The sequence below is a fragment of the Setaria italica genome, chromosome VII (genome assembly GCF_000263155.2).
Source record: "Setaria italica strain Yugu1 chromosome VII, Setaria_italica_v2.0, whole genome shotgun sequence".
Lineage (NCBI taxonomy): Eukaryota > Viridiplantae > Streptophyta > Magnoliopsida > Poales > Poaceae > Setaria > Setaria italica.
The window spans coordinates 22,858,465-22,986,241 of NC_028456.1; the positions used below are offsets into that span (position 1 = coordinate 22,858,465).

The 127,777-nt window shown below is 45.4% G+C and overlaps 12 protein-coding genes and 2 pseudogenes across 24 annotated transcripts in view; 8 read left to right on the forward strand and 6 right to left on the reverse strand.

The window, feature by feature from the left end:
• Nucleotides 1-3,502: 3,502 nt before the first annotated feature.
• On the forward strand, nucleotides 3,503-13,687 carry LOC101778877 (annotated as a pseudogene).
• A 578-nt stretch (nucleotides 13,688-14,265) lies between these two features.
• LOC101779286 (SUPPRESSOR OF GAMMA RESPONSE 1) lies at nucleotides 14,266-19,090 on the reverse strand. Its single transcript, XM_012847639.3, has 6 exons — nucleotides 18,994-19,090; nucleotides 16,610-16,748; nucleotides 15,877-16,063; nucleotides 15,269-15,768; nucleotides 14,771-15,040; nucleotides 14,266-14,661 (listed from the first exon to the last, which is right to left on the reverse strand). The coding sequence occupies exons 1-6, from the start codon at nucleotides 18,999-19,001 to the stop codon at nucleotides 14,605-14,607; spliced, it is 1,161 nt and encodes a 386-aa protein (XP_012703093.2). The 5' UTR covers nucleotides 19,002-19,090; the 3' UTR covers nucleotides 14,266-14,604.
• Nucleotides 19,091-32,649: 13,559 nt separating this feature from the next.
• Nucleotides 32,650-37,753, reverse strand: LOC101779679 (NAC domain-containing protein 10). The gene is made up of 6 exons (XM_022828210.1): nucleotides 37,607-37,753; nucleotides 35,125-35,263; nucleotides 34,347-34,533; nucleotides 33,716-34,212; nucleotides 33,195-33,468; nucleotides 32,650-33,082 (listed from the first exon to the last, which is right to left on the reverse strand). Coding segments are annotated over exons 1-6 (1,107 nt in total). The 5' UTR covers nucleotides 37,615-37,753; the 3' UTR covers nucleotides 32,650-33,080.
• A 4,563-nt stretch (nucleotides 37,754-42,316) lies between these two features.
• LOC101752767 (beta-1,4-mannosyl-glycoprotein 4-beta-N-acetylglucosaminyltransferase) lies at nucleotides 42,317-45,519 on the reverse strand. The gene is made up of 2 exons (XM_004975907.4): nucleotides 44,978-45,519; nucleotides 42,317-43,840 (listed from the first exon to the last, which is right to left on the reverse strand). Exons 1-2 carry the CDS (start codon nucleotides 45,041-45,043, stop codon nucleotides 42,740-42,742), a joined length of 1,167 nt encoding a protein of 388 aa, XP_004975964.1. The 5' UTR covers nucleotides 45,044-45,519; the 3' UTR covers nucleotides 42,317-42,739.
• An 8,640-nt stretch (nucleotides 45,520-54,159) lies between these two features.
• LOC101753175 (pachytene checkpoint protein 2 homolog) lies at nucleotides 54,160-58,841 on the forward strand. The gene is made up of 14 exons (XM_004975908.3): nucleotides 54,160-54,426; nucleotides 54,536-54,599; nucleotides 55,124-55,230; nucleotides 55,320-55,387; nucleotides 55,741-55,844; nucleotides 55,916-56,020; nucleotides 56,147-56,236; nucleotides 56,307-56,382; nucleotides 56,602-56,671; nucleotides 57,082-57,152; nucleotides 57,243-57,333; nucleotides 57,807-57,934; nucleotides 58,146-58,274; nucleotides 58,363-58,841. Exons 1-14 carry the CDS (start codon nucleotides 54,225-54,227, stop codon nucleotides 58,501-58,503), a joined length of 1,446 nt encoding a protein of 481 aa, XP_004975965.1. The 5' UTR covers nucleotides 54,160-54,224; the 3' UTR covers nucleotides 58,504-58,841.
• Nucleotides 58,842-59,468: 627 nt separating this feature from the next.
• Nucleotides 59,469-63,515, reverse strand: LOC101753583 (protein FLX-like 4). Of its 2 annotated transcripts, none has more exons than XM_022828352.1 (4): nucleotides 63,370-63,515; nucleotides 61,887-62,435; nucleotides 61,647-61,786; nucleotides 59,469-60,359 (listed from the first exon to the last, which is right to left on the reverse strand). In XM_022828352.1, exons 2-4 carry the CDS (start codon nucleotides 62,429-62,431, stop codon nucleotides 59,755-59,757), a joined length of 1,290 nt encoding a protein of 429 aa, XP_022684087.1. In that variant the 5' UTR covers nucleotides 62,432-62,435; nucleotides 63,370-63,515; the 3' UTR covers nucleotides 59,469-59,754. The 2 variants fall into 2 exon arrangements, with proteins under 2 accessions (XP_022684087.1, XP_022684086.1); XM_022828351.1 differs by having other exon boundaries at nucleotides 59,469-60,362.
• A 696-nt stretch (nucleotides 63,516-64,211) lies between these two features.
• Nucleotides 64,212-67,891, reverse strand: LOC101754268 (isocitrate dehydrogenase [NAD] regulatory subunit 1, mitochondrial). 2 transcript variants are annotated; one of them, XM_004975912.4, is made up of 4 exons: nucleotides 67,275-67,891; nucleotides 65,984-66,211; nucleotides 65,053-65,131; nucleotides 64,212-64,747 (listed from the first exon to the last, which is right to left on the reverse strand). In XM_004975912.4, the coding sequence occupies exons 1-4, from the start codon at nucleotides 67,812-67,814 to the stop codon at nucleotides 64,473-64,475; spliced, it is 1,122 nt and encodes a 373-aa protein (XP_004975969.1). In that variant the 5' UTR covers nucleotides 67,815-67,891; the 3' UTR covers nucleotides 64,212-64,472. The 2 variants fall into 2 exon arrangements, with proteins under 2 accessions (XP_004975969.1, XP_004975968.1); XM_004975911.4 differs by having other exon boundaries at nucleotides 64,220-64,747; nucleotides 65,984-66,223; nucleotides 67,275-67,890.
• Nucleotides 67,892-72,688: 4,797 nt separating this feature from the next.
• LOC101754941 (probable purine permease 11) lies at nucleotides 72,689-74,361 on the forward strand. The gene has a single exon (XM_022828775.1). The coding sequence runs from the start codon at nucleotides 73,092-73,094 to the stop codon at nucleotides 74,154-74,156; it is 1,065 nt and encodes a 354-aa protein (XP_022684510.1). The 5' UTR covers nucleotides 72,689-73,091; the 3' UTR covers nucleotides 74,157-74,361.
• Nucleotides 74,362-75,533: 1,172 nt separating this feature from the next.
• On the reverse strand, nucleotides 75,534-86,537 carry LOC101755344 (cycloartenol synthase). Of its 11 annotated transcripts, none has more exons than XM_004975914.3 (18): nucleotides 86,240-86,537; nucleotides 83,898-84,083; nucleotides 83,716-83,805; nucleotides 83,443-83,637; nucleotides 83,271-83,355; nucleotides 82,052-82,218; nucleotides 80,830-81,018; nucleotides 79,877-79,990; nucleotides 79,496-79,618; nucleotides 79,289-79,411; nucleotides 78,966-79,064; nucleotides 78,583-78,639; nucleotides 78,161-78,207; nucleotides 77,930-78,073; nucleotides 77,667-77,844; nucleotides 76,862-76,942; nucleotides 76,688-76,771; nucleotides 75,534-75,792 (listed from the first exon to the last, which is right to left on the reverse strand). In XM_004975914.3, exons 1-18 carry the CDS (start codon nucleotides 86,435-86,437, stop codon nucleotides 75,673-75,675), a joined length of 2,280 nt encoding a protein of 759 aa, XP_004975971.1. In that variant the 5' UTR covers nucleotides 86,438-86,537; the 3' UTR covers nucleotides 75,534-75,672. The 11 variants fall into 11 exon arrangements, 4 of the variants coding, with proteins under 4 accessions (XP_004975971.1, XP_022683803.1, XP_022683804.1 ...); XR_002678432.1 differs by lacking the exon at nucleotides 75,534-75,792 and adding an exon at nucleotides 77,454-77,541 and having other exon boundaries at nucleotides 76,745-76,771; XR_002678431.1 differs by lacking the exon at nucleotides 75,534-75,792 and adding an exon at nucleotides 77,445-77,541 and having other exon boundaries at nucleotides 76,751-76,771.
• Nucleotides 86,538-98,428: 11,891 nt separating this feature from the next.
• On the forward strand, nucleotides 98,429-102,707 carry LOC101755750 (eukaryotic translation initiation factor 4B1). The gene is made up of 3 exons (XM_004975915.4): nucleotides 98,429-99,726; nucleotides 101,494-101,883; nucleotides 102,336-102,707. Exons 1-3 carry the CDS (start codon nucleotides 98,549-98,551, stop codon nucleotides 102,358-102,360), a joined length of 1,593 nt encoding a protein of 530 aa, XP_004975972.1. The 5' UTR covers nucleotides 98,429-98,548; the 3' UTR covers nucleotides 102,361-102,707.
• A 3,463-nt stretch (nucleotides 102,708-106,170) lies between these two features.
• Nucleotides 106,171-113,556, forward strand: LOC101780080 (DNA-directed RNA polymerase V subunit 1). Its single transcript, XM_012847458.2, has 17 exons — nucleotides 106,171-106,631; nucleotides 106,716-106,976; nucleotides 107,083-107,133; nucleotides 107,365-107,535; nucleotides 107,627-107,788; nucleotides 107,875-108,030; nucleotides 108,119-109,699; nucleotides 109,781-109,956; nucleotides 110,273-110,333; nucleotides 110,416-110,543; nucleotides 110,830-110,996; nucleotides 111,109-111,383; nucleotides 111,480-111,653; nucleotides 111,751-111,894; nucleotides 111,994-112,760; nucleotides 112,993-113,101; nucleotides 113,183-113,556. Exons 1-17 carry the CDS (start codon nucleotides 106,530-106,532, stop codon nucleotides 113,339-113,341), a joined length of 4,644 nt encoding a protein of 1,547 aa, XP_012702912.1. The 5' UTR covers nucleotides 106,171-106,529; the 3' UTR covers nucleotides 113,342-113,556.
• A 2,319-nt stretch (nucleotides 113,557-115,875) lies between these two features.
• On the forward strand, nucleotides 115,876-116,951 carry LOC101780482 (annotated as a pseudogene).
• Nucleotides 116,952-117,113: 162 nt separating this feature from the next.
• On the forward strand, nucleotides 117,114-119,022 carry LOC101756151 (zinc finger CCCH domain-containing protein 43). The gene is made up of 3 exons (XM_004975916.4): nucleotides 117,114-117,558; nucleotides 117,639-117,962; nucleotides 118,064-119,022. The coding sequence occupies exons 1-3, from the start codon at nucleotides 117,451-117,453 to the stop codon at nucleotides 118,643-118,645; spliced, it is 1,014 nt and encodes a 337-aa protein (XP_004975973.1). The 5' UTR covers nucleotides 117,114-117,450; the 3' UTR covers nucleotides 118,646-119,022.
• Nucleotides 119,023-123,401: 4,379 nt separating this feature from the next.
• LOC101756555 (SWI/SNF complex subunit SWI3A) overlaps nucleotides 123,402-127,777 on the forward strand; it is an 8,875-nt gene continuing 4,499 nt past the window's right edge. Inside the window, exons 1-7 of the mRNA XM_004975917.3 lie at nucleotides 123,402-123,676; nucleotides 123,806-124,344; nucleotides 125,124-125,615; nucleotides 125,702-125,865; nucleotides 125,955-126,007; nucleotides 126,113-126,267; nucleotides 127,176-127,370. Coding sequence (XP_004975974.2) covers nucleotides 123,586-123,676; nucleotides 123,806-124,344; nucleotides 125,124-125,615; nucleotides 125,702-125,865; nucleotides 125,955-126,007; nucleotides 126,113-126,267; nucleotides 127,176-127,370 — 1,689 coding nt within the window. The 5' untranslated portion in view covers nucleotides 123,402-123,585. The remainder of the gene's footprint in view (nucleotides 123,677-123,805; nucleotides 124,345-125,123; nucleotides 125,616-125,701; nucleotides 125,866-125,954; nucleotides 126,008-126,112; nucleotides 126,268-127,175; nucleotides 127,371-127,777) is intronic.

The following is a 127,777-nucleotide window of genomic DNA, read 5'->3' on the forward strand; positions in this document are numbered from 1 at the left end:
GTGCAGGGCTGGAGCCTGGAGGGTGGTCGCACTCGCAGGTATAGTCCGCGCGCCGTGTTTAGTCAAGGCAGCCGGGACGACGCCGCGCCCGCCGGACTCGCTTGCAAAGCAGCTCGCTCGCTACTTTTGACGATGAGTCGATGCCTGGTGCATGTTCATGGGCCGGGCCGGCAAAGTACTGTTTCTGGCTCATTTTGCTATTATATTTATATAAACCAAACAGAAATGCACCGGCAAACTTTTCTGATTTTTGGCTTTCTTGTGAACAACCTCAGTCCATGCGCTGGCACATTTTTCTTCCAAACTTTGTGATCACAAATGCACTTTGCACCACCATCACACCACAAATGAAAGAATATCGCAAAGATCATCTTTTAAAGTCACCAAGAAACTAAAAATTTGAGCACAGACTTGCGAACATGAAATCTAGGACCAGATCCACCCAAACAAGATTTAAGTGCCAGACTAACAGGGTTATTCGTGAGGCAAAAACTAAACCGACTGAAGGACTCAACGAGGAAAAGACATCCATGTAGAGAGAGGAAAGTTTAATGTCATAATAAGTCTATTGAAACTGACAATGTTCTGTAACTTATAAGTTCTTTGCTGAGCATATCAGCGAACAACAAACTGAAAATGATAAAAATAGTCAATAGGTGACAGATTATATGAGACATAACAGAAACCTAGTGACCCTCCAAACTCGTCTGCAGATGGAATATGACACTAAATGCCAGCTCTTGACTTGCACCGCCTTCAACATTCCTGAACTGGTACCCACTCTGCGACCAGTTGCATTTAGGTGACCCACTTTTGCAGTTCCAGGTAAGCAGTATTTCCCTATGCAGCTTATCCTACTTGAAGTTGCACTTTTAGCAAACCGGGATAAGCTACTAATCATTTTCAACACTGGAAAATGATCACCATAGCTTGACCACAGCTTCTTTGGTTCCTTGACATCTTCCTCCTCTATATAACGATGATGCTCTTCCTCTAGATCTTTCTCATGTTGATGCTCTTCCTCTATCATTCCTGAACTGGTACCCATTCGGGATAAGCTACCAATCATTTTCAACACTGGAAAATGATGGCTATAGCTTAAGATCAGAAGCTTTTGTTTTTTGACATCTTCCTCTTCCTCATGATGTTGATCTTCCTCCTGCTCTTTCTCATGTTGATGCTCTTCCTCCAGCTCTTCCTCAAACTCTTCATCTTGCTCTCCTTCCTCATACTCTTCATCGTCCTCTTCTTTGGACACCCAATCCTTGTCGTTTGGATAAGGTGGACTCGAAACAGGTGGCTCGAGCGTGTCATATTTGAATTCACCATAGTTGTAAACTATCTTCAGGGGGATTCTGATGGTTCTCAATTCATGCACTGACTTGATATTAACACCATCACGGTTCTAAATTTCCAGGACTGGCTGTCTTTTGATTATGAAGTTCAGACATCTTAGGTATTCTCTTGAGTAATACCCATATCTTTTGGCCTTCAATGCCAGAACCTCTCCTAGTGTGAACACTCGCAAATGATTGTCAAAAGGCTTCAATATCTTTTTGAAAATGCACTCAATTTGTATCCCTTCTGATATATTAACCGCAAACAAAATAATTGCCTTCTTAACTTCATCAGATGCACTATTGCACTTATGCAAAACATCAAACTTCTCCATCATCAGAAGTGGTTCGAGTCTCACATCACTGATTACACCACCTGAAACTAGATCATTGTAGTTCACTCCTATTTTCAGAATTGTACATGCTGGGTCAAGTATAAACCTCTTGTCTTTATCTTTATTCATCTCAAATATTATTAGTACATTTGTCATTTTCCCAGCCTATTAAGTACAAGTTTGACCCATAAATATAGAACGTTATTACTACGTTTCTAATAGACTTATTATAACATTAAATCTTGTTTGGGTGAAGCGGGTCACAAATGCACTTTGCACCACCATCACACCACAAATGAAAAAAAGATCGCAAAGATCTGCACGAAAAATTTCTTTTTCTTTTTCAATAAATTCACGCTAGCTGTGCTATGGAATGACCTTTTAGCACATGTTACGTGGAGAGAAGTAAGATAAAAAGTGGCTGAAACAAATAGCCAATGATTGAGTAACATGCATGAAATATAATTATAAGAACGAGAACCAACTAATGTCTCACTTGGAGAAAACATAACAGAAGGTTGGCTAAGAGCCCATTAGCCTTGCTACTCCTAACATGGCAACATTTTATAAGCATTTTTCTAATCTTTTTTGTAGAAGTTTGTCAAATTTACAAGGAAACATTGCAGAGTATTTGACTAAGACTTTGTCCATGCTCTTTTTCTGAGCAGTGAAAGGCTCTACACATTTGTACAACTTTCACTAATCATTAGTACAGAAACATCATGACCCAAGCACTACTAGAATTTGTTACCGACCTTCCTCAGCTTATGCTCAGGAGGCTGAATGCACAACAGTTCTTTGTTATAAGCCCATCGAGTAGACTGATGCTCATTATCTTGTTGAATTCTTGCCACCTGTAAATCGGCAAACCAACACCTTCACGGTCATAAAATATCTATTGTGTACAATGTAAACAAAAATTCAACAAGATTTTTCTCTTTTTTACATTTGGTAATTTACTAGGGATGAAATGTAGGAATTCACTAGATAGTAATTTAATTTACTATATATTGCAGCATTCCTATGGCACAAGCATCACAAAAATTAATCTTTATTTGTTTCAAATGAAAAAAAATCAAACTAGTTCAAACTTACTATTGTGCCACAATCCTTCTTACAATGCATTTGATAACACTCGAAGTTGTTACTAGGCATCCTTTCATTACATCTGCTTTCTGCGTGTACAAATATAATCATATGTTGCAACGCAGGAACACTCAAAAGGGGTAGATGTAAATCATTGAATGGCGTATCATGTCATATTCTCAAATTCCCAACACAGTTTTCAAAATAAATGTAACACCCAAAATTCCATAAAAAAACAATGTAAGCAACGTGTGTGGTCTAGATTTTTTTTCGAAGGACTTAATAAATTTCTTTAATTAAATCTCAGCCTTTAACAATTTAAACAGCATTTGAAATAATTTTAGAATCGACGAGTGTCTGCTAGTGCTTTTCGTTTGCATTGGTTTTGTTTGAGTGTTTGCAAAACTTAAATCAAAATCTTCCTCAAACTCTCTTTTTCCTCCCTCCCTAACCCAACCTATCCCGACCTTTCCTTTTTCTTTTCTTCGGCCCAACAGACAGCAGGCCGCTGGCCTTTTTCCTTCGCCGGCCCAGCCCACCTCCCCTCTCCTCTCTCTTCCTCACCGACAGGTAGGCCCCACCTGTCAGGGACTTCTCCCACCTCCGGCCGGCACCGCCGCACCCGCGCCCGAGCGCCGCTCGGTCTCCCGCGTCCCTTCGCCTCCCACGTCGCTCGCCCCCTAAAGCTGCCCGCGTCCGCTCGCCACCGGGCCGCCGCCCCCTTCGCTTCCTTTCCCCACCAAAATGGCCGCCCCACCACCGGCCGCCATTTATGGCGCCGCCGTCCCTCCCACCGGTGCCGTCTCCGCTTCCCCCCTCACTCCTATAAAGATCCCCCACCTCCAACCGGCACCCCTCCACCCCTTTTTCCGCCGCCGATCCCCACTGGAGCTGCCGCCCGCACCTAGCGCCGCCGCCGATAAGCACCTCCTCGAGTTCCCCTCGCCCTCCTCCGCTGCCTGCGCCACCTGCCCGGGCTCCCGCCGCGCCGGAGCGCTGGCGAGCTTCGCCGCCAGAGCCGGCCGGCCAGAGCTATGGTGTGAAGAAGAAGCCCGCCTTCCTTCAGTTTAGCCCTGGGAAATCTTGTAATTCTATATCTGTTCTTTGTGTCTTGCAATTTCACAGAAAACCCCCTAGGTAGATTAGATATTCCAATCTAACCAGAGCCATGCATTTATACAGATCTAACCCTGCTCTTTTTCATATTTCTATAACACTATTCGCTGTGTCTTGTCAATCTTCCTTGCTAGCCCCTGTAACTATGGTTAATTTTGTTTAGGTCCTCACAACCTTGTTTACCTCGTACCTTCTTCGTTTTAACTATGTTTTTAGCGATTCTCGCATTCACGCGATCGTCTCTGCAAGAACATTAGTTCTAGGAGTTTGTTTTAAGTCTTCAAAATTGTTTGGTGTATTATTTCTTATTTATTGTTTGTTTTGCTTGTGTGATCGTGTGGACAACATGTCATTTGAGGATGGCTAGGAGCAACAATTAGAAGAAGATTTTCCGCAGTTTGTCGAGGAGCAAGTGGTTTCCCCTTCATATTCTTTTTCTTCCTAGTAATAGCATATTAATTCATTTTACTATTTCCTATATTGCATAATTTGACGGGATACCTATTAAAGACCCACCTAGTCTTTTTCCCCAACCCTTGAACACCAGATTTAAATCTTGTTGGGTAGAAATGCTTAGCTGCTTACTATGGGATGGTAACATTATAATTTTGAGAATATTAATCATGACTTTATTGTTGTTATACCTGGATAATTATAAGATTATTTATTTTAGTTGGAACATGGAGAACTACCAAGAAATCAGTACAACCACAACATCATATGGCTTTGATCTTAGCCAATTAATTAGACATGTGGTTGACTAGTGGCCTTACCGAAAGGGCAAGGAGGGGGAAGGTGTTGGGTATAGCCCGATCCTCTTGAAGTAGCAGCCTTGGCTAAGGTGCTGACTCATTAGGGAGGGTTATGGTCCTCATTGCTACTGAAACTCTAGAGGGCTACTAGTTATCAATGTGTCTTTGTAAAGGCTTTGTAGTGGAGCCCCAGCCACTCACCAAAGGAAGCGTTTAAAGGCTTTGCAAACCTGGGTGACATGGGGAACACGAGTTGTGGGTAAAGTGTACAACCTCTGCAGAGTGTAAACTGGTATATCAGCCATGCTCACGGTTATGAGCGGCTTGGACCCTCACATGATAATTGAACTTAAAGATGAAAATAAATCTTGGTTCCTTTGTTGTTGGGATAATGTTGATTCTTTATACTTAATTGGGTTGGTATAAACTTACACCTAGTAAATAGGTGCTTGCTAATAAAATGTGACCAATTAAAAATGCTAACCACTGAAAGCCTATCAACCTCTCCTTGTTAGCCTTGCATATTTCCCCCACACCAACCATAAGTGTACTCGCACTTGCCCAATGTTGCTCAGAAGCTTTTGACAACGAGGAGTACTTCAACAACTTCGAGGAGTTCTAGACGTGTGTTCACTAGTCAAGTGCCTGTGGGAGAAGCTGTTCGTGTTAAGTTAACGGTGAAATGATTAAAGACCTTCGTATCTATTTTTCGGAGTGTAATAAAGTTAACTATTGTTTTATTTACGTTTTGAACACTATCTTTGATGTATTCACTTATGAAGTCAACATATGTGTGAGAACGGATCCTAGCACATATATGCTATGCATTCGATTTTATCCTAAAATCAGGTGTGACAATAAAATAACTAGACTTGGTAATTTTACAAACTTTCTCATCGCGGTTTTAATGGTTGTATACGGTGAAGAGACTGGCCAATTTGAATTGGATGTTTGTTTGGCACACTACAGTTTTGTTGATAAATCATGCAACAGACAGTTGACTTCGTCTGAATCTGCGGAATTCTTCCCAAGTATACATGAGTAACAGGATCAAGTTTATTGTTTCTTTTTTATCAGTTAGATCTGAATAACAGGTTTGCATGAGTAATTGTCACCATAAATGTTACCTGTCTCTATCTCGCTAGCCAGCTCATCCAGAGTTTCAGTCAGTTGATCATGCAAAGTCTTCAATGAAAAGATCTTTGAATCTAGTATCTGCCAGCACTCTGAAATTTCGATCTGCTTCTTCTTAACCTTTGCAATATCATTCACTGTTTGTTGAAGTTTTCCTTCTAAAAGGCTCATCGGTTCTCTTGCTATTCTCTATCTTGTATGCTGAATTTACATACAGTCATGTGTGTCAGTAATAAGAAATCATGACAAAAAAATATTGTTGTAGAAAAAATGACACAAGGCGGTGAATGCATTTCGTACTTGAGCAAGTTTACACTATAAACATAACAGGTCTGGAAAATTTGCAACGTTAAAGGTGGCTCCAGTAATGGTACTACTATGCAATTCTGAACTTGACAGAACATTTGCAAAGAGGTTTATTGATGTAGCAAAGAAGTTCCTCCTAAGGATCAATGTCTCGTGTTAAACTTAAGTTTAAGGACTAGCCCTCTGGATGATCATACAGAACAAAATCCAGTGACAAATGGAAGGTGGAATGTTGTCCAATCTCCCATGTTCCAGGTAAACTACTGGGGGAACATTCCAGATTTTGCAAACACCATTCAATTCCAATGATTCATAGGTAAAATTATTCGATGCTGCTACATGTAAACTTTCGGGAAATAAACCGGAAAGGGAAACACTGCAAAGATAAAATAATAAATCTGTAGACATGCAACCTTAGAATACAACAAAAACAACAACAAAGCCTTTTGGCCCCAGGGAAGTTGATAAAATTTTATGCTATTTCTTACCCATTGGCATGATTAAATTCAGTAATGCAAACCTCCAAGTTAGTTTAACAAGAAATGTACCGCACTACATCAATTCATCTATTTTACTTTACCTGAATCTGAATTATGTAGCACATAAAACATTAAAGAATAATGTAACAAGACTAAACTAGAGGAGTATTGGTGTGTCCTGCTACCAGGGATGATAAAACTGGCACATCCCATAATATACATCTTTGCAATTTTGACATGGATAAAATGATAGAAATTTTTTCAGCTATTAGCACTATCCAAAAAGACACTGCTTCTAAACCATGCAGAAACTAAAATGGTGATGGGAGGATTAGAAATTTTGAACAAACTTTCAGGGACAACTTCAATTCATGCTACTTCTGATTTCTGTAAAATTCCCCACACGGCACAAAGAACATTGCAAAATGTTGAGGAATATACCGCTGTTTGTAGATTAGCTGTCACTAAAGCCCACTCCTTGACCATTTTTTTAGCAACCAAACAAAAATCCAAGGGAAATTAGTAATAACTCATAAATTAATGCAGCCTTATCCAACCAAAAGTTTATCATGTCATTTTGGATATAAAATAAGTAGGACTCGGAAATTTTATGGACATCCTCATCACATTCTATTTTTCTAACAACTTGCCCATTCCCAGCTACTTTGTTCTTGTACTTCTGATGCAATTTAAACATATGACCAATCTAACTTGTACCTTGTTCCTCAGTTGGACAAGAGAGACAGCTTTTGTCACATTATTTCAGAAGTATTTAGTGGATTGCGGAGTGCTATATCTGTTAACATACATACCAATGTACATAGAAGTACAAAACATATGTGCAGCTTATGGTGTTGGGTTACTAAGTTGTTGATTCTAAAAGAAACTGCATGAACTTGTACTGGTTATGGAATTTGCAGAGACTAACAAACCTGACATGTCATTTTCTTCTTCAGACTCTACTCTTGTTGATAAATCATGCAACAGGCAGTTGAATTCATCCAGAGCTTTGGAATTATTTCCAAGCATCTCCTCGAGAAACTTCTTATCTTCCTCAGCTGTAATTGAATTTTTTTCACCAGTCAGATATGAACAACAAAGCGTGCAAAGTATATGTCAGCATAACTATTACCTTGTTCTGTCTGATTAGTTAGCTGATGCAGAGTTTTCACACAAGGTCTTTATTGAGGCCGAATCTAATCCCTGATCAATCTTCAAGTCTTCATTCTGCTCCACTTTAAGCTTTGCATGTTTAGTCACAGCTTGTTGAATTTTTTCCTCTAAAAGTTGTACCTCTTCTTTTGCTCTTCTTAGTTTTATATGCTGAATTATATAAAAAAATATGTATCAGCAATATGAGATCCTGATAAATACCAAAATAGTATGTTGGTGTAGAAAACCAATCACATGCTGATAAACTCATTTAGTACTTGGGTCAATTTACCCTATATCCATAACGGTAATGGAACATTTGCACCATTGAAGGTAACTGCAGTAATGGTATATACTGTGGCACTCTAAATTTAACACAGAATAGATATCTAATAGGCAATGCCACATGTTTAATTGAATCGAGGACCAACCCACTAGATAAACATGCATAACGAAGCACATTGACAAATGGGAAGATAAATTATCCCAATTTTGCAAGTGAGAAGTGTTCAGAGCTCTCTCATAGTAAAAGTGTGAATTCAAAGGGTACATTTTTCTCTCAAACACTCATGCATATCCTGAAAAAAACATAGCATTCAGTTCCAACATGCCATAGGTCAAATCATTTGACATAGATGCACATATGTCTAAACTTGTGAGTGCAAAGAGAGGAAGTTATCACGAGCTCTAGACTAGTTATACAAAGTGCACTCTTAGACCAATATAAGGATTTGATGCTTGTGAGTTTCCTAGTGGTTGAACTTTTTCATTCTTTCATGATGTCCCTTAGCATGATTGCATAGTTAAATAATCCAAGCCTAAGGTAGTTTAAGGAGAAGTACACTGCACTACTGCAATTCATCTGTTTTACCTAGAGCTGAATTCTGTAGCCCGCAAAACATGACATAATACCATAATAAAACTAAACTTGAAGAGTATCTATGTGTCCTAAAAGGACACCAGGCTACCACCAGGGATGATATATACAAGTGGCACATCCCCATAACATACAGTTTTGCAGTTCTAACACTCACCAACCAGTAGACAACATTGCAGTTTGTAGTACCATCCACACACACCAAATTGAACCCATGCAAAAATAAAATAGTGATAGAACAACCAGGATAAATTTCATGGATAACTTCAATTTGTGCTATTGAAACATACATGATATATTGGTTCAATAAAACAGCACCACAAGGTAAAAACATAGCAAAATGTTGAGAAATCGTACCACCGTTGCAAGATTTGCTTCCACTAAGCCATGCTCACTGACCAATTTCTCTGCGACCAAACAAAAATATGGAGGGAAATCCGCAATAACTCATAAACTGAGGGAACCTTCTCAAACCAAACTGGTGGCAGAAACGAAATCAGAACCTGCTGAGATCTTAAGATGTGAGAAGCTCCCATACGAACTACCTCCAGGATTCGAGGAGGGCTTGGGGTTCTAGTGATGATGGAGAATATACGGTTGATATACTTCCAGAAAGTAAACACCGTGATGGTTCTATATATAGGTGCATGGATACATTGTGGAAAGAAGAGTACCGTATTGTGGACCGTAATGAGAGTAAGTGAAAAAGATCTCTTTTCCTACTCCCTCTGTCCCAAATTACTATTCGTTTTGGCTTTTTTAGATACATAACTTCTGGGACGGATAATCTGCCAAGATGAATAGTAATTTAGGATGGAGGGACTATTTTTTATTTGTTTCCTTAGACATTGCATATCTCCTTCCATATTCTACATCTGTACACATTTTTATGGTTTTCCCAAAGATCATGGTATATAAGGAGCCATGCAGCATTGCCGGCCATGTGCAAACCTTCCTCTCCTTAAACTCTTTCAGTTATGAGATAATCGCACAAGAGGTCCTGAAACTTGGACGATAATTAGCACTTCCACCCAAACCCTGCACTTTACTTTTGCAGCCCTTCAACTTGGCACCGTTTGCACTCACCAATGCATTAGAGTCAGGGTGGGTCCAGGATTTTGACCATGGGTATTCAAAATTTCAAATGGCAAAAAAAATGATAGCGTAAATTATAGATTAGACAAATTAACAATCTCTGGCTTAGCTTATCTCTTCTTTGCAGCAGCTCTTTGCAAGAAAGACCTCAAATCAACAGTAGCTAGCACTGCCACTCTTCTTCCTCTTCATGCTTTTCGGTTGAATGTGAGAAGGATAGATTGGAAACACTGTATTGTGGTGCTATTTTTGATTTTTTTTTGTATATATACATGTTATATACCATGTTTGTAAAACTTTTTACCAAAAATAATGGGTATTCAACTGAATACCCTTGAATCACTGTAGGCCCACCCCTGATTAGAGTTTTGATGACATGGTCTAGGGCCTTACTCCATGCTATGTAATTGCATAAATGCCCAAATGCCTATGCGAAGTTTAATGAAGTAATGCTTTCTCGCTGAAATTTGCTTCCATGTGAAACCCTGCAGCAACACTGTGACCATGACACAGCCTTTGAGCGTGTATTTGAACGATAGAATAATCAGGAAAATGACAGATATAATTGCAAATGACAATCTAAAAATGGGCAATCACGCTGCTGTAGTTACCATTAGGTTTTAAACTCTCCATATGTGCAGCCACAATCTGCCAATAGTACAAGATTTCAAGTCTGCAGGCAGCAAGACACTAGCAATAATACAAGTCCTCAGGTGGGTTGCCACTTTCCAAAATGTCCCTGTTTAGCATGAGGATTGGGTTGCCACTTTCCAAAATGTATACCACTTCCCAAAACGGGCACCATTTAGCTAGAAATATTCAAAGTGTTTCTTTTGTCTGCTTTTCAAGAGTATTTCCTGCAGAAAAAAAGACATTGCCTCACTGATTGATATATTGGCTTCTTGGTTGCTGTTATCTTCTTTATTGAACCCATCACCCTAACCCTCTTCAGTGCTCAGTTAGCCTCCTTGGTTGTTGTTGTTTGTGGAACATTTCTGACCTCATGCTGGATATGAAAGTGGGATGTGGAAGAGATGTTTTGCTGTTGCTCTGAGTAATTGTTTGGTTTTGAGTGATGAATGCACACATAGGACACCTAGCTGTGACAATGGAAAAAAATAACCTTTAAAGGTGAAGTTATGTAGTCTAAAAGGCTCGTAAAGGAAAGGGTATACCTGGTTTGCTGTAAAAGTAGCCTGCTTGTGAGTTATTACTGATTCCTCCTATCCCTGTTAGTCCAAGCATCTTTGTAGCTTTTCTCTTCGACTCTGTAGGGTTAATACCAGCTTTTCTTAACTTACATCTCTTGTGGTTCAGTTCGTTGCTATAACTGCAGTATATTATGACTCCATGATTATATGTTTGTTTCTCCCTGGCACCTCATGCTTTTGTTTTTTTTCCTTGACTTTCTAACCCTACCTGACTTCTTGTCATGCAAAGGTGGGTTTAGAGGAGGCTAGTTAGTAGCTTTATCTCATTCACCAGAATCCCTTAAGCGGAATAATCTTATTGCCATATGCTTGTAGGTGAGATACTAGGAGTCTTATCCCATTTGAAGGAGAGAGGTTATTCTTGTCCCTCCTTTTCTGCAGTGATACTAAAGATTACTGACTTGTAGCATCAATGGACTAGAAATCATCCCAGTCAACTCCTAGCACATCAATCTCATCTAAATAGATGACACATGTTGTATCCTTTGGGACAAAATAGGCCAAACAGTTGATATCCCCTATAATCCTCATTAGCCCCATGCTCAATACTTTCCCTGGAAGCAACCAATAAGCTTTTCAAGGCAATGGCTTCTTTGGGTGTTCTAAAGAACTCTTGAGGTAGAACAGTTCCTAGTAAAAAGAACATAGGTTGTTTCTACATAGTAGATGAAAATGTAAATTTTCCAATAGTAATCCTCAAATAGCATATTTACTTGTCGAATGTCAATTATTTTTTACTGCATTAATTTCCAACAAACTTATAGTATACTTTTTATGAAGCTCGGTTGGAGGCAATGACATTATCAGATTCCGCAGATTGCATCATTCACAATGGAACTTGCATGCAACATTATCTGGGTTGCATGTTGCAAATTTTCTCATTAGAGTTGGCTAAAATTCCTATGGATGGTGGCTCAGTAGAGTTGTATGGATACATAGCAATGCGGGATGAGCTGGACCCGTTGCTCAATTATGTCATCAATTTTAGCAGGGATGAACCCATCGTTGTCGAGTAGGTGCGTATGATCACATCCATATTTATCTGCAATTGTTTCAGGGAATAAGTCTATCTAACCACCCATCCACCCATGGTTTTGAGATTTGTCCACTTATACCAGTATAAAACCACCTCGGAGCAGTTTTGGAGGTGGTTTCACACACGTGGTCTGTTATGCACACGCTACCACGTGGGCAAAACCACTACCCAAACCCATCCACTGAGAATCATTTAGACTATAGATTTAGATGGTATGGAATTGTTTCGGGAGGCAACTACCCAATGTTGTACTTAAGTGCATTAGGTAGAGGAACCTTCATAGTTGATACTATCAAGGGAGTAGACTTATTCCTTATTTAAATTGCATTGTTCATTTCATAATGCAAGGGTAAACTTATCGCATGCATAGATAGAACATATGAGATTGGATCATTACATACTCTCAATGGTAGGGATTGGGTAACTCAAAAAATTTTGGGTCGGATTTCCCATGTTTTTTGAATTTCAGGTTTTGAAAACTGTTACCTGAGATTTGCCTGAATTAATGAAAACCTGATATTTTTAGGTACCCAAAAATTTGGGTTTGGGTAACCCCGAACTACCTGATTTCAATCAACATGCAGCCAGCACAGCCAAAATAATTAGTGATATAGTAGCATTTTGCATGAATGAACAAGAAATTTTCAAACAGATTAAAACCCCAAATTTCCAATCAATTAGCCGAAGCTGTACCACAACAAGCTTAAATAACAAAGGAAGTGAGACTTCATCCATGAATCGAACAAGCCAGCAAGGCGTGCAGCATTTGAGATGAGCAGAGCATTGAAATTAAAAATGTTTCAGATTGTAATAAGGAGCCTGCTTGATTGCTGGTTGTTGCTGATGTTTCGGACTCTTGGTTGCTGCTTTGTAAACTACAAAAATTGATTTTCTTTTGTTTATAGGCATTATGCATAGCATTAATTATTCCATCACCACTGAAGTCATTTTTGTCTCTTTTTTCATTTCACACAGGCTCATGTAAATATTTGGGATTTGAAACAAAATCAAATGAGTAATGGGGTTGATTTCCCCATCTAACGATTATGCACTTTGTAACCATTTTTTTTATATGTGACAAAGATCTTGGTTATCAGCTGTAAATATTCCTTTAAATAAATTCGGTTACAAGTGAAACATCGTAAGGGAAGCATTTAGCTTTAGATATTTCTTCCTTTAATATGAAGAGCTGCTGAATAATATTTTTTTGCAGGGTTCTCTTATCAACATGGCTGGCCCTAAGCGAGGGATAGATATGATGGACTATGCTCTAATTGTATATGACATGAGGATCAAGTCTGGCGAGCAAGAAAAGGATGACCTACAGCTGATCGATGGTGCATCAATAATAGGCCCTGCGGGCTTATGGTGTTCATCCAGAGTTCGCATCACTGGTGGTTGTGGTGCAATTGACCTAATATTGTCACGTCTTGAAAATGCAGCTGAGGCGACTGTAGAGGTCCTTATATCGGAAGTTCAAAGCAGTTTCAGTTTGTCTCTCGGTTGTTTAACCAGTGGGTTGAATAACGAAATCAGGCTCTTTGATGGTGCCATTGCTGAGTCATGTTGCTTAAAGAGGTCTGTGGTTGCTGTAGTGTTGGATTCTTTGATAGATTTGAAGTTCAAATTAGGCTCACTGTTATCCAGTTCAGACCTGCATTGCTGTTACTTCAAGTCGAAAACCCATGGGCATGATACTCAGGAAATAAAGACTGATTTTGCGTTAATCTCAGTGAAGGTGACTTGGTCGACTTTGCCTGGTGCAGTATAGGCTGATTGACTTTTCTGTATCTGTAACGAATGGGCAGACTAGAGTCTAGAGTCGTTGACTTGGTCGACTTATGCAGTCTAAAGTCGTGGACTTGTGGCAGCAATCAAACATTTTAATGACTTCATAAACTTATGTGTGGCATACTTGTTTTGTTAACTACTTTGATAAGTCTGTTATTTCTGTTTACATATTCGGTTCAGCGGCCATGGGTATCACAGTCGTGCTGTGCAGTAGTTTCAGATTATGATGCTTGTTTCAGTGTAGTGCAGTGGTATTTACATACATTAATTTAGCTCTAGGGGTTAGGTTAAAAATATGGAGGAATTTCCCAAGCCATGCGTGCTTAGAGTGGCTTTTCTTGTGATCTTCGCTGGACAATAATAGGGAAAACGAGAGGAGGCTGTACATGACTCCAGTTTCTGCCAGAATGTTCGGTCTTCTCTCTCCGTTTTAGCTTTTGTATGTCTAGAATAGCCGCTTTTGTAGGTACACGTTGATATACTTATGTCTAGAATAGCTAAAATGATCTTTAAGTTGGGGGCAGCACCCAACTGCAACCTTGGACAAACAAATAAGAATTCACAAAGACATACTCGTATTCAAACGCCAAAGCATCGATCTCTGGCCCTGCTATTACTACACAACTCTCTGGACTACACACCAGCATCGCTACACTTGAGACGAGCATCACTGCAGCACAACACGGCTATGAAATACAGTTGAGCTTACGAACCTCTCTCGGTTCCACCACTACTACTGTACAAAATTTCCCACGAGATGCTGAATTTGTAGGCTTGCACACAGCAAAGTTGCACAACGAAGAAGCATCTCATGGGGTGAGGATTCAGACACTGGAAAGTCATATACAAAACTGGCTCTTTTCAGCAGCGCCACTGCTTCCAGCTCAAGTCTTCGTGTCAGTAGAAGCTGTCCAGCCAGCCCCGGAAGCTATCCTGTGAGCCCAACTGAATGTCCTGAAATATTACAAAACAAACCCATGAGCGTTTTACCTTGACAACAAGGTTGTGACCATGTCATTTTACTGCTTCAAGTGAACAAGCTAGAGGCACGAGACAGACTCACAGCTAAACTGATACAATCTGAAGGTGTCCCAAGGCATGGAAAAGTAGTGTCAAGCTCAGGCAACCCATGAAACGGGTCGGTGTTAGAACCGTCGACGGGTATAGGTGCTTCAGGTTCAGGGTCTGGATCCGTGGTATCCCTGGGCTGCCCTGGTTCATCCCAGGCAGGAAGATTCGCAACCACAACAGCTGGTGATAATTCAGCAGACCATGCAGAGCATTCGGCTGCTTCAACCTTCACCGGACAGACAGATGTGCTGCATTCTTCTTGCTGTCACAAATTCAGAAAGCAATATGAAAGAATATTCTTCAGCTAACCAAAAAGAAAATACAGTAACATGAACAGAGCTGTTCTGGGCATGATCCATATGACCATACGAACGAGCTATTTTGACATGAACGAAGCTGTTTTGAATAACACAGGACAAAATTTGGATTTTTATACCCAGCAGCAAGTTGAGAAATCATCAAATATGAGCATTGGATTTACGACATTTACCTGATCCACCTGATTGGGGGTATACTGATCGGTGTCGCATGGGCTGTTGTTCGGGAGACAGGACTGGGGAGGATGGATCATTGGGGTTCTAGGATCGATTTTTGCAGCAGATGGCTCAGATTCTAGTTCAACATCACCCATTTCAGACTTGTCATTTTTCTTTGATGGCAATTGGTAGAATACTTTAGAGATGACCAATTCGCCATCCGGTTCATCTTCATCTGCACCAAGATGATACTGATGCATCACCCAATTGTCTCTATCTATCTTGCTGCCACCTCTCCTAGAACCTCTATAAAGAACCAGGATCTTCTTCCAGCCTTTCTTGACACCATCCTCATCATATATGGCTCTGGATGCTCCAGTCTTGTGCCATCTAATGCGCTCATCAAAAACACTGTCATCATCTCCACTAATCTTGCGACGCTTGCGATGGCCACAGCCATATGCATTTGATACTCTATGGAAGAAATGAAGGCTGCTACCATCCATCTTTATATCTACCAGAATAATAGAAATGCATACGAGTTGAACAACTTAAGGCAACAACTACAAGACATGAGATAATTTATTAGGCATTGATCAATTCAAAAGTAAGAAGCGTGTACCAGGGAGATTTTTGGGATGTGTATAGCAAATTCCCTCCATCTCTTCTATAGTAGGTATAAATTCATCAATAAGTGCATGGGAAGTCGAATTTGGCAGGTTGGATTTTCCTTGTAAATGCTGAAGGAGTTCTAAATCTGACGGATCAAATTTGACACCAGCAGGAAGTGCCGGCCACACTAAAGAAACCTGAAAACCAAGATGCGAGGTTCCAAAGCAAAACAAAGACAATCAGAATGTGAAAAATTCCAGTCAATGTTAAGCTAAGGTTCGGCAGGTCATATGGCTTAGAAAGTGCAGGTGTGACAGTGAAGCAATGACTAATAACTTCTCTGAAAAAATGGGTCAGATTTAGTTTAGCTGTGGGCTGTGGTCATTAGGCTTGGAACAGAACAGCTTACTACAAGTCCTAGTTTTTTCAATCTATCCCCCAAAGAATACATTGTCAGCTCATCAAGATAAAGGTTCATATTAATCATCACAACTACAACGATGGGTATGATGAAACTAGAACATCCATGCCATTATGTGCGCAACAAGCATACAAACTAATCATTAAGTAAAAGAGCAAATTACCTACGAAAGGAAGTGTTCCTACAGTCCTACTTGTGTTGGATCAGAGTGCGTGTATGGAAGGACATTTTCGAAATTCAGTGAGAGGCTATCAAACGACTGCGCAATAAAATACACATAGCAGTCATAAACTCGTAACTACAAATAGTTAACTGAACTTACATCACTAGTGTCAATGCCACATTTGCAGTTGGGGCACTTGATATATGGTTCGGCAACCAATTCACCAAGTCGGAGGCTGATCAACTGAGTGGCGTTTCTTATTTTCTTAATGAGTCCCACCCCAGTCATAACCCACGAGCTGCAGAAAGGTACAACAAACACCCATTCATGTTAGATTAATGAAAGGATCTTTTGAACCTCGCAGACGATATATTTAAGCAAGGACTATTTGATGAGAAAGTGTAAGTACAGGTCGCAATGTGTAGCAGGCACATGATCAAACGAACATTGGACAATTAGGCAGTGGGCACAAGGAGATGATGCGGCGATCTCATCTCTCTACCCTAAACATGTGGTCTACAGGAGCACAACGTAAAGGCATAATTGGTAAAAATAAGAAGTCCACATTGGAGAATGAATCTATCTCAGTTTAAGAAGTAAACACTTCCAAGCACAGCACAAATCACTATTTTCAGTTCTTTTTTTCTGAATAGAAAATACTACTGATCTAAAGGACAAGCTATCTCTAACAATTTAATAAGCAGCATAGCTCAGAGACTAGGTTAAGCTGCAAATTAACAAAGTTCTGATAGTTTGTAAATGAATGTGTACAGCTAGGTTCACATCATAAGGCCAAGTAAGCTATTAATTCGACTACTTTACTCCAATAAAAATGGTAGGAATGCGATCATCAACCGTCTAATTTTGACCACGTTTTCTGATCTCAACATCTGATTTGACCAAGGGGAACCCATAATGGCCACGGACATGAGTGCCATGCTACCTTGGAGCTGCTGATTTCCCCAAATCATTTGCCACATTCTGTCCAATTATGATCAAGCAAGCAATGGCCAATATCACTAATAGTGCCTGCCAAAAAGGAAGAGACAAGCTGCACCATCTGTCTCTGCTCATTCCTCCACTTGAAGTGCAACTTTGTCAAGTGTGGTGCCCTGTCACACAAACACAACAGGAGGAGGCTAAACAGAGCACTCTGTCACCTGACCTTACTAATCCGGTATGCCCTTCAATTAGCAGTCACAAACTGACAACACTGAGAATCTGAGACAAGGCCACGACCATGAAGTAGTACTCTGTGTGTGCGCTCCGCGCACCACGCTCATCCAGCAAATCTCACCTGTGCTTTCCATTCACAAATCTCACACTTCCACATCACCTCTTACACACAGCTAACGACAATCCACACACACAAACCTGAAATCTCATCTGTGCTTTCCATTCACTAACGGAACCCAGTGTCAGACAAGCGGTTGCGAACCACCGGGCAGCACTGGCAGGATCGATCGGTCTCGGCGAAACAGAACCCTCCCCTGTTTCCTTCCAGCGGAAGATTCCTCTTCCTCGAGTTCTCCACAGAGTGCAAAACCCCTCCACCTTTTTCAGGGCACTTGAACGCTGGGAACTAATCGAGCCCAGCGTCAAGTAAGCAGGGGAGATCGGACGCCGCCGCAGGATGGATCATGGATCAGTCTGGTCGGCCAAACAGAGCCCTCCTCTGCTTTCTTCCAGCGGGAAGCTTCCTCTTGCACCTCAGCAGATCGCCCAACGGCCCGCCCCCCCCCCCCCCCCCCCCCCCCCCCCACACACACACACACACACACCAAAAAGAAAAAAGAAAAGAAGAAGAAGCAGAAATTTTCAGGGCACGAGCGAGAACTGTGAAATGGCACCACGACAATCCACACGCACAAATCCGAAATCTCATCTGTTCTTTCCATTCACAAACACCTCAGGATTAACGGAGACCAGTATCTGTTCCTTCCATTCACAAACATCTGCTCGGCTAAACAGAGCCCTCCTCTGCTTCCTTCCAGCGGAAGCTTCCTCTTGCACCTCAACAGATCGCAAAGAAAAAGCAGCCGTTTTTTTTCTGGGCACCACGGCGAGAGCTGTGAAATCGCACCACGGCTCAGCAGCTCGCGGGGGTGCTCCGATCCCTCCAATGGCCAATCTCCGGCACCCCTCCGCCGCTGCCTCTTGCATTCCTCCGCCGCCGGAACCATCTCGGCGCACGCGAGCTCAGGGGAGCCAGATCGACCGGCCCCTTCCACAACCCCACGTCAGAAATTCACAGCACCACACCGCAGAAATCCACTCCTCCTTGATCAATCCGAGGCCAAGAAAGGGGGGTGAAACGGCGAGGCCGCGTTCCAGCTACCCAAGCACGCACGCACCCAACGGCCAGTGGGGAGAGACCCCGCAAGCTGACCCCGGCTCCCGTTCCGCCGCGGAACACGAACACGAACACGAACCCGATCGAAGATTGAACGGAAGCAAATAAAGCGCGTAAAAAGAAACTTCTTTATACAAAAAAAAAATCGAAGCAAGACGGGGACCGACCCTCCAAGAACCGCTGCTCTTACCTTGCCATGGCCGGCTGCGGCGGCGAGGAGCAGCGTGAGACGGAGACGGGGCTGCTGCGGGAGCGGTGCGGGCATCCGAGGAGGGGAGGGGGGATGCAGGGGAGCGGAGGCGGAGCGCAACTTCTTGGGAAGTGAGGTGGTAAGTGGCCGGAGAGGCGATATATATAGCGGGAGGCGGGGTTGACACACACCAGGACCCCGCGTTTGTCAGGAGGCGCGCTCTCCTTTGGCCACCGCCACAAGCAAGCTGCGCCTCACGCCCTCACTCCCCATATGCGTCAGCGCCTCGCTTTGCACTGCTGGAGTGTAGTAGGGCCCGCGTAGCCATGTAGGCTTGGATGCCTTGCTGGATGTGAGCTGTGACTTGTGAGACAAGAAAAAAAGGGGGTGATTTCCTTGGAGAAGTAGCGGATGCTTACGGGAAAAACGAGTATGGAGAGAGAGAGAGGCGTTATCCTTTGTGAGTTGTGACAATTTACATGTGTTACATTGCCTAGATAATGGATATACCCTCTATGTTTAACTGTCTAGCATTTTTATTGGTGAAAAGTGAGCAGCATGTGTTGTCAATATAGTTTTTTAGGCATATATTTTAGTAATATAGTACAAATACATGTAATTCCGTATGCACGGTCTAAACGCTACACGAGATCTTACCAATTATTTAGAAAAAAAAAGATTGTGTCTCCATTGCAAATCTAAAAGGGGAAAAGGATGGACGCATCCATAGCAAATATGAGGAGAGATGCCAAAGAGGTGAGGGCCAGGAGGAGGAAATGGAATGTAATATAACTCATCGAAATGTTTACAATATGGAGAGAAGAAACTGTTGATACCGCTAAGGATAGGGTTCCAAGAGACGATGAGGAAAGAAGGGTCCACGATGAATCAGGCGCATTTGCCAGGAGCAATAATGGAAGGGTAAAAGTCTTATGGCCAACAGAAGCGAAGGGAATCTGATTGGGACACGATGTCTCCACCAAACAAGGGGAAGCGTGGAGCAATTATCTTAGGTAGTTTTAGGATAGAATTGTACTGATTCATGTCATAATCGACTAGAACTTTAGCTTGCTCTAGGTATAAATATAAATCCATGAGCTTTGTATCAGAATAATCATCAATTCAATCAATACAACCTTTACTTTTTCTAGTGACCAGCCGCCAAATCCTAGAAGTAAGAGTAGAGTAGAGTCGGCGAGTTTCTTCCAGTGAGCAGGGATGCATCGGCTTCGATCTCCGGCGAGCTTGTAAGTATCGTCACCTCGGTCATTACGTTATCTGTATTAGAACTTTTTAGGCTTTGTCCAATATTCTAATCTTTTAGCGTAAGGCTAGTTATTGAGTCGCTTAGATTCAAATAGGATTGCATCATTTCGATCTCCTACTTGTCTTTGAGTGCTCACATTTATCAAGTTTGTTTGGTTTAACTGAGTTGAACCGCATCAATCTCTTAGTTATATCAGATGCTCACAGTTATCGAGCTGCTTAGATCTAATTAGGTCATTTTTAACAGCTTCCTAGTCCTTTTTAAGTGCTCACCAGTTATCTGATCGTATCGGCTAGTTTAGACCTTTCATGTTTTAACTGCTCTATCTTTACTAGGTCCGATAGATCTTTACCTTTGCCCCTCATATCGCTAGCCATTGGATCTTTAGCGTTAGGCTGCTATTTTTGAGCCGATGCTATCTCGGTTGGGTCTGATCTATCCCTCTCAGTAGCAGGCTGACGTCATCAAGCCAATGGCTACGCGTGCAAGGTCTTGTTACCACGATCTAGGTTTTCAGATTAATATATTGAAGTTAATGCCATATGAGTTATACTGTCTTGATTAGGTCCGATCTATCGGCTCATGACATTAATTAGATCTGTTGGTTTAATTGCCGCGATAGTGGTACACAAGTTATCTTTAATGGCTACTGCTTTAATCACAATTTTATCTTAACCCGTCAACTCACGTAGCCGATGGCACGTGCCATTAATATTATTTCTTTACTTACATTACATTGAATATATTTTAATGGTGTTTATTGAAAGTAACACTTAGCTCGAAGGCTTTACCGCATATCGGCTCAGGAATTTAATGTTTCCCTTATCAATTGCATGTCAAATTGACTGGCACGTCACGCACCTACAGGAGCTGATTTGGAGCCTGCACTGGAATCTCCCAAGTCCTCACAAGTTTCCGACGCAAGAGCCTGAAGTCCAGATCTTGCGTCAATAGAAACAGAGAGAGAAAAAGTAATCCTTAAGCCCCCACACACATTCCCCCCAGCACAAGCACACACTCCCACAACTCGCCCCCTTCCCATCACACCCACGTATAGGGGTGGGCACAAAACCCGAAACCCAAATCCCAAACCTGAAAAAGCTGACCCTGAACCAAAAAACCCGATGCCCGAAAAACCCGAAGGTATCTCGGGTACCAAGTCCAGAAACCTGAAATTATTACGGGTAATTCGAGTTTGCAACCCCGATGCTCGAAATCCCCTAACAATCCGAAGTATCTAGCATGAAGCCCAACGCCCAGCAGCTAACATTTTAGCCCAGCCCACGTAGCTACGTTGGAAAACCCTCACCAACCTTATCTGCAACTTGCTTGTCCTCCTCCTCTCATCCCTCCCGCATCTGCTGGCTGCTGCAGGCCGCTCGCCGCATCTCGCACGCCTCCCAACCCCCACCACCATCCTCGTTGCCGGCCGCAGGTCCGCAGCTCCTCTCGATCTCCTAGAGTCCTAGTCTCATGTCCGCATCTCAGCATCTTGCTCTACTACCGTGCCACCTATCGCGACTCACCCGTGGTTGCCGGTGCCTCCGCCTATTTCCAATCCTGCTCGTGTGGCCGCGCTGAGCCGTCGAGCTGCAGGCCTACAGCAACCGCAGCTCCATCTTCTCTGTCTGGAAACTACGTTCAAGTCGTGTGTGACAGACTGACAGGGGCAGCAGCTCGCAAGGGGCAACATGCTTCTCCAGTCGGTGGTCAAGTCTGTGATCTGTTTTTACGAAAAAAAAACTCTCATATGTGAACAGATGTTCCCTTTTGGTGTCGTTCTTCTCTTCTGCTTGAAACTCTTATTCTTCTGCATTTGTTTGATCTCTGAAACTCGATGTGTTTTACCGGTGTAGGTACTTGTACGGGTATTTCGGGGTTACCCGAACCCGAATTCTCGGGTACCCGAAATGCCGGATTTTATTTCGGGTGAATCTCGGGTTTCATTTCTGGGAACCCGAATTTTTAAAAACTCGAATAACCCAACTTAAAATTTTCGGGTTACCTGAATGCCCACCCCTATAGCCACACGCACACAACCCTAGACACACACACCTCGCCTCAAACTCTACGGGCTGTGGAGGATTGATCTTTGGGGTTCTAGGATCAATTTTTTTTTTCAGTATATGCCTCAGACTCTACTGCAATATCATCCATTTCAGATTCATCACTTTTCTTTTATGCCAACAGGTAAAATACTTTAGAGACGACCAATTCAACATCAACTTCGTCTTCATATGCATCACCTAATTATGTATATATATGTGTTGCTGCCGCCTCTTATGGAACATCTATAAAGAAACAAGATCTCCTTCCAGCCTTCCTTGACACCATTATCATCACGTATGGGTTTGTGTTTTCCAGTCATTCCATATGATGTGCTCATCACAAACACTACCAACATCGCCGCTAACGACCTTGGGCGCTAGCAGTGACCATAGCTATATGCATTTGATATTCTATGGAAGAAATTGAGGCTGCTACCATCCATCTTTATACCTACCAGAATAACAGAAATGCATGATTTAATCAACTTAAGACAAGTACTATAAGACATGAGATAATTTATTCGTTCAAAAAAACATTGATCCATTCAATAGTAAGAAATACCACATTTGACACTTAATATATATACGGTTCTGCAAGCAATTCACTAAGTTGGAGACAGATCCATGGAGTTGTGTTTCTCATTTTCTTAACAAGTCCCACCCCAATCATAACCCATGAACTGCAAAAATGATGCAACACACACACAGAGGGGGGGAGGGAGGATGGAGTAAATGAGAAGATTTATCATCTAGAAACCTTTGCCATCCAATTTAATTTTTTATGTTTGTCTTGTTAGCTTGGAACAAAACACGCCAAAGAAACTTGCAAAGGAATGTGTGAGGTTATGAAGAAAAAAAGCCATCCAGATTAGACATGAGCAAACTCAACCCGGCTCACGGCCTTTACGGGTCAGACATGGTAGCCATTTTGCTGGAATGAAAAGATTCGAGCCGACGGAGCTTGATCTGATTATTTGTTTTGTTATTTTCAAAATAAAAGATCGGGCAGCCTTGCCCAGCCGAAAAAACCAAAAAACACCAGCTCGAAAGCTGTTCGTGGGCAGGCTTGGCTTGGTTGCGTATTTTCAGTCTGAACCATTATGGGCTTTTTGTCGGTCCTACTTGGCCTGTCCTTTGCTCAGGTCTAGTCCAATAGTCCATATAATGTTATCTAAAATCCAGAAAAAAATAACTTACATTTAAAGGCAACTTTTGTTACACCTAAGGTTGAGCAACTATACTTTTGTGGCAACTAAATAGGGTCATCACAATCATATCGCTAAGAAAGTGTAGGTGTGATGGTGATACATAGGGTAGTCATTAACTCATATATGAATAGTTAACTGAACTCACATTGCTAGTATCAATGCCACATTCGCAGTTGGGACACTTAATATATGGTTCTACGAGCAATTCACCAAGTTGAAGATGGATCAACGGAGTTGTGTTTCTTACTTTCTTAATGAGTCCCACCCCAGTTACACTCCATGAACTGTAGAAAGATGCAACATAAGTTCATGTTAGGATTTAGGAAAGGATATGAAAGATAAAGTATAAGTGATGATGTGTAGAAGAAACATGATAAAAAAAACATTGAGCAATTAGCCAATGGGCACAAGAAGGCGATTTATACAGTGATCTCATCTCTCTAGTCTAGAAATGTGGTCTGCGGAGCAGAACAAAAATGTGTATCATGTTTACATGTGTTTCATGCATACGCGGTATATTGTGTGTGTATGTGCTATACATAATTGTGTGTCATATGTGTGTCTCATACATATGCGGTATACTTTGTGCGCGCGCTATGGGGTTACCAGACAATTGTACAGAAGTTATACCTAGTATATCTTATGCGAAATTTTGTACACTAGTAATATTACAACAGGAAGAGGTTTATAGCATCTCATCGTATGTATGTAACTCTGTCATAGACGCTAGTCAATTGAATATGAAGAATCAATCTGAATAGTAGTGGAACTCAACACACATGTAGGTTCATCTTCTCCAACTAAGCTCTGCCCAACCTTAGGAGCGGTTCCAAGACAATATCCCATCATAAGCAATTCTATCATAGATGAAAGTCAATCACATATGAAGACTCAACCTTGAACAACGGCGGGACTCAACACACGTGTAGGTTCATCTTCTCCAACTAAGCTATGCCCAACATTTGGAAGGGTTGCTATACAACATCCCATCGTAAGCAACTCTATCATATATGCAAGTCAATCACATATGAAGGTTCAATCCGGATAGTAGCGGAACTAAGCACATGTTTATCTTCATCTTCTCCAACTAAGCTCTACCCCACCTACGCTACTCTCAGAATGATCATCTACAGTCCATAAACAAGTGCAGCACCACATTTTTCTACCTTAAAGGAAAGGTGGCACTCCATCAATTTGCTTAAAAGAAAAGCATATTATCGTGGACATGTTGCGCAGTGATGTTGATAAGGAGGTGAAATCCATCTCGAAAGGGGAAAAATATGTTGCAAGTGTCTTATGTGCCTCATACATATATGAATGAAACACTATTGTGTGTGTTTGTGCTATGGAGTTCCCAGGCAATAGCATACCATCTATAGATGGTGGATCTCATGGGAACTTTTGTACTAGAGTAGTAGTCGAACCACAAGAGAATTATATATGACATCCAATCGTAAGAAGAACTTTTTCATATACATGTTGTTCTGACTGATCTAAATGTGGGGTCCATCTCAATAGTGTAGTGATGAGATGTTGATGCGTAGTTCATCTTCGAAAGAGGAAATAAAAGATGTCATATAGTAGCCTCCAAACATCTTTTGGCCCTCAAATATGCAAAGTTCAAACGAAAAAACTTCACACTAGATTGCATGTGCCCTCATCGCCAAGCAAGAACTCTTATGAGTCTCTTGTGTATGTGTGTTTCATGCACACTTAGCAAATATTGTGTGTTTGTGCAGCGAGTCACATTCATTCATTAGCAAGCAGTATTAAATATGCTTCACAAATGGTATCTTCTTAATGGAAGCAAACAGATTAAAAATAATACTCCTAATATATGTCATAATGGCACAGAACTACAATTTGAATATGTAAGACACAATAGGGGTAAAATGGTCCTTTCGCATGCAGTCAATGATGGCATGAAATGGAAATAAATTGTAAACTCATGGCGATTTGATGCCTTTGTTCACTCCATGTTCAAAAATGTAAGTTCAAAAATTCCAAAAAAATAGTTGTAAACTAGAAATGAAGGAGAGAAAAAATAACAAGATGGAATTGACCGAAGAGAAAAAGAGTAACTAGAAGAATCTTACCTTGCCTTGGATGAGCAGGCAATATATATGGGGGCGCACTAGCACACAAAAAAATAGAAATACATCCCCACATGTGGAGCCACCTTCCTCACCCTCTTTGAAAGACACCATTTTGACTCGGAGTAGAACAAGGACATATCACCTTTGCCTTAATGGATCTTTCCACCACCTCATCATATTCTTGAGAAAACAACAATGCCACCTTCTCCTTGCAACACAATGGTGGTGACACCCAACGAAGTCCTCACTCACCACCGCCTTCCTCATAGGTCCACACCAAATCTAGCGTCCTTCTCCAGGGAAGGTAGTGGATCTCTCCATCCCCTATGGATCTGGTCTCTTCATACCTCAAATTCAATCATACCTCCTCACTGGTAGCATGGGAAGAGTGAGATGCCATGGGAGAGACAGGACAGAGACAGAGGCACTAAGGAGCGAAATAAGATTATGGTTTGAAGGGGAAGGTATACCAGGCCAATTTTGCTCGGGACAGGTGCAACCATGGCCGTCGGATCTAGGCGGATTGAACAAATAGGACCGGCGCTTAGGTGTCTAGTGGGGATGAGTGGCCTAGCGCACTTTTCTGGCCTAGGCCTAGTTGTCGGGCCTGGAGCTCAAGCAGAGGCACATTGCAGGTTAGATGGGCTGGGCCAAACAGAGGCTAACTTGGGGTTTTACCAAACCCATACATAGATTAAATAGAGTAATTACAAGGAGCATTCCTTGCCACGGATAAGCAAGCAATACATGTGCACACTAGCACACGGTAACTTGCCTCACATCATCGCATAGGAATCACCCTTCATAGATCCATATCAAGGAAATTGCTATCATGGGGGGTGCATGACCCTCTATGGAAGACACCACTGTTGATTTTGAGTAGAAAAAGGAGATCTCAACTTTGCCTTAACGGTTCTTTCCACCACCTCATCGGATTCTGGACACAATAGCAACACCACCTCCTTGTTGCAACACAACAGAGGTAAGACCTGTGATATCCTCATACACCACCGCTTTCCTCATAGATCCAACCAAATCTAGCGTCCTTCGCTAGGGAAGTCCATGGATGTCTCCGTCCTCTCCATGGATCTGGTGTCCTCACACCTCGGATTCAATCGTCCCTCCTCACCATTAGTGTTAACAAAGACAAATGCCTTGGGAGAGAGGAGAGAGGAGAGAGATAGAGGCAGCGAGGATAGAAATGAGACTAGGATTTGAAGAAGGAGGCATCCATAGCCGATTTTATTCGGGATGGGTGTTACCGTAGCCCAACTTGGGAGGTTTTTCCTAACACATATATAAATTAAGTTTTTCTATTTATTCTTGGGTTCCATGGAATTGATAGGGGAAAAGAAAAGTAACTAGAAGGAGCATACCTTGCCATAGATGAGCAAGCAATAAAATAAGATGTCCTGGTCATGTCATTATCTTATTGCTGGGATGTCCAGCCATCAAATTTTAGGCAAAGTCTTTGGGAGTGTTCTTGGAAAAATAGTTTCAGTTTTGCTTCCTGCTGAAAGTATGACTTGATAGTGACTTGATAGTGTCTCTGATGCATGTTCTTCTAGATGGTAGGGTGAAACGTAGGCAAGCAATAGCCATAAACTTTCTAAAGCTATTCTTTTCACCAAAAGCAAATGCAAGCTCATCTTCTATGACCATTTCAAAAAATAAACATACCTAAGGAACTCAAGATCATATTTCCATGTTCTAACACTATTGCACTCATTTACTTGCAAAACACCTTGCTTTGAATCATTACTAACTCTATGAGGATTACTTTTGCAAGTTTTAGAATGCCTACGCATGGCATACGTACCGTTAAACACCAGATGTGCTTGGATATTATGCTTGCAATAAATGCATTTTCCTTTGACTAGCACACAATTCTCCTTGATATTGGTGAAGTGCTCCCACATATTAGACCTTGTTTCCATCTCTTTCCTTCTCTTCTCTCCCTCAGAATCAACGTCAATGACTTCATTTCTATTGCTCCATCATCCCCAACTTGGTTAGCTTGGTCAGTAGGAGTAGCATAAGGAGCAAAGGAGTAGCATTGGCCTCTACAACCTTATCACCTTGGATCTAAACCCAATCATTAACTCTTTGTCAATGTCCTCCTTAAGTTGAGCCATCTCAAACAACGCATATTACAATAGACATGAAATTGTGAGTGCATGACATTACTACACTAAAACATGTTAAATGGAAAGAATTATTGCACTAAAACATGTTACATGTATGTTCGATGGAAAGAATTACTACACTAAAACAAGCATAGAACTATTGTTATTGCTCAAAGTGTTAACATTTCAATTGCCAACAACACAATGATTTCCTAATAATCTAACCAGATGACCAAATTTGTTAATTAGCTAACCAAATCTGCTAACCATGTGTGCTAATCAGCTAACAAAATATTCATCTACATCTAACAAAATCTACAAGCCAATAAGCTTGTAAGACAACTAGACCTGCTACTCTATAAAACTACATCCATAGACTGCATATTCAGATTGGAGAACACTTACGTTGCAGTTCATGGATTCCATGCTTCGAGGATGTTTGAGCCATCGAGCGCTGGGTCATCAAGCCTGTCGTCCACTCTTACTCGTCACCTCGTGGGGATCTTGGTGAGTTGTGGTGGTCATAGGCTCCTAAGGGCTCAAGTGGTGATGCGCCAGCGTGAGCAGCGAGTAGGAGAAGGCTCAGTTGAGCAAGATCCTGGCGAGAGGGTGGGTGCTCGAGGCTCGAGCAGCTGGTCAACAAGCTCGAGTGGTAGGAGGAGTCGAGCAGAGGTGCGGACAAGCTGCGGGTTAGTTGAGCCGCCGCTGGCGCGCCGCCGCCCCTACCCTCTAGGGTTTGAGGTGGAGGCAGGTGGATTGAGGAGAAATGGGAGGGGAATGGATATTGTGCTTATATACTTAGGGTTTAGAGAGGGGGTGGGCTGGCGCGGTATATTGGGCTTGGGCTAGAATTAGAACCGGGCTATAATGTACGCTTTGATTAATTTGGTTAACCAGCAACCGAATTAATCATAACTAATTCATTTATCTACTCACTAAGACTGAACCAATGATCAAGAATTTTGGTTTTGGGTAGTTTGGGTTTGGTCTAGGTTATTTCATTTCAGTTCTTCAATTTCAGTCTTTTTTGCCACCCCTACAGGTAACTTGCCATACATCCCCACACAGGAATCACCCTACACATATCTATATCAACGAAATCGTTGATGTAGGGTGCATGAGGAGCCATGTACCTCACCCTCTATGGAAGACACTATTGTTGACTTCGAGCACAAATAGGAGATCCCACCTTTGCCTTGATGATTCTTTATATCACCTCATTTGATTCAGGACACAACAACAATACCACCTCTTCCCGGAAATGCAATGGTGGTGAGATCCAAAGAAGTCTTCACACACCATTACCTTCCCCATAAATCCTATCGAATGCAGTGCCCTTATCTAGGGAAGGTATGGATCTCTCTGTCCCCTCTAAGGATCCAGCATCCTAACACCTCAGATTCAATCATCCCTCCTTACAAGTAGCGTAAGCAGAGAGATGCCTTGGGAGAGAGGAGAGAGACAGAGGCGGTGAGGAGAGAGATGAGATTAGGGTTTGAAGGAGGAGGCATCCCTAGCTGATTTTGATCGGGACGGGTGAGACCGTGGTCGTCAGATCTGGTTGGATGGAACAGATCGCACCAGCGCTTATGTGTTCGGTAGGGATGAGTGGCCTAGCGCACTTTCCTAGCCCATGCCTTATTGTGGGGCCAAGAGCCCTTGCGGAGGTGCATGATAGGTTAGATTGGTTGGGCCAAATGCAGTCCAACTTGGGAGGTTTTGCCTGACCTATACATCGATTAAGTTTTCCAATTTATTCTTGGGTTCCGTAGAATTGTTGGGAAGAAAAGGAGTAGCTGGAAGGATCTTACCTTAATGAGCAGGTAATACAGTGGCACACTAGCATACGATAACTTGCCATACAACCCTGTAGAGGGATCACCCTACATGGATCAAATCAAGGAAATCACAAACATGGGGGGTGCACGAGGAGCCATATACCTCACCCTTCAAGGAAGACACCGCTGTCAACTCCGTGCATAAGGAGAAGATCTCACCTTTGCCTTAAAAGATATTTCCACCACCTCATCAGGTTCTGCAGTGCCACCTCCTCATGGCAAAGCAACAACAGTGAGATCCAACAAAGTTCTCATGCACTACCATCTTCCTCATAGATCCCATTGGACCCTGTGTCCTCTAGGGAATGGTATGGATCTCTTCGTCCTTCCACTAATCTGGCCACCTGACACCTCGTATCCAGTCGTCCCTCCTTCTCGATAGCACCGTTAGAGGAAGAGTTGGGGGGAGGGGGACGAGAAATGGCGACCCTGATTTTTTTGGGACTGGTACCACCATGCACATTGGATCCAGGTGGATGGGACAGATCGCATTAGCATTTGGTAGCCGGTGGTGATAAGTAGCTTGGCGCACTTTCCTGGCAGGCCTAGTTCTTGGGCCCAGAGCCCATGCGGAGACGTGTTGCAGGTCAGATGGGTTGAATCAAATGTAGCCCAGGTTGAGAGATTTTTTCTGACCCATACATGGATTAAATTATATGTTTATTCTTGGATTATGTTGCATGATGACGGGCCAAAACATATAAATAGATTGAATTGAGTTTAAGTTATTGGCTTAGTTATTAAGTCTAATTTCTATGGGTTTCAAAGGAAAATAATGCAAAAGTAGTATTTCATCGAACATTTAGCTAATAAAGGATAGCATTTTTACTATATTTGCGATGGAATAGACTCCTAGTTAGGTTTCTTGGTGAAGGAACATCTGAGATATGATGGAAGAAATTAGCTAAAAACATCATCTTAACAGCTACTAGTTTGTACCCTATAAGCACTGGTGCCATCTAATTTGCTAAGGACGCAGCTCGTATTGTTCCTCAGCTTCCAACGATAGAGAACAGTGAGCTAGGAGGATCTAGAAGAAGGCAACGGGAGGCTCATCAGGCAGCAGCGGTGGGTTGTAGCCTGTAGGCAGTGAGGTGCGAGGCCACCCCACTGTTGGCTAGGTGGCGGGAGACAACTAGTTGAGACTGGAGAGGATCGGACACAACGCGAGGGGTTCCATCTACCAAGGGCAGGCAAGTGGTGAAAGGGTGTAATGTCTCAGCGTCGTGCGATAAAGAAGTAGAGGAAGAACAAATGTAGAAGAGTGACGGAATTAATTTGGGTTGTGGCCGACCAACCTCCAGATGGCACCATCACCTGATTAGGCTCAAATCATCCACTTGATGCAAGACCTCAACCCAAACTACTCACGAAATGTAGAAACCATATAGAAGAACGCATTTTTTTAAAGTAAAATGTACGACCAACTCTTGAACTTAGCAGCGGGTGTCATTTAGGTCCCCAAACTTCCAAAATACATATCCATATCCCTAAACTTGCTAATCAGTTCATGTGAGGTTCAAATCACCTATGCTCGCATTAAACTGTCTACACGTGGTACTGTGACTGTGTACTGACGTGGACCTGACATGTGGGGCCCACATGTCAGCTCCACCGTCTCCTCTCCTCCTCCTCGTCCTCTCTCTCCTCCTCGGCCCGAACAATGTTGTGATGGCACCGAGCAGTGGGATGAGGCGGCCCCCGGCGGCGCGGCGAGCCTCGAGCGCTGCTGCCCCTAGAGGCGCGGAGGAGATTCACCATGGGCCGCCGTGGCGCCGTCCTTCCAACCCAGCTCCTCCCCGCTCGAATCCTTCCGGCCTGACACCGTCCCTGCTGCCATCCGTCCTCCCTGCAGGACGCGGTACCCGTCGAGGCGTCGACGCACGCCGCTGCGCCCGCTGGGCCCTGTAGCGGGCCAAGGGGTTCTCCAGGGACCGCCAGCCCGCCGCCGGCGAGGGCCATCCTTCCCCTCGCCGGCCTCCCCCACCTTCGATGACCCCTGTGCTTCCTGTTCGATGCCTTCATCTCCAACGCCGGCCAAACCGGGGCCACCGCAACTGAGGAGGACCTCGCGCTGCCGCTGCACCTCACGCTGGTCGCCGCCTTCCCGCACGAGCTTGAGTGCCTGGGATCCGTCCGCCTCCGCCAGGATCCCGAGCTCGAGCGCCCTCGAGCTTGAGCACCTTCACCCGCCGGAGTTAGCTTTCCCTCGATGGCGGGGGACGGCGGCGCTCAAGCTCGACTCCTCGGAAGTGGTGGATGGGGGAGAGTGGGGGTCGAGAGCTAGCTGGGGCGGCGGCCCGGTGTGGGCGGTCGGCGGCCGGGGCCGCGACCTTGCGCTGGTGAAAGGCGGCCGGGGTTGCGAGCCTGCGATCCTGTGCTGGCGGGCGGCGGCGGCCCGTGGGAGCGGCGGCTGCCAAGGTGGGGGGCGGTGTGGTCGGTCGATGGTCGCGGCAGTAGGCCTAGGCGAGCGGTGGACGGCTCGAGCGGCGGGCCGGCGTCAGCGGACGTGCGGCGGTAGGAGGCAGGGAAGAACGGCAGCCAGTTTTTCTTTCTTTTTTTTAATTAGAAAATGTGGATCCTGGACAGGAGAGATGGGCCTGACATACAGGCCCACATGTCAAGTACACGTCAGCACACGCTCAGCGGCCACGTAAGCTATTTATTGAGGGTACAGGTGATTTAACCTCACGTGAACCAATTAGCGAGGGTTGGATGTGCATTTTGGAGTTCCGGGATCTAGATGACATCTAGCGTTAAATTTAAGGACCGGCGGTACATTTTACTTTATTTTTTTACTGTAGAGGTAGAAGAAATACGTTTGGACAATCCTCCTGGTTGGGGTTAACGCTAACACGGCCCACATGCCAGAAGGACTGGTGGGTGAGGCGCGCGAGAAAAGGAGCTGCAATGTGGGCATTGGAACGTGCGAGCGGCCGCCGCCAGGGCTCACGGTGGCTGCGGATGTCGGTGGCGCCGTGGAGAGAGTTGGATGTCAGCATGTGATTGGCCACCATACCACACCCAACCGCAACCTTGGGCAAACAGGTAAGAATTCACCAAGACAATGTACTCAAACGTCGAAGCACCGCTGCAGCTCAAATTAACTATACAGCATGTTCTTTTCATCTTTTGAGGTGGACCAAACATCAACATTACTACACATGAGATGGACTACGCATCAACATACACAACCACAACATGGCTACGAGATACAGTTGCTTACAACGTACGACATGTTTGTCTGGATACCTCTCTCGGTTTCTTCCACAACTATACTTACTGTACAAAATTTCCCACGAGATGCTGAAACTTGCAGGCTTGCGCACTCCAAAGTTGCGCGATGAAGAAGCATCTCATGAGGTGATGATTCAGACGCTGCAAAGTCATTAACAAAATTGGCTCTTTTCAGCAGTGCCACTGCTTCTAGCTCCAAGTCTTCGCGTCAGTTATTAGAAGCTGTCCAAGCAGCCCCCTTAGCTATCCTGTGAGCCGAGCTGTATGTCCTGGTAGATTACAAAACAAACTCATGAGCGTTTTACCTTGACAGCAAGATTATTGTGACCATGAGATTTTACTGTATCAAGCGAACAAGCTAGAGGCAGAAGATAGACTCACAGGAAAGCTGATATGATCTGAAGGTAAGCTCTGGAAAAGTAACATCCAGATCAGGCAACCCATGAAACAGGTCCGTGTTAGAACCGTCGATGGGTATAGGTGCTTCAGGTTCAGGGCCTGCACCCGTTGTATCCCTAGGCTGCCTTGGTTCATCAGAGGCAGGAAGGTCCGCAACCACAACAGCTGGTGATAATTCAGCTAACCGTGCAGAGCATTCGGATGGTTCAACCTTCACCATCACCGGGCAAAAAGATGTGCCACATTCTTCTTCCTCCTGTCACAAATTCAGAAAGCAATATGAAAGAATATTCTCTAGCTAACCAAAACTCACCAAATTTACAGTAACATGAACAGAGTTGTTCTGGACATGATCCGTATGAGTAGAGCTATTTTGATCATTAAACAATACGGACAAAGCTGTTTTTTTAATACGATACATAAAGTAAAAACAAAGGACAGATTTTGGATTTTTATACCCACCAGCAACTAGAGAAATCTTCAAATATGATCATTGGATTTACCTGATCCACCTGAATGGGGGTGTACTGCTCGGTGTCGCATGGGCTGTTGTTCGGGAAACAGGGCTGGGGAGGATCGGTCTTTGGGGTTCTATGATCAATTTTTGCAACAGATGCCTTAGACTCTACTACAATATCATCCATTTCAGACTTGCCATTTTTCTTTGATGCCAATTGGTAGAATACTTTAGAGACAACCAATTCACCATCTGCTTCTTCATATGCATCAAGATGATACTGATGCATCACCCAATTGTCTATATGTGTGTTGCTGCCACCTCTCTTAGAACCTCTATAAAGAACCAAGATCTCCTTCCAGCCTTTCTTGACACCATTATCATCGCGTATGGGTTTGGGTTTTCCCGTCTTATGCCATCTGATAGGCTCATCACAAACACTGCCAACATCGCCACTAACCTTGCGGCGCTTGCGATGGCCGCAGCCATATGCATTTGGTACTCTGTGGAAGAAATGGAAGGTGCTACCATCCATCTTTATACCTGCCAGAATAATAGAAATGCATGATTTAATCAACTATTTTTTTGAAACTAAATGATTTAATCAACTTAAGACAAGTACTACAAGACATTGGTTCAAGAAAGCATTGATCCATTCAAAAGTAAGAATCATATACCGGGGAAATTTTTTGGATGTGTATAGCAAATTCCTCCCTTCTCTTCTATAGTAGGTATAAAAGCATCAATAAGTGCATGAGACTTCGAATTCAGCAGGCTGGATTTTCCTTCTAGATGTTGAAGTAGTTCAAAATCAGAAGGATCAAATTTTACACCAGCAGGTAGCGCTGGCCATACCAAATGAACCTGCAAAGCCAAGGTGTGAGCTTTCAAAGAAAAGAAGACGACGTCCAGAACGTGAAACATGCCAGTTGTTAACTAAAATCCAGCCAAAAAAACTTATGTTTAATGGCAACATCTGTTACACCTTAGTTTGACAACTATACTTTTGTGCAGCAATTAAACAGGGTCTATGACAGACATATGGCTAAGAAAGTGCATGCGTGATAGTGATACATAGGCCTGGTTTGGTTCGGTGCTTTCCGTCGCATCGAATGTTTAGATACTAATTAGGAGTATTAAACGTAGACTATTTACAAAATCCATTACATAAGCGGAGGCTAAACGGCGAGACGAATCTATTAAGCCTAATTAGTCCATGATTTGACAATGTGTTGCTACAGTAAACATTTGCTAGTGATGGATTAACTATGATTGTTAAGTATAAGTTGCCGTTTAGCCTCCACTTATGTAATGGGTTTTGTAAATAGCCTACGTTTAATACTCCTAATTAGTATCTAAACATTTGATGTGACACTTGCTAAAAATAAGCAAAAGGAACCAAACGTCCCCATAGAGCAGTTATCAACTCATAACTGAACAGTTAACTAAACTTACATTGCTAGTATCAATTTCACATTCACAGTTGGGACACTTGATATATGGTTCTGCAACCAATTCACCAAGTCGGAGACAGATCGACTGAGTGGCGTTTCTTATTTTCTTAATGAGTCCCACCCCAGTCATAATCCACGAACTGCAGAAAGGTAAAACATCCATTCATGTTAGGATTTACGAAAGGATCTTCGGGACGTCAAGAAGGCAATCATGCGTATCTCATCTCCCTACTCTAAAGTCTGAACATGTGGTCTGCAAAGCACAAATAAAGGTTAAAGAACAAGTCCGCATTGGAGAATGAGTCTAGATGTTTAAGAAGTAAACACATTTTAGCTTAACACTATCTCTAGCACTTCTCTTAACGATCAGATGATAGGATTTAGGATTGCATCTTTTGAACCTCACAGATGATAAATTCAAGCGATGACTTGTTAAATAAAAAGAGAAAGAACAAGTGACAATATGTAGCAGAAACTTGATCAAAAGAACGTTAGACAATTAGGCAATTGGGGCAGGAAGTGATTATCAACTGTGAACATGAGGAAATTAAGCCATTACGGATGTTGCGGTGAATTCATCTCTCTACTCTATAGCATGCTGTCTACAGAGCAGAACATAAAGGTGTAAAAAACATGTCCACATTGGAGAATGAATCTATCTAAATTAAACAGACTCAATGCAAATCACTACTGTCAATGCTTGTTATCTAACAGATAAAATACTATTGATCTCTGGTAAAGTCATCTCTAACAAACACTTTAACATCAAGCATAGCACAGGGAATATGGTAAGCAGCAAACTAAGAATATGAAAAGTTAGGTCAGATCACTGGAATTAACTGTTTTACCACTACTCCAAATAAGACCAAATAAAGAATAAATTGGCAGTTAACTATGGGACACAGGCTGTTTGAACATCACATCTTAATAAGGTCAAGTAAAATATTATTTTAACAGTTAGCGGTCCTTGAAATAACTGTGTTGTACTTTGGTCCAATAAAAATTGAAGAAATAGTATCGCCAACTATCTAGTTTGGACTAATTTACTGATCCCAACATCTGGTTTAACCAAAGGGACCCTCACGGACCCACTGACATGTTATATTAAGCTGCTGACTTTCCCCCAATCATTGCCACATTCTGCCCCATTTCCATCGAGCAATCAAAGGCCAATGTCACAGATAGTGGCAACCAAAAAGGGTCAAGCAAACCATGCCATCTATGACTGCACACTGCTAAATTTCTCCACCTGAACTGGCTGAAGTTGTCAGGTATGCTCTGCCACCACAAACACTAGAAGGCTAAACAGAGCAGTCTTGATACATGACCTTCTCCCTTAGAGGTTGAGGGACTGAGCTCCATTCTCATTGCAAAGGAAAGCATACCAAGAAAGTTTAACACTTGATCTTACTCGGGCCTTCAATTAGCAGTCATAGATTGGCAATCATTACCACAAAATTGGGATGGCATATACAAATACTAGTACTCTGTTCCTCCAGTGACAGACGGTCATTTTCGCATCACCTCATACCTGAAGCAATGGACAATCCACACGCACATTTCTCTCAAATCTCCTCATTACTTTGCAGACACATTAGAATCAATGGAGCCCATTATCAGATCAGCACGGTCAACTGCGATCGAGCAACAGCTCAGGATCAATCGGTCTCCAACGAACCAAAACATCCCTCTGCTTCCTTCCAGCAAAAGATCCCCCTTGCCAATAGACCGCACTGCAAAACCCCTCCTCTGCTTCCTTCCAGTGGAAGCTTCCTCTTGCACCTCAACAGACTGCAAAACCCCTGCACAATTTGTGAAGATTCGGAGCTCCGAATTCCACCTGCAGTTCAAGGATTCCTCGTACTTACACACAACTGCCAGATCCCCTCTCAGGCTCGCAAGCATCACAGATCAATGGAGCTCGGCCGGCGTCAATCAAAAACAATCAGGGTCAGCTGCGATCGACCACCAACCTGCACAGGTTCAGTCTCCGTACTCCACCCTGCAGCAAACAGAGCCCTCTATCTGCTTCCTTCCAGCGTAAGCTTCCTCGTGCACCTCGACGAGCCGCAGAAACCCATCCTTCTCGCGGCGAGAAACGCCGGGAAATCGCACGGGGGAGCGTCCGCGCGCCGTATCCACGGGCCCGCCGCCGGCCGATCCCGCGCGCAGCACATTCCGCCATCAGAGACCATCCCGCCCGCACGCGAGCTCAAGAGCGCGTCATATCGGTCTCAACCAAAACCAGAGCCGCTCGCCAACGCACCGCACCGAAATCACCAACCTCGCCGAACCGATCAGCCCGAGGAACAACAAGGTCCGCTCAAAATCCACGAAACCCGAATCCACACATCAAGCGACCGAACAGTGGGGAAACAGCCTCGTTTCTCCTCGGCGCGCAGAGACGGAACCGATCGTCCGACGGAAGCAAAGCGATTAAGAAGATCAGAGGAACAAAAATTAACCCAGGAAGCGCGACTTACTTTTCCATGGTGGGGAGCGGCGGCGCGGGTTGCAGAGGAGTGGGAGCCGTCTGCCGCCGCGGGGAGGAGCCCGAGCATCCGAGGGGAGGGGAGAACTTGTGACGAAGCGGGCAGCGGGGTGCGGGTAGGGGAGTGGCCGGGTGCTGGCTGCCTGGCTCGCTGCTTTTATAGGAGGCCGTGAAGTCGCGCTTCCCTCGCGCTCGCGCCCGAAAAGCTAACGCGCTGCCTTGCTCGTCTTGGCTACCGCAACAAGCAACCTCTTCCCTCTCCTCTCTTTCCTCTCTCCTCCCCTCCCGCGCCGCTGCGGCTTCGATGGAGCTCGGGCTCGGGCGCTTGGCATGACCGGGAGGGACTTGTAACTCGGCAGTACAGCTGCTGCGGACTGTACGTGCCCGCCACACTGCCAGGCCACCGTCACTGTGTCCCATCGCTCGACGGGCCGGGCTTCTCCCAACGTGTAGCGAGGCGGATCCGACGGTGCTTGGCGATGGCGTTCCATTCCATGCGTGCGCGGACGACGGGTCAGGGACAAACTGGAGTCTGGAGCCAAGCCGGGCAGGCTCGGCAAGTGGGCCCTACCACTGAGGCTCGGTCAGTGACGTGGCGGCACCCCATTCGGGCTTCGGCGTACCTGACGATACGTGAGCCGACGACGATACCAGTACCAGTGGAAAAACTGCAATTGTCGGGTAACATCCGGCGGCCGCTATGGATCGGAGCTCGTATCGGTATCGCCTCGATCCTCATCACCGTGCGATGGGACTTGGTGGGGTCCCACCGGTCAAAAACGAACCATGACTTGACTGGGTTGACTAGCACGTCCTTGTAGTAAACCAAGCATTAATTCGATGCAACCAAGGGGCACGTATCGATCATGTTGTTTCAGGTCCTGTTTGGATATACCTTCCTACCTTTAGGAATCTACTTTAGGACACTTTTATGACTTGCAATCCAAACATGGATCCTAAAAGTGCACTTCTAAATTTTAGAAGGATCATTTTCATTAGGAGGGAGGGGTACTAATGGATTCTATTTTTCCTAAAAGTGATCCCAAGTCCCCCTTTACCCCTATTGTCCTCGCATGCATTAATGACGTGAACAGTGCAAAGGTAGTTTAGAGAAGTAATTGGGGGGTAAAAATGGCATTTTCCCTCTAAGATCCTAAAGATTAGCAGTCCATCCAAACAGCCCTGTACTAAACTTTAGGACTAGCAATTTAAGGATCCTAAATTTTAGTACACTACTAAATTTTAGGAGTTTGTATCCAAACAAGCCCTCAGCATTCGGCATTCTAGCGAGCAGGAACGGACGGCTTGAACCCGCGCAGGACGTGTACATGAGCCGAAGGGCCCGGGATGCATGTGCATGATGCATGCGCTTCATACGATGGTGCATGCAGGCTGTTGGTACACGTACAGGTGAAATTGACAGCGGCTGTTTAACAGCCATGAGACCGTGACGATCGATCGAAGCAGCACAAGCAGATCGAGGGAGAGCGACGCAGGCACAACCGAGGCACTGTTTGACCCGGCCGGTCGGATCGGACGGTGCTGAGATTCGATCGTGTGTTCATTCCACGATATGCTCGATCATTTCTGCGGACACCGTTACACATTTCTTTTCTTTTTTTTTCTTTTTTTGGAAAACATGGCACCGTTACACATACCATACGGTCGGAGAGCAACAGGCTCTGGCGATAGCGCCACCGGTGGAGACCGAGTCAGCGGAGCCGCGCCCCCACGTTTTCTTGCCCCGCAAGACAAAACCGGCCGGCGCCTTTCCCCAAACCGCATACTGACGCGTGCCAGCAGCGGACGCATGGGAGGCAGTGCGGGGGGGCCAGCACTTTGGTCGAAACCCCCTTGGCCCTCGGATTAGCCCGAATCGGCTCCATGTGAAAGCAAACAGGGTTACGAAGCCGGCAGCGAATGAATGGAACGCCCGAGGACTGGCACGGCAAAACACCCCTTGCGGCCTTGCCTTAGGACCTGCATTTTCGTGGAAAATCCCATGGCCAGACGAAGGGGGTGTTTGGTTTCCTAGAATCTTTTAAAATTCCTATCACATCGAATGTTTAGATACTAATTAGGAGTATTAAATATAAACTAATTATAAAATCAATTGCACAGATGGAGATTAATTTGCGAGACGAATCTATTAAGCCTAATTAAAACATGTGCTAATGATAAATTAATTAGGCTTAATAGATTCATCTCGTGAATTAGCCTCCATATATGTAATTAGTTTTATAATTAATTTATATTTAATCTTTCTAGTTAATATTCGAATATTCGATGCGATATGAATTTTAGAAGGCGCTGAAAACCAAACACCCCGAAGATCCCCTCCCATGCCAGTCCGCTGGCGAGCGGTCAAGCATCGCTGTAAATGCCCTTGGATTCGTTTCCGCCGGGCCTGACGACGCCTCCTTCGCGGCGAAGGCAAAAGGAGGCGAGCTGCGTGCCTGCGTGACGCGGGGGGGACACGGACACCCGGTGCTGCGGACGTTCAATTTCTCGAATGCGGATAGGGATCCGTCGTTGGGTTCTGTCAATGGCTCCCGAGGGATTGAGGGTGGTTGCTGTGAGTGAGGCGTGATGTGCTCGTCGGCTTGTGATTTGTGAAAGCGCACCGGTGTCGTAGCGTCTGGGTTCAGCGTGCGTGTGATTATTGGGGCCTCGGGGACTAACGGAGTGTATATCCTGATTACGCCCAGATCATCTGCAGAAAGGAAGCCCAACCCAACCCAACCCTGCCCTGCCTGTGCTGAAGGCCCACTATCTGCTTGGTTAACGCAGGCCCATGGATATATATCTGGTGGAAGTTAGCTCTTGGTTAACACGACCCAAACATCGGTGTAATACTGCACTCTACACGGTGACGGTGGTGGTTGGAGACTTGAACTTGAGAGCGAGGGAGGACAGGCGCCAAATCGCCAAAAAGATCGCGATCCCTCGCCACAGCCGAGGTCAAGTCGACGGATGCGACGACATGCCTTTTACAGGCATGGAGCTTTCAGGCGCGAGAACCGATGAGCAGACCGGGAGGGGACAGCAAACCTTTGATCGCGGCCGGGGCCAATCATCACCAGCGAGACGGCACCGGTCAAGGGATGACCTCCACACTCCTCCAGGCGAGTCGGACCATGCTTGTGCTTGGCTGCCTGCTTGCCTGTCCGGTCAGCCAGGCAGGGCACCGAGCTGGAGACAGAAGAGAGCAGACATCAGAAGCTGAGCAGACAGACAGTACAGATCCGCTCGCGTTGCTTCACAGGAAGGGTGGTCAAACATTCGACGTCTAAAGTGTCAACAGGACGCTACACACATAGACCCATCAGGAGGAGTCTCTGAGCAATTCTCAGGTACACCCTAAAGTTTAGCATCTGTCACATCGGATGTTTGAATGCTAATTAGAAGCATTAAACATAGGCTAATTACAAAATTAATTGCACAGATGTAGTCTAATTCGCGAGACGAATCTATTAAGTCTAATTAGTCCATGATTTGTCAATGTGGTGCTACAGTAACCATTTGCTAATGGATTAATTAGGCTGCGAATTAGCACAGGGCTCTACAATTAGTTTTATAATTAGCTCATGTTTAATTCTTCTAATTATCATCCGAACATCCGATGTGACACTACCAAAGTTTAGCACGTTGTATCAAACAGCTCAGAAAAGGTCATGTGTAGTGCACGGGTGAGAATGTGCATCAATTGCCTCACACCATGCCTGAAATTTGGTGGATCCAGCACAATCCTCAATAATTTCCTATATGTAGAATATTTGAAGAACTTTTAGCATGAAGTGCAGAAAAGGATAAATACACAGCAGCATCATGAATTTGGCTGTGAAGCCATCTGGAAGACCACCACCTTCCCAAGTAAAATAGTCAAACAACACCTCATCATTGTTCAACAGTGCAGGCCAATGCAAACTTGATGGAAACTGAAATAATACCAGACACCATCTCACAGACCAATACTTATGGGCGGAGTCACTAGCTAGAGAGACAGAAAAGAGACTCCCATAATCTGATAGAAGAATTCTGTACTTGTCACATGCATAATGTGGAAGCACTCTCATGGCCAGAATGTGACCAGCATTGAAATAACAGTTGCCTGCTTATGAGCACTTTTGCCACAGCAAGGCCATTGTCAATCACACAAATCAATATAGATGGTGGCCACTGGCCAGGGAACCTTGCCCCAAACTCAACATGCTGCAAAATTTCAAACTCAGCTACCACAACTTTCCACATCCAGGGGTCCAAAAGTAAAATAAATCTTAGAAAAGGACTAAAATGTACTACCTCCGTCCTTCATATGAGCTAACTTGCTTGTCCTAAATGTCATATATTTAAAGGAGGGAGGGAGTAAAAATATGCACCCTGTGACAGAACTATCAGAACAAACCAACAGTGCAGGGAATCACAACAGATCAAACGACAGTCTAGGATCACCAATAACATTTGCTCATGTAGCACAATGCAATACAGTTTGGATATCGTCTTTTTTGAAGTAAAAAAAAAAAGCTTGTTAAGCAAAATTCAGTGAGGTATTGAAAATGATGTCACTCAGCTGCTGGCACCACCATGTCACGACAAGAAGTCAGAAATCTAACGCGGTCAAGTATTCTTGAAGCCAGAGGTTTGCTCAAGGAACAGAAATTTAGGGACGCTCATCAATGGAAGGCAGCACAATAGCAACCCGAAAATAGGAACATATGCGTATGTAAATTGTATGCAGAGTAAGACTGGTTTTCTACAACATGTAGTTCTGAAATATCACTTGATTTTGCAATCTACAACAGTTTTGAGTTTATATATCAATCAGGGAAGTAATGGATGACAATAACACCTGGTTGTACTCACACACACAGTTCATCATCTCGTCTGGAAGGTACAGCCCAGCCAGGATCAAGCACGCGCTATGCTGTTAGATCCCTTCCCCAAGTTCCATTACACAGCACAAAGTCATCGACTTCTCTCATCCACAGACCACTTCCCCAAGCAATTGTCCGACTATGTTAGCCAATCATACCAGATGCAACCGCCACAGCCATCTGGGCCTCGCTAGAGACAACAAATGTGCAGTGGCACCCATGCACAGCAGATTGCAGGGTAAACCATAGAATTAGCCACTTTCTCTTCTGCAGTTGCCCGGTAGAAGATATTTAAACCGGTCAACATTCTTTAGCAGATAACTAGGAAGATGAACGGCAGAATATGTGCTTGGGATCGGCCCCAGCTTGGCAATGATTTCTTGGAATGTGTATTCTTCTGGAAGCATATCAAAAAGATCTGCCCCTCTGCAGATGACATCTTGAATCCTTTCAGGGTTCAGAAAGTACTTGAACCTGATCCGGTCAACATGACTATAAGCTTGCATTTTGAAGGCAAAATCGCTAATGTAGCGGAAGCAAAAGCTGCAATGCCACCCTGAATCAGCAAGAAGCTCATCTGTCTGCCGGAAGTGTGCATACCTCGTCTTTCCAGATCGGTACCTGTGTATTGATGCCCTCCAGCTCTTATCATCCAGGAAAAACTCAAACGAGTAAAGATAATTCCTGAGCTGAAGATGAAGAATGTCTGGAATGTTGTCACACCACCTCAAGAGATCAATTGTGTGGCCGCTTGGGATTTCATCAACATCCGACATGATCAGCAGGTCATCATCTTCTATTTTTGCAATCCTAATAAGCTGGTCCAGGGCAACCCTCTGATATGACTCCTCAACAAATGGGTTCTCCCCCTTCATGAACCTTCCCCCGACCATACCATATGTCAGCCGTGATTCAGCAAATCCAAAGCGATGACGGTTTTCCTTGAAGTGGAGGGGCTTTTTCATGCCAGTGAAGGTTGAGTTGGACTCAAGAAGCACAAACTCTGACACATAGGGACTTAGTTCATTCCAACGGATTTCGAGTATATCAAGCTCATTGCTGAAGAGTACAGCATCAAACACACGGCGAGGAGTATCCCGGACCTTCCACCCATGTAACTTACAGAGATTCTCCATGGTGACATTCTCATGGTAGTAGTGAGGGATTGTCTTGAAGGGCTGGGGAGGAGATTCCCAGATTGGCCGGAGGAAGTATGTGACCTTCTGACCATGCGCATATATCATTAAGATTAGGATTGGCACACCAATCAAGAGGGCCATAAGTGCCCTGAGATCAAATCCCCGTAGCGCACACTTTAGCCTTGACATGGTCAGAGCTGCCTTTGACGCAGGCTGCAAATGAATGCATGAACCATATAAGAAATCAAACAAGCAATAGTGGACAAAAGGAAATCCGTAAAACAAATAAGAACACCAGCTATCTACATACAACTACTCAACTGAACCATTTAAAACTCTAGTATCCACGTCTTCTTTTTACGAACTTAAACAGTATTCGCCACTATCTATCCCCAAAGCAACAAACTTTGGCATAATCAAAGCCAGCTTACCAAAGAGAGAGAAACTCCTGAAGCAATATCCCAAACATCACCTTTCGCAGCACAAGGTTTGTTATTTCCAGGAAAAAGCATCAAAAGCTAAGCAGAAGCTGACTAGCACCGCACAGAACTAGCAAAGAACAAAACCTAATGACGCAACTGCATGCTCAAACGCAGAAAACTAAAGACAAAAACGAGCACGAGGTTAGCAAAATCATATAAACTAGGAACAGCGGACCTAAAGCATTAGAACTAGAAATGCCCAACTGAACTAAATCAGCTTTGGTAACAACAACACTTAAGGCCACTAACTGCCATGGTCACCAAAAGGCTGCACAACTTTTCCTATCCGTCCAAAGGGATTAAACATTCCAAAATTCTGCAAATTCGCAAAAAGCCCTAAACTCGGGCATCACGAGAGTCCTCGTGACAGAATCAAGAAAGCAGAAGAGTCTTCCCCAAACTCATCCAAAGACATATTCCCAAGCTCCAAAATGTCACGCCGGAACACGCAATTCCGCCACGTCGGGAGATTCTGCCACCCAAAAGGCGTGAGGAATTCAGACTCCGTAACTCCACCGCCAACACCTAATGCCCCCCGGCGCCCATGCCAGGGCAGATCAACGACAACGCACGGGCATGGAACAGCAACGACCTCCACGCCCAAAGCCAACCCCCCCCCCCCCCCCCCCAAAATTCCGACCGGCATCCTATCCAAAACCCGGAACTTTGCACGCTGCACACCACACGCGCGACGGAATCATGGCGGGTACGGGACGCCACGAGCGCGCGGCCCGAGGGCCGAATGCGCCAGGCACCCCCGGCAGAGAAGCGTCTCGGCGGGCCAAGGAACCTGCCCCCACGCCGCGCGTGGCAGATCTGGCAGCGGAGGAAGGCAAGGAAGCGGAGCGGGCGGAGGAGCGGTGCTCACCTCGCCGCACACGCCGTCGCAGATGCCGTCGGTCTTCTTGTACCCGTAGTGCCCCGCCTCCGACATCGCGGTGCCCCGCCCACGGCCAGGAGGAACCCCGACACCCGCCGGAGCGAACGAATCCGACCGAGACGCCGGGCGGCCGGGGGTGAGGAGGGCGACGGGGAGGAACGGCAAAATCCCCCCGGGAAGAACCCGCCGCGCGCGAGCAGCAGCTCCAATGGCGCGCCGATCGAGCCGGACGCGGATGGGGTGCCGGTGGTCACGACGTCCCCGGCGATCGCCCGCCGTGGGGGCGAAACTCCGGCGGCCGGCGCTCTTCCGGGCCGGAGCTCTCCGCCGCTGGCCGTGGCAGGGCCGCAGGCGGGGACCTCGGCAGGGGGGGCTCGGGCTGGCACGCGGCGGTGATTAGTGGGGGATCCGCGGGTCGCCGGCGCAGAAGCGAGAGGGGGCGATTCGTTTGGAACCGCCTAATTATAGCCGTGTGGGTGGTGCGGTGCGGTGTGCGGGTGCGTCCCCCTCGTCGTATCCATCGCCCCGGGGCCGGGGCTCCCGAGCTGGGCGATTTTGTCCTCAGCCTTGGGGCCTTGGGGCTTTGGGGGAACAATTCCTAGCCTAGCCCCTCAGGCTACGCTACGCACCCATTGACAGCGCCACTAGTGATCATTCCTGTATAATACTAGGTGCACAGTGTACTTCGGCAGGACAGGTATGCGATTTTAATCGCGAGATGCTTAGATTATCCTGTTGCTTTCTCATTGACACTGTCTATTTAAACGTTAGCTCGGTAGTGTGTATTTGTATATCGGAGAAGATTATGAAATGACGCTTTAAATGCATAATAATATCTATGAACCGTCAAAACGACTTATAATTTGAAATGAGGAGGGTAGTACCTGTGAACAAATCTCGTCGATGATCTTGGAATCAACGCTCTGATAATTGCGAAGTCTCGACAGCAACGTTTTAGGAGCTGCAGCAGTATAAAAAATACCAGCTTTTTTATCCGCTAAAAAACATCTCAGCTTTTTATCCTTATGATTAATGGCAGAATTTGGCATCTTTGCATCCAAATTAACCACGGAACTCGTCCTGATCCATGATTAAAGGAAGGAAAGAAAGAAAAGAAACCGGAAGAAGCTGAACCGTTTGCCATAGCGACGGATCCAGACTCAACTCTCAACCTGTGATGTGACGATGCCAAGGCATCCAGGTGAGATGCCGCTCTACAAACTAGCGTAAGATTACTGCCGCTGGATACTACTATCCACATTGCGCAACGGAATCAGAATAATCGAGCAGCAAAGTTGCCACAAATCCTCGTCGTCCTCGTCTAGTCGTCTGCCTCCACCAACCCAAAACGATCGATCTCAGGAGAGGAGCACGCCTCGCACAAACTATTTGCGGCATCGTATTCGCAAAAACTAGGACCAAGCTTTCCCCGACCGGCCGACCCCAATGGCATCTTTCTACTATACCACTGTACGTGAAACATGTGTCCCAAAGAACTCCCCAAAGTTCTCGCGCCCCTGTTATTTTTTGGCTCCAGATCGTTCTTTTTTTTTTCTTTAGCCGAGACGGCATCGTGTTAGTGCTACCGGGCTGGAGGGTTGACCGGAGCCTGCCTGAACTTTTTGCAGCTCCGTGTAGTCATCTTTGCAAGCCGATCGCCGATCGGCGCCCCGGCTCGAGGAGCGCGAGGAGTGGCCGCGTTCCTGGAACACCGCGCACCGATCCTAGTTTTGTGGCCGAAGGGACCCGTCCGGCCACGGTTTTTGTTGGGTTCGTGCGTGCGGGACCGGGAGCGCCGGACACGGCGAGGCGGAGGCCGGACAACTGGACAAGGGCACAAGGCGCCGGGCAAGCGGGCGACAAAGGCCAGCGCGCACGAACGGCGCGGCGTAGCGGGGCGTGGTAAGAAATTGGGGGCCAAAAGCCAAAAGGGATGCCTCCGTTTGGTACCCTTTGGCGTCTGGCTCTTCTGCATCGTCAGAGACTCCGAAAGGCGACTGCTAGTGTACAATCCAACGCGTCCATACAACTCTGATAGCAAAGCATGATAGGGGCGTACCGGCGTAGTAGACAGACTTTGCTGACCTTCCCGTCCACCCTGTATTTTTTTCGCAAGAGGCATTTCCGTGTACTACTACCAGCTACCAAAAGTGCCATTCCTCTCGCTGTCTTTTTTTTGTTTTGTTTTTCGCCTCTCAAAGTAGCATGCCTTTCTTCTCGTATGCTAGAGCTAGTGGGAGTCTCTATGACGAGGATAACGAGTGACAAAGTGAAGTTTTCTACTACTACTGCCTCAGATGTTAGCTTGATGCATCTACCCGTCAATCCGTGAAACCGTGCAAGCAATTGTCAGGGAAAGGCCATGGAAATTATGAGCCATAGGCACCCAGCCGGTGGACTCGGTCATACTACATTCATGCTTGTGTCGTTGCCGGTCATTTTCGCCGAGGAAATGGAAAAGGCCGAAAAGGCACCGCAGCATTACCATTACCAGTGGTGTGGTCCATCAGAGGATCGACTCGACCGGCACGCGCTCGGAGCGCTGGTGCCTGGTGGTGGTGGTGGATTATTTAGCGTCTCGTAATCATAGACCGTAAAAGCGAAATCATGCGAGACAGGGCGCACCCACGGGCTGACTGATAAAAACCGGCACCAAATGGCAACGCCCCTTTCGGCTTCGTCTCTCGCCGATCAGAACCTCTCAAGTTGAAGCGGCAATTGGTTAAGGGGGTGCCGCTAAACTTTAGCATCTGTCACATCGGATGTTTGATACTAATTAGAAGTATTAAATATAGTCTAATTGCAAAATCTATTAAGGTTAATTAATCCATCATTAACAAATGGTTACTGTAGCACCACATTGTCAAATTATGGACTAATTAGGCTTAATAGATTCATCTCGCGAATTAGACTCCATCTGTGCAATTAGTTTTGTAACTAGCTCATATTTAGTTCTCCTAATTAGCATTCGAACATCCGATGTGACCCTGCTAAAGTTTAGCACATCGTATCCAAACACCCCCTAAGGCCCTGTTTGGATACACCCTCCTAAAGGTTAGGAGTCCATTTTTAGAACACTTTTTAGGACTTGTGCATCCAAACATGGGTCCTAAAAGTGCCCTTCCAAATTTTAGGAGCACCATTTTCATTAGGAGGGCCAAGGGTACTGATGGATCCTATTTCTTCTAAAAGTGGTCTCCAAGTCCCCCTTTACCCCTACTGCCCTCGCATGCATTAATGACGTGAATAATGCAGGGGTAGTTTAGAGGAGTAATTGGGGGGTAAAAATGATATTTTCCCTTTAAGGTCTTAGTAGTCCATCCAAACAGCCCTATACTAAACTTTAGGACTAACAATTTGAGGTCCTAAACTTTAGTAAACTTTAGGAGTTTGTATCAAACAAGACCTAACTAATTATAGGAATTTGTATCAAACAGGACCTAGCTAATCAGAAGCGCCAGAAGAAGGGGAAAAAAAAGAGGGTTATTGCTAGTACAAGATGACGTTCTTGGACAAGTTATCATTCCCTGAAACTGAGATAGATGGCCGTTCGTTCCTCAGTGATGCCCGGCCGGGCCATCTGTCTAAATCGGGCGCTGCCAGCTGAGCCACGGACACCTGACTGATCAGATCAGCGCGTTGATCCAAGCGGCATTTTCGTGATGCATCGGCAGTCAGTCGGCGTAGGACGGTGGTTGGTTGGTCGGTTGGTTGCTTTGCTTAATCCGAATGATCTCTCTCGAAACGAACACCGAGGAGCAGGGTGATTGCTTATCTATCAGCTTATCTTGCATGCCAACTTATTAGGCCGGTGCACAGCCAGTAAACGAACAAACAAGGGGGAGGCCATCGAAGCGTGTAATCTAATACTTCTAAATCGGCTGAAAAGTTAAAACGACTGATTTGTTGTGAGAGAAAAACGCTGTTTGGTGACTGATAAGCTGGTTGAATAAGCTGAGGATGTAATTTTATTCTACCTTAGCGAAGTATAGGGATGCTGGTCAGGATTCAGGCCCATGATGAATCTGTTCCCCTCTTTTGACTATCAGAAGACGCATCAGCCAGCACTACCAGTACCAGGTGGTGAAAAGGCCAGATGGATCTGGACGGTTTGGCGGACGGGCACGGGCGCATGACGCACGCGGGGCATGAGAGAGAACACTACTGGCAGATTCCGTCCCTGATGTGTGACGTGCTTACGCTGGTTATCCACAGGGAGCACGCAATGCTCCTAGTGATGGTATTTTTTTTTTCAAGCGAGCTGAGACCTGCCTGAGATAATGAGATAACAACAGTTCCCGCCCACATGACATGTACTCCCCCGTACGTTTTGGATAAAGCTTGGGTCAAACATTAGGAATATAAATCATGAATAATTTTTAAATTATTGAGTTTGGAAATGTAAAAGCCATATAAATAGATTTGTCTTGAAAAATACTTTCATAAAAATATACATATATCACTTTTTGATAAATATTTTTATAAAAATAAGGAGTCAAAGTAATACTTTGGAGACGATGTTGCTGTCCAAAACGACTTCCTTTGCGAGTATGGAGGGAGTATGTACCCCATGAACTCCACATGGAGAGTGGTCATGGCACCAAGGCTCTCCATTAGTCCATTATGCACTAGAGCCATTATTGTTTTCTGTCTCGGAAACCACCTACCCGTGCGATGACGCCGGTGCTAGTTGATGGCGCACTCGCCTCGCTAATCTTGGATCAGTGTATTTGGTATAGCTGATCAAGGCCTCCAACCGCAAGCAGAGAAGTGCACACGCGACGCGCCTGAAAGAGATGGATCTCGTTGAATATGGTAGGCATTGCAAGCAAGTCGCATCAGCTTGATGCTCGCGTTTTCGTGCTCTGGTTACGCCCATCGCCCAAGTATAGAAGCATTCTGGCTGTAAAATGCGCCCGGGGGTCGATGTCCTTGCATTGTCGTCGATCCTGCAGGCTCTCCTACCTGTTGGCTGGCGTTCGCGATTGGCATCAAGGAAGGCATTACCTCTAAGGCCGTGCCAAGTCATCGTAAGATATCACGCGTTAATCCAAAGCGAGTGGATATTATTATTGTTTTTCAAAATAGAGTGGATATTATCGTAGCTCATCCTCCCTCAAATATCATTATGCATACGTACTAGCTCATCCACACAAAGTCAAGGGAACGAGAAAGAGAGAGAGAAAGAAAATATCCCGCAATGTCTAGAAAAAAAATATAAGAATTTTTTGCAGTATTTGTGTACGCATCGAGTACACTATACACTTAACAATGCGATCTTCGCCGTCCGTCAACCGCCATTCATCGAGGGTTGATTGCGCGAGCGCGAAATGGTTGTTTACTCTAGCATTATTGCCCCCCGAACATGTACTAATCAGGATTATCCTTTGGCATCGACCAGCTTCGTTTTTTAAGAAGACGACGACACTTTGAATGAAACAATGCCTCGCATAGTTCTTCCCCCCAACGACTACTAGCTAGTTTATTACACCCAAATTGATTGATCGGGGCTCGGTCTTGATCCGATCAAGGAGCATGTCCCTGTCGCACGCGGGCTGGCAGCGTGGCAGGTTAGTTCAAACGCCAAGTGGGATTACAGGAGCTCTGCTGCCCGTTAACTTGTTTGCAAGCTCGGGGCTTCTTGGCGCGACGGGCCGGGTTGATCGGCGGGGAAGTTTTTTATTCGTGGCCGTGGCTAGCTGCTGCCGTCGTTGACAGCGATTGGTAGCTTGGTCTCTTTCGTTTTGTACGCGTACGGCTCGTGGCAGGATCCAAAGGCCGGCCTTGCCGTGTCTTTGTTGCTCTGCGATCTGATGCGCGGTTTGGAAATTTGGGTGTGCGGGGGAGGGCAAGTGACAAAGGCCGAGTCCAACTGGTTTGAAAAACTCGGTACGACTGGTACGTAGTGTTTGGATTTTTGCTTTGCAGACCGCATGTTCGAGCGGCCATTATTGGTTTTTCCTTTTAGACCGATCTTGATTTTTTTGTTCCCTCTTCTTATCTTTCAATGTGCGCGTCCTATGTCACACGTAGGAATGAGTTTCCTTTTTTCGAAACAAATCTTTATTTTTGCTGGTGCGCCTAGAGGGAGATTCGATGTCGTTCAGTAATTAGAAGAATTCACGTGCTGCTGGTTGGTGCTGACTAGACATGGTTTAGAAAGATTGCAGATGGGTATGGCGCCAATATGTGTGTACGCTCGCACAAACGGAGTGCCAAGCTTACTGCCTACCTAGGTCAACCTCAACGTGTACTACGCTCGAATTAAGTGGCAAGTTACTACTTGTAGCGCTAACAACGCTCGTATAGTTGGATTATGATAGTACTTTTATGATTCAAGTTCATACCTTATTTGTTTGGTTCTACGTAGTACAATTTCTAAATAAAAATAAAGTATAAAAAGTCCTTAGTTTGAGCTACATATGCCTCCATGTCCCGTGACAAGGATCAATAAGATGGACGTGGAAAGTGAGAGGACCCGGGGGAGGCCGGAGAAGTCGCTGCCTAGGCTAAGGAGAAGCACCTTCATCCATCACACAATGCGTAGTTGGGCTTGGACCAATACCTGCAACAACCGATTGAGGACCTGTTTGTTTGAATTTCCTGGCCGTGAAAAGCTAGAAGCTCGAACAAACAACGATTTTCTCATGTAGCTTCCGAAAAACTGAGTTTATATGAAAAGCTCAATTTTATGAGTTTTTTTTAACTTTTTAAGCTCGGAAAGTTAAACACATTTTCTAAAAGCTAGTATTGGTTTTTAAGATGAAAAAAAGGCAGCAACAACTTTTCAGAAAAAATTCAAAAGCTGCAGAAAAACTGCTGCTCAAACAATGAGAGAGAGACGGGAGCAGATGACACTTCTTTTATCATCGCCCGCAGCGCAGAGCGCAGTAATATCCCGGCCAGATTCCCTCTCGAGACAGCGAATCTGCTCTTCTCCTGGCCTCCCAAGGGCTCTCCCCTCTCCACCACCAGGCCCGGCGTGCTCGGCGCGTCGCCGTCGTCTACTCTGCTCATCTGCCCGCCACCGCCGCAAATGCATCACCGGTCATCACGCGCGCACGCTCCACTTCTTCTATCATCGCCCGCAGCAGCGCAGAGCGCACTAATATCCCGGCCAGATTCCCTCTCGAGCCAGCGACGTGCATTAATCTGCTCTTCTCCTGGCCTCCCAGGGGCTCTCCCTCCACCACCAGGCCCGGCGTGCTCGGCGCGTCGCCGTCGTCTGCTCTGCTCATCTGCCCGCCACCGCCGCAAATGCATCACCGGTCATCACGCGCGCACGCTCGCTCGCCGGTTCGCGGCGGCACCGGCACACTGTTCGGTGTTTGCTTTCAGCGTTCAAGGCAGCTGCCTGCCCGCCTTGATCACGCCATTTCTTACGACCCGACGAGGCGGCGACGAGCCCCCTGGAGCCACGGAGCCAGTGAGTCAGTGACACGCGCACGGCCTCCTTTTTGTGTGATAGCGGCGGAGCAGCGAATCAGAAGCGCGGTGCGGCGCGACGCGTCATGGTTTCTTGTAGACAGCAGATTTTTTCCCCAGGACGAACGCCTGCACGCCCGCGCTGGGGGCATGGCCCATGGGAGAACGCAGACCTGCTTGAAGCATGGGAGGGAATGTTCCGGCCACGCCATGGGAATATCCCCACAAGGATGCCCTGTGTCAGCAACTTGCCTGCCAGCGGTGTGGAGAAGGACTCCGACACTGATCCGGGATAGCTGCAAGGTGCTAGCGTCTCGACCGGAGATACTAATAGTGTTTGTTTTGGAACCATGTGGGTTGGGTTGGAGCCGATCCATTTTTTTTGAGTTGGAGCTGACCCATCTGTTATTTGATTGGAAGGATAGGTTGGACCTAATATAAATTTTTTTATTTGGCTGAGCTGGTTGAGGAGGTTGGGATGGATTTCTATTTAACACCGTTAGTTGTGGACCCCACCTGTCAGCCGCGGGGCTCACCTGTCAGCCTCTCTCTCTTTTTTCCCTCCCTTCCATCTTCCTCCTCCTCTCCTCCCCGCAAGCCAGCCTCCTTCCCCACCGAGCCCCCGCGTCGGCGGTCCGCCTCCCTGCGCCACCTCATCCCTGCCGCTGGAGGTCCTCCTCCCCCACCGAGCTAGCCCGGCCGCGGCGGGGCTCGAGCTTGCCCGGCGCACCTCCCCAGCCCGTGCACCTCCCCGTTGGCGCCAGTGGAGGGCGGCGGTGGAAGGCGGCGCTGGCGTCGGACGGGCGGGCGGACGCGAATGCGGGGAGGACGAATGCGAGAAGAAATGGACACGGACGCCGTTCAAGTGGGTTGGGGTGATTCATTCTTTTTTAGATCGGATGAACCCGAATCTATGAGGAATATTCCTCTACTAGGTTAGACCCAACCTCCATCCTCTCCAACCAAATATGGGTCGAAGTGGGTTGGCTCACTTCGACCCTAGAACCAAACAGTACCTAAAAGCCCATCTGCTACGTATATACAACTTGACCAACGTTGTCACGACAGAGATACTAAAAGTACCATCTTTCCTTGTTTTTTTAGAAGGAAATAGGATCAATATAACTATATAAGCTGAGCAGAATAGCTGCACCGTGTGTTTAGGCATGTGGCAGTACACCATGTACATTCTGAAGCAAGCAAATTAACTTTTGGAAATGCAGCTGTGCCTGTTCACATTGCACACTCAGGTATAGTTTGATTTAAGCTTTATTTTCGATTCCGATTTTTCTTAAGTTTATAGAAATATAAACAGCGGTATCGGCTTCTACTTCTTATGATACCAGACAATCGCCTCTTGTTTCTAATGCTAAAATCTCCGGAAACTTCCCCGCGGAAAAGAAAGAAAAAATTATATTGGCTCCAACAATTTGTTGCCACTGATTAATTAAAAGGAAAACATTTTTTTGAGGGGGAAAAGGAAAAACATTTGTTGCCACTGGCACTGCCTGGCAGGCTAGGCCGCTTGGGCCAGGCTGGATCCAACAATTTGTTAGCGGGCTCAAATTTCGAACCAGCCCAATAGTTCTAAACACATTGAGCAGAAAGCCCATCTGCAATCCCAGTTTACAGCCCATCTCCTCGCTTCACGACTCCTCTCCAAGGGCGGGAAACCCAAAATTCGCTCAAAACCCCCCTCCGCCGCTCCGCGTCTGAGCGTCTCCACCTTCTTCTCAGTTCCCCATTCCCCAATCCCCAAATCCCCCAAACCCTAGAAAAATCTCTCGCGCGGAGCTCGGTCCCGCCCGCCATGAGCGCCCCTATGGAGATCTCCTTCTCCGCGCCCCCGCCCCCGCCCCCGCCCCCTCCGGACGCCGCATGCACCGTGGTGACCGCCCCGTCGCTGGTGCCTGCCGCCGCGGTCTCCTCCTCGCCGCCGTTGCCACCGCAACAGCAGGCGGAGGCGGCCGTGGTTGCTCCTTCCCCGGCCGACGAAAAGGTCCTCGTCTCAGGTGAGCGCCGCCACGCCCGCGTTTGGGCACCATCCCAGCAATTTCGAATTCGGGTGGCGTTGACGTGTTGATTTCGTGCGATTCCCATTTTCTACTGTGCCCGTTGCAGTTGAGGTACTGCTGCACGCCACGAGCGCGGCTCGCCACGAAGACGTCCAGGTGGCGGTCGAGAGGTCCGTGCTTGATCTACCGAGACTTTGTTCTAAAAATACTCTTGTTGTTGTTTTGCGATGTGGTGATGTAGCATGAGTAATGCCCGTGGTTTAGAGATGGCGGGGTTCCGAAAATGTTTACGGCTTGCTTCAAGAAAGCGTTGGCGGTCTTATTTTGAAGTCCTGCGATTAATAGCAGTTAGGTGAATGTTACTGGCTTGTGAATGCTTAGAAGCCAGTTGTTCCAAAAAGTAATCACCATTGCCTTATTGAAATTCTGGAGAAAGCAAATATCTTCTATATCCCATTGTCATTAGTGGTATGTTCAGAAAACAATGCCAAAAGGTTTGGCTTTCTTATCAACATGTTAACTGGAGCTATAAAGCCATGTAATTAACATAGCTTCCTGATGAAACATTCCAGATTTTTATTCTAGCCCATAATCACTTTATTGAATTTTGCACAATAACTGGCATCTTCTCTCACGAGACATTAACATTTATTGTTACTCATGTTTAACATTTTGTAACTGCTTGCTCAATCAGGATGCTAGAAGCTCGAAGCTTAAGCTATGTTGATGGGCCTGTGCCGATTCCTGCTGATAATTCTTATCTTCTTGAAAATGTCAAAAGGATCCAAATCTGTGACACTGGTATGCTCATTTGCTTAGGCTGGGAAGTGTTCTTACTTGTCCTCTAGTACTCATGGCTTTCTTGTTCTGAGTGCTAAGCATTTATGCAGATGAGTGGGTTGAAAATCACAAAGTTCTCTTATTTTGGCAAGTCAAGCCTGTTGTGCATGTGTTCCAGGTATGCAACTCTTAATGTTTACTGCCTAATCACTTGTGGTTCTATCCAACAGCGAGGTCATTTTTGTATATCAATATGCGCCCATGTTGGTTATCTTGCTTCTTTACTCAGTAACATGCTATAGCTGTTTTATCTGGACATCATAATATATTTTTCAACACTGCTGAATATTAGCTGCTGTTGAGTTCAAGCTAACACATGTTTTCTCTGGGGACATTCTGCTTCTGCATCCTAATATTGATCCTGAGAAATGGTTTTGTTCCAAAGCAAACATTGATCCATATTGTCCAATTCAATATACTCACACTTTGGTCCAGATTTATTCACATCAAGCTCATTTGGTTATGCTGTAGCTGAGTGAAGATGGTCCTGGTGAGGAACCAGGTGAGGATGATACACTCTCAAGCTTCAACGAGTGGGCCTTGCCTGCCAAAGAATTTGATGGTTTGTGGGAAAGGTAAATACTGTTCATCCTTAACCACTTTAATCTCCATTTTATCCTGTAGATGATCTCATTGGTGTTTGCAGCTTACTGTATGAAGTTGGTCTCAAGCAGAGGTTGTTGAGATATGCTGCCAGTGCTTTGCTTTTTACTGAAAGATGTGTGGACCCATATCTGGTTTCATGGAACCGGTAAGCATCTGCAACATTATTATACACATTTGCAGCCAGTATTTTACGGAAGAAAAGATGAAGTAAAAGCTTGTACTCTATATAGTGAAACGATTCTTCATTCTTTCAGTTTTTTACAAATTACAGGATTGTACTCTTGCATGGTCCACCTGGAACAGGGAAGACCTCCTTGTGTAAAGCACTAGCACAGAAACTTTCTATTCGCTTCAAATCAAGGTCTGTACTGAATGAGATAGACCTTTTTGTATTAAATATGTGTTATTGATTCCTGACACTTTTATACTAGGTATTCTATGTGTCAATTGATTGAAGTGAACGCTCATTCATTGTTCAGCAAGTGGTTTTCTGAAAGTGGAAAACTGGTACGCCCTTTTTGTGCTAGACTGCTATCATATGTTCACATGCTGAAATCACTTTAGCATCTAATTGTACTTGGGTTTAATGTGACTGCATCTTTTTGCATGAACTGGAAATATAGTGTTCTTATGTTCCATTATTTAGTTTTTTTATAGTGAATTGGATCTAAGTATTTACTTACATAGTTACATTCAACATTGGACACTCTATCTACTATCCTATAGGTAGCCAAACTTTTCCAGAAGATCCAGGAGATGGTGGAGGAAGAAAGCAACTTGGTATTTGTATTGATAGGTACTATGTTCTTGACTAGTGACAAATGACAACTCAATATTCTATAGTGAAAGCTAACTCAAAGCTAATGAAACAACCATGTGAGTTTTCTGTTAGGTCTGAATTAAATGAGTCCACCCTCTGATCAGACCTTGCCTGTGCATAGGCGCATGTAGCAATGAATCATCACAACAGTTTATATTCTTTACTCTTTTTGTGCTTGGAGAACTATTAGAGTTCATATGCTGACTATTTATTAAATCCAGCTCAGTTTCATCTAAACTCAGCATTGCCTCCTGGCTGAAGCAAGCAAACACAGCACAAGTAGCTGTCTTATAGAGTGCTAACTGAGCCTTGAGAAAATAGATTACTTGATTTGCTTCATGCTCTATATTTGGATCTCAATCATATATATGGTATGTATATCGTAGATGAAGTTGAAAGCCTTGCTGCTGCCAGACAAGCTGCCATATCTGGCTCTGAACCTTCAGACTCCATTAGAGTAAGTTTTCATCATTTTTTTGTTGACTGTGTGTGATTCCTTGGGCTCCTGGCTAATGTTTACACTATATCTTTCCTTGTGCAACTTCAGGTTGTGAATGCGCTGCTAACACAAATGGACAAACTGAAGTCCTGGCCAAATGTTATCATTTTGACAACATCAAATATCACTACAGCGATTGGTATTAGATTTTCTGGCATTTGATTATTAACTGTAGGGCTATGATTGGCATCTTTGATAATCACATGTTATTAGTAGGCTGAGTGAATCTCTTTACTATGAGAAAGCAGTTCTGCAGTCACACCACTCAACACATTTATATTCTTAGGGTTGATGAACTGTCCATTTCCATGAGAGCAAAATTCCTACTTATTATAATTAAAATTGTATCACAGCTAAGTATAAATAGCTTCTTACCAGCAAAAATACAAATAAGATATCCTTTGTAGCCTTTTTATCTGTTGGATCAAAACCAGTCAGAATTCTAAGTGCCTTTTCTTAATTTATGAAACTGATGAACTGATCTTGCGATTTGTTTCCGAAAACACTCTGTAGACTTCTCAAACAGTAATATTGCTGACTTCTCGAATAGTAATATTGTTGAGATATAAGGACCTCTATAATTAGCAAATGCTAATTATTTTCTATTGGCAGATATTGCATTTGTTGACAGGGCAGACATTAAGGCATATGTTGGACCCCCTACGCTTCAAGCACGATACGAGATCTTGAGGTCATGCATACAGGAACTTTTAAGAGTTGGTATTCTTACATATCCTCAGGTATGTCCTGTTTCACCAACTTGGTGTCCATGATGCCAATTTTTCATTTCATACAATGTTACTGTCATGAGCCTAACGGAGTCCTCAGGACTACTTTGACCATACAGTACTTGATACGTGCAAATCCTTCTTCTGGATTTTAAATGATACTCTTTTCAACCTTCTTGCAACCTCCCTGAACCTTGAAAATGTTATCTTTCTCCAATTGTAGGGCGGTAGTGTGCCATGTATTCTGAACTATTCAACCCTGAAGGAGAAAAAGCACTGTCCTGAGGCTGTAGAACCCCATGGCGCGCTTCATCTCTCGAGTTTACTCTATGAAGCTGCAGAATTGTGCGAGGTAAATAATGAAGCTGAACCACGTGCTATTTGCTGTAACCAAGGCTTGTCCATCTGGTTGATGGCGGCAGTTCATTTCTCTTTTGCAGGGACTTAGCGGACGGTCATTGAGAAAACTCCCTTTTCTGGCACATGCCTCTGTCGCCAACCCTTCGTGCTGCGATGCTTCTACTTTCATGCATACATTGATACAAACTGCAAAAAGAGAGATCTTGGAGTCGCGTGGTTAGTTCAAGCTTGATGCCTTTTGACTTTTTTTGGAGGAGCAAAATGCTAACAGTCCATTCAGAGTGCCATGCCCCTGAATCCCCGATATGGTCAGGATAGATGTACAATCGTCTAAGGTTGCTAAAAGCACAAGAAGAACCATTCTGTCTCTAGGGTTAGGTTAAGAGTTTCAGAACAGATGCAATCTGTGCCTCTCTGATTGCTGTTTCAGTACAATTGATCTTCTGTAAATCTTTACACAGTACGAGAATCAGTACCGTGAGGGACGTCATGCTGTCGTCCATTGCAAATTAGTGACATATTCTGGTGACTGAAATCAGGGTTGTTTCCTTCCCTGCAACTTTGGAACCATATTTTTGTCCAGTGCGTTAAACGGAAACGGTACTTGGTGCGTCGTCTGGACCGGTTTCTAACAAGGCTGCTGTTCAGAATAAACTGCTTCCTGCTTCCAACTTTCACAGCCTCTGGGCGAAGCTAGAGCCAACGTTCGCCTTTAGAGCTGATTGCATGCGAGCTTTGTCAGCTTGAGTTCGACCAAATATGCCATGTCCTTCCTACCAAATTGTAGCTCGTTTTCCTTCCAAATTATGTCCTTCCTTCCAGCTCGTTTTCCTTCCAAATTGTATAGGTCGTTTTCCTTCCAAATTATAGGTCGTTTTAACTTTTTTAAGTTCATAGATATTATTGTGCATCTAGATATAATATATATCTAGGTGTATAATAATATCTATGAACCTAGAAAAGTTAAAATGACTTACAATTTGAAACGGAGGAAGTATTTCCCACAAGGACATTTTCAAAAAGCAGGATAATGCTAGGGTCCAGTCTGGCAAGGGAGTTAGAACTAGAACACAAGCAAATCCATTCCATGCCCGGAGTTAGAATAGGAGCTCAGAATAACTGAATAACCGGCGCCTCCACGATTGCCCTTTTGGAGACATCAAGCTTTGACTTTGGGCCTGACTAGTGCAAACACGAATCAAGATCCATATACCTACACTTACAGAAACTGATGGTATAACAAAGCATACAGTATAGGAATGCCACGTTTTTTTTTAGATTTGACAACGCCACATGCTGACTGAATCATCCTTAACCAACAGTTACAGCTATCAACTCAAAAGTACCAACAATTCAGCATACATCTGACTCCTCGACATTGTCGCTAAACCTATCTTCAACTGCATCTACATAACAAAACCATGAGTTAATCTACATCAGGGCAAGCAGTCATCTGGTTCACATCCCGGATTTCACCTCTGGGCTCCTCTTGCTGGGTCATATGTGCCCGGGTATGGTGCTGCCGGTGGTGGTGGAGGTGGAGGTGCTTGCGCTGCATTTGCGGTGCCACTGCTCGGCTGAACTTGCCCAGCAGGATATCCAGTGCTACCAACCACGCCATACATGTTCCCGACATCCGTTGCCGCACCACTGCTTATGGGTTGTTGCGGAGGCACAGCATAGGCACCAGGGTAATTAGGCACTGCAGTTTGCGCATAGCCCGGAACTTGATAGCCAGGGTAACCTGCATATGTGTTAGCTTGCGCAGCATGCATTTGGTAAGCAGTTGCATTGTAAGCATAGGCGTATGCCCCAGCCTGGGTTCCCTGCTGATATGCCGCAGGCTGGGTTCCTTGCTGATATGCTCCAGCCTGGGTTGCTTGCTGATATGCCCCAGCCTGGGTTCCCTGCTGATATTCCCCTGGCTGGGTTCCCTGCTGATATGCTGTGGGGTAATTGGCATATGCACTTGCATATGGGTTTGGGGCTGCTGCTGACACTGCTGTAGCCTGTGCTGTCCCAGGCTGTGAAGCTGCCACCTGCGCACCTGCCGCCTGTGCTGCTGCTTGAGCTGCAGCTGCTACTCATTGAAAGAATCAGATAGAACCAAGAAACATTAGAATTTGCCATTATACAGACAAAGGTGAAAAATATGTACTCAAGTATGTCTCAAGACAAACTATGTCCACATGCACAGAAATGTAATTATGCCAAATTCTCCAAAAACTACACATGCAAAGGTCTTCTCTACAGTCTACACATTAGAGGCCCAGAACTACAAGGCAATTTGCTACTGACAAGCTCCTATATGCTTCCAACTATGATACTAAAGCCCAAAATAAAATGCTTGAGAGATGAAAAATAAAATACTTTGCAAAGTGTAGCCATCATCTCATCAGGTAAGTCTGAAAAAAGAAAAACTATCATACGCACATCAGCAACTAAAAGCTTCTCAGTTAAGCTGCCCCACAGAAATCAGTCGCTGTATCCAATTTGCTAGAGAAGTTAAAGCTTAGTTTCAACCAATCACTTTTGATGGCACATTGATTCAAAGGATTGATATGTAACTTATGCCTACCTCTAGAACTGTGAACACCTACAGTTTCCAGAGGAAAATCTGGCTAGCATAGTTCTAGGATTGATGTGCAATTTGTGCTATGTCATAACAATCAACTAAAATGTTACAGTGCTGGTGGTTATACGCATCGCGCTAAGCTGCTAACACTGTTTTGGCTTTTTTTTTTCAGAATGTGGCATGATAGACAATAGACTGAAATTGTTCATAGACCCCTTGATCCACCAGTCTATAGTCTTAAGCTGATCTCCTACTTGACTTTCCAAATGCAATTAGTATATAATCATATTGAATTGTAACATAAGATTGGTCATCACCCATGAGACCCTGTATTCCTTTCATTTCAAGACAACTTTCTCAGTTGGTCATTTTGACGTCCACTAACTGTGCTCCAAAGCTCTCGACAATCAAAAACTCGATCAATGATTACAAGTAAACAGACTAAATCCCCTAGCCTGGGTTACTTTGATTTATTTCTGCAAATCGAGGCCTCAATGCTGCTCATACTGGTTAGAAACTATCTGCTATGGACACGCTCTGCTATATAACATTGGATGTCTGCATCATGACCTACAAATAATATCATACTGCAAATACTGTTAAAGATGGGGAAACCAGGATTTAAAATGGGAAGCCATTGAACAGAAAGTTCGGCTATTGTTCACTAATCAAACACAAAATAGATTGAAATAAAAATTATATTGCCCCTCGTACAGCATAGTCACAACCTAAAATGAATGGAAGGAGCATAAAGAGCAGGTAAAACGTTAACAGAATGAGAACATTTACCCTGTGCCCGCCTTTCAGCATTTGCCACATCAGCACGTAACTTCTCAGCCTGTTTAGTCATGGTTATCAGGTTCATCTCCATTGTCCGCATCTGCTCAACTTGCTTGACGTTTGTATTCTTCTCAAATTCAAATTGAGTTCTTCCAATGGAAAGGGGAAAGCACAACATTTCAAAAAATCAGTTTACCACAAAAGCTCAGGTTAGTACGAAAAATGCAAGGAAGGATCATTGTAACGGACCGTAGACTATGATGCTCTTTCCGTAGCCCATCTAGCTCAGCAAGCAATTCAGTAAGGCTTTTATTGTCACCTGAGGCAGAGAGTTTCTGTAATTCGTTATTCGCATTCTCTATCTCAAGGTTTAACATCTGCCTTTCAGCAATAAGTCTCTTTGCCTCCATATGCACTTGGTGAAGCTCCTTTTTCACTGTATCACCACTTTGTATGTCTGCCTCCATCAATCTGATTCTCTCCAATAAATCTCTAATCTGTAAATCAGTCTCTGTCTGAACTTCACCTAGGTGGGTGCGAATCAATTGCATCTCTTTCTCTGTATCAACAATGTCCTGCCTCAAGACCACATGGCTTTTTGCTAACCGTTGATTCTCCCTGATAAGCTTTTCTACCTCTGCAGTCTGCATAGCAAGCTTGTTCTCCAGCATCTCCAGTGTGGATGAAGAGTCCAAAGGTGAGCGATTAGAGAGGCTGCCTGCAGCGAAGGAACCATGGCGCAGCAGACCTGGAGCTTGGGCATTCAGTCCATCCAGGTGTCCACGATGAGCCATTATCCTGAAAAAGGAAATGCCGCTTATAGAGAAGCTGAAAAGAAAATGCGCTTTCAACAAATTCAAGTGATAATTAAACATATATAATTACATCAGGTTAATTGACATGGCATCCTCCTGAGATTACAGAATCACTTAGCAAATTTTACATTTGTATTTTCATTAGGAAGATTGCAGCATGTAAATAATTCATGCATTATGCACGATGGAGTGCACACAGGACTCTTCCAAGCCTTACAAGCTTGAATTACAGCCAACTGGACATCAATACAATAAGACAAACCTAACTGCCACCATATGGACTCAAAAACCCATCATCTCAGTATATACATTATGGTCAGAGAACTCATTGCTAGGATCTGCATACATCAACTGCAGCCATTTTAAGGTAAAAACAACACAGGAAGGTCCACAGGGAGGAGAATTAAACCATATAATTAGCATTGAACTAACATTTCAACTGGTATATCCAAGACACTATGCAGCACTCAATTCCAGGGATTGCAGGTTATGGCATCCCATGAAGCACTCGCACCATCTGATCATATACCACGCATTTCCTCTCAGGAAGCACCATCTTTCACGAACCTAGCACATATGGAAACAGAAACAGTCCACGCAGCGACAAACAAACAAATCAAATCAAACATGGATTATTGTCTGAGACACCCGGACAGGGATAAGCGGATTGGCCAACCCCTTAGCAGCACTCTAGGGGCAGATGGATGAGGGGCGGGATTGTACTCAGCTACTCAGGGGCGGACCCAGTATAGCACATGTACACCCGACAATTTTAGCAAAAGAAAAATCGAAGTTAGTAGGTATAATACACGTGTATACTTGTAATTGGGTCAGATCCGAATACAGATAGCTTATTTTAGGGTTTGGGGCGCTCCGTTTCGCACAGCAGGAAGGGAAGAGCAGGGGCAGGCATATACCTGGTGGGTGCTCGTCACCGGCGAGGCGAAGACGTGCCGACGGGCGTCGCCGGTCGCCCAGTCGGCGCCGCCAGGAAACAAAGACCGCCCACGAGAGGGGGGGTCAGGTCGAGAACGGGCAGGGAGGGGCAGGGAGAGCTGAACGGGAGAAAAGGGAAAGGGGGTGCAATCGGGCTACCCAACTCGACTTGCCAGTGGTGCATCAGGCTGGCACGGGCCAAGATTTTCAGCCTTTTACCAGGCTGGATTAGGCCCTATAATACAATCCCCGCCCAGCGGGGTCGGACCTATAGCTTGGGCCAGAAAAAAAAACATCAGGTTTTGCCGGCCCGACCCAATCCCAACCCTGCCCCATCACGATAGCTGGTTATTAGAGTTTATCGCTGATCTTTTAATCATCAGTTATTATTTATCTTGTGTTATTGTATTTGGCTATCTGAGCCACGCCCCCGGGGGTGTAGATTTTAATCTAGGTGAGTAACGAGAAGGATTGGAGGAGCCACGCCTGGGGGTGATAGAATTTAATCTTACCACAAAAAAGAAGCAAGACATCAGCTCACCATATATAGGGATTAGGATAGCGCTTACTATTTCATTACTAGATTACAAATAAGCCCCTTATACCAACAAGGTTGAATGCTGGACCGCAGCAATCGGAGCGGCACCATGTGACAGTTTCACGAACAACCATACCGACGGTCGACGGCAGCCAAAAATCAACCCACTCAAACAGGCACATCTTACGTTTCAAAAAAACAGGCACATCTTAAAGTTTCAAAAGCATGTAACAGCAGATGATAACTCGAAGAAGAGATCACTGCTCAATAAAGCGACAACCATGATTGAAAACTCAACTAGAAAACTAAAATTATTTTGAGACTGCATCCATTCACTTTGTAACTCAAGGTCTTTACCTTGAACACAGTATCATCCTCGTGGGTTCCTTGATTATTTTCTAAACAAAATCTGAAAAATGGATTCATTGCAATCGCTCTGGAAAAATGTGAATCTAAATCTATGTGAAGTAGAATAACACTCAGGAGTCAAGACTAGCCAACTAGTCCCCCCCAAAGAATTAACAGTTCCAGTCATGTGCCTGGAATCTAATCCAGATTGGCAATCACCGCATCGGTGACTTCCTGTGTGGTGCTGGTGCCGCCCAGATCCTTTGTTTTGTATGTGCCTTCTGCAACGACACGCTTCACTGCCGTCTCCAGCCGGTCAGCGAATGACGGGAACTGCAAATGCCGCAACATCATGGCGGATGATAGAAGCAGAGCGACAGGGTTTGCTTTCTTCTGCTCTACGATATTCTCATTTCCGACATTTCCTGCAGAAGCACCTTGCTCGAAGATGGCATAGTCCTGACCCACGTTGCCTGGAACATAATGCGGCGTCAAGGATTAGTAAATCTGAACACCCAACTTATGTTGGCCCAAAGAAACTCAAAGCGAAAACATGCTCCATGTGTGCCACAAAAGCTTTGCACACATTACAATAGGCAGAAAGGAAGTCAACTGAAGCCCACAGTATTGTTTCCGAAATAATTTGCAACAAAGAAATCTATGAGAATTACACTTGTCAGGCAACAGCCAGTATTGTGAGATTTCCAAGAAATTTTTGGAAGCATCCATTATTTTTATTAAGGGGTGAAACACAATAAAGTATGAGGTGCAACCCTACCTCCAGGCATGATACCAGTCCCTCCGACAATACCTGCAGCTGTGTTAGCCACCAAATTGCCATAAAGATTAGGTGTAACCTACCAAGAGAATCAAAAGAAAAATAAGTGAGATACCTGCAGGTAATCCTAATCCATGGCATACTTAAAAGGAAACATTTGAGAAAATCAGGAAAGTGGAAAAGAAATGGGATGACAAATTGAAGAGCGGTAAAGTCAACAACGCTGGGCAGCTATAAGCTTTCTATATTGCATCTAGCTTGGCTTAACAATGGTGTGCTTGTGTCACTTAAATATTGTAATCATAAATCATATAAATCATCAAGAAACATGTAATAGCAATTTCCATTTTTTAACAATAATGAGATTTCCATTAGTCCGATATATCTTCGGTAGGTTTGATATGTATATCTCAAAACAAGAAATTTTATCTTTATCATATGGCAAGCATGGTACCCAAGCAGAGTGCAATTTTTCTCGTGTTGTGCAAGAAATTATGAACAGTGCTTTCTGATTTTACCAAAAGAGTGAAATGCATTGGGAGTCCTTGAACCACTTAAAATCTTGACCCAGATCCTCAATTTGAGAGTTTATGGACCCCTAGTGCATTTCACTCTTACAAAAAAAAGGAACTCAAAATTTTTCAATAAACAAAGAATTACTCTTTACACAAAAATACATATGCATGCTCTTAAGGCCAGGAACTGTTCTTCTAGCAAAACTAAGCAGGCTTCTATGATAACTTCTCAAAGCTCAACAGTTCTATAATTTGGACACTGGGACCCCTACTTTGTAGTCAACAATAAAAATAAAAATTTGACAGTTAGGTTGTACAAAGCTCAGGTAGTAAATAAAAGGTAAGTTCAAAGTCTCAATAGAAAGCGACATTCCAGATTGAATGATAGAAAAGTGCTCAGACATTTAGATGCGTACCATGACATCAAATTGTTCAGGCTTTGAGACAAGTTGCATAGAGCAGTTGTCAACAATCATTTCATTGTACTGAATACCAGGATACTTTGAAGCAACCTCACGGCAAGACTCCAAGAACAAACCATCAGCAAGCTTCATGATGTTTGCTTTATGCACTGCAGTGACTTTCTTTCGGTTGTTAAGGTAAGCATACTCGAACGCATATTTGGCAATCCTCTCGGAGCAAAACTTTGTGATCACCTAGGAAACCCATTCGTAAGAGTAGTAATAGAGAAACAGGCTCAGATAAGAATTAAAAAGGAAAAACATAATATGGATAAATTTATTTCAACAATATTTTCTTATTCAAAGTCTCAGAGAACCTTATGGTACATAAACTATAACAAACCTGCTTAAGCCGTAAAGGATTAACTGAAAGCAAGAAATTCAAGACAAGTGATTAACATTATGGACCATTGAGTGAAGGTATACTTTCAGTATATTTCGATAAAAAGATATATACATGCATTGGCAAAATTCAAAATCGATAATGCTGACCTCATTACATGTCACGCTACAGTTTGACCAAATAATCACAGCAGTAGATTTTCCACAAGTCCTATAGTATATGGTACATAATACACTTATTGTGAACTAAAATAGCAGCTTTTCAAAGATGAATGAAAGGCAAATGTATAATTTACCTAAATACTAACTGGGCTAGCAATGACTAACCAGTGTATATATTGATAAAAAGAGCTTAGCAATCTACATCTCAAGATATCCCATCAAAGCACACTTCAAACATGAAAGGAGAAAAAAATTCCACTGAACTGGCCATCTCATCCCCTTTATAGGACCATAATTTTTCAGACTCATTTTGCAGTTTCACGTGGTCTAACTAGCTATTGTACTATAGCTGCAGCTGCAACCTTATGACTTATGAGGCAGGAATTGATCACTATAACCTTACATGCTATCAAGCAAACAGTAAATTTTGGCGACCACAAATTCAGATGAGCTCAATTTTCACGCAGATTGAACTAAAAGGTTCACTCTAGTTGTAAATAAATGATGCGACTAATCAAATGGTAGCAATTTTTGATATAGGAAATTCTCCACTCATTAGTGGAAAACCCATGATTTGCAAAATCTAGCAACAGTACGCCCTGTGCTAGTAAGGGCCCACGAAGTTCATGATAAGATCGGAAAAATCACATAATTCAATCAACGCACGGTAGGCAGTAGCGATCCCCCAAGGGCCCAACCAAGTAACCAACACGGAGGTAATCGCGGGCGCAATTGACCGTACCTTGAGGCTCTCGACGACCCCGGGCACGACCTCGTGCTCGAGCCCCGAGTACTCGCCCTCGGTGTTCTCCCTGATGACGACGATGTCGACGCCCTGGTGCCTGGTGGGAATGCCGGGGAGGTTGGAGCAGTGTACGAGCGAGGCGTAGAGGTCGAGCTCCTTCCGGAGCTGCATGTTGAGGGAGGAGACCCCGCCGCCGACGGGGGTGGCGAGCCCGCCCTTGATGCAGACCTTGTTGCGGCGGATGGACTCGATGACGGCGGGCGGGACCGTGGGCATGTCGCCGTGGACCTCGTAGGTCTCGAAGTAGACGGGCGCGTGCATCGCCTCCATGACCTGGCGCACGGCACCCGTGACGAGGGGCCCGATGCCGTCGCCCGGGATGAGCGTGACGGCGCGCGGGGTGCCGTCCCCGGGCCGCGGCATGTAGGTCACCGTGCGCCGCGCGAGGCCGCCGCAGTGGCCCGGGAGGGGCTGCGGCGCGGGCGGGGAGGAGGCGGAGACGAGGCGGCGCAGGAGAGGGGCGGATCGCCGCGCCATGGGTAGGGGAGGGAGCGGGGGGCGGATGCGAATTGCGATCGCGGAGGCGGGCGGGCGGCGGGGGAGGGAAAGGGGAGGCGACCGGGAAGACGGGGAGAGAGAGAGAGGAGGGAAAAAAAAAGGAAGGTGGAGATGAATACGTGAGTTGTTTTCGCGGTTTAGCCCTCGGGTTTGCTCGGTATTTGCCATTAATCGACTGGATTCAGCTTATTTCCCAAGAATATTGGAGGGTCTCTGACAAGTGGGCCCAAGCATAAAGGAATTTAAAGATATATCCTAGAGAATTTTCTTTTGGCATTCCACAGTCGAAATGGTACACGAATTCCTATGCATAAAAATATATTGTCCAATGATGCCAGATTCTAGGCATGATGGGTGGCCGTCGCCATCAAATTTGTCACAGCAACTTCTAAAACTTTTCCTAATTCATATATTCGGGTCAATCTCAGTTGGCCTTTCGGCAATGAGAGCCCGATCCCAGCATGTCGCTTTCGTGTGATCGTCGTTGAAGTTAGCCAGCTTGGGCTTTCTTAGGTAGAGGTCGGACATACAAAACTGGCAACGAATCTGCTACCGTGCAGCATGTCATATTACTCCGTACTACTCTGTTAATATTAAAGGCATCAAGATGGCAGTTGCGAAACGATGTTCGTCTTCTAATCACAGAAGACATAATTAAAAGAACAAATGAAAGCTTGCACATGTAACTCACATTAGAACAAATTTTCCCAGCAAATTGTCCCATGCCTCAAAGTCCCTTTTCGTATAAATTAAATGGGCGATGTGATCATAATCACTAGCCAAGATCAACAGCATTCAACCTCGCTCAACTTACTCCCAAACATCCATGGGATCTAAACTGCGGTGGATTGATGGACTCCTGGTATGTAAACATGAGGCCAACATAAGGGTCTACTCACAGTGAATTTACATAACACGGCACAAGGATTCTAACACGACACAAGAAATACTAGAGTAGCAAGACCACTTCAAGCATAAGCCCTACTACTAGAAGCTTGGACTGTAGTTTGTACTTGTGCACATCAATTATAATCTTAAGTTCAACAGATTATCCAAAGAAAGGAAATCACCAATTTGCATTTTTGACAACTTAAACCATCACAATCATAACAAAGAACAAATGTTATATCCATGAAAGGAGCAGTATAAAAGGTCGTTAGCGAATGTCATTGTCATTTCCAGCTGACTTAGCTATCTGGGTTCTGCAGAACAGGTGTCGGCCTATCAGGCTACTCCCCACCTTTTTTAATTATCACTTCATATAAGTCCTCAGGACGTCCTCAGAGATGCCAGCCAAATCATGTTTTTCCAAATTTTTTAATTGGAAGTAAGAAATTCCATATTGCAGATTTAAAGCCATATGTTCTACAACAAAATGAACCTCGATTCTGTGTCCTGCTGACGCACATCGCTACAATTGCCACGTTCCTACTAAATTTATCAGCAGTTAACTCAATAAGAAGTACATGCTTATCTGAAGAGTAAGTCCTGACTTTCTGATGGCAAAACAGATCTTTCAGAAGAAATTGGTTTCAGACTCTCAGTAGGTGGCATAATTCTAGTCCTATGAACTCCAGTCTAGCCTTTCTCTATCCCCCAAACCATTTCACATGCACAAGTAGACCTTACCAATCAATCAACATTATGCAAGACCAATCATTCTCAAGCCTGAGCTATAGTACACTCTAAAATTTCTCTTTGTACCAAATGCGATTACCTGACTTACCTAGTTATGCCGATAATCTTGCCTCCCTGCAGATAAGAAATGCTGTTTCATGGTCCAGGTCTCCATGAGCAGAATGAAACAACTTAGAACCTGAATCCAACATAGACATTCGAACCACGAATAGCTGAAACTCATATCGAATCAACACCTGCTGGAGCACGAGCTCGTTACTCCTCTCCACCTGCCGTGCAAAGTGCAAACCCCTCCAGTCTCAGCATCCCGGCATAAATCTCCTCCATCTCGGCCGCTTGCACAGCCACGGAGGTCACGATCCCCTCCACCCTCGTCATCCCAAACTCGTCCACCACCCGATCCATCGCCTTCTCCTCTCCAATGCCGTAGGCTGTATGCCCCACGGGCGACCGCGGCGGCATCCACGGTACCGCAGAATCCTCCGCGAAGGCATCGTATCGGTCCCAGAATCCGGGGCCTACGCTGGCGACGTCGAGGGAGGCCGGGACGTCGGCACCGTCGGCGATTCGACGACGTTGAAGAATGACGGGAGCGGGGCCGTGGCCGGCGGGCGCGCGGCGCGGATGAACAGGATACCGTCGTAGTCGCCTTCGGCGGCTCCGCAGCAGGCGAGGATCTCCGCGAGGGCCGCGCCGGAGAAGGAGAGCTGCGCGGCGGGGGCGGCCATTGCTGAGCTGGGGAGTGGGAACTGGGTGAAGCTTCTGTTAGCTGGTCAGGGAAGCGGCGGACGTGGAGATGAATCGGGCCTGGGCTTGCATTTCTGCCCGTCCATTTCCGCCGGATTTCCTTGTTGAACCAAGCCGGATGGCCCATGGGGTGCAGTTGGGCTTTTGTATTTTTACGATCAAACCTGAGGCCCCAAAAAGTCAGGAAATGCGCGCGTGCGGCTAGACACGTCGCGCAGGAGCAGTGTCACAACGTTCCCGGTACGAGGGGATCTTAGGAACGTGAACCATCTATTTTCGGAACGATAGTTCAGGATGGTATACTACAGGATGTGAAAAAATACAAAGAAAGAAACACTAGAAAGAATAAAGAAAAAGATATGCTATCTGACTGTTATTTATGGATCTATTCAAGGCCACGTGACTTCCAGGCCTAGGTAGCAAGCGGCGCCGCCTCCTTCCTCTTTTCTTGCAGTCTGAAATTTCTCTCTACCAATCATCAATTCGCAATTGGAACTAAGTACATCACCGCATAAGTAGGAGACAACAGAAAACACAAACATTTTCTAACCTTGTCGTTGGTTGAGGACTTGGAGTGATTAATAAGCGAAAGCTTGTAATGCATGCGTATCGGAAAAAAGAAGCACGTAATGCATGCGTATAACGATATGTGGTTGGCTAGCTGACCTCGCACGCAATTGAAACTTTCGTTGGATGAATGTTTTCCGGGGCATGAATCCCGGCGGCGGCGATGACAGGGACGAGCCAGCATGTGTAACGATCACAGCGATGACATCGAGGCCCGTACGTCCTCGCCGAAAAGAATCGCGAGTTCGGCGCGGGTCCATCCATCGGTCGAGAGGTCGAGAAGGCGTGTACCGCCCCCCTTCTCCACGGAACACATGTTGCGGATGAAGGAAGGCTCGCCGCGGCGCCGGTGCACCGCCCGCCCAGCCGGCCGGCAGCATTCGCATGCCGGAACGAACGCGCATCCGGAGGGTTACGTGCGCGGCGTAGGGTCACTGGTGGAGAACAGTTCCAGACCCCCTTCGTACCGGTTCAGTTTCGATCTGTTACTAACGTGAGCATTAGTACCGGATCTAACGGCTAGTTCCTTAGAAGCTCCCGTGACTCCCTTTAGTACCGATTGTTGGTTTTAGTTTTAGTTTTTAGTACCAAGTATATGATAAATGCTTAGTTCATTGTGCTAATTAAGAATATGATTTATATATACATATGCTAAATAATGGGATCTTGGGAGGAGCAAGTTAGGTAGTTCTTGTTGGAGGAGGAGGAAGAGTATGATGAGCTATTTTTTTACTTGTTCCTGCCATAATTCCGTACCTACCAGAAGAGAAAATGCCGTGCACACATCTCCTCTTCCTGGTGTTAAGAAGTCGTGTCTTTTTTGTATGGTCTCTAGTGTTGCTTGAGCTAGCAGCCTAGCATCCTACTGGTTGAAACTAATGTCATTAATGTTACATGTTTTTGTGATGCAGCTGTCTGTTGTCTACCTCCAGTGCTGCTACAAATGAAAACCAAGATGTCCACTTTGCACGATGAATACAACTGCTGTTTTAATTGGACTAGTGCCTTAAGTTATGATACTTTCTTGATATAATGTTCATCGAGATTTAAACTTCCAAGTTGTTTTCAACTATTTTTCTGTTCGTTGAGATTCTTATGTCGAGATTTAAACTTCTGGTGTCTGACTTATGTTGTTGAGATTCTGTTGTATATAAAATGTGTTTAGCATGTTCTGCACGTTGCTTGTTCAGTCTTTCTGTATGCTGAGGATTTGCTTGAAAGCTTGTATGTTGTAAGGTGTTCGATACTGCTTTCAAGAAAAAATGCTGGATTTTTTTTTCTTGATTTTCTGAGTTTTCTAATTCTCATATGCCTGGGCTTGTTTAGAAGCAAATGGGTTGCTGGTAGTAAATGGTGTCGAACGCCACGTGTGTGGGATGAGTGCTAGCAGTCATTTTTCTATGTATATTTCCAGCAATTTTCTAATTTCCCTTTGTTTTCTTTCTTTGCTGCCAAACAGCAACGGGTAGGGGGCAGCGGTGCCCAGGGAACTCACGGGGAATCAATTTGCCACGAAATCCCCTTCGGTGGTTATATTCGCTGGGTTAATAACCCTTTGCTCCCAAACTAGCCCTAGGAGTATGCATGCCCGGAACAATTCGCGGCAACCAGCATGTGAAGAAAACGGAAGCCATGTGAACATAAAAACAAACGTTTTTTCTAACTACTGAAAAAAATACAACAAATTTGACCTTAATTTTCTTTTGCGAAAATATGCTTGTCTTTAATAAATCCTTCACCGGACTGAGAAAATTCCATCAATCACTCAATGATGGAATATAATTGGAGTTAATTTAAAACTGCTGGTTTATTTTAACACCGGAGCTTTGATGATAGTCGGAGTGTATATAAGATGCCACAGGTTATGGGTGCACAAGTGCATTGCTCATTGGCAAGGAGAGCAAAAGAGAAGTTGAGGACTGAGGAGTAGTTGAGGCGGCAGAGAAAGCATAGATCTCGTGCTGCCATAGTGCCGTCGAGTTTCAGTCAGTGACATGGCACACGCTCATGAAATTCAGCCTCAGATCAGAGGTACGTCCCGTACATAGACATCAGAAGCAGAGAGCCTCGGTCGTCCCGTACATAGCATGTCACTGGTTGAGGACTTTGAGGTGAAAGCTAAGTCATGCACATATATGATACTGTATAATAATAGCTGACCTTGTACGCAATTTACTTTCGTTCGATGAAGGTTCTCCGGGGCACGAAGAATCCGGCGGCGGCGATGACAGGGAGTGGCCGGAACCCGCCACGCGTGGCCCGAACAGACGCGGCATACGGTGGTGGGTGCTGGTGCTAGTGGACATGCTGATGCTGCTCTGCGGGGAGGCCATGGCGCCCCTCCTCACCCGCCTCTACTTCAACTCCGGGGGCGGCAGCATGTGGATGGCCACGCTCGCGCAGTCCGCCGGCTGGCCGCTGCTGCTCGTCCCGCTCCTCCTCACGCCGGCGGCGGCGGCGGCGGTGGCGGCCGAGGAGCCCCAGCCCGCGGCGGCGGGCAAGGTGGCGGCCGTCTGCGTCGGCCTCGGGCTCCTCATCGGCTTCGAGAACCTGATGTACTCGTACGCCATGCTGTACCTGCCCGTGTCCACCTTCTCGCTCGTGGCCGCGACGCAGCTCGCCTTCAGCGCCGTCACCTCGCGCCTCATCAACGCGCGGCGCCTCACCGCGCTCGTCCTCAACTCCGTCGTCGTGCTAACCTTCTCCGCCGCGCTGCTCGCCATGGGCTCCTCCGACTCTGACGGCGGCGGCGCCGGGGCCTCCGGCAGCAAGAAGCGCGCACTCGGCTTCGTCATGACCCTGTCCGCGGCCGCCGTCCACGCGCTCATCCTGTCCCTGTTCGAGGCCACCTTCGAGAAGGTGATCAAGGCGAGCACGCTGCGGTGGGTGCTGACGGTGGAGATCAGCACGAACGCGGTGGCCACGGCGGTGGCGGCGGCGGCGCTGCTCGCGTCGGGGCAGTGGAGGGCGATCCCGGGGGAAGCGGCGGCATTCGAGCACGGGGCGGCGGCGTACGTGGCGACGCTGGCGGGCGTCGCCGTGGCGTGGGAGGCGGCGTCGCTGGGGACGGTGCGGCTGATCGCGAGGGCGTCGTCGCTGTTCGCGAACGTGACGGGCACGCTGGACGTGCCGCTGGTGCCGGTGTTGGCGGTGGCGATGTTCGGGGACAGGATGACGGGGATCAAGGTTGTGGCCATGCTCATGGCCGTGTGGGGTTTCCTCTCGTACGTGTACCAGCACTACCTCGACGATCGTCGCGCAGCGAAGCGGAAGGGTAGAAGCCAAGCCCAAGCAGTTGTTCCGGCTCTCGACGACGTGGCCTCACAGAGGCTCTTGGAAAGGACGTGTGTGATCCAACTATCCAAGTGAGACGCGAGCGTAAATAATGGATAAAATAAACTACTAACTACCCACACTTTGCATTGCATACTTTGGAGCAATCTCTCCCTCCCTCCTAAATCTCCACCAATGAGCCTCTGCGTTGTGTCTGTCCTTAATACTCGAAAGAAAACATAGGTGAAACTAAAGTTAGGTTCACATGATGTAAATTGTTTTTTCAAACAATGGAATAGAAAGATCTAGTTTCTACACCATGAGATAGATCCTTTAGCCATAAACATTTAAACAATATAAACTGTTAAATGTGTAAGAACAAATTCTCTACAAAAAAATGTGTGAAAATAAAGGGCGTGCTCTACGTAACTATTTCTTCTGTCTCAGATCCTATACATTATTGACCTTTTCTCAAGGACGTGTTCTACGTAGCTATTTCTTCTATCTCAAATACTATGCATTATTGACCTTTTCTCGGGACCATGCTAACTGGTAGCGCTACCAGCCATCGGTTCCGACATCCCATTCCGCTCTCCTTGAACTTTTCATTTTTGGAAAGTTTTAATTTCCACAACTTTCTATTTTTAGAATATCATAACTTCGACGCATAATTTCGTACTAAGAAAGTTACTTTCTTATGAGATAATTTTTTAACACAACTTTGGCTTACAAAATTTATACGTACAACTTCTACGTACAATTTCTATAGGACAACTTCGAATTTTCATTTTTAGAAATTTATAACTTATACACACGATTTATGCGTATAACTCTTTCTGACAACAACTTACGGATAAATTTTGTAGTACAACTTTTCTAATATATACAACTTATACGCATAACGTTTGCTATAACTTTACGAGAATGTTGTTAAAGAATTTATGCACATAATTTATATGCAAACAATATTTACTTGAATACAAAATGGTATGGAAAAAGATAATTGAATAGAAAAAATTGAAAAAGAGAAAAAAAACGGTCGCTCTATCACCGCGGTCCTCGTGGAGGCAGCAGCAGCGCCATCACGTGGTCTTGCGGACCCCACCCCCGCCGCTCGCTGCCTCACCTTGTGCGCCAGAAAGCGAAGGCGGAATCAGCTTTGCGCTTTTCTCATAATGTTTAACCATGTTTTATTCACTGTATAGCTATGTGACGACATGGCTCTGTGAAGCCAATTTGCACATGATAGAGAGCATTGGGCCTGCAGGATGCACACGTCGAATTCAGCACGTGTGCACTCCGAGCCAGCTCGTGTATCGCTCACACCGCACAAGCCGCTTGGAGTCGATGGCGATCGGGGCGGAGCAGGGGTGAGCAGCCAGAGAGGTTAGTGGAGGGGAGGGTTGGAGTTGTAGGCCACGGCGGCGGAAGGTGGATGGCGTACACTGTTTCTATCCGGAATTAAATCATAGGGGAAAGGTTAAACTATTGCATTTCTTGCATATCGATATATTGCTCCAAAGTTACATTAATATTGTTCTTCAACTGTACACGTAGCTCAGGAAGGAAATGTTTATTTTGTCCAGAACGAGGTAAACAAGACAAATGTCGGCTAGTGCTTGGCTTTTGCCAGGACCCGGCAACGGTACTCTCCGAGGGCCCATACAGGGAAGATGGTCCTGAACTGGGAGTAACTGATCATGCAATTTCTGTTGAACACTCCCGAGATCTCCTGTTGTACACGGTATTAAAGTTATAATCACATATATGAGGATGGTCGATAAATGAATGTACAGCGACTATTTGCGTAAAGGAACGAGATTTGAGTCAAGTTAAAGAGCCGAGCCAGCCGCCATCTAAAAGCCTTAACACACATCATTCGAAATCATGTACTCCCTCCGTTTGAATTTATAGGTCGTTTTAGCTTTTCTAGATCCATAGGTGTTTGTATGCATCTAAATATAGTGTATGTCTAGATGCATATAAACACCTATGAATCTAGAAAAGTCAAAACGACTTATAATTTGGGACGGAGGGAGTACGAAATATGGTGCCTGGTATGTGGTGTCAAAGTCTGCTGTGGTATTCCTAATTCTAGCATGTGTACAATTGCCTAAACAAAACTGAAGTTGTGTCTCCAGTTCTAACCCAGTCATGTGCATGGCACAGGGAACCCTATCGTATACAAAACAACTGATATAAATGAAGATTAAGCTACTATATACATCTTGTATGACATGTTTCTTGTTTAGCACTCTAGTTGCTACTTGCTAGGCTGTTGTTTGACTGCTGCATTATGACAAGATCTGCTAGATTGGATGGGAAATTTGGTGCAGCCAAGGGTCTACTCTGATTGACAGGAAAAACTGAGATGTTTACATATATGGAAAGAACTATACTATGCCAGCCAATCAGTCATAGGCTTTGCTGTTTTCTCAATTATCAACCATGCGCCTAGAATATTCATCTAATGTATAGTTTTACCTGTAATAAATTGAACTTCTCTAAAAGCTCATTTTGAATTCAGTCCAATTTTATTCTTTGGCTTCTAGAGCAGAGTTATGGAGAATATGAGATGGTGAAAGGAAGCATTAACATTTGTTTTCCATGGAACAATTATAACTTACTTGCTGAGGAAATCCACCATCCTCTGATTGTAAGTTGATCAAAACCTTTGCAGCTCTATGTAGAGGAACTGGATCTCTTTCAGCCTATACAATGAAAATGAAGTACCATTGTTAATGCACACACTGTAAGAGCATACCAAAATTTACAAGCTAAATCATAGGTACAAAACAGACCTGTCCTGCATCAATTAGGGCCAAAAGGGCCCAACTAGTGTTTACTAAATGAGGTCGCCTGCCTTCAAGATCAGTGTAAACCTGATTAAGTGCAGATTGAAAGATGGTTAGAGCAAAGGTCTTATACAGTCTCTAAGAAAGCTATCTGCATCTAAGAATCGTGACTAAACCGTTGCTTTACCTACTAGCTACATGCGCTGTTAAAGGTGAACATAGGGGAAGAAAGAAGGTAAACTCTTCATCAGATAAATAATGTCTCTCTTTGAAACTGCGTGCTCTATTGAGTTGCATGCACCAACCAATTCAACCCAAAAGCTTAAGCTGATGGGGAGAAGTGGGTAATTCACTTATACTCCAACACCCCCCCTCACGTGCAGGCTCCTTTAGGCCGCATACGTGGAAATTGGAGTGGGCTGCAGTTATTTTATTTTAATCGCGCCTGTAGTGGTGCGCAGAATGTATTGACTGGTGCGCGCACATGCACGATTGAGTGCGTTTTGTGTGGGTCCTTTGTGCCTGTTTTCCTCCTAGTGAAATGATACGCAGCTGTCCAGCATGTTTGAGAAAAAAGTTGATCTTTAACCTACTATACCCCAACATGCTTGGGACTAAAATCCTTTGTTGTTGTCGTCGTCTCTTGAGTTGATCTTCACTGTCCTAAATTAGGAAACCAAATAACACTACAGGAAATGTTAATCATAACTCATAAATTATGGAGATTTGATTAGATAAACACATTGCAATAGTAAACAAGATCACAGGTATGTCCATGGTACTGATAGTAAACAAGATCACAGGTATTTACCTGGTTTTGTGATGACAAATAGCTTTCTCCCCAGCCACCACAAGGAAGCTGTTTTGACAACAGAAAGTCACATGCCTTTCTGATTGCAGGACTGTTCCTGAACGTCCAACCAGCAGCTGTCAATCCCTTCACTCCAAACCAAGTGCCGTAGGTGAAACAAACAGCCCATGAACCATACCTGTTGGAAAACAGAATTATCAAACTTATGCAGAGCTAAATGCATGCAGTATTGGTATTATTTTGCATGCAGTCCTAATACTAACCAGGAACCATCACTTCTTTGAGCACTCTCGATGAAATTAGCAGCTTTGATAATGCAGTTGTCCACCTTTTTTCTGTGGTGGCCAGGGTAGAGTTTTCTGAAAGATGCCAGGGCCTGAATCGCTGACGACGTACATTCAACATGCCTGCCATTGAATTTTGCAGTCTTCAGTCTGTCTTACATAAGACAAAGTAGCAAAAGAACTGAAAATGAAAAGGTTATCGCATCTTACGGGTAATCAATCATTATGTCCTCAAAAGTCTCGGAAGGATTAATAAGCTGAATAAATTTAGTAAAGCATGTCATTGTAGAAAAAAGCAACAAGGAAGAATGCTCGAATGTTGATGTGAAAGATACCATGGATAAGTTTTGCTGTGCATTTCATATAAAAACAAGCACATAATCAAAGAGCCAACCAAATATGTATTTTATTCAACATTGAATAATTAAGAAATATCTTTTTTAATTAACATTGAATAGTAGGCATCTATTTAACTTGGCACGCTGGATTACAATTACTTCCAAAAGTGCAAAACGAATGGTAAAATCCCAGTTCCACTGAAAGCACAACAAAAAATAACCTGCAGTACTGCCATTCTTAGGCATGGTGCATGCACAGACAAAGAGGATGATTCTCTAAAAACAACACCTCACCTCCAGCCATGCATAGGACCTTGTGAGTTCATACGTTGCAAAGCCACCATCATCATTCTGTCAAGGTTAACACAAAGTTACGAGATATGTGCATGTTTGAGAAAAAAAGTTACTAGGCAAGTTTACTTCCATAGAAACATGCATGTCTTATACTACCTCCGTTCTTATATGTTTTACTGGTTAGTTCTACGTCAAACATTCAAGAATGGAGGGAGTATTTTGATGTTTTATGAAAAGCTTACCACCTCATTAGTTCAAGGACTGATGAGCATTTACATAATTAATTAATTTCTTTTTACAATTTTACATTGACCATATAATAGAAACTTGATTCATTAGCAACAGTGGCAGCAGGCAAAGAAAAGAAGTTCAAAGATGCGTACCATATAAGACATCAAACAATTGACAGCATCATAAAGTCTATTGGTTTCCACTGGTTTGCCAGCAATTTCAGGAGAAATCTTTGATAATAACAAAGAAGTCTGGAGGTAAACAAAATCAATATAAGTTATGATGATGAACTATACTGCCAAGAATAACAGAACTCAAATGCCACAATAAGTTACATTTGTAATTTTTTCCGATTTGTGCCACTGAGTTTAAAGACGCTGATAGAAAAAAAAAAGACTCCTTGATCTCAGAAGAAATAAATTAAATTTTTCTTTAAGAAAATTTTCTTGTTGATAGTGTCGATGACTTAATTCACCTTTAATCCTTCTGCAGTGCAATCTGATGCAGGCCAACCTTGATCCACTGTAGAAAAGGGCCACCCACCTCTGGATATGTGGCGGTACCAGTAGTTCAGATCTCCAGGGCAGTCATCAAGAAACTATCATAGCAAACAGCCATTTATAAGTACTGATTTGACCAAATGTTATCTGCTATAGACAGAAATTATGCTTACAGCATGTACCTGTGAATTCTTAATGTAGTCATGTGCTAGTTTTAGTGTGGGACCAAACTCTTCGATAAGGTCAGCAGCCAGAATGGCTTGGACAGTGAAAGCTGTGTCCCATAGCTGGCTGCCATTGTAACCCTACAATGGACAAAGTTGATTCTCTTATGCTCAAAGCAAAATGGTGGACTAGTGCCTGCACATATCTCCATAATTCTGCATCACTGACAACTTTGTGGAGTTAATAAACAGCGAACAAATAGGGGGCCAATTGAAGATTTCGAGATAATGTGCCAATGCCATTAAGAGGCAATATTTTGTATTAGTGCTGTATGCTGTTGCAGTAGTCAGTAGAATGGGGAGTAAAGGAAATGGGCCATGAAAAAAAGCAGTACTTACCTGCATCTTCATGCCATCTTCAGCAAGCCACAAGTAATCATATACTCGTGGAATATGGAGTTTGAATGCCTCTGAGTTCGGATCTTCAATCCAGCAAGCAAGCATATTCAATACCTGTATAGTTTCTTTTTCACTGATCAGTTGAACAAGTTGAAGATAAGCAATTGAAAATTTTCATAACCTATGAACATGAATCACTCATCATTGAATATGTGGATAGAACCTTTCTCCCATAAAGGAATAAAATGGGGAAAGGAATAAGTTGACAAAAGTGAATATCAGAAACATAATATAGTCCAACATGACTGAGGAATTCAACTCAGACATTAAGGCATTAATAGAAGGATTCTGATTTTGTTGACACTTCATGGTTGCTTAATTCGTATACATTTGAGAAGAAAATAAATTCCCCAATATGAAGTTTAATCAATGATCTAAATAATCTCTTGTTTTGCATGATTATATTTTGTTGCAAAGAACTGAAAATTTCATGTACAGTGTGTTGCTGGGAACTCCTCATAGCATAGTAGTATACAAATTTTACCAATAAAATGATACAGCTCACAAGATTTAATCATGGCACATACACTGGCAGCAGGAGTCAAGAAACACTGAACTTGCAGCTGGCGATTGTAATGCAAAAGAAAGCTGCATATTGTGGAAATATGTTTAATTCTTACAAATGGTTTAAATGCAGGTAATTTGGCAATAAGGAGGAGGATGGTATGCGCGAGGAGGCATCATTACCACAAACAATGATAAACAAAGGCAGTAAGAGATGAAAGTTGAAATGGGCATGGCGTGAAGCTATATAATCATGGCTAAACAAAGTTGCAAGAATATAGCCTTCTAGTGTGATGAAGTTCTTGATTCTTGCAGCACAATAAGGACAAAAGAAGACTCATAATGTTGTAAATATCAAGCTCAACAAGCAATCAAAGTTCTCATTTCACCTTGTTTACAGAGCCAATGCAAATGTATCTAGTGTTCTCATCTTCATAATGAATGTGCTGCATGACTATATCCAAAGCTTTCTTCCTCAATTTGCTCCCAGGCCAATCCAACATAACTGGTTCAACAAACTTATGGAGAGCGGCCCATAAGATATCCTGAACGAATGAGTGTGGACAGTAAAGATCTTCCTGCAAAACAGATTTTTTAATCAAGCTTGTTTTACACCAAAGCTAATCCTAGATGTGTTCTTTCTTGCAGTAAAGTAAGGAATGATTGATCTCTCTTTTTTAAAGGGGACACAGGCCTTAGGTCTAGTTCTAGAAGGTTGAATGCTTACGATATGCCCGCATAATGAAACATGTCTTAGAATTAGGTCCTTGTGAAAGAACAATCAAGATGCCAAATAGATCGCACAGAAAGCAAAATAAATAGGAAAAGCTATATAAGCTTCAGGGACAATAAAATTCTTTTAAATAACATCACTTGATAATTAGTAATAGCTATGAACAAAAGGAATTTAACACGCACTGTTCTGTATGAAAGCCGCATACCAACCGTGTTACACATCCAAATCAGTCGAACTATCAGTCAATAACTTATTATATTCTCAATTAACCAGGAGTAAGGCCCCCATTGGCCTAATGAGATACATCACAAGTTTCTAAGATTTTAGCTCCATTTCAAAAGTTTTGACTCATAAATCCTGGATTTTAACAGAAGATTCATAATCTCGATATCTTCAGAAATTTCAACAGAATCGGTTTAGGAAAACCTATTAGTGAACCTGAGGAAAAACCTGCCATCCTTTCAGGTTTGCCTTCCCTCGCTCTTTGGCATCCTTTCTAGTTTGTTGTCAGTGACTCAGTGTGGTGCGGGTGTCAGTTGAGAAACTGTCAATTACATCTCCTTCACTAATAGTGTTTGAATTCCCACCTCTTTTACATATGTGGGTGGTGATGGATAAAAGCATACAGTCAGGGTGCATGTTTGGGGAAGATGCAAGAGGCGAACTGAAATGGAAACCATTGTCGTGTCTCAAGCAAATGCACTGCAGAAATTTCTAAACATATGTCCCTTCCCCTCCCACAGGGATCATCTGATATCTCCAATCAACTCAAGCTTCTAATGAAGAGTGGATTTTGGTGTCCAAAACTGAGGATATAATCAAATTACTATATTCATAAAATAGAAAATGCATAAGGTAAGTATAAGTTAACAAACCTTAGCACACTGATTACGAACTTTGTCCCAATTAATCTCATCGTAGGCATCTCTAAAGAGTTCCTTCCTTAAGTCCAACACAACTTGGGTAATTGGGCCAACAAACCTCTTTCCATAAATGTAACTCATGGGCAAATGCACCAGTCGGCAATGACTCCATAATCGACCTACATAATGTTGTAAAGTGTAATAGCCTATTAGCAAGGGATTGCTTTGCAATCTACAAGTAGCCACTTAATACTCTGTCAATTATATTTCACTCGACACTAATATTTTTTTTCTGTTCTTCGAGACCTATCTTTGACCACTACTTTATGACATGTAATTATATTAGCACTAGTACTATTTTACACCTGATCATAAAATAGTATTCCACACCCACCACCCCTGCAATTAACTAAAGTGAAAATTTGGACATACCCAATCATGTTTAGTAAAGTTATTCATAGTGAGTGTCAATAATTTTTTGCCAACGTTGTAATATTGACTTATTGAGTGGGTGTAGCCACAACACAGGTATAGAATAGTTTATTTAACTATACTAATATAAACTAACGGATTCATACTGTTTTGAAATGACTCTAAAGTCAAATCTAGTACTATAATTCTCATGTAACCAATCTAGATTGATTTAAAAGTATAAATGGTCAAACTTTAGAAAGTTAGATGGCACAGATTCTAGGGTACAGATGAAGGGGTAATGGTATGGTTCTACAAAAATGATTTTATTGATGGATATTTGATTGACATACATACAAGTGGTTGCATGCAAACTCAATGCAAAGGCTTGGACCTTATTTTAGTGAAATAAAGCTCCATTTATCTAAGAAAAGGACATACAAAAAGGTGAAGAATTTTACAATATGACATCACTGGTGTTGGACAGATATTTGCATAGTTTCTGGTAAAGATACTATGAAACCTTGTTTGTGGAGAACGATAATGTTGAAATGCCAACTATATGTGATGATGTTCGCAACTTCTAGTAGCACTGTTTCTCTAGATTTAGCTGCCTAAAACATACTACTTGCATGTCAAATATGTGTACCCCAGAAACAGAACTACAACCATGCTTTAACATAAAGATACACAACTCTCCCGCGTGATCGAGAAAAAAAATGTATACTTGGCAGTTTTACCATTTTAGCCATATAATATATCACTGTAAATATATGGCATTTTGGAAGGAAAATATATGCCTCGAGAAATAGAGCAGAACCTGGGTGAAATGGCAAGCAATATGGCAGCAGCCATACTTCAGGTGGCACCGGGTTGTTGCCAGACCAGTGAAATACACCAAGTACCTTAAATGAGTGCGTGAATCATGAGAAGGAATTCTTTTAAAGCTGTGAAACTAAGCAAATTGAATAACGAAGATGGTTGAACCCTACTGAGAGCCAAAACTTCCCCCATGATGTTGTAAGTGTTGCTCCTCCATGGCCTAAGATCCAATTTCGACCTTTCTCCATAGCTCCATCTCCACCACTGGGACTCTCTCCAAGCAATCTTAAACTAACATAGTTCAAGACTGAGCCAAACATGGTGCTTGGGCCCTCAATGTGCAATCCCCAGCCTCCATCTTCATTCTAAAATTACATTCACAAATATGAAATTCTTTGCCCAGATTGCAGGCTTCTTGTCAATTTTAGCAATTGAATCCTCACCTGATGATTGTAGAGATACCGACGGATCTCCTTCTGATGTTCTGATGACAAAACTGCGCTCATTGCTTCAGTGACATATAATGTTATAATCTGAGTAAAGGGAAGTAAAATACAATAGTTAACATAATTTCTAGAGACCAAGATATCCGGAACATAAGTTTTTTTACATAGTATATAAATACCAAGCCTGGAATAAGAAACATAGGACCACCATAATCGCCAGGCCAGTGCCCATCATGTGCCTGAAGTGTAGACAAGCGGCTGATTGCCCTTCTCAAAGAGGTTGATACAGCTTCCTCTGTAACATCTTCTTCCTCTTCCAGCTTGGTAGCTGAAAGATCAAGCTTAAGAGGATTTGCTTTTGCGAACTGCAGTATGAACAGGAGAACAAAATATAAACAACTTGTTGTACATGCAGCTCAGAGTGAATTGAGAAGAGTTGACACTGGGAATTTACTGAGAACACTGACACACAGATAAACTATATCGACAGCAAGCACCCCACGCGTTGCAGTGGTAAGGGAGCTACAAAATCATGGCAGAAATAACCACCTAATTAATTTACATTTTACAGTAAAGCTACACGATACATGGTCACGACATGTGAGGAAATACAAATAGGATTCTGCTGGACTTGTTTGCTCAATCCTCAATCACTGGAAAGTACTTATTATATTATATATATCTAATTCAGTAATGAGTATGAAAAATGCACTGACAATCATGGAGCTAGCAGGACTAGCATCGCAATGACCCCTATAACTGAACTTGCCTAGCTTGGCGCGGGACTGAGTTTCCCATCTGGTAGTAGAACAAACACTACCGTTTGGCGATGCAAAACGGTGGCGTGGTGAGACTGGGGCTTCCCCTGAGGAGACCAGCCGGTTGAAGAGCAGGGAGGTTGGGGAGTGGGGACCGAGGGGCTGGCACGGAAGCAGGTGGCCGGAGGCTGGCGGATTTGGGTTGGCGTAGCCAGGAGGATGAGGGCAGCGGGAGGAGCCGCGGCATTGTGTGGGAGAGCGCTTGGCCGGAGCACGAGCGCTCGGCAGCGGAAGCAACCACCGGCGTTGGGGCGGGCGAGTGCGGCCGTAGGAGCCATGGCGGCGGGCGCGCCGGGTGCCGGACGGCCGGTTGGAGCTGCGCCGTCAGCGTGAGGAACCACGGGTGACGGCAGCAGTCAGCGCCGTTAGTCCAACGTGAGCAGCAACAGTTTTTTTTTTCTTATGGGAAATGTGTAGGAAAATGAAATCGACTAGTGGCAAATGGTGTTTGGTCAAGGAGCGGTGGGATCATCTCGCTCCTATTTTTTGTTTGAATTGAAAAAGGTTTGGTGTTAAAAAATCAAATATACTGATTTATCACCACCTCATCCTCTTAGACACATGTGTAGTACAAACATGATGAGAAATGAAGTCATATGGAACAAGCTATCAAGAATCAATTTACTCTTCAAGTAGGATGCTTACTAGGGAGAGAAAATCTCTTATTTGCCATTGAAAAAGTTTGTCTTCCTTATTTGTCATTAGCTCAAAATTTCATTCCCTATTTGTTAGCTCAAAATTTCATTCCCTATTTGTCATCAACGTAGTTAAGTTGACACGAAAAGATAGTTTTACCCTTATGATATAGGGTTAGTAACATTTAACCAGCTGCATATGCATGGGATCAACACATCTTTAAGAAACATTGAGCTGATATGAAGAATGCAAAACTAGCTGGATACAAATTTTATAATGGATGTGTCCCTATGTCATGAGGGTAAAAGCGTCTTTTCATATCCAACTTAACACTGTTGATATCGTATAGGGAATAAATTTTAAGTCGATGACAAATAAGGAAGTCAAACTTTTTCGATGGGAAATAAGAAAGCGATATAAATTTCAATGGCAAATAAGGAATTTTCTCATATAAGGATATAAGTTTTACTTTCTCTAGGTGGATTGATACTAAACTCATACAAACAAAATAATTTGAAAGCATAAAAAAATGGAACAAAAATAAACTAGGACCAGGAGAGTGACCCAGTACTACCAAGATGCCACTTAGCTCATATATGCGCATGCGCCAAGAGCAAGTAATAACCCTCGAATCAAAGTCCCTAAGTATCAAATGGGGTTCTCTCTATTTATTTGGGCTATAAAATGTCTCCAGCTCCAGCAATCGCCCCTATGGATAGAGGGTTTCCTAAAGACCCCAGGAATGGAGGGTGGAGGAGGAATTTGGAGACCTCCCGAGTAGGTGCATTTTTTTAAATTTATCCCTCTAAATTTGGAGTAGACGGCTGTTTAGAGAGTCTGCTGGAGTTGCTCTTTAGGGTGTGTATATTAGTGAAGCTAAAATTTGTCACCTTCCTTTTGTTTTCCTCCTCTTCAATCGACTACGAAATTACATTTACGTACGTCTGTCAATTTTTCTAGCCATATACGAAATTTGTGTACGTGTAATGTTACTTATTGTGTAATCTTTTTGCATGTTTCATCAAGTATGTAGTATATATGCAGAGTAGTGCAGTAGTATACGTTACCTGAAGGCGCATGAGATGATCGGCGGAATCCCTCAGCTCGAATCGGTGGTCGGCGAACCCCCGTCGTGCCTCCTCCACCTGAGCCCTCTCCTCCGCCGTGCCATGGTCGGGGTCGAACTCCCACACCTGCCGGCCGGCGAAGTTGTTCGTCGACCACAGCCACGGGCCGCCGCCCTCCGCCACCTTCAGCCTCCACATGCTCTCGATCGACTCCAAACCTGCTAGCTACTAGCTGATTTGGAGAGCTCGCCTAGTCGCGTCTCGCCCGGGGGCTGCAGGCTTTTCAAGACGAAGCGACGACGGCGTCGCCGGCCGGTGGTGAGGATGAGCTCGTAATCGATTCTTACCCGATCGATATATACTGCCATCCCGGCCAGCTTGGAATAATGGGATCCTTCTTCGAACGGATCGGCAGGGCGATGCCGCGCCTACGGGGGCGTTGGGTTACTGCTAGCACGTGTCACCTCGAATATTTGATACTAATTAGAAGTATTAAACGTACAAAACCTAGTGGAGGCTAAACGGCGAGGCGAATCTATTAAGCCTAATTAATCCATCATCAGCAAATGTTTACTGTAGCAACATATTATCAAATCATGGACTAATTAGGCTTAATAGATTTGTCTCGCCGTTTAGCCTCCATTTATGTAATAGATTTTGTAAATAGTCTACGTTTAATACTCCTAATTAGTATCAAAACATTCAATGTGACGGGTGCTAAAAATAAGCAATCGGAACCGAACCCTGCCTTATATCCTTGAACAGAGATGGGCTTCAGATCGAGCCAATGCAACAAACCAAAAATAATCAGCCGGCAGCGGCGGCATGCATGGGAGAAGTGAATTTGTGTTGGGTCCATGCATGTAGCGGAGAGATCGACACGGTATCGCTATTCCCTGTTCCAGCACAGCTCCGGAGGTCCCGCTAGATTTCGTGAGTAGTGACTAGCCCCATTCCGGTCCCACCGTCCGGCGCCGACGAGAAACGAGATGCCTGCCGAGATCCCTCCACGCGGCCGCGCCCTTTTCTTTGGTTGCCGGAGTGTGGACGGTGAGTGCCCTGTGGCGGCTGCGCGTGGCCAGGTCGTTGTTTCCAGTACAGTTTCGATCGCCTCTATAAGCCTCACAGCTATATCAAGTACCCAACGCCATGCCTCAAGAGTATACAAGTTAGGGAGCAGCGCACCAAGCACCACCCTACCGCACATTCATTTTGATACAGAAATAACAATGGCGGCCTCTCACTGTTCGGCCCATACCTCTCCATGATGTTACCCCATTTTTAAAATATATCTTTATATATAATTAATTAATTAATTTTGTGCGTTTCTTATGAAAGAGAATGAAATCTTCTGAAACTCCGAGCAGCCTAACCGCAGCTCGCCACAAGTTTGGTTGCTGGAGTTACGGTCGAGTCACATCTTGCCAAAGCGATGTAGTTCAGGCCTTGTTTAGTTGCTAAAGTTTGGAGGTGCTAAAATACTATTACAGCACTGTAGCACACTGTTAACGTTTCGTTTGTATTTGTGAATTATTGTTTAAACATTGACTAATTAGACTTAAAAGATTCGTCTCGCAAAGTACAACAAAACTGTGCAATTAGTTTTTAATTTCGTCTACATTTAGTACTCCATGCATGTACCGCAAGTTTGATGTCATGGGGAATCTTCTTTTTGCATAGTGTCAAAGTTGGAAGTTGGGTTGAACTTGTTACAAGGGCTCAGTTTCGCATCATCAATGCGGCAATTTGCGGCGTCATCCAAATAGGCCCTAACTCTCATATGGCTTGTCTGCCATTTCACGGCGTCATTTCAATGTTACGTGCTGTCAAGTGGGAGGGTAAAGACCTTTTTACCCTTCTGTGCATGGAGTAGATTTTTGAAGTTATTTCCTTCCATGCCATCGCTCAAATGCAAAAGCATGCCAAAAGACATGATGTTCACAAAAATATCTCTTAGAAGTAAGCATATATAAATCGATAATCATCTCAGAACATCTCATAAATAAATATCTGACAAACAATGATCATCTCAGTATATCATTTGGGTTTCTCACAAATTACCACGAGTTCAGGGTCTGTCGATGTAGTTCTGTGTTTTACCGTGATGTTGGTGAATTTTGTTTTACAGACGTTGCAAACTGCAGCTTTTTTTCAATCTTCCTTTTGAAATGTTAGTTTTTCTTTTCTGAGAGGAAATGCGAGGAACGGCGTGTCTGAAGAGAGCGTACAAACAAAATTTGGCCTCGTGATGAATGCCCAAACAAATGTTCCTTCCAGGGCAGCTCGGCCCATATTCCTTGCTCCTTTCCGAAACGATGGGGGAGTTCATCGGCACAATCACGCAGGCCTTTCTAAATGATATGATGGTGCTGCCCTAAAAAAAATTGATATGATGGTGCTGAAAATTTTAGAAATAATCGAATCAAAAGCTAGGCAACTCAATAAAATCTTACCAATTAGCACGTAGAACTCGCAAACAATACCTACCCGAAGCATTGTCCAGTCAATCGATTATCAATTGGCCGATGCAACGAACACGCGGTATTGATAATAAAGGTGAAGTCGACTTGCGGGCGGCGGTTTGGCTGCTTGATGAAGATCTTGGTAGCAGGATAACATTACTCACCATTCTGACGGCAATAAAAAAACGGATTCATGACATGGAGTACTGTGGCGAGGCCTCCACACGTGGTGTTTCTTCGAGGCGACGAAAGTGAGGTGGAGTCCAACGATGGAGGTGGCGAGGCCCCATGCATTGTGTTTTCATGGTGGTGACTGCGAGGCAGCCTGCAAGAGATCCAGATCTGGTGATATTACTCTATCGGTGGAGTACGATGTTGCAGCGACACTACGGCGAAGGATCCCGCATGGCGGTGACCTTCTCAGTGCAGTACGGTCTGTTTCTCTCAATTCCCTATCGACGTAGAGTCACGTCTGGAGGTTCGACGACTACATGAGCGTGAGATGCCGAGTACCACGATAAAGACTTCGGCTCGGCGTTGTAGTATGCTCTGCTGCCGCTGTTTGAGTGAAGTGGTGCGACCGCGTTGATGTCCCAATCCAACCGGTTAGGTTTAACGATTTTTGAGTCGAGGGACGTCCCAATCCAACCAGGCGAGTTCAGCTGTTTTTTCCTTTCGTTTCGTTTCTTTTCCTACCTATGGTCTCTCAGGATATAGTCTTGTATTTTTTTCTACTATATTAATGGAAACTCGCACTACATTTGTCAAAAAAAAATCATCATGTACACGGCGCTACGGAAAAACTGCAAAGAGGATCAGCTTCAGTTTGATTAAAAGCCACCCCGGTTTGTCCTCCTCCCCGCACTTCATGGGACGCTCGGCGATCAGTGACCGTCCCGTCTGGTCATGTTGCTAAGAAAAAATTCAAATTACTATCTTGAACTATAAGTAAAGTTTAAATAACCTCCTAAACTATAAAAACGTTTAACTCCTACGATTTCCAAAACCAAATGCACAATACACCTGATCGAAACCAGTTTTGCTCATGTGGCGGGCGGTTTAATGCCACATAGGCTGATTAATGAATCCACGTCAGCAGTCTTCTTCGTTCATCCATCGTTCTCTCGTCGCCTCCGCCCTCCTCACCACCCGGTGCTCCAGGGTTGTGTCGAGCGTCGGCAGCAGCCGCCGCCGCCAGCAATCACGCAGCAACAGCAGCAGCGCGGCGACGTCCCTGAGGAGCTCGCCGGTGCTCACCTCCTCAAGTTCGTTGGCAAGTGCAGGGAGGAGTGGTCAAGCTCGAGGCCCCCATCAACGTCTGCGGTCAGCTAGCAGAGCACTCTCCTCTGTTTAATTTCTCTGTCCTACACTGGCGATGCAAGCAGTTTGCTGATCAGGCGTGCGTCTGTGGCTCTGCATGCAGGGGACATCCACAGGAAGTTCTCGGATCTGCTGCGGCTGCTCGAGTATAGCGGCCTGCCGCCGACGGCCAACTACCTGTTCCTGGGCGACTACGTGAACCGCGGCAAGTAGGGCATCGAGACCATCTGCCTGCTGCTGGCGTACACGATGATCACGATCCGGCACCTGGGCACCAGCCCACCACAATGTTCTTTGGCGCCACCTGAATAATTGGATATATGTGAATTCTCTTGCCACCTGAACAATAGCTGTGATGAACAATGGCTATAAACTATTAAGAAACTATGTATGCCAACTCAATGATGCAAGAACACAAGTTTTGCCAAACTGAATTGACAAGGTTGTTGTTATGAACTGATAATACTGAAATCCAAATAGTTTTGCCAAACTGAATTGACATCAAGAGACTGACACAATTACAATATCATATTCTCAAATTGGAAAAATAATTAGGCTCCAATTGACACAAGAAATTTTATACCACATTCAATTTACAACTCAATTCGACCCTGTGATGGTGTGGCCCTTGGGAGAGATGCAGCTGTGGCCGGGCCCCTCGCCGGCGACGACCCGTTGGCAGCACTCAGTGATGGTAGATGCCATGGCCATGGCGTAAGGGGCAAGGGAGGCATGGTCTCCGGTGGCTATGGATGGATCCGGCGCTGTGGACACCGGCGGCGCAGTGGGCGGCGACGAGACGCGCGGCTCCCAGACAGAGGCGCCCAAGAACGGAGAAGAACTTGGGCAGGGCCGATGTGGAGGGGATTTTCTGCGCCTTTATTTATGTTGTCACGTTGGACAACCTGGGGGGTTATGTGGACTTTGCTGGTAGTCGAGGGTAGTGATTTGGACTTTTTCCTTTTGCAAAAAGGCCCTCCGCTTTTCCTAAAATTGCAGCGCTCGACCCGACGCAACCTAGCCTCCTCTCTCCTCCCGTCTCCCGAGCGTCCCGCCGCCCTCCTCTCCCTCTCACCTCCCCGCTACAACGCCCCCAGCGAGGTGAGCTATGTCCAAAGACGCAACTGTTGTCGGCCACGGTGAATGCCCGACCAGGCTTTCTCCAAAGGCTCCCAAAACCAACTCCGCATAGTAGACCATCGAGCCCAGGATGATAGCCAAAGCGATGGGATGGCAGTGAGTAATCCGTGGCGACGACGATGAGGTGTCTGCAAGCACAACAAAAAGGGGCCGATATTGTAATATCCCTAGTTTTAGTGTAACTTTCAAAAGGTAAATTAGAGTAATTAAGAGTTCAAACCACACTTAAGCTCTAGGACCTTGCCGCATAAAATACCGACAATGTTTGAAATTCAAATGCACTTAACACTTAAAACCCACAAAAGGGGCAAAATAAAGTCAAACTAGGTCAAATAAGAAATTAAGTGTATAAAACCAGCAAACTAGGTTTGAAAAGTAGAAAAACATTCCAAAGTCCAAATCCCAACTTTTGGAAACATTTCAAATCCACTAAGTGTCCAAAAATACCTTAAAAAGCTCTTTTGGGGTAGTTGTTAAATTCAAAATTTTATATAACAACTTAACTTTTTACCAATATAAAAGTGGTAGAACTTTTCAAATCAAACCACTTTTGTTATTTGAGCTTTCACTGATTTGGAGTGGAAGGTGTTAAAAATTTGAGTCAAAGTTCAGTCAAAATTCAAACTTAGTTCATTTTCAAACTACCTTTCTAAATCGGCGTTCCTCCAATGTTTGCACATGTTTATCTCCAAACCTAGCTAAGTTTTATCTCGTGGATAACAAGCAATCTCTAGAACTGTGTGAGAGGATGGTGAAGCTGTTGGTGGTGTTGGCCAAGCACGGGGTCGGGCGGAAAGGGGAGCTCCACCGAGAGCTCAGGTGGCGGCAAGTGCGGTGGAGAAGAACAGAGCATGTATTGCGGCAAAGGCGGTGATGGCGAAGGGAACTCCGGTAAGAGGCTTTGGTACCTTTTTATAGATGCGCGGAAGTGCTCGGAGGAAGGAAACGAGCTCGAGCGGACGAGAGGATAAGATCGAGGAAGAAGGAAGTGCTCTGTCGCGGTGGCGATTGGTCGGCGCCTCCATTGGCCGGAGAAGCGGAGTTCCGGGGACAGGATCCTCCGAGCATGGGGCAAGGAAGATAGCGTCAGACAAGCGCGATTTTGCCGGGCGGGAGGATTGGCGAGGTCGAGCGTGTGTCTGGTCGCGTCAAGCGCCGGATTGGGGGCGGCGGCTCGGCCGGTGTCCGGCGGTGGTGTGGCGTGCGAGGGGAAGGAAGACGCGGGTGCTGATTGGGCGAGCGGGCAAAGGCGTGGGACGATGGCGGTGTGGCGGCTTTTCCAGCGAGCGGGCAAAGCTCCGGTTGGCGGGCGTGGATGCGCGGCAGGGGCGAAGGATGTGCTCGGCCGGCGATTGACCAGCACGACGCTCGCCCCGTCTTGTCGTGGGCGCCGGTTAGGCGTCGAGGTTCCCATCCTATCGCTCCCCCGCTAGGGATAGGGCGCCGGCGAGCTGCCGGTGGATGGTGGCCACGCGGTGAGCGACGCGCAGGCGAACATGCCCAGGCGCGCTGGCATCGAGGCAAGGTCGGGTAGCGCACACTATCGACTTTGGGGCCCACTCCTCACGATTTTCAAACTAAACATTCGAAAACCCCTTAAGCAAACTTGTAGTACTGTGGTTGTAGTTCAACTTTATTAAAAGTATTTGCTCAGATTTTGAAAGGATTTGGAGGAACACCTTCGCCAAGAGGCGCACTCTGGACGGTTTCCCAGATTTAGAGCTGGAACGCCTAGAGGGCTGAGTTGACTATTTACCCAATTTTGACCAAAAATTTTGAGCAGGTTCGGTTACGATTTAGACCTGGGTCAGCGTAACAAAGTCGGAACACACTCAAGGGACTACAACTTTTATTAAAGGTCTGACTTAAGGTTAGATAGGAAATTGTGAGATAACAGGTTGCAAAGTTGAAGAAAAACTTGAATTCCAGGACTTAGGTTGTTTGCAGGGTCTTATAATACTCCTATTTTGATTCTTATTTTTGACCTTCTCCCTCTCCGAATTAGCTAAAGTGTCTTTAACAAAAGTTGTTTGAAATTAAAAGTTTTACAACTCTTATTTGGGCAAAAGATTTAAGTTTATATATAAAAACTCAAGTTTTAAATTTAACTCCAAAAAGAGCTTTTTATGGTCAAAAAGGACATTTATCTCTTTTGCTTAGCGACTAACAAGTTGTTTAGGTTTAAGTACACCTAATTAAGGCAGAGTTGTTACAGCCCTGCTCCTCTCCTCACTCGTTCGGCACCGCTGCCGCCACCCGCCCTCCTCCTCGCTCTCCTCCGCCCGGGGACTCCATCCGCGTCGCCTCCGTGCGCCGCCACGTCGGATCCACGGTGGAGGAGCCCAGTGACTCCATTTGCGCCACCTTCGTGCACCGCGCAACCGAGCCGCCTCCGTGCACCACCCAACCGAGCCGCCTCCGGGCACCCAATTGATATGGCCGGACCACTCCTCCTCCATCCGCCGCCCAACCGTGCCTCTCTGGGCACCCACCGCCGGCGCACCCCTTGCCCGGTTGCCCCTCCGCACCAGCGCCCCCCTTCTCGGCCTTCTCTCCACGCCCCCCACGGTCTCCCCTCCACGTCGACGCGCTGGTAGACGGACGCCTCTGGCTACTTCTGTGCTGGCCGCGCCGCCGCCAAGCTCGCCCCTACGAAAACAGTAACCTCTTCTGCACATCTCCATGACAATCCATTTTTATGCATCCTTATTGAGGCGGATCTGGTGGTTTGATTACATAGAGGAAGATAATGATTAGTGGATTTGCTTGGTTGGCAACATAGTCCATCATTTATTCTCCCGTTCTCCATTATTAGTATTGTGAAATTGCTTGACAGATGGTTGGTCACTTGTTTTTTTAGTGATTCCAATGGTAATTAGATCATACCAGACATAGATAGAATGTAATATGAGATGATGTCGTAGACTGAGTCATCTGATTCTTGCAGTCTAATTCTAGGAGTTTTAGGTAGTGGCATGTGAATATTATTAATACTTCTGCTTTAGTTAACATATGCAACTTATGGGCACTCACATAGCAGGTTGTTTTTCTGTCCTTGTTCTCAAGACACCATGGAGCTACCAGCATTTAGGCAATCATCTTGATTCCCTAAAATCCATTCCAGCAGCAAATTGTTTTCCAGAGATGGGCAACCCATCTACCAATCAGTAGGAAAATCAAGAAGTAATCTCACATCAGTATGTGCAAAGTGCTTTGTAGGAAAATCAAGAAGAACTCTCAAAGAAATATCAACCAAGGTGGGAGTTGCTCACATTAAATAACAGGGGATACATACATATGAGGCTTGGGTCCCGGAGCTGATTTGGGGCTCTGAAATGCGTGTAAATGTAGGTGGCTTCCCATTCAGGCATTTGTATCTTTGGTGATTAGTTCTCAATATTATGCTTGAAACCTTGAAGGAAGCAGAGGCTTATATATACTAACCTTTTCCATCCAATGTTGTATGTCTAACCCTTTTTCGTTGAAGGGGGTACTTGTGATGTACAACCATTGATAGAATGTACTTGTGATCTGCAACCATTGACAACTAACATTGTTTCCCATCTCCTTAGTTGGCTTCACATAAGAAAACTAAACAAAGTCCACCACGAATAGTTTCATTTATCAGTTGTGCAGACTCCTGGAGAGGTCAACTGAAGCAGAAAAGGTTTTTTAGACATTTATAATTATCTTATTCTTTTATTCAAATTCAGACTGTTTTATTTAGATATTACAGTAGATATATTTATCAAATGATCAATAATGTGGGTCCACTTCACGAAAACTCATGAAATCATGTGCATTACTAAATAAAGCACCGTACATCTACCATATATTGTGAACATATAACGATATGCATTAGACTTTTTAGTACGGGTCTGATTGCGATCGTCCTGGAAACCCTTAGTACCGGTTGGCATTATCAAACCAATACTAAGGGGCCACACTCCATAGTTGAATTCAAAAAGAAAACATCTCTTAAGTAAGTCAGATTTGCTAAGTAGGTGCGATGATAAGAAAATCACGCGTAAGATGATAGGCTCCCACCTCTTAGTCTCAATTGGATGATACCAGTTCCAATTTTGGTACTAAAGGGGGTTTGAAACCGATATCAAAGATCAATTTTTCTAGTAGCATGGAACGTACCATTATTGGAAGCCGCTACCTAAAACTAGTAGATCCCGTTGTGTGAGGTTCATAAATTCTTGCGAAAGTTTAACCACATCTCAAGCTATTCCTAGTGCAGGATTTCATTCCACGGTTTCTAAGGCCACTCCCAACGAGGATTTCATAAGGGTTTCAATCTCATTAAACGAGGTGCCACGTAGACAAAAGAAATAATGACATAGCAAGAAATTTATAAAGAGATAGAAGAAATATGTTTCATTCGGAGGTACACTATTTCCAAGACTATAAAACTTGTTGAAACTAGCATTGGGGTTAGAAAGTTTCATTTCATCCAATTTCATCCCATCACGTTCATCGTGATTGAATTCGATGGCTTGTTTATGAAAATGTGAAATGAAACTGTGTGCATTGGGAGGTCTTATTTCATTTATAGTTTCAAAATCCTTTGATGATGTGTCACTCTTGGTAATTGCATATTGAAACTTTGCACTAGGAGTCTGGGAATGAACTAAGAGTGACAATCACATAAGTAATTATTTGAGTTGAGGTATGAAACAAGGTCTCCCAATATAAAATTTTATTTCACAGTTTCATATGCTACCTATATCATCTAAATGTTGTATCTAAATAACCAATCAAAGTTGATGTAACGCGTGGAGATGGAACTCAAATCCTCCTAATATAAATTTCATTGGGAAAACAGTGAAGACTGCTCACATATGTCTCTTTATAAATAAGGTTATTCCCAGTGGGGAGTTTCATCTCACAGTTTCCAAGAGTGACATGTTATCGAAAGAGGTTTGAGTTGATAAATCATGCATGAAACAATGCCCCGATACTTTTCATTTCCCGATTTCATAGGTTGCTCATACCATTTAATTGCGAAGCATGTGATTAGATATGATCAGATGAAATGAAACTCTCTAGCTCCTAACGTCAATTTCATCAGGTTCTATAGTCTTGGAAATAGTCTATGCAGAGTTTCATCCTTGTGAAACTTCTTCTGTATCTCTCTTCATAATTAGCATGCCATGTCATTCAAATTGTTGATATGTCACATCCAGAGTTTCATCCTTGTGAAACTTCTTCTGTATCTCTCTTCATAATTAGCATGCCATGTCATTCAAATTGTTGATATGTCACATCATTAAATAAGAATGATTTTTTTATGAAAACTTTAGTAAAAATAGCCTAGTATGCAATACCATCAAATTAACTTCTATGAAATCTCTACGAAACTCTCGCTAGCAGTAACCTCGTAGGCTTCCGCTTCCATCGGTCTCGAAAGGCGACCCAAAAGCGTCAGGCGCCTGTCCAATGCCATACACCGTATGCTGAACTCCACGCCGGCCGGCAAACCGTTCCCTAGTGTTACCCACTCCCTTCAACTATTGATGTCTGTACATCTGTCTTGGTTTCAAGCCTTCAAGCATTCTGGTAGATAAGTATATACTCGCCGGCCGGCCACAAGTGAATAGGCGCACTAGTTCTCTTCAGGCAGGCCGGCTGTGAATCCCAAAGGTCGCAGGCTTCACGCTCAAGGGCGGATTTAGCGGCAGGGCAGGCGGAGCTCAAGCCTCCTACCGTGGTGGGGTGGATGGAGCTCAAACCCCCCTACCGTCGCTCGGATAATGGAGCTCCCCTAAGCCTCTCTATGTTTTTTAGAAGAAAGACGAAGAAAAGAAGGAAGGGAAGTACCAAGAAGAGGTAGCCTCTCCTGAACTCAGGAACCGCATCCGCACTCTTCATGCTGCATCGTCAGCATCGGTGGTGCCGTCTCTGCAGAACCTTACCTTGAATAGTGGCTGTCAGGCTGTGGTTTCTCAAGAATTTACCATGTAACAAAAACGAAATTGACGGCGGCGCCAAGGAAAGCACGATCCGCCGGGACCAGTAGCGTGCCCGGAGCCTGCGTCAGGAGTCAGCCGTCAGGGAAAGGATGGCACCACCGCGCACTGCGATTGCATGGCGCGCATTCGAAAGCGAAAGGGAATAAGACTAGTCAGATGGCCAAGCGCCCAAGCCTTTCTTTTTTGAGATGATGATCAGATGGCAAAGCTAACTTTTTTACGCCAATACCAACCATCGATTGGTAGGCCGCCTATCTTTATCGTCTCCTCTCGTTCTCGATCAGCTCATGCATCTGTGGAAAGCTGACGACTTTGGATGCTCCTTTTGTATGATCAAGTCAACGACGCATATGCAGAATTGTTTTTAGCGATCGATTCAACTGACTTGCGCAAATGCCTTTCTCTTTTCACAAAAAAAAAAACTAGTTTGACAAGTCACAAAGAGAAATAGAAGAATATGGTGGACCATAATAAACTTTGCAAAAATTACGTGGTCAAATAAAAAGATTTTTTGTTATAAAAAAACAAGAGATGAATCGGAAAAAGAAAAGAATGAAAGAGAGGAGGGAAAGCCACTAGATTATTCTGGTTCCTTTTTCATTCCGTGGCTAGCGGAACGGAATGGGCTGTAGCAAATTAGAAAAGACCAAGACTTTCTGTGCCTGGAAGGAAATATTCTCCGTGGCAGTGAGTTTGTACCTGTTTTGATGCCGAAGTTCTTCCTGAAATGTGCTACTCCGTATTCTTTTATGATCAGCCGACAAGGCGTGGTACACCGTGGTTTGCAAGTCTCACCAACCTGCACAATTAAAGATTGCGACGAATTGAACTCCGGCTTTTGCGTTTGGCTTCTTCGGCTGAGGTTGTAGGGCATGCAAACGCATTCCTCCACTACGTGAGAGGCTCACACCACGGTGGCAGAGAGAGAGAGGAAGAAGCTGAACAAGTTCGCCGAAGAGGTGATGTGCTGATGGCACGCGACGCCTCTCCTGCCGTTGCCGCACCGCACGCTCACACGACCGACACTCCGGCCGCACGCCCTCCCACGCGCCGGCCACTCGCCACGTCCCTCCGGAAGAATTAAAACCACATGTGCACGGCGGCACGCCACGCACGCACGTCGTTCGACCAGCTAGCGCCTAGCGAGCCCACAGTCCCACTCCCAACACACAGCTCTGCCTGCGCCGTCACACACGAGGCCAGGGGCGCCAGGCGAGCCGCGGCTGGCACGCCTTTTTGCGGTTCCGCCCCTGGGGGCACCGCCTTTTACCACCCCACCCCACCCCACCCCACCCGCACAGCCCCGCAGCAGCAGCAGCGCCTTCCTTCCTCTCCTCGATTTCGCACCCACCTCCCTCCCTCCGCCTCCGAGCACCACCAAACCCTAGATCTCGCCACCGGCGGCAGCCATGTCCAAGCCCTGGGGCGGCGTCGGCGCGTGGGCGCTGGACGCCGAGCGCGCCGAGGAGGAGGAGCGCGAGCAGGCCGCGGCCCTCCCGGCCCCCGAGCCGCCCGCGCCCGCCGGCGGCGCCGCCAGCTTCCCCAGCCTCCGCGAGGCGGCCGCCGCGACCGGCGGCGGCAAGTCCAAGAAGAAGAACAAGGGCACCACGCTCTCGCTCTCCGAGTTCACCACCTACGGCGCCGCGGCGGCCCACCGCAGGGCCGCCCCCGTCGAGCCCCGGGGGCTCACCCCGGAGGAGATGATGATGCTGCCCACGGGGCCCCGGGAGCGCTCCGCCGAGGAGCTCGACCGCTCCCGCGGGTTCCGCTCCTACGGCGGCGGCGGGGGCTTCGGGGGAGGGGAGCGCCGCGGCGGGTTCGACGACGAGGGCCGCCGTGGCCCGGGCAGGAGCTCGGATCTCGACATGCCCTCCCGCGCCGACGAGGTCGACGACTGGGGGGCCGGTAAGAAGTTCACCCCGGCGGCCGCCGACTCTGGCCGCCGCGATAGGTTCGGCGGGCCCTCCCCCCTCGGCCGCGCGGATGACATTGACGACTGGTCGCGCGACAAGAAGCCGCTCCCGTCGCGCTACCCCAGCCTCGGTTCGGGTGGTGGCGGTGGATTCCGCAGCTCGCCGGGTTTCCGCGACTCACCGGGCTTCCGTGACTCAGCGGCTTCCTCAGATTCCGACCGTTGGGTCCGTGGAGCCACCCCTCTGCCACACAACGGCGAGGGGATGGGGGAGAGGCCGCGCATCGTTCTCAATGCTCCGAAACGTGATCCTTCGGCTACCACTACGCCACCTGCTGAGGTGGCACGCAACCGGCCAAGCCCATTTGGGGCTGCAAGGCCCAGGGAGGATGTGCTGGCCGAGAAGGGGGTGGATTGGAGGAAGATCGAGAGTGAGATTGAGCAGAAGACCAGCCGGCCTACCAGCTCGCACTCCAGCAGGCCAAATAGCGCGCATTCCTCCCGCCCTGGGAGCCCTGGTTCGCAGGTTTCAGCAGTTGGAAGTGAGGGAGCACCCAGGGCACGGCCAAAGGTTAACCCATTCGGCGATGCCAAGCCAAGGGAACTGGTTCTGCAGGAGAAAGGGAAAGATTGGAGGAAGATTGACCTTGAGCTGGAGCATCGTGCTGTAAATAGGTATGATGTCCGTGGAACTGTCACTTGATTATGCATAGCATTTCTAGAATTCTAGTGCTTGCCGTATGCAATGCTGAGTACTGATATATAAGTTAGAAAGCTGCAACCTCACTGGAAATCTTTTTTTTTAATGGAAGCACTTGCCTATGACATCTTTTACCTGTGGTATTTGACATGGTGACTTTGCTAAAACTGACCATTAGCGATGTTGTGATGAAAGCACTTTCCTATGACATATCTTTTACTTGTGGTATTTGACAAAGTCTGCTTTGCTAAAACTGACCATTACCTAGTATGTTCCAAGAACAAGTGAGTCACACTTTTGTTATAGTACTCTGGTGCTTAGTGCATCAAGACACAATGTCCCTGAAACCCTGCCCCACGCTTGACATGCCTACACATGCTTACACTTGTTCTCACTTAATGTAAGTAGGTTAAAACAAGGGTATTATGTATTTATGTTTGTGCCCAGAGGCATTATAGGATAACATGCTATTCCTACCATCGCAGCTCACCGAGGCCACTAGTAACACACTGGGTTGGTCATACCATAGGCATTGGATATTGATGTGTAGCCCTTGATTTTATGATGTTATCCAAAATTGGTTTGAACATTGTGCAATTAATCAATGTTTACAGTGATATGGTATTATGGTGATTAAACTTGTGGTTTTGGTGAATTTGATGCTGGGTCTACTGGTCAGATCTAGCAAAATGTAGCATTCCCTTTGTTAGTAAATCAGTTAATCATCTTGTGTAATTGTGTTTTTAAGGTCATGGACTTATGACTAATAAATTAAGCAAAAACATGAAATGGTGCACAGTGTGACATTTTAGTGGATTCTAATGATACATGGGAAAGTTGTATTGTATTCTATCACTTGTAGATTTCATTTACATCACTCACTGCAGTATAGTGGCCTTTGTGTATAGTTTTGTTTCTCATGAAGAAATATTAGAATGAAACAACTCTTCCTTGCTTTTTAGATGATGGAATAAACACACATCCCAAGCCTCTAAATTGGTGGTGTATATGGGCGTAACAGCTCTACTTCGCAATCTACTAGCCAATAAAATTCATGTTATTTTGTTTGCCTCATTTGGTTAAGTGTGATATGTAAAGCAAATTAATTTTACTCAAGTGCTTTTTGGCTGCTGATATTTTATTACTTTTTAGCAGAATTCTATGCTGCTGAAATTTCTGTAATGTAAAGAGTCCATTTTCTTCCACATTGAACAGGCAATATGTTATTGTGTACAATTAGCTGAAAAGAATGCTAACTTCTGCATTTTCTCCTGTGATTGTATTATTGGTTGCCAAATAATGGTGATATGTGCCTTCTTGAACTCTGATAACATGCTGTTGGTCGCTAGTTTTATCTGCTTCGTGGTTGCGAGGGTTTGATGTCTGTAACTTCGCTGGTACTTGAACCACTTTAACACCTCACTTTGAGATAAATTACATGATGCAAGGGTAAACATATTTTCTTTTATTCCACCTTTCTGGCATGGTTAACTGTTTTCAACATGATATAGTAAATACCAATTTTGTTTTGGGGAAAATAATTTTAATAATCTAGTTCAGTTTCGGCAGCCTATTCAATCCTCCCTGAACTCCTGTTTTAGGCTTTGAAGTAAATTAACTAGTTTGGTACTTTATCATGTCAAACACATGCTTGTGTTGATATTTCTCTGCAAATATTTCCATTTATTTTCTTGGGGCTGTATTCCCATGTGATTTGAATATTCGTGCACCTTACTTTTCAGGCCAGAGTCAGATGAAGAAAGAAATTTGAAAGAGGAAATCAACCTTATGAAGGTGGATCTGAAAGAAATTGAGGGAAAGATAAGTGATGATTCTGACCAAGCCTCAGTAGATGCAAAAAATTTGGCTGAGAAGATAACCCAGTTGGAAAGTCAACTTGAGCAGCTTACAAGGGAGTTGGATGACAAGATTCGATTTGGGCAAAGACCGCGTTCTGGTGCAGGCAGGGTTACAGCACTTCCACCTAGTCCAGCAGAGGAACCACAAGCTACAGTTGTGGACAGACCGCATTCTCGTGGTGGTATGGAACCACATGCAAGGCCAGAAGAAAGATGGGGATTTCAAGGAAGCAGAGAAAGGGGATCTTTTGATGGAAGCAGAAGTTCAGATAGGTTTGTGCAGTTTGCTTACTTAACTCGATATTGTGTGCTTTCAAGAATCATATAGTTTTGTTCAGAAACATGTTGATATTTTGCTCAGAAATATTGAATACTTGTGCTTTGATGGTTCTGCATGATACGTTAGTTTTACATGCCTGTCCTCTTATACCAAACTGTTTAGATATTGATTTCGTAACAGGATCCATGTACATTGCGGAATTTTAAATGGTGTCCTAGGTTTGCAATTAGTCAACTAAACATGACCTCTGATATTATGGCCTCCAGCCCAGTGTGAGTGTCCGTGTTCCTGTTCATTGACTGCCCCTCTAGGCCTCTACTGCATAGTGTAGGTCTCAACATAGTACAAGGCTGTGCTATTTTAATTGATCTTTTTCTCTCTCAAGAGTTTAAACCATGCACTGGTGCCATTGGTTCTCATCCAACTCTGTCATTTTTCTTTACAGGCCAATGACCAGGCAGAGGTGGTGAAATTGGGACTCCGAGCATCTGTTAATTGTTAGGGAAACTTCAGGTTCCCAGTACCTTTTTTGTCTTGAAAAGGATGGGCAAAATAAGTCATTTTGTGTTCGTCTTGTTGTTTGGTCTAGAAGATTGGAGAGGATGGAGATAACTCCACATGAAGTTATTGATTGTCACCTCTGTAAGCTGTAGGATGTTTTCCATTTCCCTTTTTGCAGTCTTCCATGTCAAAACAAGACTTGGCAACTTGCGGTACTAACTGTATCATGGTTACTGAATTCAAGTTCAGCTTTTGTCGCAAGGCGTTTATTTGGGAATGGTGGAATGGAGACCTTGAATTTGATGTTTTGTGTCAATGCATGTGTTAGATATCTTCGTGCGTTTGGTTTTATCAGTATCTGTGTATATATTGGAGTATTGTCTTTGCCGTGTAATATCTCTGCCTAGTGTTTCAGAAGGCAGAGATGTGGTATGGCATATGCTCTATCTTGTTTGTAGTCTATCATTCTTCGGTGTCATTTCATTTGTCTTCTTCACGGAACGGCACTACCACGGGCCCACGGCTTCCCCCTCTCTCTTCTCCCTCGTGCGGCGGCGGCCTCGTGCGGCTCCGGTGGCGGCCTGTCCGGCGTGCCCCTTCCTTGGCTTCTCACGCTCACGGGCAGGGAGGGGAAAAGGGGAGCCGGCAACGGTCGCCTCCTCGCCGGTCCTCCCTACGTACGCCGCCCTCAGCCCTCCCGCTTCCAGCCATGTAAGATGGGGCTTCGCGCGGCACGGTCCAGAACGGCCTCGAGCTAGCGGGAGGTCCCGCGCGGCCCCCGGCCGAGAAGCGGGGAGGGAGCTCGGCCCGCCGCCGGAGAGAATACGCGCGGAGGAGCACGACCGGCGCTGGAGATGAAACTGGGGACGGCGCGACCTCCAGGCGGAGGGGCGCCGTGGAGACTGGAGTCGATATGGAGGACGGGCAACTCAGCGGCGGCACGTCACGCCCGCGGGGGAGAAGCGGCGGCGATTCCTCCCCGCGGAAACTTTGGGCTGAGTGGGCCAACCTTCCCGGTAAGCATGTTGCTGAGAATTTTTTATTTTTATTTTTTTTTTACAATTTTGCTGAAATAAATAGTCAAATAAAAATTTGTAAAAATGGACCTATGCCGCCGGACCAAACGGTAGGGGTCCTTTCGCCGGTTAAAATGACGGAAGGGTGCCGGCTGCACGTGCAGCCGTCTTTTGCCGGTCGAAACGACGGTACGGGCTCTACCGCCGTTTCGTACGGCGGTAGGCGGTCTACTGCCGTTTCAGGCGGTAGTAAATGCCTGTAGCCGGTTGGGGATGCTATAGCCGATTGAAACGGCTATAAGTACTTTTAGCCGTTTCAGCCGGCTATAACTCCGTTTTAATTATTTTTCCTTTATTTTTATGATATTTATGAAAGTAAACTATGTAGTTCCAATGCGACATGTAATACCTCTATTTTAAATATTGTTCCTTTAATTTTTTATGATATTTTTGGAGGTAAAATATGTAATTCGTAATTTGCCTCTCAATTTGAGAGAGGCAGAGTGATTGAAGAAACAATTGAAAATGATTTAACTCCCGACCTGGATAAAGTAGTCTGCGGATGACTACACATCGTACGCTATACCATCGTACACATAAAAACCTGCACTAACGTAAAAAAATGAAAAAGGTTCTACGCACTAAATGCGTCCTCGCTTGAAACGAGGCTCACCGCGACCACGACCACGCATCGCTGCCCGCTGTGCAGCTCTGGTCTGATGCTGGTCGTACGTCAAGGGGTCCCGTGGGGCAACGTCGCGAGGCGGACGTCCTACTGCGGCCGCGGGTGGTGTCACGAAGTCCTGGGTCGTGCCTTATGCAGGAGTTGTTGGGTTGCTCTTCTTCACCCTGAACTGACGCTGCAAAGATAAAGTGGACCATCTCTTCACAGCTGCCTTCACCTCGTCCCCACTAGGGTACCAAGCACCACGCATATCTCATTCTCCCTGTATTCCCAAGGGATATTTTCCCCTACATTAACCTGTAGGACGGAATGGTCATAAGTTGACCAGTTCTGCGGGATAGGTAAGCATCTTCCTTGCCCAACGAGTCATCATCCATGGTACCATTTGCCTCCTCTCCTTCCCTGTCCACCTGCTCAACTAGCTTAGCAATTTCTTCCCCCTCATCAGCCTCCTCATTTGGCTCACGGGTTACAATATTATCCTCTGCATCTCCCCCTTCTGCCCCATCATTATCAAGTTCTTCATTTGCCCCATTAGTACTCTCCACATCTTCCTCCACTTCAACTTCAGCACTTCCCACTTCTTCTTCCATATGACTGCTAGACCCAGCCTTCGTGAACAGTTGAACATACCATGAGCGGTAAACCGCGCCTCGTGCAACCCTTTACATAAGCTCGGTAGCTCGAGGTTCATTCAAGCAGGAGCAGCTCCCAAAAGTTTATGTCGGACTGTCTCTTCACTACAACCCTCACAAACACATCCACTTGATCTTTATCAACACCGAAATCCTTACAAAGCCACCTGCATATGCCCCCCAAGTCCTATCTCTTGCTCTTGGTAAATACTTGCAGAAATACGAAAATCCACTCAAATCTACCCCTTCTGGACCATATCTAACCTCCCCGGACTATAAAAGATTTGGAAATATAAACTATCCAATATGCCTGCCAACATACATGAAACGAGCAGTCCAAATTACTCTCAATAACTTAAATTATAACTAGAACGACACCTTCATTTCAATAAACGATGGAATCATTTAATTCTATCATCCACACCAACAACTATTTAAGAGTAAACCAACCTTACGAACTAAATTTATCATAGTCATCTATCCAGGACAATATACGCGACAGGTTCTCACTAAATCTAATAAATCCAACTACCACTATAACAACTATATTGTCAATAACTAAACAAAATATAACCCTAGTAATGCAAATAATATTCATCTAAATTTAATCTATATAAATCAACAAACTAAATTTACTGTAAACTAAATATCTAAGCTAAATCTACTGTACTAGCTATGGTGCATTTTTCTATGTCTAAAATCCGCTAGATTTTTCGTACTGGCTATGCTACATTTTTCTATGTCTAAAATCTGTTAGATTTTTCTAAGTTCCAGATCCACTAAACTAACTACTAGGTCTATGTACTACTAAATATCTCCATTAACTAAACTACAAGATTTTAAAAATACCTTAAATGAAGCGACGACCGAAACTTCAATCTCCCCTCCCTCTCCCTTCCTTCCTTCCTTCCCCTCCCTCCCTCCTGTGTTCTCCTCTCCCTCCCTACCTTCGTTCTCCCTCCCTTGCTGGCTGGCTCGCTCCGTTTGCTCTGGCGCGTGGGTGGGAGCGGCTGCGCGCTGTATGTGTAATGGGAGGCCCTGAAGGATGGCTTCCGCTCTTACCGCCAGATGAAACGGCGAAACTTCATCGAAACCAGCGCCATTCTAACCTGTGGGCGGCCCGCCGGATGGGGGGCGGTAACCGGCAATAAGTTGCTACCGTCGTTTGGTCCGGCGGCATAGGTCTATTTTGTGCAAATTTTTGGTTCGAATATTCTGCAAAATCATAAAAAATTGTAAAAATAAAAAAAATTGTTCCTGAACTCGAGAGAGCCCAGTTGTTTTGTCCGACGAGGTGGGCCTATTCATCACGTGGGCTTTTTGCCTTCCTTTCCCAGAGTTGAAATATGGGATGGGAAGTGGTGTTCTTGCTCTCCCTCCTCCCTCCTCTCCTCTCCCCCCACTCAACTCAACATCTGGTTCTTCTTTCAATCCCTGCACGGCAGTGTTTTGCACCGATCGCCACTTTTCGATTCGCCTGCCTCGGTTGCGTTTTTTCAGGTTGGTTGGTTAGTGTGTCATTGGGTTGGTGTTCTCGCTCTCCCTCCTCCCTCCCACTCAACGGTCTCCCTCCTCCCTCCCACTCTACTCAATATCTGGTTCTTCCTTTTCTTTCTATCCCTGCACGCAGGTTTTAGCACTTGTTTTGCACCGATCGCCACTTTTTGATTCGCCTGCCTTGATTGTGTTTTTCTTTTTGCAACCTTTGACTCCCACTGCATTGGTTGTGATCGTACTTTTGATCTCAGTCATTGGAAATAAAGCTCACCATCTCATCTGGTTTCGGTTGCTTGGACTGAGAAATGGCGGATGACGATCCGGGAGCGGCAGTTGCTGCCGGCCTGACCATCCCGGAGGGCTGCATCCGCCGGATCAAGCTCAGCGTCGTAAGCAATGAGGAAATCGTAAGCGTCTCTTCCCTTCGTCTTGTTGCCTTGCTGGCTTGCTCATCCATCTTCTGATGAAAAATGCGCATCGGCCGTCAAAAGCTCAAGGCGCAGCCGGTGGACGCGCAAGGGAAGCCCTTCCCGATCACGCACGGCAGCCAGCTCCAGGACAACCCCTCGCTGGGGCTGCCTCTGCAGGTCGGCAGCTGCGAGTCATGCGGTGCCACCCAGCTCGACAGATGCGAAGGCCATTTCGGCTTCATCGAGCTGCCGGCCCCCATCTACCACCCCAGCCACGTCGCCGAGCTGGGGAAGATACTCAACATTATCTGTCTCTGCTGCCTCCGGCTCAAGAAACCCAACGTACGTACTAAAGCCAAAAACCCTTTTGCTGCAAGACAACAAATCATATTAGTATCTGTTAGCAACATGATGCCTCAACATATACATGTTTTTTTTACATCTCCAGGAGAAGGGCACTGGAAAGGAAAGGAAGTTCAGTTCATGCTCATATTGTCAGGTGATTTATCACACAATGCATCCTGTCATGTTTTACCCTGTTCATACAAATTTGCTCACATGAGCCAGTACACTTATCCTCAAATATCAAATCATATTTTTCCAGTCATTATTTCCCATGTAACCGCTGCAAAGCCAACAAAACCATGCTGATCTGGAATTATCACTTTGCTTGAAACAATGAAATCCTCTGTTCTTACTTCTTACCAATCCCGAATTCCCCTTGTTCCAGGATATCCCACCACTATGTGTTACTCAAGTCAAGAAATCCAATGGCGCCCGTAGCTTGGAACTCAAAGCACCATTAAAGGAAGAGGTTGGGGATGGATTTTGGAGCTTCCTCGATCAGTTTGGCTTCCACACGATCCTTACATCTCATCGCCGCCCTTTACACCCAAAGGAGGTACTCAACGGTTCTGGACAATATCTATACTCATGAAACCTTTCAGATGTAGGTAGTAGAGGGATTCACATCTAGTTCTTCTATTTCTCAGGTTCAGAACATAATGGAAAAGATCTCTAAACAAACAAAAATAAGACTTGCTGCTAGGGGGTATAATCTTCAGAATGGATTTGTCATGAGTTACATGTGTGTTCCACCAAATTGCCTGCATATTTCAAATCTTTTAGATGACAACACAGACATGTACCCTCCTGTAAGTACCTCGTCATAAAACGCTACGTCTACCACCCCCTCCTTTTCAAATGCACCATTACTCCTGATGATTCCTTTCATTTGTAGGACACATCAAAAGGCTTGTTACAGAAAGTTCTACGTATAATAGAACAGATAAAAAGCTCAAGTATTAGCCACCCAAATTTCGAAGCTTGTGAGGTAGGGGAAGATGATCTTCAGGTTGCTGTCGCCGATTACATCAATATGGGAGGAACAGCAAAGGTAACAGGTTAATCTGTAAAATAAGTAGACATTATGTTCTTGATCATTACAGCAACATCATAATGTGTCATTAAACTGTATTTCAAAGGGTACCCAGAGTGTCACCTTTTCAAGACAGCCTGCACCAAAACAGTGGCAGCAAAGGATGAAGGCACTCTTCATCAGTAAGAGTTCAAGCTTCACATGCCGTGCAGTGATCACTGGTGATCCATACATTGGTCTTGATGTGGTAGGGGTTCCTAATGAAGTAGCAAGCAGAATGTCAGTAGAAGAACATGTCACAGACTACAACATTGCTAGACTGCAGTACATGATGGATAAAGGACTATGCCTGACGTACACTGATGTCAATTCCAACACATACGACTTGTCTGGGGAGAAAGGAAGAAAGAAACACACCATGCTGAGGGTTGGTGAAACTGTAGACCGAAGAGTTCTTGATGGGGATCTGGTCTTCCTCAATAGATCACCAAGCACTGACATGCACTCAGTTCAAGCCTTATATGTTCTTTTGCATGATGATCACACCATAAAGATCAACCCACTCATCTGTGGCCCGCTTGGAGCAGATTTTGATGGTGACTGCGTTCATATCTTCTTCCCAAGATCAGTTTCAGCAAGGGTTGAAGCTACAGAGCTCTTCACTGTGGAGAATCAGCTAGTGAACTCCCACAATGCGAAACTGAACTTTCAGATCAAGGAAGATTACTTACTAGCTCTGAAGATAATGTGTGACAGAAGGTATTCTAGAGAAGAAGCAAACCAAATTGCCATGTTCTCGTCAGGGATGATTCCACCAGGTGATCCTTATTGGACTATTTCTCAGATTCTTCAGACTACCGGTTCACTAATAACCCTACCAAGCCATCCCAACAAAGAATCTGTTGGGGCCTTAGTTACTGCTATCATATCATCAACTCTTAAAGGGAAGGGTCCAAGGGAGGCCATAAAGCTTCTAAATCTTTTGCAGCCCCTCCTAATGGAATCACTGCTTATGGATGGTTTCAGCATGAGCTTGAGAGATTTCAATGGCCCAAGTGCAATGCAGAAGGTAATTCAAAGTACTTCCCTTGAGCTCGATGAGTTACGAGAATCAACTGTGGACTTCATTGCTCATTATTCTGCCCTTGGTCTGCTGGTTGATCCCAAAAGTGATTCAGCTCTGAGGAAATTAGTTGAGCAGCTTGGTTTCTTGGGCCGTCAATTGCAAAACAATGGCAGACTATACTCTAGCAACTTAGTGGAGGATTGCTACAAGTTTATGAACAAGTGTAGTGGAAGCACCAAGTGTTATGATCCTTTAAAGGCACATGATGTTGTTAAGAGTTCATTTTACAATGGTTTAAACCCGTACGAGGAACTACTCCATTCAATATCAGTAAGGGAAAAGATCGAACGATCATCATCTAAAGGACTAGCGGAACCTGGCAATCTTTTCAAGAACATGATGGCAATACTCCGAGATGTCATAGTATGCTATGATGGAACCATAAGGACTTCATGCAGCAACTCGATTGTCCAATTTGACTCAACAGATGTATCAAGTTCTGTGACACCAGGTCCAGGTGATCCTGTTGGTATCTTGGCAGCCACTGCAGTTGCAAATGCTGCATACAAGGCTGTTTTAGATCCAAATCAGAACAACATGACCTCGTGGGACTTAATGAAGGTGAAGTGCTCACTAGATCGGTTTCATTCTAAGTATAACTTCACATGTAGAGTATGATGACTTCTATTTGTTACTTTACAGGAAGTACTTCTCACCAAAGCTAGCTCTATAAGTGATACCATTGACCAAAAGGAAATTTTGTATCTGGACAAATGCTTTTGCGGATTCGAGTTTTGCATGGAAAGAGCAGCACTCAGGGTGCAATCCTGCTTAAAAAGGATCAAAATAGAGGATTGTGCCACTGAAGTCTCCATCAAGTATGCACTTCTTAATTATTTATGCTGCCATATCACAATGCTTTTGTTAAATACAGTTAGTCCACTTGATTTAAAAGCATGCCCGTCCTAAACTGTGTATTGCTAGTATTATAAAGATGTTTTTTTTGAGAGGGGTATTATAAAGATGACTCTAAATAGCACTTGAAAACTATAGATACCTGAACTGCTGTGAACTGGCATCTTATTCAACTTTGATCAGTACAGTCCAGGCTTCAGCTGTGATTTGAAGTTACAACAATAACAATAACTTTTTCGAATGTGTGTTGTCATCAGTAGAATTGTTGTCTTATTTCAGGTACCATCCGGAAGCAACTCAAGCCGCACATTGCCTTGTTGGTCATATCCACCTAGACAAGGTATATCATCCTTCTTCTAAAATAATATCTATTTGTTATTCAGAATTACCACTAATAGTATAGCTTTCTGTTGCTACTGCAGGAGCAACTGAATCGAATGGAGATAACTACAGAACATATTCTTCAAAAATGCCAGGAAGTTATCAGTAAACATGAAAAGAAAAGTAGGCAGATGAGGCAAATTTGGAAGACAACTGAAATGATTTCAAGGTGCTTCACCCTTCTACAGTATAGTGCTGAAATAGCATGAATTCTTAATTTCACATTTCTTCTGAATGAGTATTCAAATGTTGCATTTGCTGTTCATAACCACAAATACTTGAGTTCTCTGTTTAGTGCAAGGTTAACATATGCATAGTTCACATATCAGTTAAAACCTGTGTTAATCTAATATTTACCTCATAAAATGTCTGGTTCTTCCGTTTGAATTTTTTTTGGTCCAGTTCTAGTTCCTACTTTCTTAGTAAACTTATCGTTATATATTTCTTCTTTGCAGTGAATATTGTTTGTACGACCAGGATATAGGTGATGAGGAAGCCTTGCAAGTTTCCTGCTTGGAGGTTTTCCTTGATACAAGCACTACCACAGGACTATCTGAATCTAATGTTGCCCATCTGATGACGAATACCATTTTTCCTATACTCTTGGACACGATTATAAAAGGTACAAGAATTCACATTGACATAACATCAAATGGAAAACACAAATACTTATGCTGATACTATGCCTTATGAAGTTATGCTTACTTAAGAACCACTCTTGCTTCATCTCATAGGTGATCCTCGAGTTCAGGATGCTAAGGTAATATGGATCGAACCAGAATCAACATGTTGGGTCCAGAACTCCAGTGCAGAGCAGAAAGGGGAACTGGCACTGGAAATCACAGTGGAAAAGGTGGCGGTTGCAGAGAGTGGTGGCACCTGGGGAGTAGCAATGGATGCATGTGTCCCTGTGATGGATCTAATCGACACCAAAAGGTCTATGCCTTACAATATCCAAGAAGTTCACAAAGTGTTTGGCATTTCCTGTGTCTTTGATCGAGTCACACAGGTCAGTTCTTTTCTTTCACCTTTCAGATGAATTAAACTACAAGTTATATTGAAATGTTTCTCATGTTCTATTCTCCTCTCCGGATCATCCTTTCAGCACCTTTCCAAGGCCGTTGGAATGGTTACAAAATCAGTCATCACAGACCACCTGACAACCGTGGCAAGCAGCATGACCTGCACAGGTAGCTTGCATGGCTTCAATAGGTCAGGATACAAGGCCACATTCCAGTCCCTGAAGATTCAGGCACCATTTACGGAAGCTACACTGTCTGTAAGTGCCATCCATTTATTTTGAGTTCCCTATTTTGGCGCACCAGTGAAATTTAATTTTGCCAACCATAATACAAAAATGAGGAAACATGCTGCAGAGACCAATGCAATGCTTTCGGAAGAGTGCAGAGAAGGTCGACTCTGATCAGCTGGCTAGTGTTGTGTCAACCTGCTCTTGGGGTAATCATGCAGCCATCGGCACTGGCTCAGCTTTCAAAATTCACTGGAAGGATGAGATCCAGGTACTTTGGCCATTTCACTTATCTATGTCACTCTTATTGCACAGAACAAGATCATCTACTATTTCCTATCTGTTCTGACCTTATTTTGGTCTCTCACAGTCTTCAAGCGATGAAATACTTGGAGGGTATGGTTTATATGACTTCCTCGCATTAGTAGGAACAATAGGAGCTGCTGAACTCAAGACAGTTACTCCTCATAGTTCATGCTTGTATGATGTTGACAAGATTCCGGAGGATGAAGTTCAAGAAGATGAGGTGGTATGTTTGGGTGGAAACCTTCCAATCTCCTGGACGGACAAGACAAAAGCCGATTCCCTGCTGCATGATTTTAAGGGTAGGAGTACTGGAATACACAGGACTAGACAGGAAAGCCAAGGAACGCAAAATAAGAGTGACTGGAACTCAGTTGCAAACTGGAAAAATGATAGGCCAAGGGGTCCTCTGCATTCTGCTTTTGCAGGATCAACTAGCACCAACGAATGGAACAAGAGGCGGTTTACCGACCATGTGTTTGAGAGAAAGCAACCAAAGCATAGCTGGAGCTCAGCTGTGACACACCAAGATGACAAGCCAAGTTGGTCTAGCAAAAATGTTGCAGGCGCGCAGAAACATGGCATTACATTATCATCTAGCTCGGGTGGATGGAACAAGAAGAATAGTGGTTTTGGTCGTGGTGGCAGTAGAGGCATGCGGAAATCAGAAGGATCACATAGTGGAGGCAGTAACAGCCGGAACTGGAGAGCCCAGAATAATAGCAGTGCTAGACAAGGAGGTATCAGTTACAGTTTCACACCAGTGGAGCAGCAGATATATGCACAAGTTGAGCCAATCATGAAGAATGTAAAGAGGATCATCCGCGAATCAAGGTAAATTTCCTGGCTAATGCAACTTGAGGGACAAAACAGACCTGCTTGCAAAGTAGCTAGGAATCTTACAAGTAGTATGCTGAAAGATAAGATGGCCATGATAACCTTTTTTTTCTGTTTCCGTTAACTGCAACAGTCGCTAACCTTTTTTTTTCTGTTTCCTTGATACACCAGGTGGCTCCTTTGTGTCTGTGTCCCTTATTGACAGTTTCTTTCATTCAATGCTTAGCAGGGACGGCGTGAAGCTTTCTCAAGATGCTGAGATGTTCATCGTCAACAAAGTTTTAATGTACCACCCGGAGAAGGAGAAAAAGATGGCCGGTCAGGGCAATTACATTATGGTAAACACTAAGCAGCTCATCTTTGCATGAGATCTAAGAACTAGGGAATATCCTTCTGATCAACTGTTTCCCTGCTTGCAGGTTGCTAAGCATCAAACTTTCCATAGCAGCAGGTGCTTGTACGTTGCGTCCTCAGATGGATCAAGTTCAGATTTCTCCTACAAGAAGTGCCTAGAAAATTTCATCAGGATTCACTACCCTGACTCTGCGGACTCATTCTGCAGAAAGTACTTCAAATGATGAGCCATGGCATGTTAATATGCCTTAGTACTGCTTTCTTGCAGTAGTGCCACTTTCCAAGTTCCTGGAGTTAGAGTGACCAGGACCATATGCAATTTCAGCTACCATGTTGCCTTTGATGTCCACTAACTTTAATGTGCTTGAAACTTCTGTAACTGTGATCTTATTTCTAAACAGTAGCAAACAAAAAGACCAAGATGCATAGACTTTTGAAAGTTTTTGAGTTGTCTTACAGCTGCTACTAATGGTAAATGCTAAAATTATATGATCCCTACTCACATAACCACAAACTATCCTATCGTGACCACACTCGTAGAGAAACATAATTCATGGACCTGAACCAGTATACTCAAGATCATATAGCATGATCATAATCTCATGTTATTATAAATAAATTCTCATGTTCAGTCATATTATTATAGATTTCATCAAGTTGGTAAAATAATCTGGGAGCGATAATATGGGCACTGCATGAACGTATCTACTTTCCATCAGCTGCACAGTAAAAGACATGTAGGAGCAATAGAATAACCAAATGGTTGATTGCCTAGTATGATTACTCTTATGTTCTGATATCATTCAACTCTACAATGAACTTTTGATGATGAACAATGCCTGGTACATCAACTAGCATACAACTAGTTAACTGAGACAAGACTTCACACTCCCAGCACTAGCAGATCAGCAACAATTTACCTTCTCGTACACCTTGTCACGGTTCTCACTCCACCAGCTCTCTACTTGATGCTCTCCAAACCGCTTCCGACTGCACAGAAAATTTAAGACAAGAGGAAGACACTGGCGAATTAGACACTACTAAGTGCAAACAGATGTGCAAAGAAACAAGCAACCCTTTCATGGTTCATGACAAGATCCACTATAATTATTGTGCCATTTGATGCCGCTGGGTCAATTGATTATTTAGATTTTATTGCACAAAAATTTGAGCACAATGCTGATAGAATGTTACTCTTTATGGAAAAAAAAAACAGACTGTCTTGTGTTCTAGTATAATATTGTGCCGATATGGTCTATGCCAGGAAAGGCGATCTGCACACCAGCTTCACATATTTTTCTTCACAATAAAACTCTCAAAAATGTTTAATATATGCATGATGATGCACATATAAAAAAATTCGAAAATTTTCTTAAAATACGAGGTTTCATACTTTTGTGACCTGCAACGGAGATCCCAAAATTGTGTAATAAAAAAGATGCAAAGAAATGGCGTAGATGATAGGAAGGAATACTGCAATATATTATAGGTCCAAGGCAGAGAAATGACGCCACCAGTACGGCTACACAGCACAGTGTTGAAAAAGGCTGCACAGCTTCTCTCGCTCTCCACTGCAGTTTGTCAGTGTTATTCGATCACTGCAGATGTGTTTATTACTCATGTTATACACTTAGGTGCTGATTCTGTTACACTAGTAAGTCCTCCCATCTGAAGATTCATGCTACTGGAATCTGACCTGATCAGGTTGGAAAAGCTGAGCACTTGCTGTAGAACTAGGGCCTCTAGTCGGAAACTGCAGGTTTGCAGGGATCTTTGGTACTTGGTTCATGATGCTTGACCGCCGGTTAACACTCACCACCGCTCCTTCAGTCTTCCCCTCCATATCATTGCTGTTTCAATGACATTTTCAGAGTTCAGCTGAGGAAAGGGATATTTTCAGAGTACTGGGTTTTTTTTGCAGGCCCGAAACTTCAGTGTTGGTACTTGCTACTAATAAGCAATTGAAGGTGAATTATAGTTAGGGATTTTCGTAAACTTTTGCCTCGCAGACCAATAGACTGAGCTGCAGACCAAATTATCCTGTTATCCACAGTCATTATCAGTTGCAAGGAGTTGTATCTGATCGAAATAGCATGGGTTTCCTCCAGCATCCTAACACCACCCAGTCCCTGCTTTGAAAGGATAAAGATAAATGATGAACATTTTATGCCCCTGCATAATAGAAACTCAGGCATCAACTGAGGGTTGCAAGCCTAAACAATAAGCAGCGCTACACTTATTAGTGTTACCTTTATATGTGTTGCTCAATGATCACAGACTTCACAGTTTCTATGGCTCATGGATGGACATGCAGCTACTAGCTTACTACACACAAAGAGGGTCATGTAGTTCCAATGCATGGAAGGTCAGTTTCAATTCAACCTAAGGCTCTCTGAATCTTTGACGTGCTTGTTGTAGCAGCACAAGAGGAGTATGAAAAGCAAGCGTTCAGCGTACTGAAGATCGCCAAAAGGTGCTTGCTGAATTCAGTTTGTGGGAAATGCACGACTCAGGAAAACTGTTGCTGGGTACAGATATGTTAGTATGTCACTGAAGCCATACTAATGAGGCAGAGTAATTTGCGTGTGTGAAGGGATCTACTCCTGCTGCTGCAACCTGTAAAGAGGCCACTCAGTTTATTTCCAATGACTGCATGAGCAGGCAGTAGGCACAGCCCGAATCCCACAGTGGAAGAAGCCCTTGCAGACCTGCAGGCTGCAGCACGGTTGCCAGTGTCACACAAAGTACCCGGTGCGGCATGTTGCTGGTAGCCTGGAACGTGGGCGCCAGGTGCCGTACGGAGGTACGGCCGGTCAGAGAAGCATCTCCATCTCCGTGGCTCCTCCATCACACTCTTCTGGTACACCATTCACGCTTCCTGGCCGCAGTGCAGAGCCAGTAGAAGTAATAGCTCTCCTGCACCAGGCACCAGCCAGTGCGCCCAGTCGTCCTGTGGAGGTCGTCTACGCGCTTGTGCTTTACACCATGGGCATGGTGCGTTCTTTTTTCTCCCGTTGCGCTCCTCCTCCTCCTCGCGCTTGCCCTCGCCGCCAGCAGCAGCGGCCACCCAGGCCCAGCAGCCGCTGCGGCGGCGCGATCGCGACGCGGCGGCCGCGAGACCTCCCTTGTCGTCGTGAACCTGAGGGGGGAGGACGACCGCGACAGGGTGGCCCTGGCGCTGCACGCCCACGACCTCTGCCTCGCCGGCTTCCGCAACCGGAGCCACCACTGGCACGCGTTCCCGGGGCACGAGCACGCGCTCCCGGGCTCCACGCCGCTCCCGTTCGGCAGCACATACCGCGACCTCATCGGTGGGCTGGCCAACCTGCCGAGCCTGCCCCTGGGCCGGGGCCCCGCGCTGCAGGCCGCCCGCGCGCTCGCCGCCTACGACCCGGCATCGGACGACGCCGACGCCGGCGCCGTCGGGCCGGCCAAGCGGGGGCTGGCGGCGCTGGCGGTGGCGACGAGCGAGAGCCCGCGGCTGCGGCCGGTCAGGGAGGCCGTCTCCGAGGGGTGGGAGAGCGGCGAGGCCCGCGTCGCCCCCGAGCACCTCCTACATCGAGCACTGGGACACCATCTGCTACGAGGTCACCCGCGCGCGCCGCACCGGCGTCTGGGGCGGGCCCTTCGCCGAGCTGCTGAGGGAGCGCGCCGGCATCCGCGGCGAGGAGGACGCGCTCGCCGTCGTCGACGTGCTGGTGAACCGCACCCTAGGTGACGTGCTGACGGCTCACGCTCTCCGTCCCTGAGGTAGCCGTACCCGTACGTCCTGACTCCTCGGTCCTCACCCCTGAAGAGTTTCCTGGCTTCCTGCTGCGGCAGAGGCAGAGAGACCACGCGGTTCGTATCCATTTTCCAACAACTTGTTTGGGAACGCAACGGTGGCGTTTCACGCACGGTGGCGCGGGAGACGCGAGAAAATCCGCCAATCGGGCTCGCGTTTTCGCGTTGCAACTCGTACGCAGCCGCGCGTCGGGCTCGACCGCTCGACGCGGATAGCGAATCGCAACGCGGACGCGGCACGGGCCTCGCTTCTCCGCGAAACGCACGCGTTTCCCACCCCCAAGGGCCCCCTCCCACTCGTCTCGACTCTCGTAGGGTTCCGGCACCGACCGCCGGCGGCGTGGTCCCAGATCCGACAGCGTGGCGGCTTCCCCTCCCATCCCGGCGGGCGGGCGCGTGGCCCTGCGGCGCCGGCTCCAGCACGGCCTCCTCGCGCGCGGCCGCGCCGTGCCCGCGCGCACCAGGCGTCGGCTGCTGCGGCGGGAAGGACGCCCGCCCGGCGCCTTTCTCTCCCGGCCGACGGGCGGCCTCCGGTGCCTCGCTCTCCGAGATGAAGCCCAGGAACGGGGGCTGCAGCGGCTGCTTCTCATCGAATCCTCCTGTGGGAGGTTGCTGCTGCTGCCGGTCTCAGCATCAGTGCCACGCCGGCGACCCCAAGGCCAGTAACCTCACGATCCTCGACATTTCTTAGCGAACCTTACACCTTGATAGATAATAGCAGCTAGATATTAATTACAGATGGAAAAAAAGCCTGCAAAGGTTCAGGCGAAATGGGATCCTTTCGCCGCCAAGCATTTCAACGAAATCTGCGTGGAAGAAGTTCTCGCGCACAACAGGCCGCACCAATGCTTGAACAGTCTGGGCTACGCGAATCTCGTAAGGAAATTCAAGGAACGTACGAACAGGTCGTACACCCAGGAGCAGATGAAGAACAGGTGGGATTCGTTGAAGAAGAAATATACCCACTGGAAGACTCTCAACGTGAGAGCTGCTGGGTTCGGGAGGAATCCTCTGACTGGGTGTATCATAGCCGGTGATGATTGGTGGGAAGAGCAAAATGCGGTAAGATTTACTGATCTGTTACTGTTTTGAGTAGACTTTCAGCTTGTTACACGGTTAGGGAATTGGCGTGGCGGATACTTATGTCAAATGAACTTTTGCAGGCTATCCCAGGTTGTGCAACTTTCAAGACTTCACCACTTGAGCATGAGGACTTGCTGCAGATCATGTTTGAAGCTACTAGTGTTACAAATGAGACCGCATATGTTCCTGGATGTGATGATGATGATGCTCATGAGGGTGATGGTCAAGGAGAGGGTGATGTTGATGGAGAGGGTGGTCATGAGGGTGATGGCGAGGATGTGAGCGGCACGCTTTTGGTCACACCCAGTTCTGGTATGTGTGGTATGGAGAAAAGGCCAGCACCCAATTTCTTACCCAAGGGAAAGAAGAAGAAGACTTTTAGAGATCAATGTCTGAAGCGGCTGGTGGATGCATATGAGTTGAGGGCCCAAAGCAGTAAAAATTCAGCAACTTCACAAGTGGTTGATCATGTTAGAATTGAGATTGCAACTATGTTGGATCAAGTTATTAAGGATGGGGCTGAAGAAGGGAGTGATGAGCACTACTATGCCACCCAACTTCTTAGAAAAAAGGAGTATCGCGATGTGTTCATAACTTTGAAGACAACAAATGGGAGGTTGAATTGGCTGAGGAGGGCATGGCAAGACAGGGAGAGGCATTAGTGGTGTTGTGTTCAACTATGTGCATTCACCCTTAGAAATTTGATTGAGCGTTCAATTGGAGTTCTAAAGATGAAGTGGCGCATTCTCTTGGAAGCTATGCAATTTGGAAGCAGTAACAAATTGTAACTGTGTGTGTGGTTCTTCGTAATTTCATTAGAGACAATGCCATGCATGATGTAGATTTTGAGATTTTGCGCCTGAGGAAGGTGCTTGTGCTAACCAAGGAAGCATAGGGGATAGTAGTGTTTCATGGGATGCTATCAATATGGGTGCTTTTGTGATGCTATTGCCTCTGCTATGGTTGTGTGATTATTGTACCTATCAGTATCTTTTCTTTGGACTCGAGTGAATGAAATTGGTGCTTCTTTTGCTAGTTTGATGACTTAGTATACACTATTCATAATTGTAACCAAATTTCTGTTTTACGACCTTTTAAAATAGTGTTAATGTAACCATCAACTGAAGAGCGGTAACTTCTGCATTTTTCTCCTGTAATTTTGTTTTATCGAGATACCAAATCACGGTGATATCTGTCCTTGAATTCTGATAATATACTGTTGGTTGCTTATGGTTTTATCTGCTTTGTGATTGCAAAGGTCTGATGTCTGAAACTGCTGCTAATTGAACCAGTTTAGCACACCTGACCGTGGGATAAATTACATGGTGTTTGTTGACTAAATTCCACCCGTCCTGCATTAGTGGTTGACTAACTCTCAGTAAATATCAATTTCCTTCATGTCTTCCACTGCGTTCCAGAGCTCATGCTCGTCCCTGCCAGAGCGGAGCGCGCGGCTATCCAGTGCACTCCGCTCGACGCGCCTCCTGCGCTCTGCCACCATGGCCATGGAGCGTCCCCCTTCCTCCAGGGTCGCGTTCATCCTCTTCCAAGCTCTCGCTCTCGCCGCCCAGCTGCCTCAGCAGCCACGCAGACCCAGCAGCAGCAGGAGCTCCAGCGGCGGCGGCGCAGCGCGGCCTGCCCGCTGGCGGAGAGCCCGCCGTCTTCATCCTCCCCTTGCCGCGACGAGGCGGCCCTGGCCGTGCAGGCCCACGACCTCTCCCTCGTCGCGTTCCGCAACCGGAGCGACCACTGGCACGCGTCCCCGGGGCACGGCCACATCACCGACGCCTCCAGGTCCACGCCCCTGCCCTTCGGCAGCACCTACCGGGACCTCATATATGAGACGCGGGCCGTCTCCGTGCTCTCCGCCTACGACGCGGCCGCCCTCCATATTCTTGCTGCGGGTGGAGGGATTGGTGGGGGATGGTGCTAGGGCACTGCGGCGGGGATTGTTGGCCGAGGTGGGCCTTCGCGATTCCGGCGTCAAGGGCGGCGGCGGCGGCAGACCGGCGGTGGAGGAGCCGACCACGACCACGGGGCTATTTGAAAATAAATAGGGGTTAAATGAAAATAATCGGATCGCGACTATTATTCGCGATCCAATTTAGGGAGGTATTTGTAAATATTAGGGGGTAAAGTGGAAATATTTGGATCGCGATTATTCATCGCGATCCAAATTAGGGAGCTATTTGAAAAATAATCGGATCGCGATCCGATCCGGGGCGCTTTGCAAATGTTTCGGGCCGGCCGGCGAGGTCGCGCCGCCGGCGTGGCCTCCGCAGCTCCGCTGGCCTTGTCCCGCGGTTGGCCCCGCCATGATCACGCGCTCGCGCAACTCCGCATGACCATCAGAGCAAGCTGTTGGTGACGACGATCGAGGCCGTGCGGCTGCGTGCGGTCGCGGCGGCCGTCTCCGAGGGGTGGGAGGGCGGCGACGGCAGCGTCGCACCCGAGCACCCGGCCTACATGGAGCACTGGGACACCATTTGCTACAAGCTCATTCGCGCGGGCCGCAATGGGGCGGTCCCTTCACCGAGCTGCTCAGGGAGCGCGCCGGCATCCGAGGTGAGGAGGAGGCGCTCGCCGTCGTCGACCTGGTGGTGAACCGCACCTTGGGGGGAGCTGCTCATGGCTCACGCGCGCAGTGCCTGATGAGCTACTTAGCCTGCCGCAAGTCCTGATGGCGTCTCGCTCCTGGGAGTAGCAAGCTAACGTTCTACTACTGGTAGCTTGCTTGTTAGCGCTCACGTGTGGTTTAAGTTCGAACTGCTTGGTAGTTGTTGGGCCATTAGCTGAATTGGGTGTTTGTGAGATGGATCAGTGCGTCGTAGTCTTGTTGTCAGTCTCGCTGTTAAGTGTTAGCTTGTGTCGGACAATTTGAGGTTACCGATTCCTCTGTAAAAAACCGGCTGTGTGGACGATGCTTGAGTTGAAACAGCCGTTGGTTTCAATCCCTTTTTTGTTTTGAACCATCGAATGATGGTGATATCTGTCCTTGAATTCTGATAACATACTGTTGGTTGCAAGCAAAAGGTCTCTGTGGAATAATGGCGAACCTTGGCTGTCCTTGGGCGAGGCCTCGACGACGCGCGTCCTGCGTAGCGCGGAGAGGCGCGCCGTCTCTACCACCGGTGGCGCCGCGCACATGGCGCCGAGGAGCAGCAGCGCAAGCAGAGAGAAAGCCACCCCAGATGAGTAAGCCATGCCTGACGGGATGGCCGGTCTAGCACGCTGCAGCTGATGCGGGAGGCGGGCTGTGCGTGTGACCTGAGAACTGATGGAGACAACGCGACGAGAGGCTCTGCCATTTGCGAGTTCAGGCCTTCAGGGTGCCATTCGCGATGAGACGCCGATTGGTTTGTTGCATGGGACTAGCCTGGCTCGTACCTCTGAACCAGGCTCCCGCTAGACAGGTTGAGTGCATGCCACACTGCAACTGCAATGTTTGGTTGCTTGGATGCACTCGACCTGGTCGAGGTGAGATGATGTTTGGTTGGTTACACGAGAACATGTTGCGTAAGATAACAAATAGATATACAATCATCACTATAATATTTAATATGCGTAACTATTCTTTTATAGTCTTAATTCATCTTATTACTCCTTAATATCATTTAAAATATGTTAATATTATTTAATATATGCTAATTATGCACTGATAAAATTATTAACTGATAAATTGCTCGCATCCAGCGAGCTTGGCCCAGAAGAAACAGCCACCATCCTCATTTCCTCGGAGCCAGGATGGGGACACATTTTGCATCCAGAGAGCAGGCCCGAGCAACGGTGCAAGCAACCAATCAAAAAGATTCTGCGTCCGGGAGCTGGCCTGAGAAAGAAGGCAACCAATGGCACCCTAAGGGCACGATGGGTAGGCGGAATGGTGGTGTCCGGAAGACCATCCGGCATAATCTCGTGCACTTAGACGTGATTGGTTGCTATTCCCGCATCATATGGTTGCACCCTCTTGTTCACTCCACCCCTCCCATCCCGCATCCCTCCATCCGCCCAAAAACTACCTTCCCTCGTGAACCGGGATGGCACCGTGCAGGTGAGCGCGCAGGGCCCATGTGACATACACCCAAAACTCTTATCCATACATGCAATCAAACACGATTCTGTCTCATACTGGACCAACAACAAAGACAACCAAACACAACTCGGTGCACGATTTCAACCAGTCTCCTGTGAGCCTGGACCAGTCCTCCATACCGGCTCCCTATGCCCAGAGCAACCAATCACGCCCTAAATGAACGCCGCCGTGTTTTTCGGACCTTCAACTTGTTGAATTCAGATGTACCCCCGAGCAGTCTGCTCACTGTCTGTTGACGACAGGGACAGCGAGCTCTGCCGTTGACAAACATATATCGTACGGACTATTGACAGAGATAAGTCAGGTGTTTGGATTTTAGTCCGGACTAAAATTTATATCACATCGAATATTCTCAGGTTAATTAGAAGGACTAAACATGAGCTAATTATAAAACTAATTACACAGATGGAGACTAATTCCCGAGACGAATCTATTAAGCCTAATTAATCCATCATTAGCACATGTTTACTGTAACACCACATTGTCAAATCATGGACTAATTAGGATTAATAGATTCGTCTCGCAAATTAGTCTTCATCTGTGCAATTGATTTTGTAATTAGTTTATGTTTAATACTTCTAATTAGATTCGATGTGACAGGAATGTTAGGAGCTCTAAAAAACAAACGGGGCCTTAGGCAAAGACTGTCGTCACAGGTGCGTTAAACATGACGAATCGATCGGCTGTTAACTCCTTTTTCATTATGTTTGCATCTTAACTTTGGCACGCAACAAGGGTAACGGCCTAACGGGCTACAGAATGCTCCATTCATTTTACCTGCCTCCTCTTAGTACGGATGTACAAAGTTCTTCTGTGTATTCTACAGAAAAGTGCTGCCATTGTGCAGTGCGATCGGTTGGTGTCACGATGGAAAGGAAGGAGCAAAATATGGAGCGTGGGCACTGACACATCAGAAATGCAGCGGGCAACGACCCTATTTTATTTTCGAGTGCAGCAAAAGTCTGCAAGATTCTCACTCAGCTGGTTTGAACGGATAGGCTACAACATATTGTTATTTTTTTCTCGGATCAAATTCAAATATAAATAGTAATAAAATATGATATTCGTCCGGATCTTAAAAATGCAACTTCGAGTATCCGGATTCGAATACGATACGGATATCGAATATCCATATTACCATTTGAGACCTCTTCGATCGGCCCACAGTTACTCGTACCGTTGGGAGACATGCACATGGCCCATACCGGCCCATAGTTACTCGGCCTAACTTAATTGTAATACAGGCCAGCAAAGGCCCAAACCACGGGACCAACTAATACACGTGGCCCTACGCGTACGTGGAAATCCTCGTCGTCGTCGCTCAGACCACGCCGCCACCGCACGCCTCGCGCGGCTCCCTGCCCCAGTGTGCCCCCTCCCTCCTCTCCGACCGCCCGAGCGGCCTAGCCCAAAGCCAAGCCATAAGCCCCCGTAATCCGAGATCCGACGGCCCAGATCTCTCCTCTCCTCTTCTCCCCGTCCGTTTCCCATCTTCCCGCCCTCTCCCCCATGTCGCCGCCGGCGGCCGGCGCGGCCGCCACCTCCGGCGACGGACCGCCGTCGTCGCCGCGAGAGCTCTACACCATCCCGGCCTCATCCGGTAAGAGTTCCCTCCCTCCCCCGCGCGCCCTTCTTCCCCGTTGCGCTCCTCCTAGGGTTACGGGGGTGACCCCACCCCCGCGGAGCCGGCCGCCTGACCGAATTCGCGTCTGCTGCCGCTCCCCCGCAGGTTGGTTCCGGTGGGACGGGATCCACGAGACGGAGCGCCGCGCGCTGCCGGAGTTCTTCGGCGGGGCCGGCGGCGCCGGGTTCGGGACGGCGACGCGCAACCCGCGGATCTACCGCGAGTACCGCGACTTCATCATCGCCAGGTACCGCGAGGACCCTGCGCGCCGCCTCACCTTCACCGAGGTCCGCAGGGCGCTCGTCGGGGACGTCACGCTCCTCCGGAAGCTCTTCGCCTTCCTCGACGCCTCCGGCCTCATCAACTTCTCGGCCTCCTCCTCGTCCTCGGGCACCGCGTCGCGGCAGCAGGAGGTGGGGGTCGTCGTGGAGGCGCCCGTGGGGTTGCAGGTGACGCCGCGGCCGCCGGCGTCCTACTTCGCCGAGGAGAAGCGGGGAGGGGCGGGCGAGGAGAGGGAGAACGGGTTCCGCCTGCCCCCGCTGACCTCCTACAGTGATGTGTTTGGAGAATGGACGCCTGGGAAGGTCCCTATATGTGGGTTTTGCGGCGAGGAGTGCAATGATGAGAAGTTTGAGACGTTGCAGGTACTATCAAAACTCCTTGTGCCCAAAACTGTCGATGTTTGAAGGGTTTTCTCCATGACATTGTGGTCTGTTAATAGATTTAGGGTTTTGGACTATGGTGCTAAACCCTTGAATGTGGAATATGGAGTGCCTCAGTGGTAACAGCTCCGGCAAAAGCAACTTGTACTATCTGGGGTATAGGTCGTTTCAATCATGCTTGAAAACACTGCAAACTTGTGATAAGGTCGTTTTTGAACTGACCTATCCGTTTTGAAATGGCCAGCTCTCTTATTGGTACACAATGCAGGCTCCAAGAAAATGAAAGGGGCAAGGGATAATTGTGTTGCTACTGTATATTTTTAGATTGATACGAGTGCTATCTAAATGTCTAGTCCCTATGTGCTAAGATGGAACATTTTGAAACCTACAATTTTGATTTGGTAAGATGGGAGGATTTGCTCATTATTATGTTTTGTAAATATAATAATTGCCACGGAAAAAGGAAATATGCTTTTTTCTATGGACTAGCCAACAAGGTGAAGTTGGTAGATGATAGAATGGATCCCCTCTTCTTTGTGAAAAGATGCTAAAATCTGTTTTGAATGCCTGCACGCGCAATCTTCTCACTCAGCTCTACTGGATATTTGTCTTATCTCCAAGTGTCTCTTGTCACTATGCTTATGGTATCAACTACACTCTGACTGAGCGGTAATTTTATTCTTCTGTGTACATCAAGCAGTGATGGAAATTAGGAAATACTTGATCTGTATTCAATAACATTTCTCATATTCACTTTTCAGGATGGTTTTAAAGTATGTTCAAAGTGTTCCAAAAGCAATAATGATAACAAGGAAGAAGGGAATAAATGTCCTGGTGACAAAAAGGAGAGTGTGGACAACCATGCTTCCAGTGCATGGACAGATGCGGAGACGTTACTCCTTTTAGAAGGAGTCCTAAAACATGGAGATGACTGGGATCTTATTGCCCAGCATGTCCGCACAAAGAATAAATCAGAATGCATAGCAAGGCTTATTCAGTTGCCTTTTGGTGAACATATGCTGGGCACAATAAATGGTAAATCTGTTAGCAGGCTCCATATGAACCAGGCAACTGATGGAAAAATGAACCAGCACATTACGAAGGAGTCTTCAAGCCACTCAACTGAAATGGTTGATGGCATGCAGATTGATGGAAATGAAGATAGTGCTGATAAATCAGTTGAAGAACATCCTCCTACAAAACGCAGACGGTTATTTTCTTCAATGGATGCTACCGCTTCATTAATGGAGAAGGTAATTTTTACAAAACGACATGAAACTCAAGTGCCAAGTATGTTTAAGTTTTAACGGTATACTAACATTTGTTTATGCTACCTCAGTTAGCACTCCTGACAACATCAAGTAGCCCAGATGTTGTTGCTGCAGCTGCTGATGCTGCGATTAAAGCTTTGGGCAATGAAAACCCGCAAGCAAGGAAAGCCTTTCGCCTCAGTGAGCGAGAATTTAAGACTAAGGCATTCGCTTCAAACCATGCCCAACAGATGTAAGAATGAGTTTGATATTGTTCATATGCTTAATTTTTTGGCCATTGTTGGTATAATATTTTAAAAAATCTGAATGATATGCTCACAGCGATCACAAAGTTGGCAATAAGGATGTGGAAATGCATGGCCGGACTGGTTCTGGTAGGTCAAATTTATTTTCTCATTCCAAGCTAATATAAATACAGTATTCACCGCTTTGTTACTACTCTGAACATCTGAAATTTATGTTCTCCGTTCATGATTCAGATAAGAAGCAGGAAAAGAAGTTCATTGCTAATGCATACCAAGTGAGGGCAGCTGTTGCTACTGCTATTGGTGTAGCTGCTGCCCGTGCTAAAATGCTCGCAGACCAGGAGGAGCGAGAAATGGAGCTCCTAATGGCATCAATAATTGAAACTCAGGTGAAAATCTTTTTAGTCCTTTCCTGCCATGACAGTATTCTGGACCTATACAATGGTTTCTCTCCACAACCAATCGGAGGTGGGGATTTTCTAGCTATATACAACCAACTCGTATGTACAGTGGTTTCTCTCCACCCTCTTCATTTCATGCTGATTGCAGGAGCAAGTCAGAAAGGTTGAGAAATTGAACATAAACCTAACTCTCCATGCTTTAATAGAAAATGAATATAGGGTCATTGAGTGATAGGGGTAGACCAGGAGTAGAAACCTCAAGAGAGCACGGGCAAATGTTAGCGGAACGCACCACACCAGTGCTACTCATCTTTAAATTTACTTGCTCAGGTTGTGCACTTGGCTGAGTGAGAGTGGCAGGTCCTGGCAGCACCAGAAGAAGAAAGCTTTTGTTGTCGCGGGATAGTGAAAAGCATTGATGGATGCTAGATAGGCATATTTATTGGTTTAGTTTGTTTACAAGTAGGACTCCTCTACTCAAGTATTTGCAACTTTTTTGCTTCCTAGCTACTTAATCAATGGCTAACGGACATGGTCACTCTAAAGTAGGATAACAATAGTAGTACAGTTGTAATAATCATCGTCGCCCGTGTTGAGTTGCGAACATTGAGAGGTTCTTATGCACCAACAGTGGGGCCTAACATAAGAAGGTTATGTTAATAGATTTCACTTTCCAATCTCACCCTTCCTGCCTTCCTGGTAGACCTTGTCCTTATGACACAAGTAAATAGCTTCTAAATGGGAACAGGCAACACCAGTGATGTTTTCTTGGTGACAGACTTGTCTTCCTTTTGATTTGAACTGGAATAAACTTTACCTATCATTTCAAAAACTATATTTCCGAAATATGGAATTTGTTTAATCTCGCTGATGTTTTTTTTGTCTATGTTTGCCAGCTAAGAAAGATGCAATACAAGATCAAACACTATGAGGAGCTAGAGTTGGTCATGGAGCAGGAGCATGCCACTTCGCAGCAAGTGAAGGGATCCCTCGTGAATGAATGGCTAAAGGTCCTGGAGCAAGCATTCCGGACTGGAGTGTCACTACCGAGAGATGAATTGCTCATAAAGCTGTTCCTGAACCAGTCCACTGCATGAGGAAGCTGGCTGGAGTTAGGCGCCACCCCCCCTCCTCCCCCCGAACTGGAAAGGGATCAGGACGGCTGGATGCCGCGGGCCCAGTTCGTTCCGCCGCACCACCGCACACACGAGGGGGAGCCGTTAGGGGTTCAAACTCCGGGCCCGCAACGGGTAACCGGGCGGCGTTAGCGAGCGCAACAAACCGCTGGTTTCCGTGATACAGGCTGGCCGGGCAACCGACGCCGCCGTCAGCCCCCCCGTCACACGGCCGTGGCGTCCGTCATACGTTCGTCCGTCTCCGAGCCGCTTTGCTCCCGTTTATCTATTCCACCCCCCTTGATCCCAAAAATTACGTAAAAGGACACCGCAACGGATGCTGCGATGAAATATATCTGGCGTCCCTTTGCATGATTTAGGCC

Bases quoted from the DNA above. Each gene is read 5' to 3' on its own strand.
- LOC101755344 (XM_004975914.3), bottom strand. From the start codon at position 86,437: ATGTGGAGGCTGAAGGTGGCGGAGGGCGGCGGCCCGTGGCTGTGGTCG. The intron at 79,619-79,876 runs GTAAGTACTGCT...TGTCCATTGTAG, and splicing joins AAGATGGCATGAAGATGCAG to GGTTACAATGGCAGCCAGCT. The intron at 76,772-76,861 runs GTCTGTTTTGTA...TTCATTGTATAG, and splicing joins CCCTAATTGATGCAGGACAG to GCTGAAAGAGATCCAGTTCC.
- LOC101779286 (XM_012847639.3), bottom strand. The intron at 15,041-15,268 runs GTAAATGTCGTA...AATTTGTGACAG, and splicing joins CCCCCAATCAGGTGGATCAG to CAAGAAGAATGCAGCACATC. The intron at 14,662-14,770 runs GTGAGTCTGTCT...GTAATATTTCAG, and splicing joins CAGATTGTATCAGTTTAGCT to GACATTCAGTTGGGCTCACA.
- LOC101753175 (XM_004975908.3), top strand. From the start codon at position 54,225: ATGAGCGCCCCTATGGAGATCTCCTTCTCCGCGCCCCCGCCCCCGCCC. The intron at 56,237-56,306 runs GTCTGTACTGAA...CTTTTATACTAG, and splicing joins TCTATTCGCTTCAAATCAAG to GTATTCTATGTGTCAATTGA. The intron at 56,672-57,081 runs GTACTATGTTCT...TGTATATCGTAG, and splicing joins CTTGGTATTTGTATTGATAG to ATGAAGTTGAAAGCCTTGCT.
- LOC101754268 (XM_004975911.4), bottom strand. From the start codon at position 67,814: ATGGCGCGGCGATCCGCCCCTCTCCTGCGCCGCCTCGTCTCCGCCTCC. The intron at 66,224-67,274 runs GTACGGTCAATT...TGGGTTTCCTAG, and splicing joins GGGTCGTCGAGAGCCTCAAG to GTGATCACAAAGTTTTGCTC. The intron at 65,132-65,983 runs GTACGCATCTAA...TTCTCTTGGTAG, and splicing joins CTGAACAATTTGATGTCATG to GTTACACCTAATCTTTATGG.
- LOC101780080 (XM_012847458.2), top strand. From the start codon at position 106,530: ATGGCGGATGACGATCCGGGAGCGGCAGTTGCTGCCGGCCTGACCATC. The intron at 106,632-106,715 runs GTAAGCGTCTCT...GGCCGTCAAAAG, and splicing joins TCGTAAGCAATGAGGAAATC to CTCAAGGCGCAGCCGGTGGA. The intron at 111,654-111,750 runs GTAAGTGCCATC...AACATGCTGCAG, and splicing joins TTACGGAAGCTACACTGTCT to AGACCAATGCAATGCTTTCG.
- LOC101752767 (XM_004975907.4), bottom strand. From the start codon at position 45,043: ATGTCGGAGGCGGGGCACTACGGGTACAAGAAGACCGACGGCATCTGC. The intron at 43,841-44,977 runs GTGAGCACCGCT...ATTCATTTGCAG, and splicing joins GCGACGGCGTGTGCGGCGAG to CCTGCGTCAAAGGCAGCTCT.
- LOC101755750 (XM_004975915.4), top strand. From the start codon at position 98,549: ATGTCCAAGCCCTGGGGCGGCGTCGGCGCGTGGGCGCTGGACGCCGAG. The intron at 99,727-101,493 runs GTATGATGTCCG...CTTACTTTTCAG, and splicing joins GAGCATCGTGCTGTAAATAG to GCCAGAGTCAGATGAAGAAA. The intron at 101,884-102,335 runs GTTTGTGCAGTT...TTTTCTTTACAG, and splicing joins GGAAGCAGAAGTTCAGATAG to GCCAATGACCAGGCAGAGGT.
- LOC101754941 (XM_022828775.1), top strand. From the start codon at position 73,092: ATGCTGATGCTGCTCTGCGGGGAGGCCATGGCGCCCCTCCTCACCCGC.
- LOC101756151 (XM_004975916.4), top strand. From the start codon at position 117,451: ATGAAGCCCAGGAACGGGGGCTGCAGCGGCTGCTTCTCATCGAATCCT. The intron at 117,559-117,638 runs GCCAGTAACCTC...TATTAATTACAG, and splicing joins GCCACGCCGGCGACCCCAAG to ATGGAAAAAAAGCCTGCAAA. The intron at 117,963-118,063 runs GTAAGATTTACT...GAACTTTTGCAG, and splicing joins GGTGGGAAGAGCAAAATGCG to GCTATCCCAGGTTGTGCAAC.
- LOC101753583 (XM_022828351.1), bottom strand. From the start codon at position 62,431: ATGGCTCATCGTGGACACCTGGATGGACTGAATGCCCAAGCTCCAGGT. The intron at 61,787-61,886 runs GTCCGTTACAAT...TTCCATTGGAAG, and splicing joins AAAGAGCATCATAGTCTACG to AACTCAATTTGAATTTGAGA. The intron at 60,363-61,646 runs GTAAATGTTCTC...TTCAATGAGTAG, and splicing joins TGCTGAAAGGCGGGCACAGG to CAGCTGCAGCTCAAGCAGCA.
- LOC101779679 (XM_022828210.1), bottom strand. The intron at 34,213-34,346 runs GTATATGATTCT...TTATTCTGGCAG, and splicing joins ACATCCAAAAAATTTCCCCG to GTATAAAGATGGATGGTAGC. The intron at 33,469-33,715 runs GTAAATCCAATG...AATTTGTGACAG, and splicing joins CCCCCATTCAGGTGGATCAG to GAGGAAGAAGAATGTGGCAC.